General features: G+C 43.5%; 2 protein-coding genes across 8 annotated transcripts; both read right to left on the reverse strand.

The window, feature by feature from the left end:
• Positions 1–21,094: 21,094 nt before the first annotated feature.
• On the reverse strand, positions 21,095–23,850 carry RPS17 (ribosomal protein S17). The gene is made up of 5 exons (XM_046650216.1): positions 23,734–23,850; positions 23,313–23,464; positions 23,099–23,204; positions 22,616–22,681; positions 21,095–21,221 (listed from the first exon to the last, which is right to left on the reverse strand). Exons 1-5 carry the CDS (start codon positions 23,734–23,736, stop codon positions 21,141–21,143), a joined length of 408 nt encoding a protein of 135 aa, XP_046506172.1. The 5' UTR covers positions 23,737–23,850; the 3' UTR covers positions 21,095–21,140.
• Positions 23,851–25,512: 1,662 nt separating this feature from the next.
• On the reverse strand, positions 25,513–119,661 carry CPEB1 (cytoplasmic polyadenylation element binding protein 1). Of its 7 annotated transcripts, none has more exons than XM_046650585.1 (12): positions 119,151–119,661; positions 101,486–101,660; positions 50,707–50,895; positions 38,913–39,139; positions 36,945–37,197; positions 34,874–34,987; positions 34,471–34,560; positions 33,429–33,565; positions 30,263–30,461; positions 28,908–29,002; positions 28,392–28,472; positions 25,513–26,959 (listed from the first exon to the last, which is right to left on the reverse strand). In XM_046650585.1, exons 1-12 carry the CDS (start codon positions 119,163–119,165, stop codon positions 26,849–26,851), a joined length of 1,686 nt encoding a protein of 561 aa, XP_046506541.1. In that variant the 5' UTR covers positions 119,166–119,661; the 3' UTR covers positions 25,513–26,848. The 7 variants fall into 7 exon arrangements, with proteins under 7 accessions (XP_046506541.1, XP_046506523.1, XP_046506532.1 ...); XM_046650567.1 differs by having other exon boundaries at positions 34,456–34,560; XM_046650576.1 differs by having other exon boundaries at positions 50,707–50,898.
• Positions 119,662–129,892: the final 10,231 nt, after the last annotated feature.

Genomic DNA, 129,892 nt, shown 5'->3' on the forward strand with positions numbered 1-129,892 from the left:
ATTGGAAAGGAAAAAGTAAAATTATGTCTATTTTCAGATAATGTGATCTTGTATATAGAAAATCCTAAGAAATACACACAAAGACACACACACACACAAACTATCAGAGCTAATAAATGTAGCAAGGTTGCAGGATACAAGACCAATATATAAAAATTAAGTCTATTTCTGTATATTACTAAGGATCAATCAAGGAGTGAAATTAAGAAAACAATTCCATTTACAATAGTATCAAAAAGAATAAAAATACTTAGGAATAAAGAAGTGTAAGACTTGTGCACTGAAAACTAAAAAAATCACTCAAAGAAATTAAATAAATTGAAAAATAACGCATGTTCACGGATTGGATGCTTTAATATTGTTAGGATGGCAATAGTCCCTGTTATGGGTTGAATCATGTCCTCCCCAAAAAGATATGTTGAAGTCTTAACCAAGTACCTCAGAATGTGACCTTATTTGGAATAAGTCATTTGCATATGTAATTAGTTGAGATGAGGTCACACTGGAGTACGGCGGGCCCCCAATTCAATATGACTGGTGCATTCTAAGAAGATGCCATATGAAGACAGAGGAGAACACCACGTGAAGATAGAGGATTGGATTGATGCATCTACAAGCCAATGAATACCAAAGATTGCTAGAAAACCATTAGACACTAGGAAGAGGCAAGGAAGGATTCACCAAAAGGTTTAAGAGGAAACATGGCCCTGAAGATGCCTTGATTGCAGACTTCTAGTCTCCAGAACTGAGACAATGAATTTCTATTGCTTTAAGCCACCCAGTTTGTGGTACTTTGCAATGGCAGCCCTAAGAAACTAATAAAGTGCACAAATAGATCTATGGATTCAGTGCAATTCCTATTAAAAGCTCAGCTGCCTTTTTGGCAGTAATTGACAAGCTGATCCTACGGACCCTGAACAGCCAAAACAATGTTGAAAAAGAAGAACCAAGTTGAAGATATACATTTCCTGATTTCAAAACTTTCTGCAAAGCTACAGTAATCAAGCCTGTGTGGTCCTGGCATAAGGACAGACATATAGATTAATGGAATAGAACTGAGAGTCCAGAAATAAACCCTTACATTTATGGTTAACTCATTTTCTACAAGGGTGCCAAGACCATTCAATGGGGAAAAGAATGGGGCTGGGATAACTGGATATCCACATGCAAAAGAATGAAGTTGGACCCCTACCCTCACACTATATACAAAAATTAACACAAAATGGATTAAGGACCTAAATGTGAGAGCTAAAACTACAAAACTTTTAGAAGAAAACGTAGGTGTAAATCATAGTGACCTTGGATTAGGCAATGATTTCTTAGATATGACACTTAAAGCACAAGCAACCAAAGGAAAAATAGATAAATTGGATTGTATCAGAATTAAAATCTTTGTGCTTCAAAGGACACTATCAGGGACATGGAAAGACAAATGACAGAATGGGAGAAAATATTTGCGAATCATATCTGATAATGGTCTAGTATCCAGCATATATAAAGAACTCTTACAACTCAATAATAAAAAAGATAAATAACCCAATTTTAAAATGAGCATAGGATTTGAATAGACATTTCTTCAAAGAATATATACGAATGGTCAATAAACACATGAAAAGATGCTCAACATCATTAATCATCAGGGAAATGCAAAGCAAAACCACAATAAGATACCACTTCACACACACTAGTATGGCTTGATCAAAAAAAGGCAATTGATAAGTTTTACTGAGAACGTGGAGAAATTGGAACCCTCATACATTGCTGGTGGGAATATAAAATGGCGCGCTCACTTTGAAATCAGTTTGGCAATTCTTCAAAAAGTTAAACATCAAATTACCACATGACCCAACAGTTGCACACCCAAGAGAAGAAGAAACATATGCCCACACAAAAACTTTAATATATGTTCATAGCTGCATTATTCACAATAGGTAAAAAATGAAACAACCAAATGTTTATAAACTGATGAATATATAAACACAATGTGGTATTATCCATACAATGGAATATTATTCCTCCATACAAAGGAATGAAGTACTGATACCTGCTACAACACAGATGAACCTTGAAGACATTATGCTACGTGAAAGAGCCAGACAGAAAAGGCCACATATCATACGATTCCATTTACATGAAGTTTCCAGGCAAACCCATAAGAACTAGAAGTAGATTAGTGGTTGGCAGGGGCTGAGGGTGGGAGAATGGGGAGTGAATTGGGAGAGAACAGGTATGAGGCTTCTTTTGGGGGTGATGAGCATGTCCTGGAATTATATAGTAGTTATGGTTGCATAATCTTGTGAATTTACTAGAAACCAGTATATTTATATTTTAAAAGGACAAATTTTATGATATGTGAATTATATTTCAACTTAAAAAAATAAGTTGTTGTCCAGGCTACAGTCATCTGGGGCTTCACTGGGGCTGTAGGGTCCTCTTCCCAGATGTCTTTCTTACATTACTGTTGCCAGGAGGCCTCAGTTCCTCACCAGGTAGACTTCTCAAAAGGCCTCCTAAGTGTCTTCACAACATGGCAGCTGGCTTCCCCGGAGCAAGTGATCCAAGAGAGAGCAAGTGATCCGAGAGAGACGAAGGAGGAAGTCACGTAATATTTTTATGACCTAGTCTTGGAAGTTACACAGTCACTTCTGTCACGTTTTATTAGTTGTAAGTGAGTCTCTAAGTCCAGCTCATACTCAGGAGGAAGAATGCAAGCTTCACCTCTTGAAGGGAGGGGACATTAAATAATGTGTGGACACACGTTAAAACCCACCACATGTACATGTAACATGTCCAGGACATACAAGAAAGTGACAACAGGGTTCCATGCAGAGAGGGGAATCAGAAGGCTCGAGGACAAGAGCTGGATAGAGATGGCTCACTGTAAACTCATTTGCACCTTTTGAATTGTAAACCATTGAATGTGCTACCTGTTCAAATAATTTAAAATAATTTAAAAATTAAAAACAAAAAATAAATTCATTTCCCTTTAAAAAGAAAATAGTTTTAACCTGTAATTTGCTTTGCTAGCTGGGTTTGTTAGCTTAAAGTCCTAAATCAAATTGCACTTTTATGAATAAATATATATTTTTATATATTTATATTCATTCATTCATCCATCCATCCAGACATACATACTTTCTCACTCCCTAGCTCCTCACAGCCAAGGTTTAACAAAAACAAAACAGCTAGAATCCATCCTTGCGCTCTAAAAGTCTTTTTTAATATATTCTTATGTACACATTGAGACCCTTTATGCTTTAGTTTCAAAGTTGGTAAAACCTTGTCCTAGAAAAGTACAAAAATACCAAAAACTGGCGAGCGTGAAAATGAAGGAGAGATGACAAATTGTATCATTGAGTAAGTAGATTCAGTAGTGAGCTCCCTGGCTTCCCTTCTTGGACCTGATGTTTTCCACAGCTATAAACAGGTCCTGGAGCTCCTGGGGGAGAACACAATTTCACTGTAAAGGTTCACTGACACATCTGTCCACCGGATTCCTGTAACCTAAATACAGTGCAGAACACTGTGACTTTTCTTTGACTGTTACTTGCAGCTGAAAGTCTCTGATCACTCCTCCTTAGGGGCAGTACAGCCCAGGGGTTCAGCAGGGGCTTGGAAGTTTGCCTCAGTTCAAACCCCAGCCCGTCACCATTTAGCTGAGTGATTGTATGGGCAATTATACAGCTTCTCTGTGCCTCAATTTTTCCCTCTGTAAATAGGGAGAATAATAGTAACTAATCACAGGGTCGTGGTGAGTCTCAAATGAAATGACACGCAGAGATCACTTTGTAGCATGCCCAGCACAGAGTAACTGCTCAGTAAATGTGTGCTTATCATCATCAGTCACACTTGATTCCCAGTGCCTAGTATTTAAGAAACATTTGAATGAATGATCTCAGTTTTAGGTAAAATGAGAACAGCTTCCTCTGGGACGCCTGCCTTTGGCTGATACGTGAAGAGCCCCCAGGCAGAGCCAAACTCTGACCTATTAAGTGTTGACATCCCTGGGAAATTGGCCTTCAACTCACTCAGTCTTGCAATAAATATCCAAGAAGGTGCTAAGGAGTCTGGAGTGAAAGATATCCTGAGAAGGGAGTGAACAACCCAGTGGAACTTCACTTATCAGTCACCTGGGTGCCCTCTGTTTGTGTGGGCAAGTTCCCTGGCCCTTAACCTACATTTAAAGGAGTTTTCCCCTTTGTTTCATGTATTGCAGTCTTTCTGGCAATCAGTCATGCTTTGTGACAACCTGACGGCTAACTTTTGGAAAATGCTGTCAGGGCTGATGCAGGTGAAGACAACTCCATTTTGGAAGATTCAGAGATGCTGTGAGGCCTTTGCTGCACAGAAAGATCATGGGCTCCAAGGACAGTAGGCAGAAAGGAACACTTTCCAAGGGTTCCATCAGCCTAAAGAAACACTACACCCAGAATCCTAAAAAAAGACTATCGCTCCCGGCCTTCAAATGAGAACGTTCTGGTTATAATGAACCAAGAAAGGAACAACAAAGCTATTCTGAGCTAACTCAGTAGGTTACACATGCTTATTTGATTATTCATAAGGAATGAAGAAACTTTAACTTCTACTACAAAAGTATTCATTATGTTTAGATTTTATTTCAACTATAGGGCCTGAAACCTTAAAGAATCCCCAGAGGTTTTCAACTGAAAATAAAGTTATTAAAATAAACAAGAGAAAAAGGGGGGAAAAAAACAAAGAAATTAAAAAGCCTTGAGTGGCAAATTTGATGAAATACATGAATCTACAAATCCAAGAAGTGCAATAAAGAAGCTCTATGTAAGACAAAATCAGACTAACACTGAGACACGTCATAATCAAACTGTTGGAAGCCAAAGGCAGAAAAATTTTGAAAGTAGCAAGAAAGAAGTGACTCATCACACAGAAGGGATCCTCAATAAGATTAGCAGCTGATTTCTCAGTAGAAACCATGGAGGCCAGAAGGCAGCAGGACGACATATCTAAAGTGCTGAAAGAAACAACCCTGCCAACAGCTTGATCTTGAACTTCTGTCCTCCAGATGGGTGAGAAAATAAGCCCCCTCCCCTCATTTAGAGTACTTTGTTATGGCAGCTATAAGAAACCAGTACAGATGTAAATGGAAGTAAGCCCCATGGTAACCACAGAGAAAATACTGATAGAATATCAACAAAAGGAAATGAGATGCGAATCAAAATAGTTCACTACTGAAAATTAACTAAATGCCAAAGGAAAAAGTAATGGAGGAAATGAAGGACAAGAAAGGTCTAAGATATACAGCAAACAAACAGCAAAATGGCAGAAGTAAGCCCCTGCTTATCAGTAATTACTTTAAATATAAATAGACTATCCAATCAAAAAACAGAGAATGACAGAATGGATTTTTAAAAAATATTAACCAACCATATGATAACTACAAGAAATGTACTTTAGATTCAAACACACAGATAGGTTGAAAGTGAAAGGATGGAAAAAGATATTCCATGTAAATAGTGACAAAAAGAGATTTGGGGGTGATATCCTAGTATTGGACAAAATGGACTTTAGGCCAAAAACCGTTACAAGAGACAAAGAAAGACATCATATATTAATAAAAAGGTCAACTCACCGAGAAGATCTAACAATTATAAATATATGCACCAAATAATAGAGCTCCAAAATGTATGAAGCAAACACGGACAAAATTAAAGGGAGAAATAGTTTTGCAATAATAGTTGAAGACTTCGATACCCCACTTTCAAGAATGGATAGAAAATCTAGACAGGTGATCAATAAGAATTTGGAGAGCTTGAATAAAACTATAAACCAACTAGACCAAATAGACATATACAGAACGCTCCACCCAATAAAAGCAGAATACATACATTCTTCTCAAGCATATATCGAACATTCTCCAGGATAGACCAATATTAGGCCACAAAACAAGTCTCAACAAGCTTAAAAAGATCAAAATCATACAAAGTATCTTTTGTGACCATAATGGAAAGCAGCTAGAAATCAATAATAGAAAAAATCTAGAAAATCCAAAAATATGTGGTAATTGAACAACACATTCTTAACCAACCAATGGTTCAAAGAAGAAATCACAAAGGAAATTAGAAAATACTTAGCGGTGAATGAAAATGAAAACACAACATACCAAAATTTATAGGATGCAGCAAGCAAAGGCAGTGCTCAGAGGAAAAATTTATACCTATAAATAACAATGTAAAAAAAAGAAGAAAGATCTCAAGTCAATAACCTAACTTTACACCTTAAGGAGCTAGAAAAAGAAGAGCAAACTAAACTCAAAGTTAACAGAAAGAAAGAAAGAAAGATTAGAGCAGAAGCAAATAGAGAATGGAAAACAGCAAGAATCAATGAAACCAAAAGTTCATTCTTTGAAAAGATCAATTTTTACCAATCTTAGCTTGGTGGAAATTATAAGCAGAAACCTCATTAAAACGGAGGCCCAAAGGGGGAGCCCGCATGCCCTGTGTGGAGAGAAGAGACCAAGAGGAAGAAGAAAGTCTTCCTCTTCTTGACCAGCAAGAAGCTCAGCCAATGAGGACTTGTCACAACTCACCAATGAAAAGCCACTACACTTGGAACTCCCAGTTTCTTCAGTGGACTCTGTTAACAACAGCCCTCCCAACTTCCTCCTCCCTTCTATAAACGAGTTTCTCCTTCCCTTGCTGCTTCAGGACCTGCATGTGGCTTACCATGGTTGCAGACCCCAAATTCGAATTCTTTGCTGATCCTGAATAAATCCATTTTTGCTGGAGAAATAATCGGTTGTCTATTGGTTTAAGGTCAAACTTTGGCGGCCAGTTACAGCTATCCAGAGAAGACACTCTGAGGCTGGTGAGCAAACAGGTGCGGCACCCACCACAGAGCCCACTGAGCTCGCTGCTTTTCTCGCTGGCCCTGGAGTTGGAGGGTAAGTCTTTTCTCCTGGATCTCAGCGTCCGCCCTCTTTGCCTTTGAGGCTGTCCGGGCTTTATTCAAGATCTATTTTAAGGCTTCGTCCTTTTCTGGTTAAGGCCTTGTTTGTCTGTGAGTACTTGGTTGGCACTTCAGCCTGATTCTTTTGAAATCAGGCTGTTTCTACCAAAATTATGCTAAGCCTTTGGAACCCAACTGTTCCTGCTCAGAACTGAGCTGGCACATTGGCCTGACTCCTCTGGGGGCAGACTGTTCCAGGAGCTACGCTGACTCAACCTTCAGTCCACCTGACGAATCAAACTGCTCCTGCTGGAACTGGCTGGGATTAAGCCTACAGCCTGTTTGAGCTGTTCAGACTGTTGGAGTTGCAAGCTGTTTGAGCTGTTTGAGAATTATTCCATCACTCTAGAGAAAAACCTCTAAGCAATGGGATCCCAGTTATCTAAAGATTTTGAGGGTGCTCCCCTACAGGGACCCTAGACAATTTTATGTTTAAAAACTTGGTCATTCCTCATGCACAATTCTAACTGAATGGACTGACTTAACATAACTTAGAATACCAGCGGCCCTTATGGGGAACTGGTGAACGCCCCCAAAATTACTTTTCTTTTTAATTTTTTTTATTTTTCCTTTTTCTCCCCAAAGCCCTTCTGGTACATAGTTGTGCATTTTTAGTTGTGTGTCCTTCTACTTGTGGCATGTAGGATGCCCCGTCAGCGTGACTTGATGAGTGGTGCCATGTCCACACCCAGGATCCAAACCGGCAAAACCCTGGGCCGCCGAAGTGAAGTGCGCGAACTTAACAACTCGGCCATGGGGCCGGCCCCAAAATTACTTTTCTTAAAAACAAATTGACAACCACAGCTCTGTAATTTCCAAGACTGAACGGAACGCCTGTTTCGACTGGTATTTTGAGGCTTCCAGGCATTACCAGGAGTCTAAAATCGCCTCTTTGCAAAATAAAATTTTAAGATTGAGGCAAACAAATCATTAAAGGGTAAAATGGCTTGTGAAGCCTCGTGTTCTTCTTTCCCGGCTCCTCGCGCTCAGGCGCCATCTTCCTCCTTCCCTTCTATACCACCCACACCGCCTCCACACCCTCACTTCCCCCACACTACCTCTCTCGCCAAACTGCACCTTTTCCCTGAACCTCTCCCCACTCTCTCTTCCTCTGAACCTGTCAGAACTTGTCCCTTTATTTATTTATTTATTTTGAGGAAGATTAGCCCTGAGCTAACATCTGCCGCCAATCCTCCTCTTTTTGCTGAGGAAGACTTGTGCCGAGCTAACATCCATGCCCATCTTCCTCCACTTTATCCGTGGGACGCTTGCCACAGCATGGCTTGCCAAGCGGTGCCATGTCCGCAACCAGGATCCGAACCCACGAAGCCCGGGCTGCTGAAGCGGAACGTGCACACTTAACCACTGCGCCACTGGGCAGGTCCCAGAACTTGTCCTTTAGAATTAAGCCTTCTGAGGACGCGAAGGCTACACCCTTAATTTCTTACACTCCCTGGACTAAAGCTGAACTGCAAACCATAGTCAAAGATGTTTCCAAAGTAACTGAAGATCCTCAGACTTTTGCTGAGGAATTTAATACAGTCCTTCACCCTTATCAACCTGGTTTCTCTGACTTAGATCAGCCAGTTCATATGCTTGTTGGTGAAGGCCAGGCCCAGCTTGAATGAAAACTGCTAGATCAGAAAATCCTGAAAGGTTTCTAGAATCATAGCCAGGAGACCAACTAGCTGACCTGTTGTATGATCAGGCTGTAGCCATCGCTAGACAACTTCTTTGGGCAGTTACCAGGGCTTTTCCAAAGCCTGAACAAAATTCAGGCTTGTGCACAAAACTCCTGATAAACCTGCTCATGACGATTACAATCGACTTCAGATTGTTTTTAAAGAAAATTCTGGTCTCCCTTCCGATGTTGGTTCCACTCCAGTAGCTTTTAGCTTATGTTTGTTAATGGCTGGACGGGGACCTTTTTTCCCTTCTAGTAAAGATGCCCAGGATGGAATGGGAGACTGTGTCCACTCCAGGTTTAGTTAATCTGACAAACCAGCTCTCTCGCATTCCAGGTGAGTCACCAAAAGAAAGACGGCTACAATCCTTAATCTTCAACTCCAGCAAATGAAGCCCCCAAAAGAAAACCAAAAACCTCCTAATTTCTGCTATTATTGCAGAGCCACGACGTTAGGAAAGAGATTGTTACAAATGTAAGTGCTTTAAGTGCCTCCAGCCCTCTAACCAGCCTTTCCAGTGTCCTCCAAATTCTCAAGGATGGGGCTCCGAGGAAATACAGGGGTTCTTCCCAATCCTCCCTCTTAGTCGGCCTGGAGAAAACCTTCTCCAGATTGGGGTGAATCTCTTTTTGTCCTAATTGACACTCAACCCACACTCTTGGTGCTCAGCCCCACTACTCTAAAGCAGCCCCGCCTCGGAAAACAAAAGCAGTTCACATATTGGGGATTTCTAATAAACCTCAACAGGCTCCTGTATGAACCTATTCCCTTTTGTTTAGGTCCTTTGAGACACACACACCCTTTTTTCCTTAGTTCCTCCGCCTCTACTCATTTATCAGGCTGAGACTTCTTAGAAAAGTATTGTGTCAGAATTCTTTCTCCTGAAAGGGGAAAATAATTCTAGAATTTGACAGTAGCCATCAAAACAGCCCACCAAGTGACTTTCTGACATCCTTTATTTGCTCCGTCTCTGACAGTTCTAGAGCTGATTCTGGAAACACTGATCATCTGTCCCTGTTGAATCAGTTACCACCCTCCTCTTGGGCGACATCTCCAACTGATATGTTAAAACTCGCAGGACAACTCCCATCCAGACTCAAACAGATCCCCCAAAACCTCTCCCTGGAATTCATCAACATCCTGTAAGGAAAGAAGCCCTTGCAGGTGTACAGTCCATAATAGAGGATTACAGGGCTCGAGGCCTCATTATCCTCTGTGCTAATCCCTGTAACGCTCCTATTTTACCTCTGAGGAAACCCCGGGGTTGAGAGTGGAGGTTTGTCCAGGACCTCTGAGCAATAAACAACACGTTATCCCTCGACGCCCTGTTGGTTCCTAACCCTCATACGCTACTACCATCTCCTCCCACTGGAGCAAATTCTTTACGGTAATGAAGTGCATTCTTTCGAATTCCAGTTGCCGAAGCTGGTCAGTACCTCTTTGCCTTCACTTGGGAAGGACGATAATTCACCTGGATGGGAATCTCTCAGGACTGTACTGAGAGCCCCTCTTATTTCTCACAAATCCCAAAGGCTGGTCTCTATGATGTAAAGCTCCCTGGGGGTTCTACTTGGTTGCAACATGTGGATGATTTGCTGCTTTGCTCTCCCTCCCAGGCCCCCTCACAGGAAGGCAGCATCCACTTGCTAGAGCTTTTAGCCTTAGAGGGACGTAAAGTGGTCAAAGAGAAAGTGCAGTTTGCCCAAACCCAGGTTCGATATTTAGGGCATCTGATATCAGGACAAGGGCTCCCCCCAGATCCAGATTGGCTTCATGGTGTCATGAGTTTCCCCAAACCCAAAACAAAGCGCCAACTGCGAGGTTTTCTCAAGCTAGTTGGTTATTGCTGAAACTGGATTCCAAATTTCTCTCTTATGGCCAAACCTCGGTATGTTTTACTAAAGAATAACAATCCCGGCCCAGTTTTATGGGAAGAACACGATGACAGGCTTTAAGGCCCTAGTGGAGAGTTTGATGAACCCACCTGCCGTGGACATCCCAATTATCAGATCCCCTTTTTCTTTTTTGTGTATGAAAAGGAAGGGAATGCCCTTGGGGTACTCACCCAAAAACATGGGGACCACCATTGACCCATAGGCTGTCATAGCCAGCAACTGGCCCCTGTGGCACAGAGCTACGCCCCTTGCCTTAATGCCCTTACTGCCTCTGCCCTTTTGGTTCAGGCCACCGAGAAAAGCATTGTGGGACCCCCGTTAACCGTCTTTGTACCTCATGCTGTGGAAGCCCCTCTGAATTCCCACACACTCAACCTATTCCAGTCAGCCACCTCAGCTCCTGTGAAACCTTCTGTTAACCGCTCCTCACGTAACTCCTTTATGTTGTAATAACCTCAACCCTGCGACCCTTCGCCCCTCCGTTACCGACGAAGTCCCTCACGACTACGTAACACGGACAGGTCACCCCTGACTCCTCATGATGATCTGCAGGAAACTCCTTTGGGTAACACCGACTTCTCGTGGTTCACTGATGGTTCTTATTAAAGAGTGGCAATGGCAAATACTGTGCTGGGCATGCTATTGCAACTCCTTTGATACTGTTGAGGCAGCACCTTTACTTGTGGCTACTTCAGCCCAACAGGCTAAGTTCTGTCCTCTTACACGGGTTTGTACTTTAGCCGAGGGCAGAAGTGCCAATACTTATACTGATAGTAGATATGCTTTCAGAGTAGCTCATGATTGTGTAATGTTGTGGAAGCAACATGGCTTCCTTACTTCCAGTGGAAATAAAATTAAAAATGGCCCCTATGTTCAGGAATTATTGGATGCTATACTTTTACCTGTTGCTTTAGCTATTATTAAGATCTCAGGGCATTCTAACTTGACTCTCGAAGCTAACAGAAATCACCTTGCAGATATTTCTGCAAGGAATGAGTTCCTTAAAGGAACCAACAACAGACACAACTCGGTCATAGTCCAAAGGGATATTTCCCCACATGATAACTTATAAAAACTGTCTAGAGAAGCCTAACAATTGGGCTCAGAAAAGGAAAAACAGGATTGGAAATTCAACAATTGTTTGTTTGATGAAAAGAGAAAGCTCTGGTTTGGACCAAATAACAACCCAGTCCTACCTAAGATTCTAAAATTCCCACTCCTAGCCACTGTACATGTATCTAACCATTGGTCTACTGACAAAGTGAAAGCATTCATGAATCAGTATTGGTTGGGAAATATTAACAAAGCTGCAAAAAGTTCCTACCTCACTTGTCCCACTTCTCCAAAATATAATCCAGCGAAGTCTGTTCCTGCCGCTCCCAGACATTTTAAACTGCCTGATGGACAGTTTGAGGTTTTGCAGATGGATTTCATACAACTTCCCATCCCAGGGATATAAAAATGTTGTAGTCATGGTCTGCATGTTTCCTCACTGGACTGAAGCCTTCCCTTGCAGACAGGCTACTGCCTCTTCTGGGACACTCTCTCGAGCGTGACAGTGATTGAGGAACCCATTTACCAGTGAGGTACTTTGACAAGCCTGTGCTGTTTGGCTGGATTTACAGCACTTCCACTGTGCTTACCACCCTCAATCCTCTGGTTTAGTCGAATGCACTAATGGCATTATTAAGACTCAATTGGCAAAATTTAGAAACCCTCCAAATACCTTGGGCAAAAGCACTGCTATTTGCTCTTCTAAATCTCAGATCCACCCCCTCTGGAACTCATACACTCTAACCCTTTGAGAGAGTCACAGGGCACGCAATCCATTTGGCTCCTGCCTCTTTTGACCCACAGCTGATAAAAGGAGATACACTCCAGTATTGTGAAGGCTTAATTGCTTCTATTGAAAACAACCACGTGTTGGTGGAGCACTTTTCACAGTGCGCTCCAGGGAGACGAAGACCTTAAGCATCGCACCTTGCAACCTGGAGATTTCATCTATGGGAGAAGACACCTCCGGAAGGACCCTCTTCAGCCTCGCTGGAAAGGCCCCATGAGGTACTGCTAACTAACCCCTATGCTGCAAAACTCCAGGGACCAGACTCTTGGATTCACATGATGCACCTGAACGAAGCACCAAGGCCTGAGTGGACCTGCACATCATCTGGTGACTTAAAGTAAAGATTGCCTGGAATTGAAGCGGACGACATCTGATGAGGCAGCTGTCTCAAGATGGCTGGACCAGGTCTGTTGGAATTCTGTTTGTCAAATCTTTGATGATGAGATAACACTTCAGATGATCTCCCATGCCTATGAACTTGATGATAAATGGACTTTAGAAGATAAAAAGGCCTGAACATTCTCCCTCCTACTGCTCCTTTTATTCAGATGTGTCCATAATAGGTTTCCAGTCTGTGCACCTTCCCTCTGACATGGGACATGACACCCAGGAAAGGTCCTTCCTGGCATCAAGGGACAAAAGGCTGCTGAAACTGGAAAAATCTGACTCTTGATCAGTGATGCTTTCAGAGAAAGATCTTGAACAAAAGGGAAAAATGTGGAAATTAATAAACAGAAATCTCATTAAAATGGAGTCAGGAGGCCAAAAAGAGGAGCTCTTATGCCCTATGTCGATAGCAGAGACCAACAAGAAGAAAGACTTAACCAGCAAGAAGCTCAGCCAATGAGAGGCTGTCACAGCTCAGCCAATGAAAAGCCACTACATTCTGATGTCTCAGTTTCCTCCAGTTGACTCATTGTTTACAATAGCCCTCCCAACTTCCTCTTCCCCTCCATAAAGGAGGTTCTCCTTCCATTTGCTGCTCAGGACTGCACGTTCCTTGCCATGGTTGCAGACCCTGAATTGCAATTCTTTGCTGATCCTGAATAAACCAAATTTTAGTGGAGAAATAATTGGTTATTTGTTTAAGGTCAACCCAAGACTGACACAAAAAAATAGAGAAAAGATGAAAATAACTAAAATCAGAAATGAAAGTGAGGGCATTAGCAAACAAACAGGAAAAGAGAGAACTCTATGAACAATTGTATGCCAAAAATTGGATAACCTAGATCAAATGGACAAATTCCTAGAAACACACAAATTACCTAATTGACTAAAGAAGAAACAGAAAATCTCACTAGACACGTATCAAGTAAAAACATTGAATTAGTCATCAAAAACTTCCCAAAGAAAAATCTAGGACCACATGGATTCATTGGTAATGCTACCAAACATTTAAAGAAAAATTAACACCAGTCCTTCTCAAACTCTTCCAAAAAACAGAAGAGGAGAAATCACTTCCCAACTCATTTTATAAGGTCAGCATTTCCCTGTCACCAAAGCCATATTAAGACATCACAAACAAAAAATTAGAAATCAGTATCCCTTCTGAATATCAATGCAAGGATCCTTAACAAAGTAGTAGTAAACCAAGTCCATCAGCACTTTAACAGGATTATATACCATGACAAAGTGGCATTTATAACAGGAATGCAAGGGTGGTTCAACATAAGAAAACCAATCAATGTAATATATCACAGTAGAAGGAAGGAAAACAAACCACACAATCATCTCAATTGACACAGGAAACGCATTTACAAAAGCCAAAATTCTTTCATGAGAAAAACTTTCAGAAAACTAGGAATATAGGGAAGATTCCTCAATATGACAAAGGACATTTATGGAAAACCCACAGCTAACATCATGCTATATGATGAAAGATTGAAAGCTCTCCCTGTAATTTCACAAATCAGACAAGAATGCCTGCTTTCACCACTGCTATTTAACATTGTACTACAAGTTCTAGCCAGAGCAATTAGACAAGAAAAAGAAATAAAACGTATCTAAATTGGTAATGAGGAAGTTAAACTCTCTCTATTGCCAGATGACATGATCCTATACATAGAAAACCCCAAGGAATGCACAAGAAAACTACCAGAGCTGATAAACAAATTCAGCACAATTGCAAAGTACAAGGTCATCACACAAAAATCAGTTGTGGGGGCTGGCCCCGAGGCCGAGTGGTTAGGTTCGCGTGCTCCGCAGCAGGTGGCCCAGTGTTTCGTTGGTTCAAATTCTGGGCTCGGACATGGCACTGCTCATCAAACCACGCTGAGGCAGCGTCCCACATGCCACAACTAGAAGGATCCACAACGAAGAATATACAACTATGCACCAGGGGGCTTTGGGGAGAAAAATGAAAAAATTAAATCTTAAAAAAAAAAAAATCAGTTGTGTTTCTATACGCCACTAATGAACAACTAGAAAAGGAAATTAAGAAAGCAGTTCCATTTACAATAACACCTATGTGTGGGTTTTCCACACCAAGCAGTTCTCCAGTTCTCTGTAGACACCAACTGAGTGTCCAACAATTTAAGTCAATATTGACACTAACTACCTAGAGTTAGCACAGACCCCACAGGTTAAGAGCTCAGTCTCACAAGACTGTCCCCTACTTCAGACACCAATCACAAGTAGTGGGTCCCCACGTTACCCACACTTATATCTGACTTGGCTACAAATTGGAGGGGGTCCCATGACCCCCTCTTCAGGTTCAATAATTTCCTATAACAGCTCACAGAACCCAAGGAAAAACTACTCTTACCGGTTTATTATAAAGGATACAAAGGAACAGGCAGATGAAGAGGTACACAGGGTGAGGTCTAGAAGGGTCCTGAGCATAGGAGCTTCTGTTTCCAAGGAGTTTGGCATGTGCCACCCTCCTGACACACATTCACCAACCCAGCTCTCTAAATCTTATTGCTTAGAGTTTTTATGGAGGTTCAATTATGTATGCACTATTGATTAAATCATTGGCTATTGGTGATTAACTCAATCTCCAGCCCCTCTCCCTTCCCCAGAGATCAAGAGGTGGGGCTGAACATCCCAGCCCTCTAATCACATGGTTGGTTCTTCTAGCAACCAGCTCCCATCCTGGAGCTATCTATGAGCTCACCAAGAGCCACCTCATTAGCATAAACTCAGGGATGGTTGAAAAGGGGGCTTATTGTGAATAACAAAAGATGGTCCTTTCACCCCTACCAGGAAATTCCAAGGGTTTTAGAAGGTTTTGTGCCAAGAACTGGGGATGAAGGCCAAATATATATTTCTTATCTCACCGTATCACAATAGAAAAGAATAAAATACCTGGGAATAAATTTAACCCAGGAGTGAAAGACTTGTTCCCTGAAAATTACAAAACATTCTTAAAAGGAATTAAAGAAGACCTAAATAAATGGAAAGACATCCCATGCTCATGGATTAGGAGACTTAATATTATCAAGATGTCAATACTACCCAAAGCCATCTACAAATTCGGTGCAACTCTTATCAAAATTTCAATGGTCTTTTTTGCAGAAACGGAAAAGCTGACCCTCAAATTCAAATGGAATTGCATGGAGTCCATATTAGAGGATGAATTGTACTCCTCAAAATTCATATGTTGAAGCCTTGACCCCCAGTACCTCAGAATGAGACTGGATTAGGAAATAAGGACTTTAAAGAGGTGATTATATTACATTGAGGCTGTTAGGGTGAGCCCTAATCTAATGTGACTGGTGTCCTTTTAAGAAGAGGAAATTTGGATAGAGACGGACCAGGGATGGGCATAGAAAGAGAAAAGACCACAGAGGACACAGCAAGAAGGCGGCCATCTGCAAGCCAAGGAGAGCGGCCTTAGAAGAAACCAAACCTGCTGACACCTTGATCTTGGACTTCAAGCCTCCAGAACCGTAAAAAGTAAATTTCTGTTTAAGTCACCCAGTCTGTGCGATCTTGTTATGGCAGCCCTAGCAAATTTATACAGCCCAAACAGCCAAAAAGATTTTGAAAAAGAACAAAGTTGGAGGACTCACACTTCAAAGCTTACTACAAAGCTACGGTAATCAAAACACTGAGATACTGGTGTAAGTATAGACTCACAGACCAATGGAGTAGAACTGGGAGTTCTATTCTCAATTCTGTTTGAGAATAGAGTTTATGGCTATTATACATTTATGGCTACTGATTTTTTTTTTTTTTTTTGAGGAAGATTGGCCCTGAGCTAACATCTGTTGCCAGTCTTCCTCTTTTTTTTTTATGTGGGATGCTGCCACAGAGCATGGCTTGATGAGCGGTGCTAGGTCCACTCCCAGGATCCGAACCTGTGAACCCCGAGCCACCAAAGCAGAGTGCATGAACTTAACAACTATGCTACCGGGCTGGCCCCTATGGCTACTGATTTTTGACATGAGTGCTAAGTCAATTCAATAGGGAAAGAATAGTCTCTTTAATAGATGATGCTGGGACAACTTGACTTCCACATGCAAAAGAATCAAGTTGGACTCCCTAATTCATACCATATACAATATCAACACTAAATGGATCAAAGACTTGAACATATAAGAGCTAAAACCATAAAATTCTTGAAAGAAAACAGAGGTAATTCTTCATGACCTTCGATTTGGCAAAGGATTCTCAGGTGTGACACCAAAAACAGAGGCAACAAAGAAAAATAACAAATTGGGCTTTGTCAAAATTTAAAACTTTTGTGCATCAAAGAACACTATCAACAGAGAGAAAAGGCAACTCACAGAATGGAAGAAAATATTTTCAAATCATATATCCAATAAAGGATTAATATCCAGAATATACAGAAAAACTCCTACAACTCAACAACAAAAAACCCAAACCACTGGGGCTGGCCTGGTGGTGCAGCAGTTAAGTTTGCACATTCTGTTTTGGTGGCCGGAGGTTCACTGGTTCGGATCCTGGGTGCAGACCCATGCACTGCTTGACAAGCCATGTTGTCGCAGGCATCCCACATATAAAGTAGTAGAGGAACATGGGCATGGATGTTAGCTCAGGGCCAGTCTTCCTCAGCAAAAAGAGGAGGATTGGTGGCAGATATTAGCTAATCTTCCTCAAAAAAAAAAAAAAAAAAACCAACCAAACCACTTAGCTAAACAGGAATGAGCTACTCATACTTTAAAGGCACAACATTCAAAGCCCAGTTTTCTCTCTTTAACATGAGTATGCACTAATAATTTTTAAAAAATAAAATGTCACATTACTGTGATAGGTATGGCCCTAGAAACACTACTGAGCTATAAATGTAACTGCAATCTGTAGTGCAAAGGGATGACAGTGCCACATACCGTCTGTTGATTCACATTCCTCACGATTGAATCAGGTTGTTTGTTTTTTCCAATAGCTAATGAGGAAAAGCGGCAACCTCAAGTAAAGTACAAAGAAGGATAAAACTCCCAAGTGCTGGTTTTTTGAAACTATCAATAAAATAGTCAAACATCTTACAAGTTTAATTTAGAAAGAACACATTTAAAATGATACGTAATAACAGGGATTTTTCCTAATTACAAGAGAAAACTATGTATAATTATATAGTAATAAATTGAAAATCTTGATGACATAGGCACTACAAAGAATGAAGATGAATTTACAGGTAGAAGGGAAAATGGGTGCTTCAAAGAAAAGCTCTGCGTCCTTAAGAGCAACAACCTGCTGGGTTCTGATCCGGCTCGGAGAGGCTCTGCACCTGTGCTCGCCTGGGAGCTAGTTTACAACTCTGTAGGTTGTAGGTACCTGATAGGATGCAAATAATTCTTGTCCACAGACAAATGCAAATAAATCAGTTCTGTTGGCAGAGGTTCAGTTACTTCCCTCCCGACTGTGGAAGAAGTCAGTTTTATATCCGTTTACGAATTCATTAACATTCTTTTACTCCAAATTCGCCCTTATTTGACTTCTCCCTTGAACTGATTGTAAAATCTTCTCAGTCCCCTGAATTTTAAAAAACGCTTAACATGTTTTCATTTTATATTTATCTTTTTTTTTAAAGATTTTATTTCTTTTCCTTTTTCTCCCCAAAGCCCCCCGGTACATAGTTGTATATTATTTGTTGTGGGTCCTTCTAGTTGTGGCGTGTGGGACACCACCTCAGCATGGTTTGATGAGGAGTGCCATGTCCGCGCCCGGGATTCGAACTGACGAAACACTGGGCTGCCTGCAGCAGAGAGCGCGAACTTAACCACTCGGCCACGGGGCCAGCCCCTTTATTTATCTTTATGAGTCATTTCACTTTCTTTGTTGAAAATTATCCTTTAATATAAATAACCAGGGACGATATAGAAAAACAGAAAAAAACTATCTCCAAAAATTACCTGGGGCACCTTCAAACCTTTAAGGAGCAGTTTCTGTGAGACAGAAGGCAGAAGACTGTCCACTCTCATCCTCTGACCAGTCTGGGAGAGCCAGTACCGAGGGCCAGCCTGGCTGGGTGTTGCAGCGTCTGGAGAGCGCTGGGAGACACGTGCACCTGCCCTGCCCATCTCCTGAAGCACAAACCACAGCCCCTGGGGGCGGGGCTGGCCATCTGCTTTTAACAGGTCCCACGTGAAGTTCTAATGAGCACTGGTCCTATTTTACAGAGGCAAGAACTAAGGCCTAGGGAGGTTCCCCAACACTCGGAGCAGAAAACTGCTTCTTCACTCTGCCCAATGCCTTATCCCTCCTCCTCCCCCATCGTCCCCCCTATATCTAAGTGATCTAGTGCTCGCAGCCTTAGAGGTGGATGAGGCGGGCAGACGTAAAAGAGCAGTGACACTGCCTCCTAGTGGGAGAGTGTGGCAAACATCACAGCAAACAGCCTTGCGACTTGTTTGCACATTTTATTGGTAATTCTCTTAACCCAGCTCTAATTTCTCCCCCATACAGGAAGCTCAACCCTTTCCTCATCAACACAAAAAACCTAAGGGGGAGCCGGCTCCGTGGCTGAGTGGTTAAGTTTGCGCGCTCCGCTGAGGTGGCCCAGGGTTCGGATCCTGGGCGTGGACATGGCACTGCTCGTCCAGCCACGTTGAGGCGCGTCCCACATCCCACAACTAGAAGGCCCTGCAACTAAGATATAACTGTGTACGGGCGGGGCGCGAGGGGGTTGGGGAAAAAAAAGCAAAAAAAAAAAAAAAAAGATTGGCAACAGTTGTTAGCCCAGGTGCCAATCTTTAAAAAAAAAGAACAAAAACAAAACCTAAGAGGGAGAGGGCAGCTGCTTTATACAGAACCGTATTTAGAAGGCAAGCGTTATTTGCTCAGAATGCTCGACCCCGCACCGAAAAATGGCAACAAGTTTGTTGTGAATAAAAAACATTATGAAAGCGCTTCCTTACAGTACACTACTAATAAACATAAAGGGAATAATGGAGTTAAAATATCATCAATGGACACTAAAGCAGTGAGTGCAAGTTAAGAAAGAACAGGATATTTAGCCTCAAAGTATCTCCTCATACCTTAATTACACAGGGGGAAAGAGGAACTTTACCATGGAGAAAGTTGACAGATGCACCTTAATCCCTGGGCTGAGTAAACAGTAAAATTGTGACACACTGATTGTGCCTCTCAATATCATGCACCAAGAACAAGTATCATTTCTGTGGTCTTCCTACAGAGAAAACATTAAATTTGTGAGGAAACATCAAACCCAAGTTGAAGGACATTCTACTAAATCAGTCAATACTTTTAAAAAATGTCAGTCATGAAAGACATAGGATAGAGGCTAAAGGGACATGAAAACTAGATGAAGCCAGTGATTTTGGGTTGGATAGTGGACCAGGAAAAAAGAATTAACTATAGAAGACATTACAGGGAAAACTGGCAAAATGTGACTATGGACTATGGGTAATAGTGTTGTATCAATGTTTAATGTCCTGATTTTGATCATTGCTGTGCTTACGTAAAAGAATGTCCTTGTTTTTAGGAAAGAGACCCTGAAATACTTGGGGCAAAAAGCTATGTCTCTAACCTAACCTCAATGAATCAGAAAAATGTGTGCATATAGATGTACACACACAGAGACTATAAAGCAGCTGGGGCAAAATAGGAATAACTGGTAGATCTGGGGAGAATATTCGCAAGTTCCTTGTACTATTCTTGTAACTTTTCTCCAAGTTTGAAATAATATCAAAACTGGCACAAAACATTTAGCATGTTTGCCATACATATCTGCCTGACAGAAGCAGGTGTGCAAAGATCAGCAGAGCCAGACTGACCTGGATTCTACTTCCTTGCAGATATTGACACATGCATGTGCACAAACGTGCCCAGCTCAATCCCAGTATGAAAAAAGCCTAGTGCGTGTAACACACATCACACCAGCTCCTCCTCCTACTCAAGAACAGGTGCCAGCCGAGTCAAGCATGCTCCCCAACGCACAGATGGACCCACAGCCTCAGAGCCATCTACTCAGGATCCAGCTAGCCAGCCCTGCTTCCCTTTAAACCAAGTGACACATCCCATCGTTTCATTATCTTCCCCACACATCCATTCACACCTGTCGAATCTCCTATGCTCCAGCTGCTGGCTCAACACCAGACACACACAACTGGTCCTGTGAATACTTTCATGATCTGTGTGGGCACTGCCCAGAAGCCACTGACAGGGCTCCACTGCAGACCACACTTGTTCCGGATTCCTCTCTTGAGAAAGTACTCCTGCTCCTAGCTCACCAGCATGCAACCCCACAGCGGACACAGGCAAGGTTGTTTTCCGAGGTTTATTGAAAATATTACAGCATAGCAGAAAGATTCAAACGGCTCCACGTGGTGTTTTGAAATTCATCCCAACTGTGGGCTGAGTGACCTGCAGGTTGGAGAGACTGCCGAAGTCCTGGAACGACAACAAAACAGGTTCAGTAAGGGTGTACCAGTGAAAGCTGTGGTCAGAGCCCCAGCACTACCACCCGGCTGTGCCTGTGCCTGTCAGCTCCCACCAGCCTGGCTGAACCCCGCAGAAACCCAACAGAGGGCCTTCTCCTCCCTGCCCCAGAGCAATCAACTCAAAGCGGGGCTCTACTGGAGATCTGAAGGACCCTGCATTCCAACAGTCAACCATTAGGGACTTGTCCTACACACTGTAGGATGCTTAGCAGCATCCCTGACCCCTATCCACTAATGTCTGCTAGTATTCCCCAGCTCCAAGAACCAAAAATGTGTCCAGAATTACTGAAATGTCCCTGGGGGGCACAATCCGTCCCTTGAGAATCACTGCTCTAGGGCACATACAGTGCCACCTCCTTTCCTCTCCAGGACCAGCCTCAGGTAGGAGGCATCACTAACGCAATGGACATTTGTGAAGGGCCCAGGCAGACCGGTGGGAGGACAGGATCAGGGCCTGCCTTTAAGCCAGCTCAGTCTACGTGAGTGGGCCAAGAGCCCAAGGGCCCACCACATACCTGGAATTCAACATCCCATTTTATCCTCAACATCAACTTTATAGTTGAAGCTATCAAAGTGGCATCAGGATAGCGGTTATTTCAGGAGAAAATGATCTGTAGCAGCCTTTAGCTGTACTGGTCATGTTTTTCTGAAGCTGGGGAGTGAGTACACAGGAGTCCATTCTGTTCATTATCTTTTGAATGTCTTAAACGTTTCACGATCATAAAGGCAAAACGAAGTTGCTCTAATTCACCAACTGCCCTACTGGACTTTGAAGCCCACGCTACCTTCACCAAACTACGTAAAAGTAGGGAGACAAGCCACAGCAGAGACGCATCATCTAAGTGTACTGAAGGCAGCTGACCCCTCTTAGTGCCGGGCAGTTTCTGGAACTGAGAGCAAGGCTCATCCGCGTGGCGCACACACGGACACAGAAGGAAGGAGGGCCCGAAGGAGAGCACGCGGCATGGAGGGAGGACCAGGGCTGGAATCCAGAGGACACAGCACGGAGCCAACCAGAAAACCGAGAGGGGTGTCCCCGAGTCCCGGGAGAGCAGCTGCTGGAGCTGGGGACTGGCTTCTCCCGGAGCAACCTCAGCTCCAACGCCAGCTCAACATTCTGGAGGCGCCCCAGCGCGGAGAGCGGAGATGGAGCCTCCGCCCGCCACCTGCTGCCCGTGGGGTACCGTTCCCTCCCGTGTAAACTGCAGGTAAGAGGATGCACCCGATGGCGAACAACGCTGACTAACGCCCTGGATACTCCGCAGGTTCAGCATTACAGACGAGCACAGCGCCTGCGCGTTCCTGCCAGGGAAGCCCGACTTCGGGAGTTCAGCCAGCACTTACCAAGAGTTTCAGCATCTCCTTAGTGTCAGGATCCACTTCAATGATCTCCTGATCCAGCGCTGACACCTAGAGGGAGCAGGCAGGCCCCAAATCTCCGTCAGCGAGCGCTCGCACCTCCCGCCTTCCCGCCGGGATTCCTCCACGAGCGGACCGACGGGAGGGGGAGGGCGGGGGACGGGGCAGGGCCGCCGGCCCCAGGACAGCTGTGGAGCAGCATCCAAGAGGCTTCAAAAACCTCCGGGCCAGGTTCATCCCTCAGGACGCCACGCTCGGGCGATGGTGGAACAGGGGCCCCGACTGCAGCCGTCACACCAACATGGCCGGGGCGCTCAGGTGCAAACCCGACGGCCCCGACAAGGCGGGAGGACGGACGGACACACACACAGACACACTAGGGCGCCCACGGCAGGTGACGGGGCGCGCGGGCACAGGGCCGCCTCAGGCCGGCCGACGGCTCTTGGACGCGCCAGCGCCCGGGTTTACCTCAGGCACGTAGTTGTCCCTCCGCTCGCGCTCCTCCTCCTGCAGCTTGATGGAGATGCCTCTCACGGGGCCGCGCTGGATGCGCTTCATCAGGTGGGTGACATAGCTGCGGGGACGCCGGCCGCGCGGTGAGCGCCCCTCTGCCCCGACCGCACCCCCACCGCCGGCGCACGGTCCCCTCCCGCGTCCGCGGCCGGCGGGCGCCCCGACTCACCCCGCGATCTTGTTGCGGAGCTTCTTGCTGGGGATGATGGCGATCTCCTCGCACACGCGCTTGTTGGTGTGGAAGTCGTTGCCCAGGCGCGTGTAGTACTTCTCGATGATGACCCGGGCCGCCTTCTTCACGGTCTTGGTGCGGACGCGGCCCTGCGGGCGGGGCGGACAGGGTCACCCGCGAGCCGGGACGGAGCTCCCGGAGGAGCGCGCTTCGCGGCGCGGCCCCCAGGAGGAGAGGGGGCCGGCCGGACGGCGCCGGAGCGCGGGGTCAGCGCCGAGGCCAGCGGCCCGCGGAGGCTCCGGCCTGACGGGGCGCCGCGGCCCCCGGCCCGGAGCCTGTCCCTGCGGGCGCGGGCGCGCAGAAGGCGACGGATGGAGGACGATTGTGGGGGACGGCGGCCCGGGGCCAAAACACCTACCATGTCGGCGGGTCACTGGTGAAAGAGGAAACAGGAAGCACAAGAGAGGCCTATAAAGCGCGGGCCAGAGGGCCGCTTCCTCCCCGCCCGGCGCGCGCCGAGCCGACGCGAGCGCACCACGCCGCCCCCTGGCGGGCCGGGGCGGGACTGCAGGCGGGCGGGGCTCGTGCGCCGCGGGCCGCCCCACCTCGGGCCGCCCCACCTCAGGCCGCCCCACCTCGGGCCTTGCCTCTCGGCGCTCTGCTCCGTGGCGGGACCGCCCGTTCGATGCGGCCTAAACTAGGGGAGGCGCGTCCTTTCCCCACGTGCCAGGGAGAGGGAGCTTGGGAAGGTGAGGCAGTAGGGGATGGCGTCCCCCAGGACCGCCTCCGTCCAGCTCATCGGAGACACGGGCACCACAGGGAGGCTTCTCTCGTTCCTCCCGTGGCTTTGCTCCAACGTCACCTTGTCGGAGGGCTTTCCCTTCAACTGACAGAAAACAGTACCGCGCTCGCATCTCTCAGCACTTACCAGCGATGTGTCAGCGTCCTCAGCCCGGGAGGAAGGGCCGTCCTAGCGGAGCTGTCCCCGCTCCTGGAACCTCAGACCTGAAGCGCAGCGCCTCCTCCACCTGCTGCTCCCAACGGCTGAGGGCACGCGCGCCAGCCGCGGTCTTCAGGCTCCTCCTGCCAACCCATTCCTCAGTCAGGCCCTCCTGAAGCCACCGGCACAGGCACCCCGGTGGCCTCATTAGCCTAGCAGTTCCCTGTCCCATGCCTCCACCTCTGCGCTTCCCAACCCCGCCGAGGCCGAGCTCTAGGCTCCCACCCGACTTAAGGGTGGGCTGGCTGGCTGGTCAGGCTGGAGGAGTGAAGGGGCACGAGGCCGTGCCTCATCCCTCAACTCGCCTGTCACCCTGGCCAGTCCAGTGACAGACTCTGAACTGACTGGGAATGAAAGGCTGAAGGACTGGAAGCCCTCGCCCATGAAAGCAGCACCTGGACAGGAGAGGGACGGCGGGGAGAAGAGCTGCCCCTCCGTGGAAACGGACTAAGGGGAGACCAACAGGAAGGGCCCACTCTCCTGGGAGAGCCACGGAGCTCACTTCACCAGCAAACTCCAAACGGAGCTGCTGCCGGGCAGGCCTCAAGTGGAGGAGGCGGCCCCTCCTTCATCCCCGACAGGAGTGGGTTCCCGGCCCTCTCACAGAAGGGATGCTTCAGTACACAAGGTTCCCTCCAGCTCAGGCTAAGATGGAATCTTCCAGAGGATCAGGGCGGCAGCTGAGCCCAGGCACAGCCCACCTGGAAAAATCATCAGCAGACCCTCTCACAAATCGTGGGAGCCCGGGAGAAAGAGTCCAGATAATAGGGCTCTGAAGAACAGTGAAGTAAACTACTGCCTCTCAGAAAGCACCCGGCGCAGCATAGAGCATGGGAAGCCTCCCAAGAACCCGGCCTGAGGCTTACGGGAGCAGCCACGCCTCCAGTTCTCCAAGCTGGGTCTGCGGCTATGAGAGGAGGAGCCCCAGAAGCTTAGGTGCAAAGGTTTCTACACTTGGACTAGTGGTACCCATCCGCCAGAGAGACATCTTCAAGGTGCATTTGACCACAGAAGTGACCAAGAAATACTTACAGGGGCAGGTCTCCCACGTGGCCCCACCATCAACCTGGGCTGGAATCCCACCACAGAAAATCCAAGGAAACATGTTTTTCCTCTGCAGTCTTACTACCTCCAGGGCCCCCTTGCTCCCACACCTCCGACACAGAGACAAAATCAGAATTCTGCTGCAACGTGTTTATTATGTGCCAAAAAAACTACACCACAGCTTACTCCACACATCTGTAGGAGAGTGCAGTCTTGCCTGCATATACTACAATGAGGTAGAGACTTCACACACAGCTTCACAAAACCCACAGAGTAGCTGGGATATGCAACAATGCAACGTCAGCTCAGCAGGAGGGAGGAGGGGGGGGTTATGACACTGGTTCTTTGGCACACAGCTTCCCAAAGAGGGGCAAGTAGGTTTTTTTTTAAAAAAAAAAAAAAAAAGAAAGAAAAAGAAAGAAAAAGTCAAGTTTTCAAATTCCAGTAGCATTTCAGTCGACTGCAACTGTTGCTTCATACATTTCTCAAATGAAAGAAATAAGGGAAGGGTACTTGTCCCCTCTAAGAGAAAGGGCTCCTGTGAGCCTTCATCTGCCCCCACCGAAAAGCAGCCCTTTTATTAGCTCAGTTACAAAAGAAAAAAGTCCTGTGACTTTGTGATTAAAAACTTCTATCAACCCTCCCCCCCACATAAGTGCAACTTAAGAAGGTGCAATAAACCATTTAAAACTATATACAGCAGCCGCTCAAACGCCGTTTATCCGGTCCAGTTTCAAATCCAAAAAAAATTTTTTTTCTTGGTTGCAAATGCCTTGATTCGCAACTGTGAGAAACAGTGACCAGCAGTCCCCCAGACACAAATTTGCTATAATGTTAAAAGCTGCCAGGAAAGAAAAAAAATCTCTTGTTCCAAACGACTTAAAAACTGTTTTAAGGAGTGTAAAAAGGAACCGGTAAAAACCCTCGAGCGTAAAATATGAAATATGATTTTGGTTTAAATGAAGAGCAAAGTCTCCTTGTTGTTTACAGTAAAAAACACCAGCTGAACACTCAGTTTATGCCGTTCAGGTGGGGGTTAAATAAATGGAAAGGCACTGTATGGCAACTGCAAGAATGAAACCAATGAGACCTGCGCATCATCACCATCAGTATTGCAAGGAATGTAAAAAAGCGCTTTTAATAAATAAACCTAGATGTAGGCATCGTGTCAATACCTTCTGGACACGTAGTTCTTTTTTGCTTTTCATCGGCAAAATGAGGAACTAAAATCTGGGAAAACTACAGAGTCGCTGGGAGGGGAGCCAGAGGATCTTTGCCCTGGCACACCCCCTGAAAACAAAACCCGACAAAACTCATTGTGCATTAATTAGTGCAGAAACAAAGACAGATTCAGCAAGTGCAAAGGTGACTACGATTTTCCCTTGTCCTCGGGAAGCCAGCTCCCTGGTCGCCAGTGGCAGGGTGGTGCAGGCTGCTGCCTGACCTGCCAGCCTTGGGCGCCACAGGCCACTGGGCAAGACCAGCTCCTCTAGCTGGAATCTCGGTTCTTCTGGTTCCGCATCAGGGGGCTGTGGTGGCGCAGGCCTTCCATGCTGTGCCGCCAGTGCCAACAGCTCCTGCAGAAGTACTTGAAGCACACCTGAGTTGGGGGTAGAAAACGGGAGAGAAGTCATGCCTGTGTCAGCACAAGCCAGAGGGGCTGCTGCATGAGCTGCTTAATCTGCTTGAGAGGGAGTGGGGCATTCCTGATGGCCACTGTGGGCTTAGAAGAGATGGTCTCGGGGAACGCTCTCACCCCTAACACAGAGGCCTAACCAGCCATGGCAAATCCACTGTCTGTGTTTCTGTGGGTGCCCTGACTTAGTCAAACATGCTGGTCTCCTACTGTGTGCAGACTGTGCCAGCTTCCTTCATCCACTTACCACCACAGCTGCTCTTCTAGTCCCCTGCCCTTCGCACCTCCTACAGAGTAGTTGTATCACATGGCTGCTAATATGGCAGAACATTTAAAGTCGGTGACTCCAGATGCCAACATGACTTCCTCTTCACAGTAAGTGAGGAGAGGTGACTGGGTATGTACCTCAGGCTCAGTCCCACCTCTTGCTAGCTGTGTAACCTCAGGTAAGCCACTAACCTCTGAGCACTTATCTGAAAATGAGGATCTGTGAAAGACACTGACACGTGAAAGCATGCTAGAAGAGGCTGATCAGAGAGAGACTTGTTCTCAGGTTTTATCCAGCAGCCTCCACACCCTCATTTTGGAGCCTCAGTTTAACTACTATCTACCCAGAGACTCTAACCCTGAGAGACAGCACAACTACAAAAAAACTTAAGCATGGATGGACTGCTGGTGAGTGAATAGGCCCCAAACTTCCCCTAACACTGGTCAAAGTATGTTTAGACCAGCACCACTGGCACCACTTGCAAACTTATCAGAAATACAGAATCTCAGGCCCCATTCCAAAGCCAGTGAATCAGAATCTGCATTTAAACAAGATCCTCAGGTGACATGTATATAGATTCACATATGAGCAGCTCTGCCGAAACAGACCCAGATCCATGCTCCACCACAGAAACATTCAACAACAAGCTGCCACGCTGCTTTCTGCCTGTTTCTGACAGCTGTGGGTACAAACCAGGTACAAATATCAAGAGTCTAGAGGTTCAGGAGGAATGAAGGGGTCCTTGGCAGGTAAAAAACAATCCAGAAGGCCTCAGAGTTAGGAAACAGTGCTCATAAGTGCTGCTAACCACACCCACCCAGGTTCCTATCATCCTCAAAAATGCCTATCAGCAATAGTGCCATGCTGCATACTGACACCCCTGGCAAGGAGGAGGCCCAAGTGTCAAGACAACTCAACGAGCTTTCCCAAGATCCAAGATCTGGGTCAAGCTATCAAAGTGTATCCCTGGTCTGATCATCAGCAAACATTACTGCTGCCTTCTCTATGCTCTCTTAGACAACCATGAGGTACCCGAAAACTCCAACATTCTATGTGACAAACATGGAATGACAATTTTTAATTGAGGGCAGGGACTTCCTAGACATCTCAAGTGCCCAGGGAACTTACCTGATCTCGACAGAAGAAAGGACCAGGCTGAGAACTGCAGATATGACACAGAGAATCTTCTAGGTAGGGGTCAATCTGAACCTGCACAAAGCAAAATAGGACAATGAAGTGGCTCGGCTCTTCTCACAAGGTCGTCAAATGGGCTAGAAGAGCAGAGCACACTGCTGAGCAATACATATGAATGAAGGACGTTTCCCGTTTTAAAGGGGACCTAGAGAAACTTAAGGGCAGAGAGTACAGAGATTCTAGAGGACAGATGCACACACCATGCAGAGCCAGGCTGGCCACCTCCGCAATTTGTGCAACCACATCCATTACTGCCCGGTCTTCTCAGCACACTGTACCCCAGCCCTCTAGCACCCAGCACCAGGCAAGCATTCAGAAGATGTGGGTCAGGTTGGAGAATGGGAAGTTGGGCTGCTAGCAGTGCCGGTCAAATACCCCCGTGAGGGAAGGCACCTCACAGGCTGAGGAGGCTCCCCTCCTCTTGAGCCTGCCAAGACCAGGCCCACTCACCTTCTTGGTGAACTTGGTGGTTTTGATCTCCACAAAAGCAGCACTGACTGCTTTCAGGTAACTACGTTGGTTATTGAAAGTCACGCGACCAGACCCTAGAACAACAAAACAAACTTACCTTCTAGCCTAATTCTCCCAAATGCTACCTGCCAACACCCAGCAAACCCTGTTTCTACACCAGTGCTATCCACCAGAAATATAACGTGAGCTACTTGTGTAATTTTGTTTCCTAGTAGCCACATTTAAGTGAAAAGAAAATGGTAGAATTAATTTTCATAATATATTTTATTTAACCCAAAATATCAAAAGTATTATTGTTTCAACACACGGCACTAGCTGCATTTCAAGCACTCAGTAGCCACACTTAGCTGGTGGCTGCCATATCAGACGGCATGGTTATAGACCATGATGGCACAAACCGTTCAGGAATGGGGGAAGGATTTGCTGACTGAAAGGGGGAGAGAAGTGACTCCTCTGGTGTAGGCAGATGCACAGGTAAGGTTAAAAGGGTTCAGCATGAGAACTAAGATGCAGCCAGAACAGCTCGCTGAAGGTGGCCCAGCCTTCAAAGCCCTCCTGGCCTGGAGGCACTCCAGAGACCTGGCAGGGGAGCTGGAAGAAGCCTCATCCTGCCAAGTGCCGCCTCTGCGATCCCTGTTCTCAGTCTGCGGTGCGGCAGTGATGAGCACATGGTGCTCCTTCCTGACCACATGCAGCGTGGGTGGGCAGACCCAACATTTGGGAAGGTGGGTCAGCGAGGCCTTGATCAGAAAGTTCACGCTCTGCTCTACCTCCAAACCCCACCACTGAGACTATTCTGTCATGACTGGGGAATTGATCTCCTTTCTCAGAGGGGCTGACCAAAACTCCAGTGGTTAGGCCCACAGACTCCCCTAAGGTAGGACAGCATAGGCCATGCCTATACTCTGTTGTCTGAGTGACCCAGAATCCTCCTTTAGTCTGACCTGGTCTCTGACCTTAGCCAAGGCTACTTTTTAAGAACTCTTAATAAAAGAAATCAGGCAAATTCAGGCAAGTCCCAGCCTTTTAATGAAATATTACCTGTTTTCTGTCCCAGACTGGTTTGGCTGTGAACTCTGAGCTTCCAACCAAAGTTACTGCTGTCTCATTTGGTCTCCTATCACTTTTTTATCCCCCTTCACAGGAGGTGAGGGGAGAGGGGTGGGTAGAGGGGTCAGTGTTGGTGGTTCATCTAGAAAAAGATGCTATGCTATTGGTATATGCTGATCTGCAGACCTAGGTCAGGCCTCCTCCAGTCCCACGGGCAAGTATCACAATCTTGGTTTATATCCCAGGGGCCACCAAGCTTTCCTACACAGAAGTGGGACACTTACCAATGGGATATTTGTGCTTATCTGTGTCAATCCCAGCATACACCACTCCACCAAATAGGTCATTCAAAATGGCTGCCAGGGCCTCGGCATTGAGCATCCCATGCAGAGCACCAACAAACACTGTCCTGCTGGGGTCAAGTCTCTGAGATGGGCTCCGGACAAAGTTGCTGTCGGCCAAGACCCAGGGGATCACTTGCACCTGAAAACCACCCAAAGGTCTATTAGCTGGGGCAGGGAGCCAGAGAGAGAGAGAGAGGCTCTTGCATGGAGAGGCACATGTTCTGGAGATGTTGATGCTGGGGCTGCTGAGGCCACACAGTGGGTGAGAAGGGGTTATCACCCCATCTGAGGCACATGGGCATTCAAGAAGCCACCCTCACCCCAACCCAACGAGGTCTGAATTTTACTGAGTCCATGTGTCCAAAATGGTGGAAATAAGTGGTAAAACAGCAGTCACTCATCCTGGAGAGCAAGCAAAACAGTACCAGACTGTCATACCCAGGAACCTAGCACTGTCACAACCTTCAATTGTGTGGTTTCAACAAAGGACCACGGACACCGATGAATTGACAGCATGATCTGGAGTCCTTGGGAGAGGGAAAATTCATAGAGAAACTAAAGGACAGAAACTTGAAGGACAGAGGGTGGGGATGCTTAAGGTATTTGTACGAGGTGGGTACTGGCCCAAAGTACACATTCGAGGGCTTGTGTCAGGAGCAGTGGGAATAACCGGAGAGGGGTAGGGTGAAAAGACATGCGCAGCAGAGCACTGAGGGCTTGCAGAGCAGTCTAACACTAGGGCAAGGGCTGACCATGTCCTTTGCCTCTGAATCCCCTGATCTTAGAACAAAATCTGGCATAGCAGGCAGAAGACTCCACAATGAAGTGAGTTGACCAGTAAGGGCTTTTGGAAGATTAATCTGTGACGAATTAAAAAAGAAAAAAAGTGTCAAAGCAGGATTTGAGGTAGAAACCAGTAAGGAGGCAAAAACAGTAGTTCAGAGGACAGGAGATGAAGACAGGAGAAGGCTGGTGGCATTGGGCACAGAACAGGCCACGACCAAGAAGAGTCTGTAGAATTCAGACTGCATGGGCATGGTGGGAAAACAAGGAAGAGTCAGGACTGATGGGTCTAGGCCTAGATGACCTTGGGGTGAGAGAGCCAGGCAGAAGTCACTAGAGGGAGCCAGTTTCACTGGAAGATGAAAGAGCCTACTTTGCTTTTTCCACTCCCATCGGGAAGTATCACAATCTTGGTTTACATCCCAGGGGCCACCAAGCTTTCTAAGCTTTTTCTTACACTAAACAGAAGAGTTTGGGATTACAGGATGTCCCAAAGAAAAGCCCCACAAGAAGGTGAGACTCAAGTAGGAGATGAAACTAGAGAGGTGAGTCTGGGTCTAAAAGGTACAGCAGAGCCACAAAAGTGATTAATTTATCTAACTGGGAGAGAAGAGAAGAGGGAGTCAATTACTGACTACATTGGTGGTGGGGAAGGGAAGCAAGAAGGAAACAGAACAGTCAGAGAGGCAGGAGAACGAGGGCAGCCTGTCGTCAATGCATCAAAGAAAGATCTTAAATCACTGCAAGGTGATCAGGAGGGAAAAGGAGACAGGAAGGTGTCAGCAGGGGTGATGAGGAGGGTGAGGGGTTCTGTGTATGGCAATGGAACCTCTCATTATGAGCAGGGGACATATTAACTAAGTCCTAGAATATAAGGTGGGATAACTGCATGAGCTCCACACAGAAAGAAGGGAGAGAAGGCGGGGAAGCTGTGGGTCACTGTGGGCAGCCAGACGATAAACTTATCCTGTTACTAAGACAAAACGTGAACTAACACCAGGAAACATCTATAAAACAAAGAGCCAGCTTTGTTACATGGACTATTTTAAATCCAATGTGACCATCTCAATAAAACAGGCATTTTTTCCCCTTTATCCTACAGATTTTAATAGACTTTACTTTCTAGAGCAGTTTTAGGTTCACAGCAAAACTGAGGTTGAAGTACCAAGTCCCCATATACCCCCTGCCCTGCAACATGCACAGCCCCTCCAGCTATCAGCAGCCCCAACAGAGTGCTCGTTGTTACAATCAGTGAACTTACACTGACACATCATGATCACCCAAAGTCCACAGTTTACATCAGGGTTCACTCTTGCTGTTGTACTTTCCATGGGTTTTGACAAATGTTTAATGACATGTATCCACCATTAAGTAGCATACAGAACAGTTTCACTGCCCTAAAAATCCTCTGTGCTACACCTATTCATCTCTCCCTACCCCATAACCCCTGGCAACTGCTGATCTTTTTATTAAAATAGGCATTGCAATTCCCTATTTTACAGATGAGGAAATGAAGTTTCAGAGACATCAAATATCTAGTCCAATGTCACAAAAGTGATGTGCCCTGAAACCAGATTTTAAAAAACAATACTCACTCCTGAGTGCAAAGCTTCCTTTGACAAGTGGTTCTTAGACACCGTCCGCTGGAACCACCTGGGGAACTTGGTTAAAGTGCAGATTCTTAAGCTCCACCCACAGTGATTGAGTAAGTTTGAGATAAGGCCCAAGAATATGCAGTGAGGTTCCCAGGTAGCTTAACTCTGTGCTAGAGACCCGTGATGCTAATGCCACACAAGGCTGATACTAGAAAAGGTCTAAGAGAATCACATTGAGAAAACTACCTAGCTAACAAAGCCCTGAATGGGAATGAAGAAGTGATCCATGGATGGGTGTGGGCTAAAGAGGAATTAACCCACCACAGATTGGGAGGTCAGAAGGCACAGCCTGTGGGCAGGACCAGAGAGAAACAGCTATAGATTATCAGTTAAGTCCAAGTAGAGAAAGCTGCTGTTTTCAATTTCATTTCTAAGACAAGAAGTTAGGGACAGAAGTGTTGTCTAGAATAAAGAGTAGAACACAGCTAGGAGATAGTTTGACCTCCATGGAAAGGAGCACACATACACCATTAAGGCCCAAAGGTTGTTGATTGTTTATTTTAATGTAACTGAGAGCATTTTGTTTTATTGACTGTGGGGCAAGAAGAGCAGCCTTCCTGCCTCAGTGGGACTACTCACCTTCAGCCTGCATATCCACCCACCCCAAGGAAATCCACTGCCTCAGACGCCAATCACCCTGACCCCGAAATGACATCAGGCCAACTCACCTCCTTGCAGCGCATCCTTCGGCTGGACATCTTGAAATAATATTCACTCAGGCCATCTGGGCTTAGCGGGTCATGGGAGCAAGCCTGAAGCAGGGCCCGGACAGACTTCTCTAGTTCGAAGACCAGATACACATACCCTATTCCCAACGAAAGGAGAGATCGTATTAACATCCCTCAGGCAGCTGGCTACTCTTCAGCCTTGGTTTTACAGCAGGGAGTTTCTTCGAAGAGAGATGGCCTCATGGGTAAGATACATTTTTCTCCTACCCCTGAAAACTCCTGTTGAATGGAAGCACTTGCTATGCCCGATGCCCAGGCCAAGGGAGTTGGAGAAGCGCACCATCTCCCACCCTAGTAAGGGAAGAGATAGGCAAGGTGGGATAGAGGATCCCACACAGCTCTTTATCCCAGAACACAGAGCATGTGCAGGTCAGCAGAGCCAGGCTTTCCTGGGGGCAGGAGGGATGGCAGGTCTGTAGCCAGTTTGCCCGAGGATGGAGGTGTTGCTTTAAAAGCCTAGTTAGACCACTGGTTCAGTTCATCAGAACATTTTCAGTGAAGATGGGGCAGAATGAAAATAGCACCTGCTCCTTTCTACAGGGAGGGGATCTCATTTCAGACCAGTGAGGAATCAGATGTTTGGTCCTCATTCCTGCCAACTCCAAAGGGATCTTAGAATTAGGTCAGGCAACAACGTAACGGGGCAGGAAAGGCCGGAAAGGAAAGTTTTTCAAACACCTCGTTTTGAGAAGAAAGAAGCTGCTTAAGTTTAGGAGTGAAGTGCACAAGGAAATTTCACACGGGGGGTTTCAGAGGCAGCTCCAACTGCAGTATGTTTGTACAGACGAAACAGCAGCTCAGAGGAAACAGAGAGATGTGCTAGGTCGAAGAGAAGTGCTGACAGATGAAAGTTCTGTGCTCTGGCGTGCCCAAGTCATGTTACATGCAGCTGTGACATCCCAGCACCCCTCAGTGCAATTACGTACTAGGGAGGGGGAAAAAAAAGCTCCTACCATGTCTTTATTACCTTTAGGCATATTACCTTTGGGAGGACACCGGGGGTGCTTGCCATCCTTACCAGGCCATTCCACACTCAAAGAGCCAAAAACACGGAAGGTGTTAACCAATCCAGCTGCAAAGAGATGGAAAAGAACAGCAGAAATTGAGGCACCATCTTCCCTAGGGAGGCGCAGGATCACCAGCGGTCTCCCAGACTCACTCCCCTGACAAACAACTCAGAATTGACCTTTGGTCTCAGGTGACCAGTGCAAGCACCAGACACAGAAGCACTATGGGAGTCTATGAAATGCACCTCTCCCTTCAGCTGCTCCTGTAATACTCGCTCAGGCAGAGGTTCATCCCTGGCCTCAAGTCCAAGTTTCATGCTCCTGAAAGACATGCCCCACATTCAACGCCTGAAGCAGGAGTTCTCAGAGGCAGCTCACCTTCCGTAATATCCCAAGGAACACCTCCTAGGAACACCTTGCAAGAATAGATGGGGTTCTTGTAGTTCCGGGGAGGAAGCTGGCCACTCCAGGTACAGGTGGCTTCATTCACAGCTTTGGCAGAAGACAAAGAAACAGGGGTCAGAGAATCAACAGAGTCATTGCCCTTCTCCAGGGTGAACTGTCCACGAAGAACAAGACAGGCCACAGTCCTGGCCTGCCTGCCTGGTGGAACATCCATGACTACCCTGAAAGGCAAGGAACCTTCCTCCTCATCAATCCAGTCAGCCCAGTATGATAACCCTAATTCACTAATTCTGTCTCCACGAAAACTGACAGGAACAGCAAACCAGACGTGTAGGGTAAAAATGATCACATCCCAAGCTATTTTCAAACATATAACTGATAGACTAACCACAAAGCAGGTTTATGTAGTCATTGTTTACAATACTAATTAATTTAAATTTATAATCACTTAACAGGAAACAGCAATTTTGTATACAATGTCCTTTAGGTCTACTGATCCAAACTGGCCTTCTCCCCAAATGTTCAAACGAGGAGCATTCTACTCCGTTTCCCTATCTTCACTCTGAACGCACTGATTACAGAAGTTAGGACACTGCCACTAAAAATCACCACTAGCTACCCAACAAGAATATCAGAAGTGTTCCCCAAGTCATAACCATGCCCCATCACTGCCAGGGCTATCCTCAGACTACCTGAACGGACACTGGGCCTTCCTTGAGGCCTACACTGTAAGATAACGGATTTTCCCCCAAGCCCTTGCTTCCAGTTTATACCAAACACAAATATGTCCAAACTCACTGTGAAGTTTCTCTGACTCTGACTCAAACACCTCTTTAAGAAATCAGCCCTTGCTATACAGAGTAGAAACTCACTTCTACTTGGCCTCCCCTGACAATTTTACAGGCCTCTCTGTTCTTGGTGACTAATTCAGCCTCCTATCAGTCTTTAATCCTGTCCCCACTGAGTCTCTGCCTTTCCAGATCAGAGATTGACCCTAGTGGGGACTGGCTAGTCCTTTCCCATTTAACTCTCCTCCTTCAGCACTGGGGCAGATAGCCAATGGAAACAAACCATCATTTTCATTCAGGCAATGACGTGGAAGGCCATTCTCTAAAAGGCACAGGCCCAATGTGTTGCTACAGCAAAAAATTGGGCACTATCAGCAATATTTTGCAAACAAAAATAGAAGTCGATATAATGGCCTCATCCAAAAGCATGGTAATGTCATTTCATAGGAAAACAATGGCACTAGAGAAAAACCATTAAGTGAACAGAGCAGCAGCACTATTAGGGGAGAATAAGATCAGGTCTAGGTCTGTGAGTAGAAAGACAGACATACTAAAGTCTATGGAAATGAATGGAGAACCCCAACATTCACTTAGTCATCAACTCCAGAACCTTAGAGTAGCGGTCAGTGAGCATCTCCCTGAAGCATTAGTAAACAATGAGGTACATAACTCATTTACTTCCAAGTACCGGTATAAAATGAAAAAAGATTTAATACGTATTTAAGATAATTTAAATGCCAGAACCCAAGGGTTCCTAAGAGATCAGGACACTTGGGGACATCCCTCAGAGGTTGACAAATGGACCACCTAACCCCCCACAGTGCATCCCTGAGTAAACCAATCAGAAAGCCCTGAAAAAGAAAGCTCCTTTGAATTTGAAGAGGAGGAGGTAGACCAATTTCTGGGTATCATTTCCAGGGTTTCTCTTGAAGATACTCACCCACGAAAATCAAAAGCAAGAGCAGCACACAGCCAATCTCCACATAAGAGCACAAGTGAGAGATGGATCCAACATGGGGACAGCCCTGTGCACCAGATTATCTGCCTCCTTCCTCCCTGCTCAGCCTCAAAGAAGTTCCTGAGTTCGTCCCCACCAGCACCTACTCCACAGAACAGACCATTCTTTGCAGACCCAGAGACTTCACCATGCACCCAGTCCTCTTCTAGACAGTTAGCGAGTCTGTGAAACAGGGTCACTTATTCTCTGTTCCCAGAATGAGGCCTCAGGCCTCACGCATGCCCACAGCCGCACTCACCTGCGGCTTGCCGGTGCAGCCTGGCCTCTCTCTCTATGCTGAAGGGGTCTTTGGGAGCTTCAAGGAGGTCCCAGGATGGCCACACAGAAGCTCCTGGCCATCTCTTTGATGCACTGGTTGGGGAGGGAGTGACTGCAGCGAGAGCAGCTTGCTCTTGGTCCATCCGGGATCCAACCCCCATCTTTAAAGGGTCTCTGGGGCCACCCCCTGTCAGAGACAGGAAGGGCAGAGGAGGGGAAATGCGAAGGCTTGACTAGGGGAGGAAAAAGGAAGATACAGGTTTTTAAAGAATAGTTTTGTTAGAAAAGTAACAATCACACTATAGAAATTATGAAAAATACCATTTCGCCATTTGATGTATTTTCTTTTAGACTTTCTTCCTATGCATTTTAAGATTAGTTGTCCTTATGCTATAGTTTAAACAAATTCTTTTCTCCACAATTCAACATTTTTTTCATATTGCCAGTCTCCATAATCATTTTTAATTAACTTACGATATTCTATTTAGGGAACAAGGTACAATTCAAGTTTTTAGGATTATAAACAAAAACTTTAAGGTGTGGCTTCCTTATATTTTGTGTTTTCTCTGGTCCGGTTCCGAGATGTTGAAAGTCAAAATGCCTTCTAGGAGGGTTCTGCCTTCTATTAGAAATGGTGAGAACACCAGTTTCACTACAACCTTGTGTCAAGGCTTTAAAGTCTACTAATTTAACTGGGTAGAAACGATATGACATCAAAAAAAACAAATGAAAATAACTACTTAAACAGAATATTTCCTGTAAGTTAAAATACTCCCTCTATTTCCTCTTCTGTGAGTTGTCTGTCCATATTTCTTTATCAACTAACCCTTGGGGGGTACCTGAGAAAGTTCTTTAAACAAAATCCCCAAATATTAAAGCTAGTTATGAGGTAAATTTTGAAGACTGAGCCCATCTAAAGTAACATAAACAGAACTAGAAGCACCTCATTTAACCCTATTTTATAGGGGAGTAAACTGCAGCCCAGAGAATCAAAGGGATCTGCTTGTGATTACCCTTCTGGAAACACATCCTGAACAGATAAAATCAATGAGTAGTGAAATCCTGCTTTCCTCTTCTAGGACAGGCTGACAGCAGACAAGGTGGGTCCTAAAAGGTCATGCTATGAATGGGAAACTGCAACCACAACCAAGGCTGCCAGTCCTGGATATGGAAGAGAAGAGGGTAGGAAAGTAAGCCACCCTGTTCATTGAACAGCAGTTCAGGAGATTCAGTAGTTGAGAAGCCAGGCTCACAAGGCAGCTGAAACTGTATTTTATTTTAGGATGATTTCTCACTGCCATTCACATATATTTAAAGTTCTATCCCCTATTCCTCATCCATTCTAATCCATTTGCCAACTCCACTTAGCATGGGTGCCACAACATCACACATGGCTGTGGATAAGGAGCACGAGATGTGTAAATTAACGCTGAGGCAGTATTTTAGATTCACCATGGCTCCAGACTGAGAGTTGGCACAGGGGTCAGTGAAAAGACTACAGGAACCAGAGCCAGTCAGATCTAGATCAAAATCCCAGCCATGCTCATTACTAGCATGCAATTTTTAAAATCACCACTTAAAAATTTTGACATATTCCACGTAAAGCTACATAAATGATATTGTTTAAAGGCTAAAGAAAACAACAGTGTAAGTCAAGAAAGAGAACACTGCCCAAACCCCCATATTTACTTTTGCAATAGCTTTTTCCAAGCCGCCCTTAGAGTGACTCGTAAAAAGACAGTCCTCAGGCTCAGGTCCTGAAATGTATTGCTCAACGGGTACACAAAGCATCCTCTATTCTGTTGAGGTTGAAAACTTCTATACACGTCCACAATTGCCTCCACTCCTCCTGCCATGATTCCACCTCCCAGCCTGCATTCTAGTGGACAACGCACCCCACTTCAAGCTCACTCTCCCTCCCTACCCCACTCCCCAACAGGTTACATACAATCAAATCTGAGAGATGATCTGATCCAGAGCTGAAGCCACTAGTATCTGAGTCCGAGGGGCTGCTAGACCGGGAGTCCAGGATGGGTCGGGTGTCCAGGCGGGATCCTCTAACTGAGGGTGCTGGAAACTTGTCCACCAAGTCAGATCCAAGGGGGTCCAGAGGCAGGAAGCTCAAGGGGGGTTTCCCCAGGACATTGCCCAGTGGGTTGTGAAGCATGCTCAGTACTACGAAGGAAAAAAAAAAAGAAAAGTCTCATAACCTCAGTTTTCATCCCAGCCAAGAGCCCTTCCCTTTTCTTCCACTGTCACCCAACAAGATACACAAAGGCACGACCACTGACGGCACGACAGAACCACAGATAGCTAGAGTAATAAGGAGCAGATACACATTCAGTACTAACACTGGCCACCCAGGGCCCACTAGAGGCAATTACAGGATGGTTTTCTGAAAATCAGAGTTCCTGCTGTAACAATAGTAGCAAAATCCTACTCTCTGCCACTCAGGCTTAAGGGTCAGTGCCAGTATCTGGGGAACTCTGTGCCACTGGGGACACCGGTCACTGCTGCTATTAATGTCTGGATACACACACCCATGGTGCCATAGGAGATGCCTTCAGCAAAATTAGGAAGCCAAACCATACTCCTTCCTTCCTACCTGCCAACGTGTTTATTCGAGTTCCCACCTTTCTAACACTATATAGCTAAAATACAGAATTCCATGTCACACTGCAGAAGTCTGCTACAGCATGAGCACGCCTTCTCACCTGAGAAGTTCCCTTATGCAAAGTTCTAACGTACGCAGATTCTCTTTTATGCACCATTTTATGCAACATTTAGGATGGAAGAAGGACGTTGTAGTTAAGCCCGCTCTGGCTTAAGACAAAGCTGGGATGAAACCCTAGGTTTGACACCTCCTCTGTACAGCTGTGGGGAAGCTCAGAGTCTCCATTTTCTTATGGCGTCTTGGGTGGAATATCATCTATTTCATAACATTGTCAGGAGGGTTTAATAATTAAGATAGCAGAAGGAAAGTGGTCAGCAGAGCCGTGCCCAGCACACAATAAATATTTAAATATCAAACATCAGAAAATAGTGAAGCAGACAGAAAAGAGAGGTAAAGTGGACAGCAGAAGAGAGCAACATTTTTCCACACTTGGCCTTGGGGAAAGAAGGAGTCCAAAGCAAAGCACGTCCTTTAGCCGTGAGGACAAGGACTAAGAGGGCTTTGCCATGCAGCTGAGGTGCCCCTAAGGCTAGGGAAGAAGCCCTAATCTGACATATTTTTCACCTGAAGAAAGGAGAAAACATCCACCTCAAAATGGCTGTTGAAGTGAAACCAGAGCAATGCGTTTAAGTGTGTAAGTGCTCAACAAATGGTGGCTGCGGTTGGCTCTGCCTCACCGGTAACGGAGTGAAACACAGGTCACCACAGCTTGTGTCCTCTCAGGCTCCAAGTCAGTCTGAATGCCTGGCTGGGGCTGTGGCGAGTCCCAAGGGGCAGGAATAAACATCTCCAAGCATGAAATCAATGTGAAAGCATGCTTTCAGGGTACCAGACACACATGCCATTTGTCACAGAGCATATGCCAAGATCAGACCAGCCCGCTCTCCTTTAGCCAAATGATCTCCCTTTCAGATAAGGTTAAGGTAGGTGTATCTTTAACTCTTTTTTTTTTAATGTAAGGGATATTGTGGATGTGGTTATTTTATTGTGGTAAAAATATCCTTAATTTTTAAAGAAACTGTCCTATTGTTTTCCAAAGTGGATGGACCATTTTACATTCCTATCAGCGCTGGTGAGAGTTTCCCTCCCTCCATGTCCTGGTCAACACTTGGTATGGTCAGTCTCTTTAATTCTCGCCAGTCTAATATGTGTGTGTGTGGGCGGGGTGCTGAACCACATACAGCTAAGAGTTTATTACTTATTACTTTGTTTTTTTTTTTTTTAAAGATCTTATTTTTTTCCTTTTTCTCCTCAAAGCTCCCTGGTACATAGTTGTATATTCTTCGTTGTGGGTCCTTCTCGTTGTGGCATGTGGGACGCTGCCTCATCATGGTTTGATGAGCAGTGCCATGTCCACAACCAGGACTCGAACCAACGAAACACTGGGCCTCCTGCAGCAAAGTGCGCGAACTTAACCACTCGGCCACAGGGCCCAGCCCCTTACTACTTTGTTTTTTAAGGAAACTTTTTTTTTGAGGAAGATTAGCCCTGAGCTAAATCTGCCACCAAGCCTCCTCTTTTTGCTGAGGAAGACTGGCCCTGAGCTAACATCTACGCCCATCTTCCTCTATTTCATGCAGGATGCCTGCTACAGCATGGCTTAAGAAATGGTGTGTATGTCTGCACCCGGGATCCAAACCAGTGAATCCCGGGGCTGCCAAAGCAGAACATCTGAACTTAACGGCTGCACCATCGGGCTAGCCCCAGGAAACACTCTCTTAAATAAACCTTTCAAAGCAGTTTCCCAAGGACGAGCATAGTAACCAAGTGTCTCTCAACGCCTGGATTCTGACATCCATCAGAAATAATCTTTGCCAAACTCCTCAAATACTCTTGACAAACCCCCGCCTCTATGAAACACAAAACCAACCCCCTAGAACTCAGCCCCTGAGAAGGCAGGAGGTGGGAAGAGTTACCTGAGACGCCTCCCTGGGGCTGCAAAACCTGGCACAAAAGCACTTTGAAAACTAACAGATCGTACACATGGGTATCAACAGTGGTACCAAGGCCCTAGAGGGTCTCATGTTTCTTCACATTTTACAAACACCAGTTTAAGGTGGTGATTAATGAGGTAACAATCAAATCACAAAGAGCTTTGAAAACCAAGTTAAGGTGTTTAGACTTCATCCCGAAGGTAGCTGGGAGCCACTGAAGAGCAGTTGTGGGGATGGCACAGGAGGCTAACCAGGGAAACTAAGGAAGACTGTCACTGGTACCCAGTGCCTAGGTGACAGAGAGACTCAAGTATTTAAAATCAGACTTGGGGGATTCTCTCCAGCAGTGTCAGGAACCTGGACAGACACTGCACACATATAGGGCTGTGATTTTTTTTCCACAGAGGGTGTGAAGAGGGAAATGGGACAACAGAGCTGATGGTAATAGCAACAGAGGAGATGAAGAACGAGTCATGCATTATAGATGAAAGACAAGACAGTCAAAAGATGGGAAGCAAACGGAAAACCACAATTCCAATGGGCTGACGGCCCCAAGAGGAACGGAGGGGGCAGACGGGACAAAAAGGAGGAGCTGGGACAGTGAAAACTGAATTCTGAGGATGGCAAGATCCAAGGTGTGCGACCCTCGGTGGCTGAAGAGGAATGCGTGGAGTCTAAAATATTGGGTAGGTAATCCATAAGGACATTAAAGTTACCCATGGGGATTACTGGGCCTGGGGTTAAAACAAACAAAAAACATACACTGAGATCTTCAGAGAAGGGGAAGGACTGGGAAATTGGTAAGGAAGGAACAAAAAGAATGACCCTGAGGGATATGGTAGATAAGACCTGGGAGAATGCGCAGCCTCCACTTGACAAGCAGCACCTACAGGGAAAGCCTCAGCGAAGGGAGAGCTCTGAGGAAGCTGGCACCGCTGACACAAGATAAAGGGCAGTGTGTTGACCCTAGAAAAGGGGAGCACAGTAGAGAGCTCCAAGAGTTGTCAAGGGAAACACAGCATAAAGGGGTATGCAGAAAAATGTTCAGCAAGAGATGGCTGGCCCAAAGGGCTTGTGTCTGGGGGCATTACAGATGACAAATATGGGTTATGGTAACTATGTCTTCACGTAAGGTTTACAAGAAATTATATTTGAGAGAGTCAAAAAGCAATATGGGTTCCCCCGTAGACCACTTTCTCATTCACATCAATGGTGTTCACTACTGGGTTGGTACACCTGTTCTACCAGCCACAAATCCACCTACCTCAACTAACCCACAATTATTTATTTATTTATTTATTTTTACCATGCCCACAAAGATATCTTGAGGCTTTGTCAAATTCCTGTGTCAAAGTTAGGAACTCTGTCTATGTCTACAGCCCTCCTTCAATCTGATGATAAGCCAGTCTAAAAAGAAAATGGCATGACAACCCACGTTGGCCACTAATGAACTCTCCTTCCTTCAGTGCTCATAGTTCATGGTCACTCATCTGTTCTACAGTCTGGACCAAGTTCAGTCAAGCTCCTACCATTTGCTAATAGCAACTTCCATTCACTGCACATTGAGCACGTGCCAGACACTGCGCTAGAAGCACTTTAGGTAGATAATCTTCACTGAATCCTAACAAGTGGATATTACTGCGCCATCTTAACAAAAGGAAACCAAGGCTCAAAGGGTGTCTGTTTAAGTAACAGCTAGTGAGTGACAGAGTGGGACCCAGTTCTTTCTGGTTCCAAACTTTATGTTCTGTAAGGCACCAGTCACTAGCTACCTTTTTTTTTTTTTTTTTAAATACTCAGGACTTTACATCTTCTTGTGTTCATGTTCTTGACACACTTTTGTTCAAATTCCTTTAAGATCATCAACTGCAGACAAGCTATCTCACCTACCAGAGGTCAGTGCCCTGGGATCTAAATCATCCAGGTCTTAAAAACTTCTTTCGGGCCTTGCCACTGTAAGAACTCATTAAAAATGCATCTTGGGCCCCAATCCAGACTTACTGAATCAGAACCCACATTTTAATAAGATCCCCAGGAGATATGTATGCACATTAAAGTTTGAGAAGCACTAATCTAGAAAAAACTGAAGCTTGCTACTTCAAGCTTCTAATCAGTTTCCCTTACCACTCCCGGAAAATCTTTCATATGTAATTATTTCCCTTGACTTAAAAACTGTAGGTTATATAAATACACCTCTTACAGCACAATGGCAACACTCAAGAGAAAAAAAGAAACCAAGCTGGCTATATAGGACATTTCCCAAAGAGTTTGATCTCTGAAAACACTGGGGTGGGGGGAACGGACACGGCATAGACACAGACACACACACACACAGTAACTAGGAACAAATAAAGAAGATAAAAAAGAGTGGCTTTTTTTCTTTTTAACAAGCTTTTTAAAGCCTCAAAAGCTTTTGTAAAGATATTTAGAGGCACCCATGTGTACAAAGTTCTGCCTTCTCAACCAAGCATGCCAAGGGCCGTCCTTACCACTCCACTCCAACAGTAATTAGCTCCACATCTGGCAGAAAGCAGGTGACCAGTGTCTGCAGAGCAGTACTGAAAGACGGGGAGTATCATAGCCCTTAGAGCCAGCATACTCACTGAGGCGGCTATGCACTTTCTTTCAAGGTTATTCAATTTAAGGACACAATGCTAACTGAGATGCAACTCAGAACTAGGAGGAAAAACCTTAGTTCTTCCCTACCCTGCCCATCACCAAAAGAGAGGAAACAGAGGCTGAGAGAAGTACAGGTACTTGCCACATCAAAGTTGTGAGAATACGCCTTCCACTACTTTCAAATACTTTCTTCAAAGAGAAATGAACACACATAAATACAGGCTGAATAGAGTTACTCTGCTCAGGCTGACGAGAGTCACCTCCCCTGCCCAGGCCTCCCCAGAGTCTGTTGGGATCCTCACAGCCACTGACATATACCTCCACATTCACGCACAGGAGCAGGGAAGAGTGCCTCACTGAACACTATACCAACCACACAGAAAAACAGGGGAAAGGGCTTGGAGTGATGGCCCAGAAAGGGGCAATGCCATTGGGCAAAGATGTTAAGATCAGGGTGCCCCAGAATTCACACACCTGGGTCACGTCAGCACCTCCATGCATCAGTTTCCTGCAACTATTAAATCGGAAGGGGCCAAGGATACAGTAGGAGGGGGAATTTGACTAGAAGATACAGGGAAGACAAGAAAACCTAGTATCAAGAAGCCTAGGATATTCCAGGTGGTTTGATAATTCCTTCAAGCCCAGAAGGAACCATGTTTCTAGAAACTGTTACCCATGATCAGATGCCCTAGAGTGACCTGACTGTCCCTCCACAGCCCAACCTCACATAGGGCCTGGCCAGATAGTTCTGAGGATCTACAGATCAAAAGAAGGAAAGCAGCAGACAGTGGGCTCCTAGGGAAGGTGGGACCCTCATCTCAATAGGGGTCACATCTTGCTCCCAGCTCAGCCAGTGAGACCACACTTTCCCCGACACACAGTTGCTGCACGAGCAGCACCGATTTCTACCAGCAGGGAATCAGGAAGGAACAAAACAACTAGCAATCACTGGTTCCTTTCTTCCCAACTTGAAGTGAGAAGTAACCCTACTGAAAAGGCACTCTCTTTAAGCCGTTATCACCCTAAGTTCAGTGGAAGTGACAGTCCCTTATGCTGCCAGCCAGTGACTGATCTCAAACTCCACCCCCCATCATATGGCACAGAGCTTCATCAAGGCTGGATGCCAAGTATTAACCTAAATGGCTTAAAAGGGGTGAGGAAGGACACAGAGAAATCCCCTTCATACTCACCCTTCAATGGCGGCCAAGGCCCTGACCTCTGCTCTGCTCCTGTCCTGACCTCCACCACTCAGGGATCACAGAAAGTCTGAGGTTTACCAACTGCTTCCACCCCTGGTGGCCAAGTGTATGGCGAACCATATCTTCTGAAAGTGACTAAGAAAAACAGTGCTCTTCCTGGAGCAGAGGCACCCGTCCCCACTCCCAGGCCAGCAGGGATCAGCATCAGCTACAAGCAGCTCTCAGGACAGTCACGGGGAGGAGAGGACCTGGCAGAGGATTCCAGCTCATTAATGCTACCTCAGAGGGTACAAGAGACCAAATCAGCAGTAATATTTTTAGACCAATTGTTAACTTTCTCGACTTTCACCCTTTGATGCCAGCTCCTGTGGGCTTTACAGCTGAGTCACTGTTCGAATCTTCTGAAGCCTTCCCCAGGAGTACAAAAGCACCCAGAGTCTGATGGTGGCAGCAGCAATGGCAGCAAGAGCTTGGCACCAGATGCCTGGATTGCAAGACACTGAGCTTGAGGTCAGCTGGGGAAAAGATCCAGCCCAAGACATAATAGTCAGACGCCTATTATCTAAAGGGAGTGGTCACGGGGAAAAATCCAGACCAGCAGCTATTATTTCTAGCCTGAGATAGAAGGCTGCATACCTGGAACCCTTCTTCTCTATCCCAGCCCTTAGTCCCAGGTTGCTTGCTCAAAATCTATCTGAAGGCACAGAGGTAGGAAGGGGGAGGGCAGCACTCACTCCAGGTGTAACAGATCGCTCTTTGCCTTCGACCTCAACTCTGCAACTCCACACCACACCTCAACTCAGGTGGTGATCTGAGTATGAACTCCCTCCACTGATTCTGGATCCCACATGGCCCAGGTGCTACCTCCAACATAGCATTTCTCCCCAACCTTGATTACTGGATGTCTCATTACCTTAAGAAACCACATACCCAAGTCCATGTAAGGTCAGCACGCACTCTGTCCTTGTACCTCAACTTCTTTCTCCTCTAGCAGGTAACCCACTGTCACATTGCTCCCAGGGCCTCTCTCCTCTCTGTATTGAAAGCTATTCCTCAACAGACTACTATGACTCCATGATAGAATTCATGCTTCAGTGTATGACAAAAACTTTCTGTAAACGCATCTTCATGCCCTAGAAGCTCAGAAACACTCATCTTTGAATAATCTGTCCTTGCAGCTGATCAACACAAGCAGGAGGCAGAAGAATGGGAGAGACCATGTCTGAACTCCGCAGTTCAAAAATACCCAGGATTAACACAGTGGCTCAGCATTCATCATTCATTCAATAAATTCTTATTAAAAAGCCATTGAGCCAGGCACTGTGCTATATGTTGGGAATACAGTAGTGGTGAACTGGACAGTTGAGGTGGATTTGCGGGATACCTGGTTGGGCCCAGGAAGTCCATGTTACACAGAGGAGGAACCCAACCCTATTTTTGAATGTTGCCTCAGAAAGGCTGTTTGGAAGTACAGCAATGGCAGAAGCAAAATGCTGACAATTCCCTTCTCATCTCAGGCTGATCTAGCCTGCAGACCAAGGGGAACCTGTGAGTGACACAGCACAGGGAACATACCATCCACTGGTTAGCAGTTAGGGCAGAAACCAGAGAGGGTGAACAGGTTAATCCCCAAGGGACTCCTAAAGGAGACAGGGAGGAAACAGGACATGTCCTCTGGCATCCTTAGACTGAGCATCTGGTCTGCCCACAGGGCTTCTGTATAAGACATTCATTAGGAGGCCTTGTTTCCAGGTCCCCCAAAGTAGATCCTCAGTCACCCCACTTCCTGCTGAGTAATGCTGCATGCAAGAGCCACCGGGGAGAAGGCAGGAAGACAAATCCAATGGGTGGCGCAGTTACGAGCTGAGACTCAGGATGGAGAAGTCAGAACTGTTCGTGTGCGCCCTGGCCTTGTGGGACCTCAGCAAGGGAACACATCACTTATGGCCGAACAGCCGGGAGTCCTAGACAGAGATACCTTCACTTTTAAGTGTTCTTGCCCAACACATTAGAGTTCTGCTCACAGAAAGGTGTAATAGAAAGCATAAGAGGTTTGGAAGCAAAGAGACCCGGGTTGGGATTCTGGTAGTTGTGTCACTTTTGGCACTTTACAACCTCTGTGAGCCTATTTCCTCATCTTTAAGATAGGAACAATAATAGTACCCATTTCACAGGACCATGCAAGCATTAAAATCACGTGATGTACTTAGCATAGGAAGTAGTCGATAAATGGTGGTTATTAGTCACTCTATCCCCCATCCTAGCATATTGAGGATAGCTTTCATAGCCCTGCTCTTCCATTAGAGGATTTAAGACACTGCAAGCAGGACAAAGGTAGACCTGGACACGTGCCACTGGGGTCTCAGAGAAAAACCAACTTCTATCACTCAACTTGCCCTGAAACGTTTCCTTTCCAGCAAGAAGTGAGGCCTCAGAGTAGGCACAGTGTAGAAGGGAGGGACCCCATAAACTGCCACATCCAAACCAACGTTGGCCTTGGCAGGTACAACTCTCAAAAACAGACTTGACCCCCAGGCTTCCTGCAGGCCTCTGAGTCCAATGAAATCCACACGGCAGAAGGACTCCAGCCCCTGGAGAAGTGTCCCCATGTACCAGTCTCATGCTCAGAACCTAATGAAAGGCTGTCCCAGTGCAAAAAATCCTTCAGGGAGAAAATGGAAGCCCCTATCTCAGCAACTATCATGCTGCATTTGGTGTACTTTCTCATGTTTTCCCTTGGTAGTCACCGGGAATTTTAAGGGCAACAAGTTTATTCATTAATGTACCTCTAGTGCCTAACATAGTGCCTGGCACACAGCCAGTGCTCAATGTTTGTTGAATGAATTTAGCCAAGATCCCTGCTATCTCCAACCTTGCCCCCGACACTGCTGACCACTTAAGAGAGGTAGAAGATGTTGAGATGTGAGACACAGCTGCCTGGGGCAATATCCCACCAAACAGAGCCCAAGGAATTAGCTTGTACTCTGTGCTGCACACAGAGACAGCAGGGTACCAGGCTGTCTGCAAGGATAACTCCCAGGCTGTCCAGAGCACTGAAATACCTCCTCCTTCCCTGAAGAAACTGAGCTAGCTGGTCTTCAGACGGGAAGGCAGTGTAGGCCCTGGAATGTGGGCTGCATGTTCCTGCACTGCTGGCAAGTGTGCACGATCTGGCACTGCAGCTGGCTGGTGGGAGGGCTGCATCCTACTCCAGGAGGTGGTACCCTCATGTGGGCTTTCCAAGAAGACCCAGAGCTCAGGGAAAGAAGAGAAATGGCTGTCACCACAGCTCCAAAATCCAAGGACAACATGGAGTTTGGGGATGGGTGTGTCCTCAACCCTTGGAAAGGAAGACATACCCACACCAACTCTGCCCATATAGCCAGATCACAACACTGGGGCAACCCTCTGTTCCCTATAAACGCTAGGGCCACAGACTCCAGCCCTCCCTGATCCACAAAATCATATAATATTTATCACTAACGTGCTTGAGATGGAAGATGGAGAAGTAAATCCATGCCCACTTCAGAGACAAACAGCTCTAAGCACAGGCCTTTCAGCTGGTGGGGAAGCTTGGGAAATTATGGCTGAACCAAATCTATTTTTTACAGCCTAATTTCACAGTAACTTTCAGGCCAAGCGCTCTAAGCCCTGAGTTGGGCCATCCTGCATTTCTACATGCTGTAATACATTTCAGAAGGACTTTGTAGCTAACAGAAACCAGAGTCAAAGAAGGGCTACGACCCAACCTGAGACCAGTGAAAGAGTGTGTCTTGGTCAAACACCGATCACCACAGACAGGTGCCCTCTCCTGCTTGAGCTGTCTTTTGCTCAGATACACTGGGAATGAGGACAAGGTCAGCTTCACAGGCCACCCAGGTTGGCTTCAGAGTAGCACATAAAGGAAACTACCATGGCCTCCAAGCCCAGATCTCCAGGCACAGGACACCGAACAGTGACACAATACTGCCCTGCCCAGGGGACAGGGCAGTTACCAACCTTTCTGGAAAAACCTGAGTCAGCTGAAGGCCAGGACTTCAAGAAATTCTACCTTACTCCAAAGGTTGTTGCTTAAAGGCAAAGCTCTTCCCCACCCATGGCCAAACCAAAAATTCCAAAACCCTACCCCCCAATGAAATGAGATTTTACCAAAACAACGGGGCATTAAAATGCCAACAGACACTAGGGTCCCAGGCTCTGCAAAGCATTCTAAAAAAACAACCTGTGCCAAATAGGGTGGAGGCCAGAGAAATCAACAAGGCAGTACCTTGCTGCCATGACTGCCAGGTTCTGGAGCGGGGGAGCCAAGGGAAGGACGGCAGGCTCAGTGAGTCCCTCTGTCAGCACCAACAGCAAATGGCTGAGCCCCCACTACCTTCCCCTCTTCCTAAAGGAACCGCTGCTGATATTCTTCTTATTAAGGCATAATTTACATAAAACAAAATAGACATATTTAAGTTGACGCATAGAGTTATTTCTTAAGTTCACATGTCTTCCCGAATACTCCAAGACTTGCATGTGGCCAACCCTCCCCCTTGTACCACGAGAGGGAAATAAATAGGCAATGGGAAGGCAAAGCAGTTAAAGGGGTTGCCAAGAAGCCCCTTCAATTTGTCCCTATCGAATCCTTCCAAGACGACAAGGGATCCTAAAGGGGAGTGGCTCTTCCTTCATCCATTTGGTTACCCTTAACACAAAGAAAGAAGAAAAAAGCCTCCATAGCTGAGAGTTACCCCACCCACTCACCCTGCTACCCCTGTCCAGGATCAATGCTCTTAACCTCATGCTAAGCCAATTCCAACATCCCACTATTACCTAGCCTCACTTGATGTTAAAATTCTTTCCTTGCATGACTCAGGGACCATCCATCCTTCACATACACTTCCCTAGTTTTAAAAGCTGCTGAAAAATAGAATCTGGACATCCAGTAATCAGCCCCTTAAGTCCCCTCCCCCACCTAAAAGTGTTTTGCTTCATCATCTCCAAGACAGGCCTGGGCACTAGGGGGTTAGCTGGATCTTTTCTGCCTAAGGCTGTCACCTTGGGGACCCTTCTCAGGGCCACCCCAGGTGCAGACTAACAACTCTAGGGAATTTATCAGGGTTAAGTGGAAAAGACACGTTTGCCTTTACGAGCAACCATCTGTCCTGCCACACTCACAGCCAGCATTTCCATCTCTTGCAAAACAGCTCCATGTTGCATGGGGGGTGGGGGGATTGTGATGCAAAGGGGAAGAGAACAACTGTTGCTGTGGATATCGCTGCTCATCACCCCGTGCATCCCCCTCCCCCAGCCAACTCATTTTTTGGCACTCACCCGAGTGTGTGCTGCTCTGGGCTGAGGAATCGGAGTCCTGGGTGCTCCAGGGTCGGTCCCAGCCTGTGAGACTGAGGGACTGCAGGCCAAGGCACAAGTCATTTGCATCTGGGAGGCCACGGGAAGAATCTTGCGCAGAGGTGGGGAAAAGCATCCTGCTTGTAACTGTTTCTTCAGAGTCTTGGAAGTCTGCTTTGGACAGGAGGACAGCAGAAACCCCAGAGTTAAGGGCTGTTTTCCCCAGTATTATTAACAATAAATATTATTAATAATAGTTTCCCCAGGCCCAAGGACCAGACATCCAAGCTGGCTGGATGCTGCAGCCGCTGCCTCTGCACTTTTGGGGGCGTCAGAACAAGAGCAGTTGCCATACAGCCCCCTCTCCACACACACGCCCCTATCCCGTCTGCATTACAGACTGGGCCAGCATGTGATCAGGCTGCTGATGCTTCCCGCTGCCAGTGACATCAGCCGGCTGAGCCGTGCAATAGAGAGCGGCATCATCCCTCACAGAACGGGGGAGGAGCAGGAGGGGACGACAGGGAGGAGACTTGCCTCCCAGGGAAAAGACAGCACAACAGCTACTTGGAACAGTCCGGGTGCAGAGCCGGTAAGTCAGGGTTTCAAGGCAGCGCCCTCCGGTCTCCAGTAATGGTGGCCGAGCGGCCCTCAGGCACGACTGAAGTCCCTCTGCTGACAGCAAAGCCAAAGCAGCCGACTGCCTGCTGCTTGTGTAGCTCTGCCCTCCTGCCCCTCCCTTTCCCTCCCTCTGCTCTCCACCCCCAAACCCAAAAACACTCTAGTCCTGGACTCTCTCCAGCTGCTTGCTCAAGCCCTGGTTTTGCAGCCCAATGCAAAGCTTCACAATCCTGCTAACAAAAATCTCTGTGCTCCAAGTGGCCCCTGAGCAGCACCCTGACACAGCAGTGTTTACCACTGAGGAAGGGGATAAGCTTCAGAAAAACACTGTACACTTGGACCCTAGGGAATAACACCTGGTGCTCCAGGCTTTTCTGGAGCAGCTTATCACGAGAGAAGGGGCCAGCTTTGGCAGAGAGAGAGGAGTTACTGGGCTGCTCTAGGTATGGCCCACAAGCCACATGCCAGAGTACGATTTGCCCTGACCAAGACAATCCCTGTTCCAAGGTTCCCTCACCCCAAAAGGATGGGCATCAGTCATGAACAGATGTATAAGGTCCAGGTCCTCCCCTCCCTGGACCACCTGTACATGCCTATGCAACTGTGGGCAGAGACTGAGGGAACACTCCAAAAACAGTGTCTGACAGACCGAAACCAGAGACAATATTCTCAGACATAGTATTATGCCCCATCAGAATCCCCCCGCAGGAGCTCACAACACCCAGCTCTGTTAACAGTTTCTCCTGCCCTTCCAGGGGCTCCCAGAGCTGTACAGGGCAGCTGTGAGGGTCACGGATGTCTGTAGCTGCCTGGGCCCTCTCTCAGAGGTGCTGCCCAGGACCAAGGCCCTACTTTTGTGACCACTCACAGCTCCAGCAACAAAGGCCAGCTCTGCCAGAGCTTCTGGAATCCCTGCCATTTCCTCTTCACCAACATACTCTCCTCCATCAGTCCTTTTCCAACATGACCTCCAGTCACAAGGCCGCCTCAGAAAGGAGGGTAGAGCGAAGGTCTAGCCTCAGCAGGCAGGCTGCTCACACCCACACTAGGAAGCACTCCACCCTGCTTGTTCTCCTGTGTTACAAGAAGTAACCAACCACGGAAAGCAGGACCACCATGACAGGGTCTGAGGGGGGCGGGGGTAACACTTTTAGCCAGAGGAACAGCTGGCCAGAGCCTCCTACAATACAGCCTTCCCTCCACAGGCACTCAGGCATAGCCTAGAGGGGAAAATGGCCAGTCTGTGGGAGGGACTCCTCCCCTTGGAAGGTTTTTTTTTAAAGCTTTGCTGCTGTGTCATCCATCCACGTTATTCCTGTCTGGCTGTAGATACTCTGCTTGCTCCCTGTCTGTGTCTGTCAAAGCCTTGCACAGGCCAAGCAAGAACTCACCCATGCTGGTGTTGCCCCCACCCAAGACCACACCCTCTTGCTTCTCTACGTCCACCCTTCCCCCAAACTAAGAATACTCTTTAAAAATAGTTTGTATGTATTAACTACAAAAGCATTATGCTTCCTTTAAAAACATCCATATTTAAATACCCATTCTCCCCTAAACCAGCTATCTATATAGTCCCTTTCACCCCAATGTGAGGGCATCTATGCCTAAAAGCAACTGTTGCTCCTCTCCTCCTCTAAAATCAGGGCATCTGTGTATATGACTACCCCCATGCCCCAGGCAGAGACCATCGTCAACTATACTCTTGCTGCCCAAAGTATAGTGTGGCAGACCAGCAACATCAGCATCACCAGGAGCTTTTTATGAATATAGAATCTCAGGCCCCACCTGAGACCTAGGGACTGATCTACATTTTGTGTGTGTGTGTATGTCAGGAAGACTGTCGCTGAGCTAACACCTGTGCCAATCTTCTTCTATTTCATGTGGGATGCTGTCACAGCGTGGCTTGATGAGTAGTGCTAGGTCCTTCCAGAGATTCAAACCTGCTAACCCCGGGCCGCCAAAGTGGAGTGCATGAACTTAATCACTACACAACTGGGCCGGCCCTGATCTACATTTTAACAAGATTCCAGTTGCTGTGTCTACACACAAAAGTTTGGGCAGTGCTGATCCATACGAGACGCCACACCTTCCTACCCAAAGGTGAAAGACCTCAGGCATGAGCAGCAGGTTTAAGGACATTTAGGGAGAAATGGCTACAAGCAACTAGCAGCTTGGAGATGGAAATACAGCACAACTCTACCTTTGCTCCCAGCATGCCCACTACAGACATCACCTTTCTCCTCATCCAGACATTCTCCATTCCAGTGTTTCTCCCAGATGAAGGCTTTCACTACCGTGTAGGATTCCTTCCCTAGAGCCTAAAACCACTGGAGGCCATGCTTATTAAACCCTCCATGTGGTAGGCTGGGAAAAAGCTTTAAAAGCCTGATAGATCTTGCTTTGCTCACCAGGTCTGCCACCGTGTGGTCTCAGTCAAGTTACTTAGCCTTTCTGAGCATCTTTTCATCCGTGAAGTAGCAACTGCAGCTATTTTTCAGGTGTTTTGTGAGGATTACATAAAGCATTTGGTACAGTGTCTGGCACGAAGTATTTTATTTTCAGTGGAGCGACCACATAATTTATCATCCAAACCAAGACACTTTAGAGAGAGCAAGGGAACAATCACACCAGGAGAGCAAGCTTACACAGACACTGTCCTGGGTGAACTGGCAGGCATGATCACCCTAGCTGCAGCCATTTGTGCTGAGAAACAGTGTATTTAAAGCGCCTCTTTTCTAATGGCTTCCTGATCCCATCTCTCTAAACTTAGCCACTCTGTTCTAGCTCTTCACTCTGCTCTGAAAGTAAGTTTGAGAAGTGAACTGTCAACACAGGCTAACACGCAGTGAGTTAAGAGATCTGAAAAGCAAAGGCTGATTTTACAGGCAAAAGCCCTCCTCTGCGTCTCAAACTCCCACCTGAGGCTGGACAGGAACGTGACCCTTTTTACTGGGAAGTATTCTTTATAATCCTTCTGCCAAGCACCAACTAGATGCTCCGAAGACACTGAAAGCTGGCAACCAACACAAGATGAAGTGATAAATTTCATTCTAAGGCAATCTACTTAGTCAGCTAAAATGCTTTCTCCTACAAGTTTCTTTTAATCAATACCTATACAAGGTTTCTGATTTAAGCTTAATTTGGTTCAAAATTTTAAAGTCATCTCCCATTGAAAATATCAGTTATCTTTTTTATAATTAACCTCCCAAATTTCTTAGCAACTGAGCAACTCAGGGAAATAAGTAAACTAACCCAAAATGTAGTTTGCCACAGTCTAAAACAGAGCACCCCCTGGCAGGCTCAAAATGCAGAGGTGAGCCAGAGACCCTGGCTCCAGGGCTCAGAGCAGTATAGCCTCAACTCTCATCTCTTCCATCCTCAGCATAAGAACCTGTCTGTCCTCTGACGACTGTTGTGCCAGCAAAACTTAGCACAAAACTGCTCAGGGTCCTCTGCAACTAGCATTCTTGAGCACCTGGCAAGTAGGGGAAGTAAAACAGGAACAGAGCCTTTAGGCCTCCACTTGTGAAACCATTAGGGCAAGCTCCATTGTATCAAGGCAGATGGCAACTTCAAGAACTCAGCTGAGGCCCCTGGGAGATCTGTGCTGGCTGAGCAGAACAGAGCAGAGATATCATTAGCTGATCCTGGGGAAAAAGAGATCTAGTTTTTAAATTTCATTTTATTGAGGTCATAATAGTTTATAATGTGAAATTTCAGTTATACATTATTATTTGTCAGCCACCATACATGTGTGCCCCTTTACCCTTTATCCCCGCCTCCCAACCCCCTTCTCCCTGGTAACCGCTAATCTGTAAGAGATGTTGTTTTGAGGAGGTAATAGTGGAGAAGGAAGCAAGACGTGTTTGGGCTAGCCAGACCAGGAAGAACTGAGGCTGAAATATCAAAAACTGATGCTCAGACATGCAGTTAGGAATCTCTGTAAACTCTTCAACAGGAAATAATGTGGTAACAGGCCCAAGATGAACCAGAGTTAGAGCTAGGGAGGCCAGTGATGAGAGGAAGAGGAAGAGGATGAAGGCAGAGGACAGCCGGAAGATGAGGGAAGGGGGGCAGTTGGGGAGGAGGGAAATATGTTAAATGACAGAAGCAGACTACATAGTTGCATATATTCCATGATTATAACTGTGTGAAAATTATGTATGTCGATGGACTTGAGTAAAGGAACAAAGAAAACTATGAACAGCTAACGTGTGAGGGTAACAGGCTGCAAATGGATTTATTTTCCTTTTAGTTATTTGCACAAATATTATAACAATACAAAATCTGTCCTCTTTTTCCTCTTTAGACTTTAAACAGCACACTACTATAATTTGTACAGCAACCACGCTTTTATAAAATCTCGACTTCATTCCCAAATTTTCAGTCCCTGGGAACACCAGAGACAGGACGTTGAGTCATCTGTCCCCACTAGATTGTTTCAAATGACTGACTTTACAGTTGCTGAGGTTACTTAATGATTTATGGTTCTTAAAGTTTTAACAACCTCATAAAGCAGTATTTCTAAGAATGTATTTCTAAAAAGACTGTTTAAAAGACTATTTTCTCCCCCTAAATCAAGAAAATTAAAAAGATTTTGCAAATCCATTTTGGCAGCTTGAAAGAACACACAGGCAAGAAGTCAGACATGTCAGGATCATTTCAACTGCTCTGTTTGCAGTGTGGCCCTTAACCTCTCACACCAGGGAGACTGCAAGTTTCTCCAGAAAGAGCAGGGCTTCTCAAACTTTATTAGGCACACAAATGACTTGGGAATCTTTCTAAAACACTGATTCTGATTCAGTGGGTTGAGGTTAGGCCCAAGAATTTGCATTTCTAACAAACTCCCAAATGATGCCAACGCTACTGGTCCACTGACCACACTTTGAGCACAGTCACGTGCCACCTAACAAGGTTTCGGTCAATGATGGACTGCATAGATGACGGTGGTCCCCTAAGATTAGTACCACCAAGCCTAGACGTATAGCAGGCTATACCATCTAGGTTTGTGTAAGTGCACTCTATGATGTTCACACAATGACGATGTCACCTAACAATGCGTTTCTCAAAATGTATCCCTGTCACTAAGCAATGCGTGACTGTTCTAAAAGCTTAAAATGGTTTTTCTACCTCAGATTCTCTCCTCGAGGCAATTCACCCCATTCTTACTCAGCACTGCTTTCTTCATGGTGTTCACTCTCCTAAATGAGTACCTTCAACGGTTCCCTACTGCCTCTCAGATCAAGGCCAACCTTGAGGCCCTGGCTTACTTATTAACTTTCTCTCTCACAACTCACCAAACATTAAAGGCTGAGCTTGACTTAACCACAACTCCCCAAAGTTCGCACTCTAGAGAACAATTTGTTAATCTCTGTACTAATAAATGCAACAGTAGTTCAGAAAAAAGAGAATGCACGATGGCTACGATATTCAAGGATAGCCTCCTCATAATTTAGCTAAACATTAAATATCATTACAGATTTAGGTATCACAGGGAACATTAGGCTTACTTTGTACTTCCCAGCATAGAAATATGATCAATGGGGGCCGGCCCCATGGCCAAGTGGTTAAGTTTGCATATTGCACTTTGGTGGCCCAGGGTTTCACCAGTTTGGATCCTGGGTGTGGGCATGGCACCGCTCATCAAGCCATGCTGAGGTGGCATCCCACATGCTACAGCTAGAAGAAACCACAACTAAAAATACACAACTATGTACCGGGGGGCTTTGGGGAGAAAAAGGAAAAATAAAATCTTTAAAAAAAAAAAAACAAAAAAGAAATACGATCAATGGCTTGACTGCTTTTAATATTCAAATTAATTCTGTAAATTATTTCAAAGTGATTTCTATATATTTCTTAATATAAATATTAATATTTAGATTTTAAAACGTCATATGCCATGGTCACATACTGGAAGATTCAATATTGTTAGAAAGTTAAAACCCACCAAACTGATCTACACAGTCAATCCAACCCCAGTAACGTACTGCTTTCAAGCAATTCAGTGGGGAAAGACTTTTTAACAAATGGTGCTGAAACAACCAAATGTCCAAATGGGAAAAAAATAATGAACCTTGACCCCTTACCTCACACCATATACAAACATTAATTTGATATGGGTCAGAGAGACCTAAAAGTAAAAGTTACAACTATAAAGTTTCTCTAAGTAAACACAGACTATCTTTGTGACTTGGGGTGGGGGAGTGGATAGAAGCAAAAGTTCCTTATAGAAGACACAAAGCAATGATCATTAGAGAAAATTTTGATAAATTAGATTTAATCAGAATTTAAAACTTACCAAGACACCATTAAGAAAATAATCGGGCAAGCTACAAGATTGGAAAAAGTATCTGCAACTGTATCTGACAAATGGCTAGTATCTAGAGTATATAAGAAATCTTAACCACCCAAAAGTAAAAGAAAAAAATTTTTAAAAGAGCACGAAACTTTGAAAAAGGAATTCACAAAGATATATAACTGGCCAATAAGCACTTGAAAAAGTGCTCAACATCATTAGTCATTAAACAAATGCAGATTAAACCACGAGTTACCACTACACACCCACCAGATGGCTAAAATTAAAGACTGGTCCACATTTTGCCAACATTTGGTGTTTGCCATACATTATTGTATGATGGTACAATGACTTTTGAAAAAGGTCAGCCAATTTCTTATACAATTAAACATATACTATCCTATGACCCAGAAATTCTACTCCTAGGTATTTGACTAAAAGGAATGAAAGTGTATGTCTACAAAAAGACCTGTACATGAATGGTGAGAGTAGCTTTATTCATAACCACCAAAACCTGGGAACAGTCCAAGTGACCATCAAAGGGAGAATAAAATGTGGTATGTGCATATACTGGAATACTACTCAGCAATAAAAGGGAATAAACTATTGATACACGCAAAAAAGACATATGAATCTCAAAATAATTATATGGAATGAAAGAAGCCTCACGGAAGACTAACACATCTATATACATCATATATAAATGTGATTCTATTTATTCGAAGTTCTAGAACAGGAAAAGCTAATCTATGGTGAAAAGAAGTCAGGTGGTTGCCTCCAGGGGTAGCAGTGGGAGTTGACTGGGAAGGGCTATGGGGAACCTTCTGTAGTGATGGTAACAATGCTACATTTTGATGGGAGTTAGGGGTGTGCATTTGTCAGAATGCATCTAACCCTACACACAGGATTTGTGCATTTCACTGTGTATAAATTTCAACTCAAAAAACTGCAAACAAATATTGAACATTAATAATATGCATGTTTAAGTATTTAGGGGTGAATTATATCCATGTCTGATAGTTACTTTGAAATGCATCATAAAAATAAGACGGATTGATAAGTGGTTATGGGGATAAATAAATGGATATGTGATAAAGCAAATATGACAAAATGCTGATTGTGGAATCTAGGTGCCGGGTATTATGGGTATTCACCTTACAATCCATTCAGCTTTTCTGTATGCTTGAAAATGTTCATAATAAAATGTTGGGGAAAAATGAAGTCAGACTTTTGCAGACAAAAAGCAAGTCTGAGTGAACTAATTCGTTGGACAATAAGAAGTGACTTCATTAAATTTTATGGTTGACATTTTCCATAAGCAGAGCAAGCTAAAATCTGTAGAACTAAGGTTTTGACAAAACAAAAAGCAAATGATAAGACTATTGTATTGGCAAAGCCATATTTTTAAATATACAATATTTTAATTTTCTCCATCCTTTAAGTAAACTGAATTAAACAGGTCTCCAGAAGTGAAAGAATAACAGATATTTCAGGGTCACCTGAAATGCTATAAAGCATTCCTTTCAAAAAACTGAGAAATTCAGTGACTAGTGACTTAAGTAATAAATCTTCTCACAAATTATATAGTTTCCAGTTCCTTCTTCTGAACAAATACGAGTGAATGGAACTGTCAGCAAGTAAATGACTAAAAATAATGATAGATGACTGATTTTTTGCATAGAACTCAGAGTTCGAACAATTGAGTGACACGGCTCTAACAACTTCATTTCCCATCTAGTTATTTATGTGAACAAGTTTACTCAGAGCACAGATCTATAAAAACAAAAAGTACGAATATATTTGGTGTTCAAAATCCTGAGTCATTCCAGCAGTGAGTCATCCAAAATTACATGAGTTTTTAAAATGCCTCATTTATCTTATTAAGAAGCATTTCCAATAAACATTAAACAAAGAACAAAATTTTATCAAAATTTGTAACATTTAGATTGTCTTAATTGTCATAGCAATCAATGGCCACAGCAATCCAGAACACTTACAGCCAGTTAGTCACAGGAAATAATTTAAAATTTCAATTTAGGTACTGGTTTTTGTTGTAGAGAAGTATAATGATGTGATCAACAAAAGACTTAGGTGTAAAATATTCCATTAGGATAAAATTCCGTGGGAGAAGTAGACAAGAAATACGAGTGAAGGAGAAAATGAATAATGAAAAGTTTCCCACTGTTAAAGAACTGGTTTACATAATTTTAAAATAGACGATAGGATCAAATTTCTCTACTATTTTGATTCCACTGAATACATTTTCACTTATGATGAAAATTTAGGTATCAAGTTAAATGTGCAAGGAGTACACTGTATTTTTAAAAATGTTTTTTATTGTGTTAAAATATACATAAAATTTACCATTTTAATCATTTTTAAATATACACACACTTCAGGGCACTGAGTACATTTACAGTTTTGTGCACCTATCACCACTATCCATTGCCAGAACTTTCTCATTTCAAATTGGAACTCTGCAGCCATGAAACACTAACTCCTCACTGGCCTCTCCCCCAGTCTCTGATAACCACTTTCTGTCTCTTTGAGTTCAACTCTGCCAGGGACCTCACAGAACTGGAATCACACAATATTGTCCTTTGTGTCTGGTTTACTTCACTTAGCATAATGTCTTCAAGGTTCATCCATGTTGCAGCGTGATCAAAATTTCCTTCCATTTTAAGGCTGAATAATATTCCATTGTACATATACACCACATTTTGTTTATCCACTGATCTGTCCATGGACATTTGGGTTATTTCCACCTTTTGGCTATTGTGAATAGTATTGCTGTGAACATCTGTGTACAACTATGTGTTCACGTCCTCGTGTTCAATTCTTTTCCGTATATACCCTAGGAGGGGAATTGCTGGATACTATGGTAATTCTGTGTTTAATTTCTTTAGGAATCATCATATTGTTTTCAACAGCGGCTGCACATTTGACATTCTGCAAATATACAAGTGTTTCAATTTCTCCACATCCTTGCCAACACTATTTTCTGTTTCCTGACAACAACCATCCTCCTAATGGGTTTGAACTGATCTCTCATTGTAGGGTACATGTCTTTAAAAAATTAACAGGAGGAGCCAGCCCCATGGCCTAGAGGTTAAGTATGGTGCATTCCGCTTTGGCAGCCTGGGTTCGATTCCCAGGTGCAGACCTATACCATTCATCAGCAGCCATGCTGTGATGGCAAGCCACGTACAAAACAGAGGAAGACTGGCACTGATGTTAGCTCCAGGTGAATCTTCCTCAAGCAATAGGAATTGGCAACAGATTAGCTCAAGGTGAAGCCTCCTCAGCAAAAAATAATAGTAGTAATAATAATACGATGTATACAAACAAATGTTTCAAGATTGCTACTGCCTAGTTCATGAATTCCCAAGATCACGTTTCTAAAAATCTCCCCCACACCAGGTTTCTGTTGAACTATTTTCTGCCTATGTCATCCAAGTGGTCCTAAAGGCAAATGCCATCTTCTTGCAGGCTTCTGCCTCCCTGATCACAGTGATGGTCCACAGTGGGCATCCGACCCAATGAGAGGCAGAACAACCCATCCTTATGACTACAGAGACCAATCTAGGCATGGACACAACTCAAGCCAAGTTAACCGGGGAGCCCTTCTTTGAGGTTTTCCTAATTGGATACAGTGAAGGAAAAACAACTTCCTGATTTCATGATGTCAGAGGACATGACAACAGCCCCTTCCTCAGGTAAGAGGTAACTGTGCAAAAAAAGAAAATGAAAGCACACTGGGAGAGAGGCAGCAAAGAGGCAGGATCTAGACAAAATTGGAGGCCCTGGATTCAGCATCCTTACTTAGTTTTTCAGCAATTTCTTCCCATTCTGTGAGGTACATACCAAGAGCCTTCCAACACATCCCACGTTTTGGTAAAGTTAGTTCTAATTAGGTGTTTGATCATTTGCAAAATAAGAGTGTTCTGTGTAATTCAGGCCCTTCAGCAAGCACTGACCAAACAAGTAATTACTACAGGCAGGAGGAGAATCTCTGGTACAAAAGCCCTTAATACCCTGGCACCAGATGAGAGAGTCAGCCACCTTGTAAGATCTTCTTTACTCTTTTTTTTCTGAGGCAGAATGTCCTGAAGACTCCAGTCCAGAGTCTTGGAATGCAACCTGCTGTCCATGTAGTGCCCCCAAATTGTATGTAAAAACAGTATAACCTAAACACAAGGAAATGTCACTTGACCTGATGCTACACGGCCCAAATGTTGGGTTGGCAGAAGTTCCTGAACATGACACCAAATTGGAGATCCCTTACAAAGGTGCCAAATCACAGCAGACCTAGAGAATATAAATGCTAGCTATTTAAAAAGGACTGGGTGCTTTCACACACTACAGCAAGAGTAAATTGGTACGTTTCTGGAGGGTAAAATCTGATATGTGAACTAAAAGCCTTAAAAGACACTTATTTGATGAATGAATTTTACTTTTAGAGATTTATCCTATGTCCAAATAGTCACAGATGTAGGCAAAAGTTTTACTTCAGGTACTTCTACTAGTGTTTAAAATAGATACCTATTTAAGCAAACTACCTCCAATAGTTTGATAGACACCTAGTTAAGCAAACTACCTCCAATAGTTTGTTAAAATAGACACCTGTTTAAGCAAACTACCTCCAGTAACTTTCTGCACCATGAAGCTTTTGGCCACCTAATGAAGCCTATGGCACCTTCTAAGAACAATGCTGTTAATATGTCAAATAGTGATCATAATTTTGAACTAATGGTGAACGTAAACAACATTTCAAGATATGTGCAATAACTATACAGAAATCAGATATGAAATGTTCTGGCCATCCTATTGATGATGATGATTATTGCCAAAGTATTAGGTCTTGCTAATATTATTGTGATTTGTTGCCTACATTTACCGTAGAAACAAATGCTACATTTTAGTTAAACATTGGCAAAAATAAAGATCTAAGTTTTTACCTGCCCAAGTTACTAGACTCCCTGAATTCTATCCACGGACCCGGGTTAAAAATCCCATAATGCATCTATCTACACAATAAACTGCTATGTAACCTTGAAAAAGACACAAAATTAATGACACAGAAAGATAAAAGGAAGAGAAAGAGGCAAATTGCTCCATAGTGTGTTCCCAAAGCTTTCACTTTAATAAATATATATGTTATAAAAATACTGGAGAGAGAGACTAAAATGTTAACAGTAGTTATCTCTGGGTAGTAGAATTACATAGGACTTTTTTCCTTCTAATTTGTCTGTTTTCTCCAGAACTTTTTACAATGAACATGCTACTGTAACAAAAAAAATGCAAGTTATTAAACAGGGAAAGATAACTCAGATTTAATATCCCCTAAATAAACTTGAAAAAATCTGAAAAAATTTTTACCAAGAAAAGTTCATATTAAAAGGCTTTGAACTTGACAATATGAGTTCAATGGCAATATAAAAATCAGGATTATAAATCGATTTGAACAGAACAAACCACAGAACATTAAAAATAGAAGGGACTTTGGAGTCGACTTAGTCCAAGCCCCTCACTTCACAGCAGAAATGCCCTCTCTCTAGTATCCAAGAGGCCTTAACCTCTGCACAGTTCCCTCTCCCCCCATAAGTGTACTCATTTCTTCTTTCATCAAAAAGGTGTAAAACATCCACATTTAGAAAGCGGAATGCACACAATGAAGAGCGAGTAAGCCCACCTGTGATAAGACAAACTGAGCCTTAGCTTTCAGCAGCAAAGCCCTGACATTCCAGCAGATGGGGATGGTACCACGCAGACTGAGGCTTTTAGACATTAAACATCACACTCTTTACTTTATTAAGTGATAAAAACAGCAGAGTCTGTGGGGAAAAGCCTATGGCAGTCTCACAAGAGGCATTTCTCTTCATGGACTGGAGGTGCCAGGTTGACTGCCCTCCCACGTTCCACTGCAGCTCTCCTACACTCGTACTCTCCTCCTCAGGCCCAAGTGTTGTTCTGTCCCCGTCTCTACAGGTGACCTCACCTGGAGTTAGGCTGAGAAAGCAAAAGAGCATCAGGTCGGCAGAGGTGGACACAGTGAGGGACAGGCACAGAGATGCTGGCAGGTTGCAGCTTGTGCTTGCTCTCGTCCACTCCACATCTACCCCTTCTGCCAGATAACAGGATTTGAAGACAAGAGCAAGCCTAGGTCCACTGCCAGATGCAGAGCCAACAGCATTCTACATGTTCTCCACCAGCTCCCCTCCAGGCCTGACTAGAGAAGCGACATGTGGTGGGCTTTCTCGAGTGCCCTGTAAGCCCAACCGTCCACCTAGGCCAACACTTCAGGAGAGCTGGTTACTGACACTTCCCTAATCTTTTAACCCTCCTCCCTTCCTAAATTGTGTAATGTGTAAGTCCTATAACAAATCCTTAGTCCATAGTAATCACCGTGGTTCTGCTTCTCAGTCAAATCCTGAGTGAGACAGAGTCTTATAAGGGGACACTGTATTGCACAATGGAAGTCATCCCACTTCATCCCCACAGTAAATATGATAGCTGAGAATTTCTCTCAGAGAGCCGAGGACATGAGCAAGCCTGGACTGGCCGCCAGGCTGAAGAGCCCTAACGTGAATAAAAGAGGACTCATGCCACTCACTGGCCCGCCAGTCTATCGCATATTCCTCCAGAACTGTCACGCCCAATTCAGAACATACCAGCCACACAAGGCCACTGGGCACCTAAAAAGGAGTTGTTACAACTGGGGAAATGCATTTTAAATTTTAATTAAAATTTAAATTAAAAAACTGGTAACTTGACTCTATTATTGGAAAACACTTAAGTATGGTTCAGAACAACCTGAGTATGCGAATCTACGTTTTCAACTTTAAATTTTATGAAACAAATACATATCAACTATTTCTGATGAAAATTTATAATTACGTTGAGATGGGCAGTGAGTATATAATATACTGCATATCACTGAAATAAACTACATATAATTTCACAATACATATATCAAATCATTATATTATACACCTAAAACTAATACAATGTTACATGTCAATTACATCTCAATAAAAATTTAAAAAAATATATATATACACACACTGCATTTTGAAGACTTAGTAGGAAAAAAGCTAATAAAATACCTCATTAATAATTAATATAGGGGCCGGCCCCCTGGCTGAGTGGTTAAGTTCTTGTGCTCCACTTCGGCAGCCCAGGGTTTCACCGGTTCAGATCCTGGGTGCAGACGTGGCACCATTCATTAGGCCATGCTGAGGCGGCATCCCACATGGCACAACTAGAAGGACCCAGAACTAAAATATACAACTATGTATTTGGGGAGAAAAAGCAGGAAAAAAAGAAGACTGGCAACAGTTGTTAGCTCAGGTGCCAATCTTTAAAAAAATAATAATAATTTATATAAATCAGATGTTGAAATAATATTTTGTAATAAAATATATTATTAAAAACACCAACCAGCTAACCACATGGAGAAGGCATTACATCCACTTTACAAGTATCGACACCAAGGCTTAAAGGAGGTAAAGCAACGTGACCAAGGTGACACAGCTAGCATTCACTGCAGACTTAAACTTTAAAAAAAAAAAAAAAAAGGTAAAATCTCAAGGTAGTACACAAATATAAAGTAAAAAGTAAAAACTCACTTTCACATTCCTGCAACACTTCTCATCCTCAAGCCTAGGCTCTCGTGAATTAACAGTTTAAGATATACCCCTTTTATACCATTTTCTATGCATTTGCGAACACCTTTACCAACACTGGTACTTGGTTTAAAAAAAAAATTATTTACTTAATAAATGAGATTCTTATGTGTCCGGCACTACCTAGGCAACAGGAATATGCTAAGTGAGGAAAAACAGCTACGGCTCTTGCTTTTATGGATTTACAAGTCTAGTGGCAGAGACAATCTAAATAATCATACAAGTGACAAACCACAACGTGGGTGAAGTGCTAGGAAGGAAAGAGGCATGATGTATAAAAGTATATAAAGGGCTTCCTGGCCTAATGGGGGAATGCTGGTTAAGATTTTCTTGAGTAAGTATGCTTTTCAAATATCTTGTTAATTTACAAAACCTTTGATTATTAGATAGTTGGAGGATTTTTTTCCAAATACAAGAAATAACAAGAGCCAGTAGCTATCAATTTTCGGTTCATATCCTTTGCCCTCTTTTCTCTGAGGATGAGTTCTTAACCCATGGTCTTTCCTTGACATTAATAAGCTGGTATTAACCTCTACAAGGTTAAAAAAAAAAAAAATGGAATACTCTAAAAATAATTTGACTACATTTTTCTAAGCACTTGATAAGATTTAAAGCACTTTAAACTATGGCACTGTTCATAGAGGCGTCTAGTTTTAAGTATTCTTTTCCTTTTTTAAAAAAGGCACATTAAACAAATTGGATCTCCCCCTCTATGGGTTTTGGTCAGAACAAGAAGTTACTTGAGTTACCTTTTGTCTAGGACGGACACACTGCTGGTAAAACCCAAAACTCAACTGACATGCATAAGAATGAACAGCACCACTTACAAGTTACTTTGTACTTTTATGTTCACTGGGAAAGAATCTAAGGACAGAGGTTCCAGCTGGTTTCACAGCTCTTCTAAATCTGGATTCACATCTGCACACACACCTTTACACACAGATACAGAGCTACACAGGCGTGAACTGAAGATGGTTACTATTTCTAGCCATCACTAACATTTCAAAAAGTTAAAGCTGCCAGTAAGGAATGTTCGCCAGCCTAAGCCCATTTTAAAGCATTTTTCCCCAGGGGATTTTAGTCATTAGGAACTAGCTAACAGTGAATTAAAAAGCTACATATCTTCGTTCAACTTTTCAACAAAAGGAGGAATCACAATTGTCTTTAAGGTAGTTAGATTTTCCAAGTGCCCAGAGGAGTTTCCATCTCAATAGAAAAAAAGGTCTGCAGTTTTCAACAAGGGAAAAGGGAAAAGACTAACAGTGTAAAAAACCAAAAAACCCCAAGTTGTTCCAATTTAAAAAGAAATGGGAGAAAGGGGGCAGGGCGGGTGGGGGGGCCGTGAGGCAGGCCCATGGCATAGTGGCTAAGTTTGTGCACTCCACTTGAGTGCCCCCAGGTTCACGGGCTCAGACCTACACACCACTCATCAAGCCATGCAGTGGCAGGCGTCCCCCATATAAACTAGGGGAAGAAGGGCACAGACGTTAGCTCAGGGTGAATCTTCCTCACCAAAAAATAAAGAAAGAAAGAAAACAAATGGGAATTAGAGTAATAATTCTGCTTACCAAGCCAGAAAAACTAAAAGTATAATATTCAATGATAAGGAATCATTTTGATAATGTTCTTCTCTACATAACATGAGAGAGATAAGCTCTCCCAAACTGCTGGAGGGACCATAGAAGGACAGCGTTTCCAAAAATCATCAGAACTTAAAAATATTAAAACTGTTCAATCTATTAATCCTATTGCTAAGAACCTCTCGTAAGTAAATACTCGTAAATGAGGAGAAATATCTACCCATAAAGATGTTTGTCACAAAGCTATTAATGGTGAAAAACTAGAAATAACTATTTCTCTCATAATGGAGTGAGAACTTTGCCATTAAAATTCCTATCTCAGCATATGATAAAGAATGCTTAAGTGGTTGGAGAGAGAATAACTACAGAAAGTATGATTATAACTGGACAAAGAGATCCAGGAATATGTAGAAAGAGACTTAGTCATCCAAAGAACTCAAGGAGACTGTAGGTAGTAGGATGCATAAATTTGTACTAAATTTTTCAAACTGTCTACAGCAAACGTAAATTACAAAAAAGTACTCAGAGAATGGTTTTAAGAATTTAAAATCTGGGTATGGTTCTCTGACAAAGGAACTCACACAATTTATTTGAAAACACAGTATATTTAAATACGAATGAACGGTCTTCTTTTAAGAAAGTAGTAAAATTCCTGGGATGCTATTTCGTCACTATTAAGAGTCTCTATGTTTCTATCCAGCACACATGTTGGCAGTAGGCTAGTACTTCTAGGATTCTATTATGAGAATGAGGTATGGTCAAGACTTTCTCACAGGGAAGTTCACTGCCACATTAAAAGTTACTGAAAGCAGTATGCACAACTCCAAATAAGAAAGGAAATATCAAGTGAGAATTCTCTTCCTCCTCAAATTCCCCAGCCCAGAGGTGCCTTGTGAAGATTCTTTCACGCATCCAAGTATGTAAACGCACAGCTTGCTAAAAGACGTACACAAACAGTCAAATACACTATTTCACATCTTTTCCCAAATAATGTATTTTGGAGATTTTTCGATATGTGTACAGAGAAATCGACTTCATTCTTTTGTGGCAGCATGGCAGTCCATTCTGTGAATATATCTAACCAGTCCTCTGTTGACAGACATTGAGGGTGTTCCTAGTGGTTGCTATTTCCTCTTCTTCAAATAATAAGGCAATAAATATCCCACTACTTTTATTTTGACTTTCTCAGGCAAACATACTTGATAAGTGAAGATACCTCATGATCCAGTATATTTAAAATTGATAGATGTTGGCACCAGCCCCATGGCCGAGTGGTTAAGTTGAGGCGCTCTGCTTCGTGGCCCAGGGTTTCACTGGTTCGGATCCTGGGTGCAGACATGGCACTGCTCATCAGGCCTCGCTGAGGCAGCATTCCACATGCCACAACTAGAAGGACCCACAACTAAAAATATATACAACTATGTACCAGGGGGCTTTGGGGAGAAAAAAGAAAAAAATAAAATCTTGAAAAAAAAAAAAATTGATAGCTGTTGGCCAAAATTGCCCCAAGAGTCATACCAGTTTTAATTCCCAACTATATGAGGACTCTTTCTCCACACCCTTGCCAAACTTTACTTTTTATGAATGTGATAGGTAAAAAATAGAATCACATGTTTTAAATTTGTGATAAGATTCTGAGGCTGAATGACAGGGCTCAACCCTATGTCCCTAACTTACTTTCCTAAGGTTCAGCATTCTTTCATTTGTTAATCAGACCCTTTTCCCCCTAACATGGCCCACCTGAGAAAATGGATCCACCTAAGTTTGCTGGAGAGAATTTGTTTCTACTCTCCCTCATCCTCCACAATCAGCCAGTCCTGTTAAATCTACTTCTGAAATTTACACTAAGTCTATCCACTTACGGTCTCCATTATTAGCCTAGTAGTCCAAGCCAACACACACTTCTCACCTGGACTGTTGCAATGGCTGTCCTGTTACCTGTGCTCTACCACTTAACACCCCCCACCTCCTGAAAAGCCCTGCCACCCCTTAAATATACTAACTTCAGGCCCAGCCAGTCACCCGGAGGCCTTCCTGTTTGCTCTGCTTATAACAATCTTACCCAGGTATCAAACCAGGTTCTCTACATGGCTGACTCCTTAACATCCAGATCTTCAGCTTAAACATCACTTCCTTAGAGAGAAGCCTTCACTCAACCGTATGTGGGGAAACAATTTACGTAACCACTAATCCCCTAGCCTGGTCATTCCCCATCATGTCCTGTTGTTTAGTTTCTTTCATATTGCTTAGCATAATTTGAAATTACATTATTTGTTCCTAACTCCCCACCATATTTCCATGGTTTCACACACACAGTCCATAGCTCTTCTATAGGAGCACATCTGTTCACATCTGTATTCACAGCACCTGGAAGAGTTTATCATATGTTGACTAAAAGAACTCTTCATATGTGTTTTGACCATTTTTACGGGATTGTTAGTGTCATTAATTTGTAAGAATACCCTTTAATTTAAGAAAGGTAACCCTCTTATGTATTGTAAATATTTTTTCTCCTTGGTCACATATTCACCCATTAAAAGCATGCAATTCAATGTTTTTTTAGTATTTCCACAGAGTTGTGCAATCATTATCACAATCAATTTTAGATCATTCCATCAGCCGAAAAAGAAACCTGTACCCTACAGCAGACACTCCCATTGCCCTCCAATCTCTCCTAGCACTAGGAAACCCTTTAAATCTACTTCTTGTATCTATAGATTTGACTCTTCTGGGCATTTCATATAAACAGAATGATGTAATATGTGGCCTTTTTTAAATTAGCTTTTTCTACTTTAGCATGTTGTTTTCAAGGTGCATCCGTGTTTTAGCATGAATCAGGTTTTCACTCCTTTTTATTGCCAGGTAATATTCCATTATACAGATGTACCACATTTTGTTTACCCATCCACCAGGTGACAGACATCTGAATTGTTTCCACATTTGGAATATTATGAATAATGCTGTTATAAACATTCATGTACAAGTTTTTGTGTGGATGCATTTTCATTTCTCTTAGGTATACACTAGAAGTGAATTTCTGGGTCATATGGTAACTCTGTTTTATCTTTTGAGCCAACTTCTTTTCCAAAGTGACTGTAATATTTTACATTAACAATGTATGAGGGTTCTAAGCTCTTCCACATCCTGATCAACAACTGTTAGTGCCTGTTTTTTTCCTGATAGCCCTCCTACTGGGTGTGAAGAGCCTCAGCTGTTCAAAGGCTGGACAATCTGTACAAAAAAGGATAACTGCAAAGGGTTGAGACGCATCAAACATATTAAATCCACGCATTCACAATGATGCTGAAAAACAATCCCTGCTTGGCTTTGGAGAATGCTGGAGAATCAGCTCAATATCATGAAAGAAAGTAGAAGAAAAATAGTCAAGCATTTATCTGCCTTTTCCAAGTGTTCTATTCTTCAGGTCAAGCAAACAGTTGAAGAAATTAAATTTGGTTTTGTAAAAGTCTATCAGCTAAGAAGGCATGAGAATTGGAAAGCTGCTGTTAGGCAACCCCTGACAAATTAACGCCTCTAGGTAGTAATCATCACTGGCTGCTAAGATCCCTTCACCGAAGTTCCCACTATCACAAGTATTCTTTCCATCCTGAAGGCAGGCTGGAGGCAACTTATACAGTGTCTGCAGACAAGCTTTCAGGCAATCTCAAATACAAAGGCCCTTTAAAAATACAAATTACCATCAATGTTACCAAATATTTTCAGAAAACCAAGAGATACACTGAGGCAGCAACCTTAACATAAAAACTATACCTGAGGAAATAAAGATAATAAAGACAAAAACAAGATTTTAAAATAAATATACCTACAAAGATGCTAGAAAATCCACTGGAGATCTTAAAAATTAAAATTTGAATATGTAAGTAAAGTCAATAAATGGTCTGACTGGTAGGACAGACTGAGCTAAAAAACTTAATAGTGAGGTGGAAAGACAAAATAGCCTCCCCAAATTATATTAAGCAGGAGGGCAAAAAAATGTTGAAAAATAAAAGAAAATTAGACAAACTACTCACTACCACTGGACACTCCCTAAGCTCTTACGTGTACTGTCTCACTTCTCTTAACAGCAACTGTTCACAGTAGGTGCTGTTACTAAAGGAGAATTAAAATAAAGGTTAAATCAAAACTTAAAACCATTCAAGTTTCATTTCCAGTAAAGGCTGACAAGATTATTCAGACTAATCTCCTACCTGAAAATAAATGCTAAATTAATAAAAAAGAGAGACATCACCTTAAAAGTATGTAAGATCTTAGAAGACAGTAGAGAACTACCAGTCGAATTCCAAAAGGCATGAACTCAGAAGAGGAAGTAAAACAGCAGAGCACCAAAGTCACTGCCCCTGTGAAGGTGTCTGCCCAGTGAGCAAAGCTGGGTTTTGGCTCTAAGGGCTGAAGAGGTGAAGGGAGAGAAGTCAAGACTCAAAGCACGCCAAGCAGGGAGGCTGACAAGACACCCTATCCACTAAGCTAAGACCCCCAGCATACCTCAGTGTAAAAATGAACCAGAACGAAACCAGGGCCCAAAACCTCTTGCCAAGATACCATAAATTAAAAACTCAAAAGTAGAGTTTAACATCAAATGAGACACAGGTCAGGAGAAGAGGTCAACTAGGACCAAATATCCAAAATGAAGTGGAGGACAAACAATAGAAAATATCAAAGAGAAGATGAGAGACAAAGGACAGAATGAGAAAGTACAATAAATGTTTAATTAGAGTCACAGAAGAAAAGAAAAATGAAGCAGAGGAAATATATGAAGAGATAACAGTTGTAAATGAGCACTGAAAGATACCAATCCACACAAATAAGAAACTCAAGAACTCCTAAGCAAGAAAAGAAAAAAGATATCGCATGTAGACTAAGCAAAACAGCAGAAAAGACAGACAGGGAAAACTAAAACAAGGAGAACAAGAAACAGACAAATAAGAAATTTCAATACAAGAGCAACTCATTGTCAACAAAACCGTGAAAGCTGAACATAATCGATGTACACAGAATGGAATGATAAATGCCAACCAAGATTCTATAACCAGCAAATATATCCTAAGAAATGAAGGTGAAATAAAGACATTTTCAGGGAAAATAAAGAAACTCATTGCCAGTAAACTCACCCTAAAGAGAAAACTAAAGATGTTCCGCATGCAGAACAGTGAACCCACATGGCAGCACAGAAATTCAGAAAAAAACAATGAAGAGAGTATACATGTGAGCAAAACTAAGTAAATCAATAATTATATAAAATAATTCCTTCTGGGATTTAAAAATATATATACAGTTAAAATTCAGAGTCACAACAGGACAAAGGCTGTGGGGACAGGATAGCAAGTGATGAAAGCACTAACTTGTCAGATACCAACAAGTCAAAGATACACGTTGTAATCCGTAGGGTAGCCACAAAAAAGGTAAAAAAAAACAAAAAGTAAAAAAAGGTTTAATCAAAGCACAGAAGGGGAAAGTTTAAAGAAAGAATGCTTGTAAAAGAAGGCCACAGAGAACATGAAGAACAAAGATAAGACCCAGTAAAGAGTATATATTCAGGCATAAGCATATTAATAGCTCAACTAGGTGTTTAAAAAAAATACTCCCAAAAATCTGCAATTAAGTTACATACTGGCAGAATGCACTGAAAACCAAAATCTCAACTATATGCTGCTTACCAGAGTCATCTCTTAAAAATATAAGGTCACTGACAGGTTGAGAAGTGTGAGAGAAGACATGCCACACCAAAACTAGTGAGAGAAGGCTGGTGGAATTAAAGCACCAAACAAACAAACTTCAAGGCAAAAGCTGAGACATAAAGAAAGCATTTCATAAGTATAAAGGGATCAGTCCACAAGGAGGATATAATTCTAAAACTTAGTTCAAAAACCTATAAAGCAAAAGAAAAAAAACCCCCACAAACCTAAAAGGAAAAGAAGATAGTCCAGAATACAACAAAAGCTAGAGCTTTTAACACATTTTTCTTGGTAACTGATAGAACAAGCAGACCAAAAATACAATCACGTGCCACATAATGACGTTTCAGTCAACAACGGGCCACGTACACAATGGTGGCGCCATAAAGTGAGTACCATCTAGCCTAGGTGTGTAGTAGGCTATCCGGGTTTGTGTAAGTGCACTCTATGATGTTCACACAATGATTAAATCTCCTATCAATGCATTTCTCAGAATGCAGCCCCATCATGAAGTGACGCATGACTGTAATAACAATACAGAAGATCTGAAACGTAAAATTAGCAAACTTGACCTGACATAAACAGAACACTGGATCCAACCAATACACTTTCTCTACAAGTGTACGCAGAACATTTACCAAAGTAGGGCATATACTGGACCACAACAAAACTCAACAAATTTCAAAGAGTGAAACCATATGGAAGGTGTTCTACAATCACAGTGAAATTAAGAAAAAACTCCATGACAAAAAGACAACAAAAAGTCCAAATATTTTGAAGTTAAACTACACACTTCTTCAGGTGTTAACAAGACATCCAGAGGCAACTAGAAAATATTCTCAGCTGAATAATTAAAAAGAATCACAAGTCACAGAATGCACTTAAACCTAAGTTTAGAAGGAAATTTACAGCCTTTCATGCACATGGAAAGATTAAAAACCAATGATCAGGGTGATGTCAGCAAAACGGCACCGTAAGGACCTCTGAAAATTTTTTCCCCCATAAATGCAGTGAGAACACTGCAAAAATTGTCAGAATGAACTTTTTCAGAACTCTGGAAATTAAAGCCTTGAAGTAATTAAGGAACACTTACTTAAAACTCAAAGACAAAACACCTGAATCTTATTAAAAATAGCATGATTTGCGGCCTTTTAACTTGCTTTATTTCCATTTCCTCCTCCCTAGCTCTGCAGTAACCCTGCAAACCAACAGGCCACAATCAGTGAAAATCAGCAGCCCAGCAGCTACTGGAAGAGGCAGAACAAGGCTGGAGCTCAAGTCCCACCCCCCAAGGCTGTCTTTACTTAAGGTTCTGGTGGTTCCCTGGAAGTTCTCATTTTTCAAGGCTGTCTTTGACTCTCCTTGGAGCTCATGCAGTATGCAAGACCTTTATCCAGGGGAAGTTTGTTAAACGATCAAGGCCAACTGTTAAACACCTGGCCCCTTGAGCAGTAAATCAGTTTAGCCAAACAAGAGACTACCAAAAAAGCTGAAAAGGAAAAGCTGGGGAGTGAGACAGCCACAAAGGGCTTGAAAAGTCTCAACATATTCCTGGGAATCCAGCAGGCCACATGCACACTCAGAAGAGACCTGAGAAGGCCTAAGCTCTCATGCTGTTACCCTGAGGCTCCACATGAGGAGGGAAGCGACAGGCACTGCAGAGCTGTAAGCTGCTGGCTCGACTGTGGAAGGCATGCTGGGCCCACTGACAAAGACTGAGAGACTTACTGGTCCCAGGCACGTAAGGAAATCTCTGTCCAATCATTAGCTGACCACTAAGATAATCAAGTGGAGACTTCAGTTGACAGAAATTAAAAAAAAAAATTCAAACTTTACAGAATTAGTTGAGAGAAGTCACTAAACAACAACAAACAGAAAGAACAAGAAACCCTAGGGAAGAAGGATAATCTGATTTGCAGACTCATATTAAATTATTTAAAGTGTCCATTTTTGGGGGGGGGGGCGGGGAGCCCAGTGGTGTAGCAGTAAAGTTTGCATGCTCCACTTTGGCAGCCCAGAGTTTGCAGGTTCAGCTCCTGGGTGCAGACCTACACACTGTTCATCAGGCCATGCTGTGGTGGCATCTCACATACAAAATAGAGGAAGATGGGCACATATGTTAGCTCAGGGCCAATCTTCCTCACCAAAAAATAAACTGTCCACCTTTCAGCAAAATATTTATAAAACACACAAAGAAACAAGAAAATATGGCCCATTCACAGGAGGGAAAAAAGCAATCAAAAGAAATTACCTGACAAAGACTAGACATTCCAAGTACTAGACAAAGACTTCAACCAGCTATTTTAAATACGTTTGAAGAGCTAAATGAAACCATGTCTAAGAGACTAAAGAAAAGTTTGAGAACAATTGTCTCAAAGAGAATAATCAATAGAGACATAAAAATTATAAAAAAATAACCAATTAGAAAATCTGGAGCTGAAAAGTACAATAACTAAAATGAAAAATTCACTACAAGGTCTCAGGATTTAAAAAGGCAGAAGAAAGAATGAGTGAATCCAGAGATTGGATAATCTCAATGGACTTGTCTGAGGAAGAGAAAGAAAAAAGAAAGAAGAAAAATTAAGAGAGTCTCAAATACCTCTGGGATACAATCAAGGGTACCAATATACACATGTTAGAAGTCTCAGAAGGACAGGACAGAGCAAAAAGGGAAGGAAGAATATATGAAGGAAAAAATGACAAAAAACTTCCCAAATTTTATGAAAAACATCAATCCACATACCCAAGAAACTCAATGAAGTCTAAGTAGGATAAACTCAAAGAGAGACACACTTAAACACATCATAATCAAATTGTTGAAAGCCAGACACGATGAGAATCTTAAAATGTGCAACAGAAAAGCAACTCATCACATATCATGAACAAGGGAGCTCAATGAGATTAACAGCTGATTTCTCATCAGAAACCACGGAGGTCAGAAGGTAGTAAGATGACACAGCTACAGTGTTTGGGGCAGCGGGGGCGGGGGGGGGGTGGATGGAACCTCAAGAATTCTATGGCCAGTAAAACAATCCTTCAAAACTGAAGAAATTAAGACACTGCCAAATAAACAAAAACAGAGAGTCTGTCACTAGCAGACCTGCCCCACATAAATACTAACAGTAGTCTTTCAAAGCTAAAATGAAAAGACACTACAGTTAGTCTAATGCACAAATAACAAAGACACCAGAAAAGGTAACTACACAGGGAAAAATACAAAAGACAGTAAAAATGTACCTTTATTTATAATGCTTTCTATCTTATTAAAAGATATCTGAATAAAACAATAATTATAAACCTGTGTTGATGGCCAACAATGTATAAAGATGTAATTTGCATGATATTAACAGCACAAACGAGGGAAGGAATGCAGGAATACTAGAGCAATGTTTTTGTATGCTATTGAAATTAAATTGGTGTTAATCTGAACTAAATTGTTGTAAATTAAGATGCTAGTTATAATCTCTAGAGCAGCCATTAAAAAAATAACTTTAAAAAATATGGTAAAAGAAACGACAAGGAAATTACAATGTTGCACTAGAAAATACCTACTTAACACACAAGGCACTTAATGAGAAACAGAAAGAAAAAATGACATAAGACATATGAAAAACAAATAGCAAAATGGCAGATGTATATTCTATCTTACCAGTAACTACATTAAACACAAACAGACTAAACTCGCCCATTAAAAAGGCAGAGATTGGCAAAATAAATTCTAAAAAACCATGATCCAAATATATGCTGTATAGAAGAGGTGTACTTCAGATTCAAAGACACAAACAGGCTGCAAGTAAAGGGATGGAAAAAGATATACCCTGCAAACAGTAACCAAGAAAGCTGGTGTGGTTATACTAATACCAGACAAAATAAACCTTAAGATAAAAATTGTTACTAGAGACAGAGGAGGACATTTTATAATGATAACAGGATCAATTCATCAAGAAGATACAACAATTATAAATGTAGGTGAACCCAAGAACAGAGCACCAAAATACATAATGTAAAAACTGACAGTTGATAGGCTATTAGATAATTCAACAGTAATAGTTGGAAACAACAATACCACACTTTCAATAATGGATAGAACAGGAAGACAGGAGATCAGCAAGGAAACAGAAGACTTGAACATTAATATCAACTAGAACGAACAGACATCTACAGAAGACTCTGCCCAATCATAGCAGAATACACGTTCTTCTTAAGAGCATATTAAACATTCTCTAAAACAGACCACATGTAATGTCAGAAAAGAAATCTCAATAAACTTGAAAGGACTGAAATCAAAGTATGTTCTCTGACCACAACAGAATTAGAAATCAACAACAAAGGGAAGACTGGAAAATCTACAAATTCATCAACAGATTAAAAAAGAAATCACGAGGGAATTAGAAAATACTTTAAGACGAATGAAAATACAACATACTAAAATTTATGGCATACAGAGAAGGCAGTACTTGGAAGGAAAGCTATAGCTGTAAATGCCTATATTAAAAAAGAAAATCTAATCAATCTAACATCCTAGCTTAAGGCACTAGAAAAACAGCAATAAACAAAACAAAAACAAAAAGCAAGCAGAAGGAAGAAGAAAAACTACAGCAGAAAGAAATGAAATAAAGACTAGAAAAATGACAGAGAAAAAGTAACAAAACAAGAAGTTGGTTCTTTGAAAACATCTGCAAAATTGACAAATCTTGAGCTAGACTGACCATAAAAAAAAAGATCAAAGATTCAAATTACTAAAATCAGAAACGAAAGTGGAGACGTTACCACCAACCTCACAGAAATAAAAAGGATTAAAATGGAATACTATGAACAACCGCATTGCAGTAAATTAGATAACTTAAATAAAATGGATAAATTTCTACAAAGACATAAACTACCAAGACTGATGCAAGTAAAAACAGACACTCTGAATAGACCTATGAGGAGCAAAGGGCCTAAAGCAGTAATCAAAAACTTCCCACAAAGAAAGTACACGACCATATGGCTTCAGTGGTGAATTCCACCAAAGGCTTAAAAAGAAATTATACCAATTCTTCATAAAATCTTCCCAAAAACGGAATAGAGACTACTTTACAACTCAGTCATGCAACCAGTATTGCCCTGATACTAAAAGCAAAGACATCACGAGAAAATCATAACTTATACCCTTTATGAAGACAAACACAAAAATCCTCAACAAAACACTAGCAAACCAAATGCAGAGGCATATAAAAAGGATTACACACCATGACCAAATAAAATCCTTCCCAAGAATGCAAGGCTAGTTCAACATATGAAAATCAGTGAAATACATCATATTAACAGAATAAAGGACAAAAATTACATGATCATCTCCATAGACACATTAAAAGGTAAGACAAAATCAAACACCCTATCATGATTTAAAAAAATTCAATAAACAAGGAATAGAAGGAAACATCCTCAACCGGATAAAGGGCTGCTAAAAAAACCCTACATCTGACATCACACTTAATGGTCAAACTCTGAAAGCTTTCTTCCTAAGACAGGAACAAGACAAGAATGTCTTGCTTTTATTCAAAACTGTAGGGGCCAGCCCCGTGGCTGAGTGGTTAAGTTTGCACACTCTGCTTCGGCAGCCCAGGGTTTCTCCAGTTTGAATCCTGGGCATGGACAATGGCACCACTCATCAGGCCATGCCGAGGCGGCATCCCACATGCCACAACTAGAAGGACCCACCACTAAAAAACACACAACTATGTACCGGGGGGCTTGGGGAGAAAAAGGAAAAAAAATAATAATAATAAAAAATACTGTATCAAAGGTTCCAGCCACAGCAAATAGGCAGGAAAAATAAATAAGGGACATCTATATTGGAAAGAAAAAACTAAAACTTAATTCACAGAAACCAGGATCTGGGATAGAAAAGCTCCTGAGGAATCTAAAAAAAATAATTAGAGCTAATAAATGAGTTGAACAAAGTGGCAGGGTATAGGATCAATATTTAAAAATCAATTATATTTCTACAAACTAGCAACAAATAATCTGAAAATGGAATTTTGAAAATTTCATTTACAACAGCGTCTAAAAGAATAAACACACAAATACAGTGCAAGACTTGTATGCTGAAAACTACAAAACGTTGAAAGAAATGAAATAAATTGAAAGACACTCCATGTTCATGGACTGAAAGACTTAATATTGTTAAGATGGCAACAGCCTCCAAATTGATCTATAGATTCAAAGGTCCAACTGCCTTTTTTTGGGCAGAAACTGACGAACTGATCTTAAAATTCATATGGAATTGCAAGTGACCACGAATTCCCCCAGTCTCAGTTGGAAGACATGCACTTCCTGATTTCAAAACTGATGAAGCTATCATAATCAAGACTGTGTGGTACTGGCTTAAGGACAGACGCGGATCAATGGAATACAACTGAAGTTCAGAAATAAATCCTTACATTTACGGTCAACTGATTTTCCACAAGAATGCCAGAACCATGCAATGAGGAAAGAATCTTCTTTTCAACAGACACTTCTTGGACAACTGAGCATCCAAATGCAAAGAATGAAGCTGCACCCCTACCTCACACCACATACAAAAATTAACAATGTGGATCACAGAGCTAATGTAATATAGCTAAAACTAGAAAACTTTAGGAAAAAAAGGATCTTTGCGATATTGAATCAAGTTTCTTAGATATGATACCAAAAGCCTTAGCAACCCAAAGGAAAAAAAAAAAAAAGACTTCACCAAAATTTAAAACTTTTGTGCTACAAAAAAGGACACCATCAAGAAAGTGGAGAGACAATCCACAGGATGGAGAAAATATTTGCAAATCATATATCTGATAAGGGTCTTACATCTAGAATATATAAAGAACTCTTATAGCTCTACAGTTAAAAAAAAAAAAAAAAAAACCAAAACCCAGTTTTAAAATGAGCAAAGGATGGGGCTGGCCCGGTGGTGCAGTGGTTAAGTTTGCACATTCCGCTTTGGCGGCCTGGGGTTTGCCAGTTCGGATCCTGGGTGCAGACATGGCACCGCTTGACAAGCCATGCTGTGGTAGGCATCCCATATATAAAGTAGAGGAAGATGGGCACGGATGTTAGCTCAGGGCCAGTCTTCCTCAGCAAAAAGAGGAGGATTGGTGGCAGACGTTAGCTCAGGGCTAATCTTCATCAAAAAAAAAAAAGAGCAAAATATTTAAAGAGACATTTGTCCACAGAAAATATAAAATGGTCAATAAGCTCAACATCATTGGAGAAATCAAACATAGAACGAGATGCTTCACATCCACTACAATGGCTACAATGGAAAAGATAATAAAAAGTACTCATGAGGTATGGAAAAACTCAACCCCTCATACACTGCTGCTGGGAACATAAAATGGTACAGCTGCTTTGGAAAACAGTTTGGCAGTCTCTCAGAAAGTTAAACACCCAGATACCACATGATCTACAAATTCACTTCTAGGTATATGCCTAAGAAAACTGAAAACATTTCCATACAAAAACTTCTAGATAAGTGCTCTTAAGAGTATTATTCAGAATAGCCCCAAAGTGGAGACAACCCAAATGTCCATCAATTGATGAATGGATAAAGAAAATGTGACATATCCATATAAGGGAAGATTATTCAGCCAGCAAAAGGAATGATGTACTGATTCATGGTACAACACAGATGAATGTTGAGAATACTACACTAAGTCAAAGAAGCTGAACATAAAAGGCCATGTATCCCATCATTCCATTTACATGAAATATTCAGGGGAGGGAAATCCAGACACCAGAAGCAGATTAACTGCTCCCAGGGAATGGGAAAAGGGTGGAGGGGAGTGGTGGCTAATGGGTACAAGTTTTCTTTTGGGGGTGATGAAAACGTTCTGGAATTAGATAGTGGTGATGGTTTCACAATTTTGTGAATACACTAACATCACTAAATTGTACATTTTTAAATGATGGATATTTGTCTATAAATTTTACCTAAAAAAATGATCTAAGCACCTCCATTTCAAAAAGTTAGGAAAAGAACAGTCAATTAAAACCAAAAGAAGGAACAGAAGAAAAGAAAAAAATCAATGACAAAAAAGCAAAGTATAACAGAGTGGGAGGAAAAAACTCAAAAGCCAAAAATTTATCTGTAAAAAAATTAATAAATCTGACAAAGGAAAAAAGCACAAATTACCAGTGTCAAGAATGTCAGTAATTCTACCATCAACAAAATGAAAAGGCAACCTACTAAATGGGAAAAAATATTGGCAAATATCTGATAAGGAGTTAATAACCAAAATATATAAAGAACTCATACAACTCAAGAGCAAAAAAACCAAATAACCTGATCAAAAAATGGGCAGAAAATCTGAATAGACATTTTTCCAAAGATGATGTACAGATGGCCAACAGGTACATGAAAAGGTGCCCGACATCACTAATCATCAGGGAAATGCAAATCAAAACCACAAGGAGATATCACCTCACACCTCTTAGAACGGCTATTATCAAAAAGACAAGAAATAACAAGAGCTGGTGAGGATGTGGGGAAAAGGGAACCCTTGTGTACTGTTAGCGTGAATGTAAATGGTGCATCCACTATGGAAAATAGTATGAAGGTTCCTCAAAAAAATAAAAATAGAACTATCATATGACCCAGCAATTTGACTTTTGGGCATTTATCTGAAGAAAATGAAAACACTGACTCAAAAAAACTTCTGCACCCCCATATTCACTGCAGCATTATTTACAACAGCCAAGACATGGGAGCAACCTGAGCGCTGATGGGTGGATGAATGGATACAGAAAACAGCGTGTACGTATGTACAATGGAATGTCACTCAGCCATAAAAACAAATGAAATTTTGCCATTTGTGACAACCTGGATGGATCCAGAGGGCATTATGCTAAGTGAAATAAGTCAGACAAGAAAAATAAGAAATAAATCATCTCACAATATATGCAAATACCATTATGTTGTATGCTTGAAGCTGACATAATGTTGTATGTCAATTACACCTCAATAAAGAAAAAAATGAAAAAATAATATAATTCTAAAACATTAAGAGGCTATTATATATAGATTTATGCCAATGAATTCTTAAAAGAAAGTACGAATAATTTTCTATTAAAGAAACTGAATCCATAATTTAAAACTGTCTCTCAAAACACAAAACAGACGGCCCCATGGCCGAGTGGTTAAGTTCGCATGCTCTGCTTCGGCGGCCCGAGGTTTCTCTGGTTTGGATCCTGGGCGCGGCGGACAGCGCATTGCTCGTCAGGCCATGCTGAGGCGGCATCTCACACAGCTCAACCAGAGAGACCTACAAGTAGAATATACAAGTGTGCACTGGGGGAATTAGGGGAGAAGAAGAAGGGTAAAAAAAAAAAAAAAAGATTGGCACCTGAGGTAACATCTGTTGCCAATCTTAAAAAACAAACAGAAAATACTTCAGGCCCAGGAGGCTTCACCAGTAAATTAGACCAAAATTCAAGGAAGAACACTATAAATTTTATACAAACTCTTCTAAAGAACAGGAAAAAAGGAACTCCCCACTTTGTTTCGAGAGGCTAGCACAACTTTGATACGAAGGATAATTTCAGGAAGGAAAATTACAAGCTAATCTTTTATGCGCGTGGATACAAAAATCCTAAAGACAACATTTGCCAACCAAATCCAGCAATATACTAAACAAAATATACTACGACCAAGTTGGTTTCACTTTGGTATTCTTTTCTGAGTGTTACCCCCACATTTATAGAACAAATGAGAAAAGTCAAATCAAGAGATGCAGAAAAAATTCAAATAATTTAACGTCCATCATGATCTAAAAAAGAAAAAAAACACTTTCTCAGCAAATTCTAAAAAGAAATGAATTTCCTTAACCAGATAAAGAATATTTCAGAAACTTCAGTTGACACTTAATGGTGAAATGCTGAACACTTCCATTCCTATAATCCCTTCCCACAAGCCTGGAAACAAGACACAGATGCTTGTTATTATCACTTCTATTCAACACTCTACTGTGTAATGTAAGCTAGTGAAATAAATCACAGTGAAAAAAATGTAGAAGGATTGGAAATGAAGAACAAAACATTCATAATTTGCAGACATGTTTGTGTACATAAAAAATCCGTAAGAATCTATAAGTAAACTATTAGTATTTATAAGTAAATCCAGCAAAGTCACTGAATACAATACCAATATACAAAAAGCTTTTCTTTCTACTAGCAAACTAGGAAATAAAAAATTTTAAATAATTCCATTTACAATATTACCCAAAAATCAACCGAGACACAGCTTCTTAAAGGCAACACAAGAAATATCTTCATTTCCTCAAAAAAGACAAAGATTTCTCAAGTATGGCATGAAAATACTAACTGTAAAGAAAAAGAGCAGGGCTGGCCCTGAGTGGTTAAGTTCCTGTGCTCTGCTTCAACAGCCCAGGGTTTCACCGGTTCAGATCCTGGGCACAGACCTGGCACCGCTCGTCAGGCCATGCTGAGGTGGTGTCCCACATGCCACAACTAGAAGGACCCACAACTAAAATATACAACTATGTACTGGGGGGATTTGGGGAGAAAAAGCAATTAAAAAAAAAAAGATTGTCAACAGTTGTTAGCTCAGGTGCCAATCTTTAAAAAAAAAAAACTTGAAAAGAAAAAGATTAATAAATTGGAACTTCCTTTAAAATTAAGAACTTATGTTCGTCAAGACAACATTAGAAGACTAAAACAGGAGCTCGCCCAGTTGCTCTTCTTTCAACTTTTCAACGAAAGGAGGAATCACAATTGTCTTTAAGGTAGATTCTTCCAAGTGCCTGGAGGAGTTTCCATCTCAACAGACAAAAAGATCTGCAGTTTTCAACAAGGGAAAAGGTAAAAGACTAACAGTGTAAAAAAACAAAAAACCCCAAGTTGTTCCACTTTAAAAAGAAATGGGGGAGAGGAAGCAGGGCGGGTGGGGGCGGGAGGCGGTGACGCAGGCCCGTGCCATAGTGGCATAGTTTGTGCACTCTGCTTCAGTGCCCCTTGGTTCACGGGTTTGGACCTACACACCACTCATAAAGCCATGCAGTGGCAGGCGTTCCCCATATAAACTAGAGGAAGATGGGCATGGATGTTAGCTCAGGGCCAGTCTTCCTCAGCAAAAAGAGGAGGATTGGCAACAGATGTTAGCTCAAGGCTAAACTTCCTCAAAAAAAAAAAAAAAAGACTGAAACAAGCCAGAATGTAGGAGATATTAGCAATGCATATATGCAACAAAGGATTGCTCCAGAATAAATAATGCCTACAAATCTGATTCACCCAACTGAAAAAAGCACAAAAGAACTGCATAAGCACACTGCGGAATAATATTCAAAATGGCCAGTAAAGATCTGAAAATCCCGAACCTCAGTAGAAACCAGGAAGATACAAAATTAAAGCCATAATGAGGTATCACTCCACTCCACAACACAGCTACATGAAGAAGAGTGACAGTATCAACAGCTGGTCGGGATGTGAAGAAGCTGGCACTGACATATCCTGCTGATGGGAAAGCAAACTCGTACAACCTCCTAGGGAAAACTTTGGCATTATCTACTAATCTTGAAGATATTTACACCTAGGTATTGGAAAATTTGTGTACCAGGATTCCAAAAATGTTTACAGCACCACTGTTTAAGAGCCAAAAACCAGAAACAACCCAAATGTTGAACATCAGAATCAATAAACCGAGATACTTCATGACACTGTATACAGCCATCAATTTTAATAAACTACAATTTGTATACAACATGGATGAATTTCATGAGCAAGCCCACCATAAAAGAACACAGTATGGGATAAAGTTAAAATTTTAAATATTTTTTAGGCATATATGCATGAGGGTGAAATATACAGAGAAAAGCATAGAAAGATAACAGCTATATCTGAAGAAAGGTAGATGTGATCATTACGGAAAATACCAGGAACTTTTGGGATGCTGGTAATGTTCTGTTTCTTGACCTAGGTAGTGGTTATGTGGGTGTTTACCGTATAATCTTAGAGTTTACAACAGTTTTAACAATTTCCTGTGTATACATGTTACACTTAATTTACAAGGGTCAAGCAAATGAGTCCAAAAATGTAACAAAAAAAATGGTAATCTAAGAAACCAGTAAAAATTACTAAAGTCTAAGTAAGTGATGGTTGTGTACACATAAATACAAAACTACAACTAAAATCCTAGATGTTAAGAGGATTCTGGGAAGATGGAGCAGTAGTAAGCACTAGGAATGTCTCCCTCCATCCAGACAACAACCGTACTAGCAGAATCTGTCTGACATAATTATTTCAGAACTCTGGGGTCTAGGGAGACCTGTGACTCCAGGGAAAGGCTTGGAAGGTAAACCGTTAATTTCAGTCAATTCCAGCTCTCAGCACAGTGGCAGCTACCCATGCCTCACCCTCAGCCACCAGCTGTGCACATCTCTGGAGAAGCTTGCATACAGTTTGTGAGAGTCAGAGTGGGAACAAGGATCCAAATATGTGCTCTGATCACCAACTGCTGCTTGTGATCGTAGAGGTGCAGACAAAGAGGCAGGCAGCCATTGGTGGACACCCCCCCCCCCCATCCTTGCAAGTCCTAGCCCCTCCCCCTCCAGCTGAGTAGCTTCCAAAGGATTTCAAGGGCTGGTGTCATTTCTCCCACCCTCCATTTTTTTTTCCCCCCTTACAGGAGCCAGGCATTAAACATTAGGACATTCTAAAACAACTGCATATACAGGAAAAATTAGAAAGTGACTGCACATGCCCAGCGAAATGCTCAGAAAAGTCCTGAGAAGACACCTAAGTGTACCCCTCAGGCTGAGACAGCCTACAACCACCAAAAAACACAAAAAGCAAAAACAATAACAAAAACAGCAAAGCGTTGGAAGGAGGAGAATCTGTTTTCCAGAGACACCACATCATAAATATCCAGTGTTTGACCAAAAAAAAAAAAAATCACAATACAAAGAAACATAGAAGTATGGCCCATTCAAAGGGAAAAAAAAAAAACAAAACAGAAACTTTCCCTCAAAAAGACCCAATGGGAGATATGCTACACAAAGACCTTAAAACAATGGTCTTAAAGATGCTCAAAGAACCAAAGAAAGATGTGGAGTAAGTCAAGAAAACAAAGTGAATAAAATGGAAATGTCAATAAAGAGATAAAACGTCTAAAAAGAAACCAAAAACATTCTGGAGCAGAAAAGTGCAATAACTGAAATGAAAATTTCACTAGAGGGATTCAAAGGAAGAATCAGTGAACTGGAAGATAGGACAATGGAAATTATTGAGGCCAAAGAACAGAAAGAAAAAAAGATTTAAGAAAAGCCAACTGGTTCTCAGGGATTTGTGGGGCACCATAAAGTAGACTAACATATGCATCACGGGAGTCCCAGGAGAAGAGAGAAAGCGGCAGACAGAATATTCAAAGAAACAATGGCTGAAAACCTCTGAAATTTGATGAAAATGAATATAAACATCAAAGAAGCTCAAAAAACTCCAAGAAAGATGAACTTAAAGAGATCCACACCAAAACACATTATAATCAAAATTTCAAAAGAGAGAGAATCTTGAAAGCAACAGAGAGAAGTAAATCATCACATACAAGGGATCTTCAATAATATGATTGGCAGAAACTTTTGAGACCAGAAAACTGTGGGCCAATATGTTCTAAGTGCTAAGAGGAAAAAAAAAGTCAACAAAGAATCGCATATGCTGTAAAACTTCAAAAGTTAGGGATAAATTAAGACATTTCCAGATAAACAAAGGCTAAAGAAGTTTGTGACCATCAGACATGACCTGGAAAAAATGTTCAAGGGAATCATGCAGAGCAAAATGAAAGGACACCAGACAATACCCCAAAGCTGTAAGGAGAAATAAAGGTCTCAAAAAGGTAAATACATGAGCAATTATAAGAGCCAGTATTGTAACAATGGTAACTGTACTTTGTTTTCTACATGATTTAATGGAAAAAAAAAAATCAGTGTAAAAAGTAGTATTGCTGTAACTTTCATCTGTAACTCCAAATCTGGTTTTCTACATAATTTAGGAGGCCAATGCATTTAAAAGAATTATTAGTTTATGTTTGGGGGCACACAACGTATAATGATGGAATTTTGTGACAACATCTGAAAGGAGTGGGAGAGATCTGTAAAGGAGCAGAGTTTTTGTATGTTACTGAAGCTAAGCTGGTATAAATTCAAGTTAGAATGTTATAACTTTAAGATGTCAAATGTAATCATCATGGTAACCATAAGAAAATAGCTATAGAACACACACAAAACAGAGTTGAGAAAGGAATTTAAATATTTCACTACAAAAAAAAAATCTACTGAACACAAAAGACGACAAAGTAGAAAATGAGAGACAAAAAGCTACAGAGTACATAGAAAACAAATAGCATAATGACAGAAGTAAGTCCCTCCTTATCAGTAATTACATTAAATTTAAATGGATTAAACTCTCCCAATCTCTGTCTTTTGACTGGAGAACAGATAGAAACATATGACCTCATCTTTATGCCATCTATGAGAGACTCACTTGAGATTCAAAGACATAAACAGGTTGAAAGCGCAAGGACAGAAAAAGATATTCCATGCAAAGAATAACCAAAAAGAGAGCAGGGGTGGCTCTAACAACATCAGACAAAATAGATTTTAAGCCAAAGGAGGTTACAAGAGAGGACATTATATATTAATAAAAGGTTCAATATAGCAAGAAGATATAAAAATTAGAACATTTACATACCCAACGACAGATCATCAAAATATGTCAAGCAAAAACTGACAGAATTGAGGAGAGAAACAGACAGATCTCCAAGAATAAGTGGAGACTTGAGTACCCCACTCACAATAACAGAACCACCAGACAGAAGATATTTAAATAAGGAAATACAGGGCTTAAGGCAATAAACCAACGAGATCTAAGCGTCATATACAGAATGTTCTATCCAAGAAGGAATACACATTCTCTGCCAGTGCACATGGGACATTTTCTAGGACAGACCATATTTTAGGCCACAAATTAAGTCTCAATAGATATAAAAATATCACACAAAATATTTTCTCTGACCACAACAGGATGGAGTTTAACAAAAGTAAAACTGGAACATTCACAAAACTGTGGAAGTTCCAACCAACCAATGGATCAAAGAAGAAATCACAAGGGAGATTAGAAAATACTTAGAGACAAATGAAAATGAAAACACAACATACCAAAACTTATAGGACACAGTGAAAGTGGTGCTAAGAGGGAAATTTATAGCTACAAATGCTCACATTAAAAAACAACAAAGATCTCAAATCAACAATCTAACTTTACAACTCAAGGAACCAGAAAAAAGAACAAACTAAACTCAAAGCTAGCAGAAGCAAGGAAATAATCCAGATTAGAGATAAAACAGAATAGAAAAACAATACAGAAAAATCAATGAAACCAAAATTGTTTCTTTGAAAAGGTCAACAAAATTGACAAATCTTCAGCTAGATGGTCTGAGAGAAACAGAAGACAATTTACTAAAATCAATAATGAAGGTGGGAACACTACTACTTATTCTACAGAAATAAAAAGGATTTTTAAGAGTATTATGAACAACTGTGCACCAAAAAATTGGATAATCTAGATGAAATGGATAAATTCCTAGAAACACAAACACTACCAAAACTAAATCACAAAGGAACAGACCTATAACTAGTAAGGAGCTTGCATCAGTAATCAAAAATCTCCCAACAAACAAGAGACCTAGAACCGAGGGCTTCACTGGTGAATTCTAACAAACACCAACCCTTCTCAAACTCTTCCAAAAACTGAAGAGGAGAGAACACTTCCCAACTCATTCTACAAAACCAGCATAATCCTGATACCAGACAATGACACCCAGAGACCAATATCCTTTATGTACATTGATGAAAAAAAATGCTCAAAAAATACCAAACAGAATTCAGCAGCACATTAGCACATTAAAAGGATTATACACCATGACAAGTTGCATTTATTCCTGGAATGCAAAGATGATTTAACATACAAAAACATCAACGTAAGATAGCACATCAAAATAATAAAGGAAAAAACCCCATGATCATCTCAACAGATGGAGAAAAAGCACTTGATAAAATTCAATACCCTTTCATGATAAAATTACTCAAAATAGGAATAGAAGGAAACTACCTCCACATAAAAGCTATACCGGAAAAACCCACAGCAAACCTTACAGTTAATGGTGAAAGACTGAAAGCTTTTCTTCTAAGATCAGGAACAAGGCAAAGAAATTCCCGCTTTCACCACTTCTATTCAACAGTATTGGAAGTTCCAGCCAGATCAGTTAGGCAAAAAAAGGGAGAAAAGGCATCCAAGTTGGAAAGGAGGAAATAAAATTATCTGTTCATGAAGGATATGATCTTATATGTAGAAAAATCTAAAGACTCCACAAAACAACGCTGTTAGCATAAATGAATTCAGCAAAGTAGCAGATATAAAGTCAATACACAAAGATCAATGGCATTTATATACAATGCAATAAATCTGTTCAAACAATGAACAATCTGAAAAGAAAATTATAAAAACAATTCCATTTACAATACCATCAAAAAGAATAAAATACTTAGGAATTAACCACAGAGATGACAGACTTGTACAATGAAAACTAGAGAACACTGCTGAAAGAAATTAAAGACGACATAAATAAATGGAAACACATTCCATGTTCATGGACTGGCAGACTTAATATTGTTAAAATGTCAATACTACCCAAAGCTATCTACAGATTCAATTCAACCTCTTTCAAAATCCCAATGACATTTCTTGCAGAAATAGAAAAACCCATTCTAAAATTCATATGGAATCTCAAGCAACTCCAAAAGCCAAAACAATCTTGAAAAAGAAGAACGAAATGGAAAGACTCACATTTCCGGATTTTAAAACTTACTACAAGCCTACAGTAATCAAAACAGTGTGGTACTGGAATAAAGACAGACATACAGACCAGTGGAATAGAATAGAGAGCCCAAAAATAAACCCTGACATACATGGTCAAATGATTTTTTATAAGGGTGCCAAGACTATTCAATGTGGAAAGAACATCTTTTCAACAAATAGTGCTTGGAAAACTGGATATTCACATGCAAAAGAATTAAGTTAGACCCTTACCCAACACCATATACAAAAATTAACTCAAAATGAATCAAGGACCTAAATCTAAGACATAAAACTCTTAGAAGAAAATATAGGACAAAAGCTTTACAACATTGGATTTGGCAATGATTTCCTGGATATGACACCAAAGGCACAAGTATCAAAAGAAAAATATCAAATTGGACTTCATGAAAATTTCTGAATTTTATACATCAAAAGCCACAATCCACAGAGTAAAAAGGCAAGCCACAGAATGGGAGAAAATACTTGCAAATAATACATCTGATAAGGGCTTAATATCCAGAATATCCAGGGAACTTCTAAAACTCCACAACAACAAAAAAACAAACCACCCAATTCAAAAATGGGCAAAGGACTTGAATAGACATTTCTCCAAAGAAGATGTACAAATGGCCCATAAGCACATGGGAAGATGCTTAACATCACTAATCATTAGGGAAATGGAAATCAAAATTATGAGATACCACCTCACACCCATTATAAAGGCTACTATCAAAAAACCAAGAAAACAAGTGTGGGGTGTGGGTGTGGAGAACCCTTGTGCACTGCTGGTGGGAATGTAAAGTAGTATGGCCGCTGTGAAAACAGAATGGTGGTTCCTCAAGAAATTGAAAATAGAATTACCATGTGATTCAGCAATTCCACCTCTGGATATAGACCCAAAAGAATGAAAGCAGGGTCTTGCAGAAGTATTTGCACACCCGTATTCATAGCAGCGTTATTCACAATAGCTAAAATGTGGAAGCAACTCAAGTTTCCACTGATGGACGAATGGATGAGCAAACTGTGGTATATACTATATACACACAACAGATTATTATTCAGCCTCAAAAAGGAAGGGAATTCTGCAATATGCTACAACATGGATAAACCTTGAGGACATTATGCTAACTGAAAGAAGCCAGTCACAAAAAGACAAATACTCTAGGATGCCACTTAGGTGAGGTACTTATAGTAGTCAAAATCATCAAGACAAAGTATAATGTGACTGCCAAGGCTGCAGGGAGAGGAGAATGGGGAGTTATTGCTTAATAGGTGTAGAGTTTCAGTTTTACAAGATGAGAAGAGTGAGGGGGATGCAAGATGGTGACGGCTGCACAACAACGTGAATGTATTTAATACCATGAACTGAACACTTAGAAACGTTTAAGATGGTAAATTTTATTTTACCACAATAAAAAAAGAAAAACTCCTAGATGTTACCAACATTGAACGTGAGGGCAGCAGAACTTACCTGAACATGAAATTAGGGCCTTTTTCAGCTCAGGCACCCAGTTTGTGAGGACGGATTCACTAAGCAGTTGTGTAATGATACCGCCATGTGCCAGACCAGTACTGAGGATCAGGAACCCAGGCCTATTTAAGACCTAGTCCTTGACTCAAGAGACTCTCAGTCTAAACCAGAAACCAGTAGTTCAACTTTTAAAAATACCTAACTCCAGCAATGCTCCCACAACTGCATTCTTCAGGTACCCATACCATCACTATCACTACCACCATTCACTGAGTAACTGCAGTTATGGGAATTATTCTCGGCATGCAACACACACATCATATTCAACTTCACGAAATTCTATAAATGGGTACTATTAGTACTCGCGTGTTATAGTTCAGGAAACTTTATCTGAGAGACTTGGCCACGGTGGAGCAAGTAAGCAGCACAGCCAGGATTCACTCTCCAGCGATCTGCATCCGGAGCCCACATTTTACTTTGCGTAGGTTTATGGGCAAACTGAATATGATTTTTCAAAACTATACCTTATCCTCTCCATCTTAAAAATACAGTAGTCCCCGCTTATCCGCGGTTTCACTTTTTGCAGTTCCAGTTACCTGTGGTCAACCACAGTTCAAAACAATTAAGTGCAAAATTCCAGAAAGAAACAACTTGTAAGTTTTAAATTGCACGCCATTCTGAGTAGCATGATGAAATCTCAGGCCCTCCTGCTCCATCCCATCTGGGATGTGAATCACCCCTTTGTCCAGGGTATCCACACTATATATGTTACCCTCTCGCTAGTCACTTAGCAGCTGTCTCGGTTATCAGATTGACTGTCACAGTATCACAGTGCTTGTGTTCAAGTAACCCTTATTTTACTGAATAATTGCCCAAAAGTGCAAGAGTATTAATGCTGGCAATCCAGATATGACAGAGAGAAGCCACAGAGTGATTCCTTTAAGTGAAAAGGTGAAAGTTCTCAATAAGGAAGGAAAAGAACTGCATGCTAAGGCTGCTAAGATCTACAGTAAGAACGAATCTTTTATCCATGAAATTGTGAAGAAGGAAAAAGAAACCTGTGCTGGTTTTGCTGCCAGACCTCAAACTGCACAAGTTATGGCCACAGTGCATGATACGTGCTTAGTTAAGATGGAAAAGGCATTAAAATCGTGGGATGAAGACAAATAGAAGTGTTCCGACTGACAGCAACGTGTTGCATCAGAAAGCACTGAGCCTGCACAAAGACTTCAGCAAGGGACCCCATGGAACGAGTGACACCACACCATTTACTGCAAGTGAGGGACGGGTACACAGATTTAAGAATAGGTTTGCACTCACGTAACTTTTATTACAATATACTGTTATAATTATCCTATTTTATTACTGTTAATTTCTTACTGTGCCAAATTTATTAAACTTTATCACAGGTATGTATGTATAGGGAAAAAACACAGTACATATAATAATAGGGTTCATTCAGTACTAGTCGCAGTTTCAGGCATGCACTGGTGGTCTTAGAACATATCTCCTGTGGATGAGGGAACTACTGTATATATGTTTACATTTATACCATCACAAAGTGGGTCAATGGAAAATCTGGAAGAGCCAAGAATGATCTTGCTTCATCTAATAAACCCAGACAGACTATAGAACATGTTAGGAAATGTGAAAAAAAAGTTTTCAGAAGTGATAACCAAACCAATCTCGAAGAAGAGTAGGGTTTTTCTAGGCAGAGAATACTCAATTTAGTATCCTGCTTAACAATTCTGCTATGCAGCAGAACCACATTCCCTGAATGATTTCATCTGAATGATTTTAATTATATAATGGAATCTCAAGAAACACACCAGACAGAACAGCGTAAAGGAAAAGAACCCTGGGGCACAATTCTAGAGACCCTTTCTGGGTTGATGCCAAATCATATATGCTACATGCAGAAAATATTTTATAATATAAACAAAAACAAACTTTACACCCAGGTTGACTGAAATTTTGAAGTATGACAATACCTAGAATCTACAAAGATGTGGAGAAAGACTCTCATGAAATCCTGGCAAGAGTGTAAATTTACAAATTCACTTTGAAAACAAAGTCAGTAACAAAGTTTAAGACGTATACCCATTACTCTGCACTTCACCTCCAAGTACACATATGCCGAAGAAATTCTTCTTACATGCACACAAGGAGATATAAACAAGGATGTTCACGAAAATACTGTCTATAACAGCAAAAAACTAGAATATACCTCAACATTTACCAGCAGAGGATTAAATACTGTATATATTTATGTAAAATGTTGCTATACAGCAATTAAAATATACTGATTTGACTTAAAAATATCCATATGGACACACTGTAAATATAATGATACATGGGGAAAAAGCAAATATAAGATGATATACGTTCTACTAAATATTGATGTAAAGTTTTAAAATACGACATTTAGGAGGAGCTCTAAGGAAGGGTCTTAGGTGCTGGTAAAATTCTGCTTCCTGATTTGAGCTTTGGTTACGAATGTACTTTCTTTGTGATAATTCACCGTTGCACACTTAGTTGTGCTCCTTCCTGAATGTATGTTTTATTTACATAAAAAGTTAAAACACAGAACAATATTTACAGACACACATAAAAGTATAAAGGAAATTTCAAACTTTAGAAGAGTTATCTCCAGGAGAGAGAGTAGGGAGAAGAGAATAGACAAAGACAAAATTTTTATTTGATTTTTTATACTGCCCTTATAAAGGTCTGAATCAAACACGTCAAAATCTTAACATTTGGTAAAGATGGGTAGATACACAGGAATAACTAATTTTCTGCTCTTTCCTCTATTATCAAATATTTAAGAGTAAAAAGATTCTACAAAAGCAGAACAAATTTAAATTCCACCATTCAGAGATAACTGCTATTTTTAAAATGCTGACAGTTCTACTGAAGCTTAACTGACATATAATAAACTTCACATACGTAAAGTGTGAATTTTGGTATGTTTCAACATGTTACATCCACGAAACCATCACCACCATCAGGATAACACACAGATCCACCATTCCCAAAAGTTTCCTCACACCCCTCTGTAATTCCTCCCCTCTACCCCTGTGCCCCTTTCCCTAGAAAACTATGGATTTGGTTTCTGTCACTGCAAATTAGTTTGCATTTTCTATAACTCTATGTAAATGGAATTATATAGTATATATTCTTTTTTGTCAGGCTTCTTTCACTGAGTATAATTATCCTGAGACTCATCCATGCTGTAGCATGCATCAATAAATAGCACTCTTTTGTATGGACATACCGTAATTTGTTTATCCATTCACCGTTGATGGACATCTGGGTAGTCTCCAGCTTTTGGCTATCACAAACAAAGAGGCTATGAACATTTGTGTACAAGTCTGTGTATGGACATACGTTTTCACTTCTCCTGAGTGTGACTAGTATTCCTCAAAGCTGTCAAGGTCCTCAAAAATGAAGAAAGTCTGAGAAACTGGCACAGTCTAGAAGAGCCTGAAGAGACAGGGTGGCTAAACGTCATACGGTATCGTGAATGAGATCTCAGCACAGAAAAAGGACATTAGGCAAAAACTAAGGAAATCCAAATAAAATATGCACTTAGTATCAAAACTGGTTCATTATTTGTGACAGATTCACCATACTAATGTAAGAGGTTACAATAGGAGAAACTGGGTGTGGAATATACAAGAACTCTCTGTAACTTTTCCATAAATCAAGAACTATTCTAAAACAAAAGTTTATTTAAAAAAATTTCTTAAGATTGGAATTGCTGGCTCATATGGTAAGTAAATGTTTAACCCTTTAAGAATCTACCCAACTGTTTTCCAAATGGCTGTACCATTTTGCATTCCTACTAGCAGTTTATGAAAGTTCCAGATCTTCCACATTCTTGTCAATTATTGGTAAAGTCAGTCACCTTAATTTTAGATATTCTAATAGGTATGTACATTGTCAGTATTTTATAGTAATGCTTTTTTGGGTGTGTATTTTGCCAAGATACGTGTGTGTAACACACGTATTTTTTTCAAACAAGATCAGCAAGATCAGACTTCCTGGTTCCTACAGGAAACTGGCAGCTGCCTAAATCTACATCTCTCCATATACCCTCCAAAAACCACACAGATTAACAAAAGCAAACAAAACCAGTCGCAGCCCAAATATACAGAATATTTAGAAGACAGAATACCATGAACTCAAATTCGTCCATTAAGAGGAACCCAAATGTTTGAAACCAGTATATCCAGCTCTACAGCCCCATCAGAGAAGACTATCAGGCTGCAGCAGGCAAACAGAAAATGACACCAAAAATTTATCATTTACCATAGCATTAGAAACCTATCAAGAATGAGGAACAAACCTAAAAAAGGATATGCAAGATGTCTACAAAACATTGAGAAAAATTAAGACGACCTGATAAACAAAAGGATACAGCAGCTTCATGAATTGGAATATTTGCTGTCCACAAATCAATTCTCCACAGCTCGATTCATAGATTCAATGCAACCCCAAACAAAAATCCCAGCAGAGTTGGCAAGGGTGGGGGGAGGATGCTGATAAGCTGAATCTAGGATTTTTATGGAAATGGAAAAATCCAAGAAAAATCAGGAATCATGAAAGACAAAGCTACTGGACTTCACTACCAAATATGACAACGTATTATAAAGGCCTAGTAATTAAGACACTAGGACTAAAAATAGATCAATGGAAGAAAACAGTTTCCAGAAACAGATATCTATACTGCACACAGACTAAGGATGCCTGATTTATCGGAAAGGTGACACAGCAGTGCAATGAAAAAGGGTTTTTCCCCCCAAAATGGCACTGGGTCAACTGTCTATCCACATGAAACAAAATGGATCTTGACCTTCTACCTTATACCACATACAAAATTAAATCCAAGATAGGTTGCAAGTCTAAGTGTGAAAGGCAAAACAAAGTTTTTTAAATGAAACCTAGAATATCTTCATGACCTTGGAATAGGCAAACATTTCTGAAACAGAACACAAAGCATTAACCTTAGTGGAAGTCGATAAACTGGACTTCATTAAAATTTAAATTTTCTGTTATTTAAAAAATACCAATTAAGAGTATAAAGGCAAGCCACAGATTTGGAGAAAATATTTTTATTACCTATATCAGACAAAGAACTCATATGCAGAACATATAAAGACCTGCTACAAGTAAACAGGAAAAAGGCAGGTAACCCTAAAGAAAAATGAATATTAGACTTTAAGAGGCACTTCTGGAAAGAGGATATCCAAAGGTCAATAAGCATAAGAAAAGGTACTCAACTTCATTGGTCATAAGGGAAATGAGAATTAAAACCACAATAGAGGGTCAGCCCAATGGTGCAGCGGTTAAGTTCACGCATTCTGCTTCGGTGGCCCAGGATTCACTGGTTCGGATTCTGGGCATGGACCTACACACTGCTTATCAAGCCATGCTGTGGCAGGCATCCCAGATATAAAGAAGAGGAAGATGGGCACAAATGTTAGCTCAGGGCTAACCTTCCTCAAAAAAAACAAAAAACGGGCTGGCCCCGTGGCCAAGTGGTTAAGTTCACGCGCTCCGCTGCAGGCAGCCCAGTGTTTCGTTGGTTCGAATCCTGGGCGCGGACATGGCACTGCTCATCAAACCACGCTGAGGCAGCGTCCCACATGCCACAACTAGAAGGACCCACAACGAAGAATATACAACTATGTACTGGGGGGCTTTAGGGAGAAAAAGGAAAAAAATAAAATCTTTAAAAAAAACCAAAAAACAAAAAAGACCCACAATAAAGATAGCATTACACAATCACCAAAATGGCCGAAATGAAAAAGACAAAATCAATATGCTGGTGAGGACATGGAACAACTCAAACCATCCTACACTGCCACAAGTGTAAAGTGGTGAAATTGTTTAGCATCATCTATTAAAGCTTAATACACACGTACCTCTCTCTCCCAGGAGTATGACCAATAGAAATAAGTTCATCAAAAGACACGTTTATGGCAGCACTATTCTTACTGGCCCCAAATGCCTATTAACAGTAGAATGAATAAGTACTGGTATATTCACACAACAGAATACCGTACGGCAATTAGAATGAAAGATCCACCACCACTGGTTGCAATATGGATGAATCTCATAGCTAAAGAGTACATATTTATGACTCTATTTATGCAAGTTCAAAAACAGGCAAAACTAATTTTTACAATTAAAAGTCAGTATGGTGGTTACCCTTCATTACTTAGAGTAGGACTGCAAGGGGGCTTCTGGTGTCCTGCCTCTATATATGGACAGATATACAAGACACGTCAGTATGCGAAAATTTCTTGAATCTGCATGCTCATCATTTGTACACTTTCCTGTATGCATGTCATACTTCAATAAACAGTTAAATTTTTATCATTTAACTGTTAAAGCCATATATTAATCTTCTACAACAATTTATTTTGTGAGAAACAAGACTTCCTGAGAGTAATTTCAACTGCCTCCTGTTAGCTGGGACTGAATGTATTAAACTTTGTTTCAAAACAGCTTTTTGGACAAGTTAGTACACTGTCTATCCATCCAGTAGCTGAGATGTCCCTGAATGATATCTTAACCAATTTTCGCACTTTTACAGACACTCTTAATAAAAACTCAGTTCAGGGGCCGGCCTGGTGGTGCAGCGGTTAAGTTCGCAGGTTCTGCTTCGGGGGCCCGGGGTTCACCAGTTCGGATCCCGGGTGCGGACATGGCACCGCTTGGCAAGCCATGCTGTGGTAGGCGTCCCACGTATAAAGTGGAGGAAGATGGGTACGGATGTTAGCTCACGGCCAGTCTTCCTCAGCAAAAAGAGGAGGATTGACAGCAGTTAGCGCAGAGCTAATCTTCCTCAAAACAAAAGTAAAAAAAATAAAAAAACTCTTAAAACTCAGTTCCTTCATGCTTTAATCACATGTCCATTTATAGCCCATTTCCTCCCTTCCCCACAGAGATCAACAGATTATGACTTAAGGGACTAGGGAGTGTGGAAAGGGCCCTCTGGGTGGCAGGCATCCCTCTCATGAGGAATGTGTGCATCCCCATTGCACAGCTGCTTGGGCAGGAGGACCCTGCTGTGGCCTGACCTTCCAGCCCCATCTCAGCTCCTACCAGTCCTCACGCAACAAGGGCCTTCTTGGGATACCAGCCAAAAAGCTCAGGTCTTCTGTAGAGCCCTCCTAAAGCACAGAAGTCACAACTTTCCTGAGTGTCAACTGGCAGAAATTCAGACAGCTCCAGCCGCTCTCCCTCCCTGCCCCATATCCTCTCTCAGTCTCTGTTTCATCTCTACTCAGTCAAGTACAGAGAGTAAGTGTGCTGCCTAACAAGTGACTAAGAATGACTTTTCTTGGAAGCACCCTCGATCTATACAAATGCTTCTCTTGGAAAACACTCCCCTTGCTTGGCTGACAGAGGAAGCAGCATCTCACCCTACTGTCCACTGAGAGGGGAGGGAGTCATTTTAAACGCTACCCTTCCCATGTGGTCTTCTCATACAGACCAGGGCAAGGCTGAGGTAATGCTGCTAGTAGCAGAGACAGCTCTGTGGCCTTTTAAGCCCCGAGGGAGGTATCTGGCCCCAAATGTTGAGGACTCTCATTGCACCACAGGTCACTTTACTCTCAACTTTGGACCCTAATGGCCAATTCCAAACAACAGGTAAAAAAAAAAAAAAAAAAAAAATCTACTCAACATCCAGTTACATGAAATGGCTTTCTCTTTTTCAAAGTCTATTTCAAATGCTGTTTCATCTAAAGCGTTTCCTAGTTCCCTAACCAATACAATCCCTCCATCCTTGACCATGTCACAGCACTTTTCCAATAATACCTTATCAATTGAGTATGCAGCTCTGTTACCACTCTCTGCACACCCTGCAATGAAATATTTAGTCACAGCTGGCATACAGCCTTGCAAGTGACTTAACCCAAACATCTGTTCTAATGAAAAAATAAATGGTGCATAACTACCGCGAAGTTAGGTACACCCATATGAAACAAGTCGTCTAAAATTAAATGTGATCTATGCAAAATGAAAACAGTAATGTGAAACACTGTGGTAGGAATATACCATTTTTCAAAAAGTTGTTTTTACATTTGTTATAGTAGACTAGTGGGGAAAAGCACACAGAAAAAAATTACCCATAATAGCTTTACTGTTACATTTGTCTATCATTCCAGTCTTTTTCTGAAAATATATACACACACACACATACTCTTAAGGCCATACTGTTTTGTACTTTGCTTTCTCCTTTCAGATACTTTCTGATTATCTTTCTATGTCATTAAGTAGTCTCCTACAAACATCATATTTTGTGACTGCAGAACATTCCACTGTATGGTTACTTAACTTTCTGTTGTTGCCAAATTTTTCCTAGTTACAACCTGTGATAAACAACCTTCCTCTTAAGTTTTTACAATTCTCATTATTTTCTCATGTAACAAAATCACTTTTGACCAGAAGCTACAAATTCAGGTTATTTCTTAAAGTTCTTCATGGAAAACACATACATTCCCAAGTTGACTTGCTCATTAACCACAGGCTGGCTTTTCTGCTGGCCTGGTCTATCAGGACTTCCTGCTGGGAAACCTGGTAAAGCGCTCTCTGCTGCAGGCCAGGCAGCCCTGCTTCCCCACTCAAGACCAGGGGCCCACAGCCCCGAGCTGACATCTCAGGCGGGGATGGGGAGAGAGCTGACCATACAGTGGGGGCCAGGTATACGTGAAAGGCACAGAACACCAGCTACCTTGACTAGAACCTTTTCTACAACCCCTTGAGGTCCCTTAAAACTGCAGTACTGCCTCCTCATCTGAGCCCCAAGAGAACCCTGGGAGGCAGGTGGGGCAGGTCCCATTCTGTTCCACAGCTGAGAACACTGTCTACTCTCTTACTGCCCAAGGTCAACCTGAGAACCTAGGTTTCCCTCTCTCTTTGAGGTACCCTTCCCACTATAACTCTTGGATGTGTGCCCCGAGAAGTATCTGAAGAGGCCAAGAAGTCTATACCTTGTGGTTTGGCCAGCCACTCACCTGGGCAGGGTGCAATGGCAACACCTTCAGCAGAGCCTGGCATCTCACCAGCAAGGTGACTGGGCTCCCTGGCCAACTGCAAACGTACACCCCTCAAAGCTTCTCTTCTCTCACTAACCATGGGTTCTTTGTCTTAGTTCAACAACCCAGCATTAACTGAAAAATACTTTGCTAAAAACTATAAGAATTTCCAGCATGTCTGAAGCAACCCAGTGAGATTTAAGCCACTGCTGATTGTCACTGTTACTGGAACATAACTCATGAAATTTTCTCAAAGGAGAAAAACAGAACATGTATGTAGAACCAAGCAGATCTTCTGAATTTTCAACTTGGCCTAAGCTGAAGGAGAGTCAGGGTTAGCTCGTGACTTACTACAATTAACAGAAAATATTACATAAATACTTCTTTGGAAGTTAGAGACAAGACCCCCCCCACCCCACCGCAGTGGCCCTCTCTCCGCCATGCCATTCTCTCATTTACCCTCCAGTACAGTTTAATACAAACAAACTGTACAATTACCACAAGTCAGTCCCTTCATAACGAACCTCTCTCTCAAACATCCCGCTATGTTACATTCACATAATCCTTCGGCCTTGCTGGAATTATTTCCAAGGCCAAGTTAAAAAATAAATAAAAGAATTTATCACTAAAAAACAGCTATTACCAGTTCTCGTTCTGAGAATCTCCATTGCTGCCAAATTTTTTCAAGGTTCATTTAAAAAATTAAAAATATGTTCACTTTCTTTTAAAATAACTCAAACAAAAAACATTCCATCAACATTCTTATAACATGTCGCAACTCCCACAAAAGACCATGGAAACACCGTCAAGGACCTCCAAGCCTCCTCGTGAAGTAGCGTCATCAGGAGATGCCCTCTCCCTCCACTATTGCGTGGAATATCCTAAGTATCAGGAAAATCAAATGTTTGTTGACTTCGCACTCATGTTTAAAAGCAATTAAAATATTCAAGAGCTGCACTGCTCAATACAGTAGCCACTAGTCACATGCGGCTAGTAGGCACTTGAAATGTAGTGAGTTCAAATTGAGTTGTGCTGTACATGTAAAATATACACCAGATTTTGAAGTCTTGGTCCTAACAAAAGCATATCTCATTAATAGTTTTTATACCGATTATATGTTGACACAATATTTCGTAAATGCTGGGTTAGAGAAAATAAGTTAATTTCACTTTAACTTTGTTCATGTGGCTACCAGAAAATCTATAATTACATACGCACTCACATTACAATTTTATATCTAAACAGTCCTGTCACTTTTTATCTATTCTTTTTACCCAATATTCTTGTGTATCACAAAATAGATTTCCGTATTATAATCAGAGGCAGTCTTCACCCAAAGAAGGCCCCAATCCACAAAGTAAACTACAAAAGGGGCAAGTGTTGCCAGAAATTCAAGGTCATTCTTCACACAGCTTCACAAAGAAGCTGCCTAGAAACAGCTCGGTACACATGCCTGGTGCATCTAAGTTTTCAAATCTAAGTCACCTGGCAAACGATCATGAATTCCTCGATTTATGGGTGTAGTGCAGACTCTACTTAAATCCAGAGAATTATCCAAAATGGCATTTATCCTTCGAAAGATATTGGCATTGCTACATGTGGAGAGCGCAGGTGCCTCCTGGCTGTCCCAGCAGTCTTTCACCCTTCCCGCTTCTTCTTCCTGGACACAGAAAAAAGACATATTTAGGTTTTCTACAACGGCTTTATGATAGAGACTTCATACCCCTTTCTCCCAACCCACCACCATGAGTTAGATAAAGTAACAAGGACTTGGGTTTCTTGTCTATATATCAAAACAGTTAATAAGTGTTTACCATAAGCAAGGTACCCTGAGGGAACTGTAAGAGGGAAAAACACCAAAATATAGGATATTGGCTCAAGAAGCTTCTAATCTAATGGGACACATATAGGAATTAGCATGGCACGGCAGTAGCAGCATGAGCCTTAGAACCAGACATACCTGGTCAAATCTTGGGGTGTTTCTATACAAGGGAATATTATTTGGCAATAAAAAGGAATGAGTACTGATACATGATAAAACATGAATAAACCTCAAAAACATTATGCTAAGTGAAAGAAGCCAGTCATAAGAGAACACATATTATATGAGCCCATTTACATGAAATGTCCAGAACAGGCAAATCCAAAGTAGATTAGCTGCCTTCAACTGCAGAGTGGGGCAGGTGGTTAGGCAGTGGTGGCTAAAGGGTACAAGGTTTCTTTTTGAGATGATGAAAACATTCTAAAATTAGATTATGGTAATGGTTGCAAAACTCAGTAAATACATTAAAAATCATTGAATTGTACATTGAAAGGTGAACTTTATGGTTATGTAAATTATATCTCAATACAGTTGTTTAAAAAAGTTTGGTTCTGGGGCGGGCCCCGTGGCCGAGTGGTTATGTTTGCGCACTCCACTTTGGCGGCCTGGGGTTTCGCTGGTTCGGATCCTGGGCACAGACATGGCACCACTCATCAGGCCACACTGAGGTTGTGTCCCACATGCCACAACTAGAAGGACTCACAACTAAAAAATATACAACTATGTACTGGGGGGATTTGGGGAGAAAAAGAAAAAAAACGATTGTCAACAGGTGTTAGCTTAGGTGCCAATCTTAAAAAAAAAAAAAAGTTTGGTTTTGCCATTTATCGGCAGTTACTTAACCTCTGTGCCCCAGTTTCCCCATTTGTGAAATGGGAAAAGACTATGTTCCAATCTTTTGATGAAATACATAGGCACTTAGCATGGTGCCTAGCATATGGAAGCTGCTATTTTTACATCTGAAGATACAACTACAGGAGCTGATAAGGTAAGCATGAAGAGTGGTACAAACACCACCCCAGGGAATTGTTTAAGTAAGTCATACAATTCTATGTGGTCATGAAAAGTACATACAACTCATGTGAGACATTACTGAATGAAAAAGCACTCCCCAGAGAAGCAATCATGAACTGAGCTCCACACAAAAGCAACCCTTTGGTGTTCTCCATCTCAGTGAGTACCACCACCATGCACCAGGTGTCCTAGATGGAAATTTAGGTACCATTCTTGGCTCTTCCATTTCCCTCACTCACCACGTCCAACGCCTGACATAGTAAGCAATGAAATACTGGCTGACAGTCTGAATCTCCTAAGGGGAGTCTGAAATAAGTTCTATCCTTCCCAGCTACCTTGGAGAAAATAAACAAGAAACAGACCAAGCAAAGAAACTAGCACCTAAGGTCTTAGAGATGGTCACTTCAAAACAAAACCAAAAGAGCCTGTTGTCACTTTGTTTTACCTGTTAAAATCCAGGTAAGCATGAGAATGACCAGAAGCATTTACAGTTTTATAAACTCTGCAGGATGGCCTTAAAGGTACAAACTTGAGTCCCATATCACTCTCAAGCTCTTGAAAAGACAAGTACCCTTTGCAAGCCGCGAGGATGACAAGAATACACAGTCCTGCAAGGTCCCTTTCCCAAGCTCTCCAGAGAGGCACCGAGAATGGTTAAATTCGCTGACACAAGGCCCTTTTCACAACTTAGATTTCTAAAATGATTCTCAACTTCACTAAGGCAACTTCACAAAAGCTAAGATACAAGCATTTACAATCAATGTGCAGATCTTACGGCCACCTGCTTCGTTCATTCACTGCCTAATAAACGTTAGTCTGTCATCCACGGTGAGCACCCTAAGTGCAGACAGATTAGACAGAGACTCAGCCAAAAGAAACCGCTGGAGTCTAGAAAGGGAACTAAGACCCGATCATGCTGTAAACCACCACAACACAAGCTACAACGTGCTGTAAACATACACTGTCCTCCAGGCTGAGGAGGAGGAGAATGTGCCTGGAATGAGGGTAAGAGGAAGGTCTGAAGAACACAGAGAACAGAGGGGCATTATTAAAAATGGCCCAGTGTGGTGGAGCATTAGATACAGGAGAGGAGAGCAGATGGAAAAGCAGGCCTCAAATGCCAGGTTAAGGAGACAGAATTATCTTCTACATCAGAGGTTTCCACACTTTAAAAGCCCTCTCTTAATATACAAAAATTAACCTAATTTTTATTTACTATAACAGATGTGCCATATATATGGATTTCCAGACCTGGCCACACTGAAAGGCAAAATGACAACTGCATGCGAATCTCAGGAGGAGACCACAAGCAACTATATGAAAAATGGGAGGCAGGAGAACCAGAGAGCAAAGTGCCATAGTAGTCTAGGAGAAAGATGAAGACGTGGGGGCCTTCTGGGAGAAGCTTGTTTCCCTGGGAGGAGCAGAAGCTCTAAGAACCTTATCATCTCAAGCAGCCTGAAAAAACTCAATTTAGAAATATGCCTGGCCAACTCTGTCCCACTCCCAACCCTGCTAGGAACAGACACCATAACCTTTGAACTCAAGGCAAGTGATATCTGGAATGCCTCCCTTCCTCCCCTTCTCTCAAGTACACCAAATCAGAGACTAGAGGACTCGGTGTAAGCAGAACAAAGGTAAACGAAGTCTTCAATTTATACCCCAGACTGCTTAATCACATCAGTAAGTACCAACAGTTTGCCCTGAGTACCCAATTTGAAAGAAAAAAAAATATCAAAGCCAGCAACGTCAGATGGGGAACAATCTACCACTTTCCTTACGCGTACACAAGGATAAAAGCAATACTACTATCTCATAGGGCTTTTTATGAATTAATACACGTAACACGCTTAGCACAGTACCTGGCACATAATTACGTGCTGAACAAACGAGTGTTGGCTATCAGCAGCATCATTAGTAATATACCAAGGGGTCAGAGGCCATCACAGGGATCCTTGAAGAAAAGAATCTATTTGCTCATTAAAGGAGAAAAGTGTACTAAAGGCCTAGGCCAACTATTCCTTTGAAGACTCCAGGCCCTTCCATGCCTAATCTTCCTAATCATTCGATTCAAAAAGCTTAATTAAAAGACTAAAGACATGATACAAACTGAACTCCCTACAACCTGAAGCTACTATAGAATATAGTGATCCTTTTAAACTCTCTAAGTTAAATGAATTCATAGTCTGTCATCTTCAAAACAGAAACCTTCTATCCACCCCTATACTTACAAGTCCATTACTCTGTATATTCTATCTTTGATCAATTTAAAGGTCTGAGACCGTACCCACGTTTTACCATAGGGAAAAATAGTTTTTCTTCCTTGGTTATGCCATTATTTCCTGATAGCTTTACTGTTATTTTTGGCATATTTTGCCATAAAGTGAGATCATTTGCAGCTTTTTTTTTTTTTTTTTTGCTGGGAAACAGTTGCCCTGAGCTAACATCTGTTGCCAATCTTCTTTTTCTTTCTCCCCAAAGCCCCGGAACATAGTTGTATATTCTAGTTGTAAGTCCTTCTAGATTTTCTATGGGAGCCACCACCACAGCATGGCTACTGACAGACAAGTGGTACAGTTTCACAACCAGGAATGGAACCTGGGCTGCTGAAGCAGTAAGAGCACCGAACTTTAACCACTAGGCCATCAGGGCTGGCTCTGCAGCATTTTTTCTTTTTTGAAATTTATTTGGTCTTTTACTATGCACAGAAAAGTAGGCTTTATGATAGATCAGACTTCTAAGAGAACACAAACTTTAACACAAGAATCATGGATCAACAGGAGGAATTACTTGGAAATTCTAGAAAAGAAAAACCATAATTCTTCCTATTACTAGCTAAAAAATGGCTCAGGATAAAACTAGTTATACTAGGGGCCAGCCCAGTGGCGCAACGGTTAAGTGCGCACGTTCCGGTTCTCGGCAGCCCAGGGTTTGCCAGTCCGGATCATGGGTGTGGACATGGCACCGCTTGGCAAAAGCCATGCTGTGGTAGGCGTCCCATATATAAAGTAGAGGAAGATGGGCATGGATGTTAGCTCAGGGCCAGTATTCCTCAGCAAAAAGAGGAGGATTGGCAGCAGTTAGCTCAGGGCTAATCTTCCTCAAAAAAAAAAACACCCCCCCAAAAACCTAGCAACACATACTTACTGTCAGAAAGAATGGTTCATGAGGAATCTCTGCTAACACCAGCTATTTCACAGTAGATCTCCATTTTTCTCCTCTCAGCAGAGGGGTGCGGACACTCCCACCGTGAAACAGTGGCTTCCTATAGCAATAATCTTCAACTGGGAGGGGGAACGGCAGTGAGAAGGGACTATAGTCTGAAGAAAGCACTCCCCTTTTCCACAAGGGAAGAATCCTCCCCAAAGCCGGGACTCACTGTTCCACAGCAGGAAGAACACAGGCTTTGGAGTACAAATACTAAGTTCACCACTTAAGTATCTTCTTTGGGCCTTGGTTGCCTCAGGTATAAAATGGAGCATCAGCTATTCTGCAGACTTTGTAGTAATGAGAAACACAGAGTACCTGGATATGCTCAGTAAATAACTTCTTGGTGACAGATGCCCCCAATTCCATATAGTTGATCAAATCATTGCTACGCAGAAGTATGCTTTCAACTTATTCATCCCAGCCAAATTCACCAAGAAGCTCATTTACTTGTTCAGCACATAACTGGAGTTTGTTTTTTTTCCAATTGTGGTTTGAAACTATCACTCATAACTCTTTAAAAGTCTGAACCTACACCATGTAGCTATGTTTGCTAGTTAAGGAACGAGTATAAGTATACTCAAAATTGTATAATTATTTGTATGATAGAACAAATCGAGAACTGCCTAATTTGGAAATCTTGGCCTTGCCTTCAGATACCACACAACCCGGGATCAACATGGTGACAGGATGGCCGTTCCTTGAGGTCAAAATCCTGGTCTGGGGATATTTAATTGTCATAAATGAATGCCAACTCTACCATCTCTGGGTTGATTTTATTCAGTTTGCCTTTAATCAACAACACAATACCTAGACTGCAGACTTCTGAAAAACTATTACTGCTAATCACCTACTATACGCTCACCGAAAGACTGTCTGAAGGGCACAGTTTATCTACTCCTCCAGATGGAGTTTCAAACCCAGGGTCCCTGAATCAGAATCTATGGAGCCCCCAGCAAAACTGTGTTAACACTAAAACTTCACCTGAGAATAAGATTTTCTAATTAATCAGGTACCTTTTAGTTAAAAGCACTGCTCTTGAACATTTAGATTTTGCCTTTAAATTAAGACACAGCAGCAGAAAGTAATATACTTAGAGGCCCCCAAAGAACTGGTTCTGAGATGTACTTTGACAGTCTGCCCTTAGTTTATAGCAAGTAATAATAAAGCTGAAGAAAACCTATGGCATTTATACTCCGGATTTTGAGAAGACTGTGTACTACAATTTTAACAGCCCTTATGTGAACACCCACTTAGAAAAATGTCATTCAAAGAGCGGAAATGCTCCAGTTTCCCCTGAGGAATGGGTATGTTTTCCTTACGTTCTTTATGGAAGAGTGTAAATCTTCTAGCCAAATTTCTGTATTTGCCTTGGTCACCTGCTCACTGCAAGCCAAGTTTTTGGTTGAACTTTAAAGACTCTATAGTTGTTAAGAAATGCTTCTCTATGTTTAACTTTCTCCTTGGTCCTTACTTGTCCATTCTCAACAGCTTTCACCTCAAGTCTTCTGTGCAACAAGGTAAGAAATAATAACTTATTAGGTTGGTCCATACAAAATCATCAAGATTCTATCTTTTGTGACCAACAAACTGGCAGTTTCACATAGTTCAATCTAGTATTTCATAAATACTAAAAACCTGCTAGGTTAGCTGTTGAGATTACAGAGATAGATAAAACATAATCCTCACCCTAGGGAGAATTAAAGTGGGAAAAAGAAATAAATCCAGTTACATAAGCAGAGATCAATCTAAGTACAAAATGTTACAGAAGAGAGGAGGAAATTAAGGTATCTGGAAGAGTTTGACAATTTAGACTTTTAAGCTAGAGAATAATTAAAAGGCAGAATTTCAATAAGCAAGTGTGAGAAAGAGAATAATAGATAAGCAGAGAACAAGCACCGAGTGGATACAGAAAATACTAAACTCAAGGAAAAGAACTGCATTAGGAGGTCTGGGCAGGAACATTCACCAGGAATCAAGGAGATACAGCTGCAGGTCCTTACCAGCAGAAAGAGAAAGTGAACCCATCTCCGGATACAAGATTCAAGATACCACCTCATCTGACTTTCCTCTCTTCTCCACTGGTTCCAGTCTGTAAGTATATTCTCTCATCTTAAAAAACCACCACATCTTCCTTGACTTAAAACATCCTCCCAAACCAGTGCCTTCTTTCTTTTGCTCTACACTAATCTTCTAGAAAATACGCTATCTTTACTTCTTAACCTCCTGTTCATCCTCTCAACCCACAATATCCTGCCAGCAAGACACCCACCCCCAAAAAGACACTACACAACTGCTCCTCAATTAATGACTTCATAGTTGCCAAACACAGCCCAGATTTCAAGTCTATCTTACTTGGCATCTTTGGGGATCTGATCCTCAACGACTCTCCAGTTATTTAATTCAGTACATGTAATGCCCAATATTCTTGTTGCTCTACAAACAGTCTGGAAAAGGAAATACTACAATTTCCAGGACAGGTTTATGAGAACATTAAGGGAATATTTAATTCCAAGACTGCTCAAGAACATCTGGAACACGTGGTCACTATAATTGTAGTTCTTGTCGTATTTACCTATCAAATTGTTAGCTACATGCATTCTTAGCTCTGCATCTGACAGACTGTAAGGTCCTCCAAGGCCTTTACCTAACCAGCACCCAGCATAATAATATCTGCTGCATTTGCAGGCACTCAATATAGATACCAAAGGAAAGGCAGACCCATATCGCACTTTTTTCACTGGTATTTTTACCACTTCAATCACAACCACCATAAATGGTGGTGACTCCTTTCTTAAAGGTTAAGACAAGATCAAAATCAATATTCACTCACCAGTTCTCTCTCTTCTCACTGTCAAAGCTCTAGGCCACTCAAAGTCATTTCAGAATTTGAGGTTTTAAGTTTGGATCACAGACAATTTCACATGAACAAAAAACAAAGAACCCATAAAAATATAACCTGATGCTTGGGGACCCAAAGATTGCAATTACATTTACTGATTGCGTTCTCATCATATGCCAGGAGCCATTCTGGAGACACAGGATAAATAAGACAGTCCCCGCTCCCGAGGAGTTAGTCTAGTGGGAATACAAGCACATAAATGAGTAAGTTATATGCTATATTGTAAGCCCAATAATAAACGTATATAGAAATAACAAGGGTAGTAGGTAGGTAGAAAGATTAAAAGGTTTTGCCAATCAGGCATAGTAGGGGTGGGGAGGGCATTCTAGGCAAAAAAAAAAAAAAAAATAACAGGTACAAGGGCAAAGAGGTATGCAACAGAGGGATGCTTTTAGGCAAGTAGAAGTACATTATTGCCAGAATTTTAAGTGCAAGGGACGCTATCCTATGACCCAGCAGTCGCACTCACGCTCCGACATGCAAGAGAAACAAACACATACCGCTATACAAAGGCAGCTACAAGAATAATCACAGCAGTTTTACCCATTATAATCAAAATCTGAGCAGCAACGAAACTAATGCTTGTTGTATTAGTGGTCCCCAAGACCACCCCGGGTTTGATGGTTCAACAGCAGGACTCAGCATATGGTTGTACTTAGCACACAGGGCTAAGAGTTATTACAGCCAGAAGATATAGAGTGAAATCAGCAAAGGGAAAAGGTGCACGGGCAAAGTCTGGGGGAAATTTGGCGCAAACTTCCAAGGGTCCTTTCCCAGGGGACTCACACAGGATGTGCTTAATTCCCCCACCAAGTTGTGACAACACGTGTGAAATGTTGCCAACAAGGGAAGCTTGTTAAAGTTTATTAAGGGTTGGTCACTTAGGCAGCCTCTGCCTGGAATATACTGAAATTCCAGACTCCAGGAGGAAAGCAGGTGTTCAGCATAAACAATATTGTTCATATAGTTTAGGAATATAAGTCACTCTTACCAGTTCTGGGAATGGTGGGAACTCAAAGTCCAAGTTCCCAGACACCAACCAAAGGATGGTAGCCAGGCCTGCTACGTTAGCTCTTTCTGAACACCCATAGCAGAAGTATGGATAAACTGTTCACATCTATAACACCTGTAAGATGGACAGTTCTCATCTGTAATGGGGTACTACACAGCAATAAAAAACTTTTCAACTCCACTGAAACTTGCAGAAATCTCAGATACTAAATTAAGTGGAAAAAAGCCAGACACAAAAGAATATATGCCGGATGATTTCATTCATAAGTTCAAAAACAGCAAAACCAATTGATGACAACAGAAATCAGAATAGTTAACTTGGGGAGGAGAGGTAGAGAGTGGGAAAAGGCACCAGGGAACCTTATGGAGTGTTCTATGTTGATCTGTATGGTAGTTACTTAGATGTATAATAATATATAAATATACAAAAACTGATCAAGCTTTACTATACGTATGTTAACCCTCAATTTTAAGAAAGTTAAAGGCGTAGGCCAGTAGGGCTCAAGCTCGGTCCCAAGCTGAAGCCAGACCATGACCGGCTTTATGAGCTCTCACTAAGGAGCCTAGCCTTGACTTGACTCTGTGGCACCAGTTCTCAAAGCGAGGTCTGTGGACCCATGGCGGTCCCCAAGACCCCTTCAGCGGTCCGCAAATCAAAACTGTTTTCATAATTCTAAGATACCAGTTTCTCTTTCTACTATGCTGACATTTGCACTGACAGTACAAAAGCAGTGGGAGTGCGTAACTGGCACCTCAGCAGGAACCAAGGCCCATAAACAGCAGAGGCAGTTACTGTAGTTTCCATGCTACGCATTCCCCAAAAAAGCCAGATTCACTTACAAACGTCCTTGACCAAGCAGGAAAAACTACTAAATCGCGACCCTTGAGTACATGCTTTTAACATTCCGTGAGACAAATGGAAGTAAGCCTAAGGCCCACTTGCTTCACATGGAAGTATAATGACTGTTTCAAGGAAAAGCATTTGTGTGATTAAGTCTCAAGAAGAATTAGCCTCTTTTTTTTCCACAAATCTTCTTTACCTGAAAGAAGTGACACACTACGGTTATCAACGGGTATTTGGCAAACATTCTCTTAAAAACAAAGTAAGCCAGCTATTTAAAAAAAAAACAAACAAAAAAAATAAGTGTCAGTATTTGCTGCCAATGGTAAAATTTGAACTTTGAAGAAAAAATCTGAATTCTAGAACCCCTTTACTTGCCACCACCTGCAGGCCACATGACACCTTCCTTAATACTTGAAGACTTTTCTGATGAGATTGATGGTGCTATTAACTAGTGTGTCAACACTTGCAGTACTGCATAACTCAGTGAACCAATATTTGTTAAATGATTAAAATATGATGTTACAAAATCAGGCATGGGTAAATGATCCATCCAAAGAGTGCAAGACAGACCAATGCATTTTAACGTAACCGAGTATGAAGAGCATGTCCATGAGGCTTCAGATTCCAGGCACCAACGAACCTTTAAGGAGTTACCACTTGCTGAGTTCAGTGTAGTAGCAAAAAGGAATAGCCACAATTATTTGAAAAGGCTATTAAAATATTCCTCCTTTTTCTAACTACATATATGTGAGGCCAAATTTTCTGTATAGACTTCAACCAAAACAACACGATAACAGACTAAATACAGACTCTGAGGGGGAAATCCAGCTATCTTCCATAAAATCAGATACTAAAAAGTTTTGCATAACTGTGAAAATGCTCACTCTTCTCATCCATTTTTTCTTTGTTTTGGAAAATAAAATTATGTTAACGTGTAGTGCATTTGTTATTTTAAAGTGATTAATAAACTTACTTTTTCCAGTTTTAATTTCTAACAGGTAAATATTGATAGATACGATCCAAATGCACAAAAGCTCAAGGTCCTCAACAATTTTAAGAGTGTAAAGGAATCCTGAGGTGAAAATGTGTGAGAACCACTGCCTTATGGAGTAGGTGATCAGATCTGTGCTTTTCAGAGATCTTATCGGAACATCTAGGCAGGAACGCAAACGTCAGTAAGATTTGATAGGACACAGTGAACTTGGTAAAACGAATTTCAGAACAGTACGTGTGAGAAGGGAGAGGAGCATCTGACGCCAGACCGAGGATTAAGAGATGACTGAAGAGTGAGGCAGTGAAGATGGGGGGTTACTTTGTACAAAAGATGGATGGGAAAACGAAGGAAAGCCAGTGAGGCTGGCTGCTAGACGTGGAGTTGTATTAAGGATAGGTCTAAAGATGGGAGAGAGGTGATCATGGTTACAGAGAGAGAAGAAAGGCGGGGCAGGGACGACTGACCAAGAGGTCCTCAGGCTGTGAGAGAAGATGGACTCCAACTCCCAGAACTGCTCCTTGAATAGGAAGAAGGACATGCCTTGAATACTAGAGAAAAAGGACAGTAATGGAAGCCAGGTCTAATCGCAGAGGGCAAGAATAGGGCCTGGATGACCAACTGGCCAGAGCCTTCAGTTTCTTTTGTCCCTCATGAGAATTTATGAGGTTGTATCAGTTGCATACCACAAAGTAAAACGTGTGCTTAGAGAAACTTAAAATCTTGCTCAAAGGCAACCAGTTTTAACAGCACACTAGCACTCAAATCAGGATCCCAGACTCCAAATCTCCTTCCTTCTACATCAAGGCAGTCTAAGACACACAGAGGAAGAGAGGAGAGACCAGGTGAAACTGCTCTGACAATACTGAAGTTATACGGACAGTCTCTGACAAGGGCAGGGAAATACTGTTCTCAGGGCTTCATCTGAAACACTCAGAAGCTTTAGCATTAAGAGACCTTCACAAAGTCAGACAAGACAGGGCAATATGAGCAGGAAAAGTAGCAGAATGGCGGAGTGGGCATAATTTCCTGACCAGCAGAGCTAAATTCAGCCCCTTTAAGTCCAAAAATCCAAGGGACATTTTGTGTTTCATCTTAAAACTCCTGTATTTAATCAAGCAACATCTCACTAGTCATTCCCATGGCGGGGCGGCGGGGGGCCAGAGATCTAGGAAAAGGCTATCTCATCCAGAGCTCACCACTCAGCTTGGGAGATAAAACTATCCACTAAGATCCAAAGACCAAGGGTCAGAGGGACATGTCTGGAGCAACAGGACCATTAGTATGGTGGAGCTCCACACAGAGAGGTGGGTGTGAACAGACAAGAACAACTGAAGAGGAAGGTGGAAAAAGCAGACTGAAAACATTCATCCAAGGGAGACCTGAACTAGTGGTAGCAATGGGAATGGAGAAGGAATCAAAGGATACAGGGCCCAAGGGAGACAGACAGATCATATTAAGACTTTACAATTATACAAACTGGAAGAGGTTTCCAAAGGAAAGCTACAAGTATATATTTACCTAGCATCCTTCTGTACTGGGATCTCTAGTGGTAAAAAAATAAAAACAAAAACACGCAAACACAGTTCTTTCCCGCAGGAGGAAACTAGAGTCTAGCTGGAAAAAAAACAGACAAATTGGGTCGAGGGGATAGAATTAGATCAGCCCCAGGAGACGAAGAAAGGGAAGAAATTGGTTCTGTTTTTAGCCCTGCTGGGTCTAACATGCCTCAGATAAATATATTCATGCAGTTGGCCAATCAGAACTTTGGGTCTTGAGAACAGGCAGGGCTAAGGAGCTCCACCTAACACTTGATCACACAGAGAGAACAGGTGCGAGAGGAAGACATGGGCCCTCTGTGTCAGAGGACAAGGAGGAGCCAACAGCATGACCCACAGGGAATGTGGTATTCAGGGGGAAGATGAAGCCTGTAAGTGCCAGGACAAGAAAAGCTCTATCAAACAGAAGAAACGAAACAACAGGAAGCCAGAGAGTCTTATGAACCAAGTGGAAATTTTAAGTGAGATAATCAAAGATCAGTATAGCAGAGGTCAAGATGCATGAGTTCTAGAATAACACTAGTCTGGAAATGAAGAGATCTGGGTTCAAGTTCTGGCTCTATCATCCACTCACTGTATCACTTAGAAAACTTAGATCTTAGATTGAAGAAAACTTAGATCACTTTTCATTCTAAGCTTAATTCTCCTTGTCTGTGAAAATAAAGTCAGATCTTATAATATGGGCTTGGTGTCAACTCCAAGTTATACCTGGGAGACAGACAAGTCTCTAACACCTTTGAGCTTCAAAACAATTCCAAAATTACAGCTTAAAAAAAAAAGTCTCAGGAGAAAGGGTAGACTCAGGAGACAGATGGTGTCAGAGCCAGGAGTACAAAGGCAGAATGCAAAGAGCACAGGTGTTAAGTAGTAAGAGATTAAGTGTTCTGTCAAAAGACACAAAAAAAACGGAACCTGCCCTTCAAGGCAACTGCTTTCCTCTAACAGAAGAGAGCTCCTCCCACGCCTTTATCAAAGGAGACTTCAGGCCACGGTGCTAAACCCATCAGGAGGTACATATATCAGCATACTATGCAGGCCAAGAATAAAACCATAACACTATTATAGTCAAGTTATTCCCAGAATCAACAGCTACATGCAACTGTGACCCATTTTTAGCACACAAATCAGTCTTTAGACCTGCCCTTTGGGGATTCTCCAATTACCTCAAGGAAAGCCATAGCAAAATGCCTTAAAAATCAAAACAAAGCGTGTTAATTCACTATAGTCTAAAAGGATGCCTAGAATTCAAAGGTCATCCATGCCTCAAAGCTCTACCCCATATAGTCAGAAATTCTCCCCCCACGCCTGTGTTCTTTAAAACACTCACACTGTATATTTGGGAGGCAAAATAATCGCTAACAGGAATCTTTCCAAATCCCAAGAATAAAACTCAGTGAAAATTATGTCTACGACGTAAATTTAACACTGTGGAATTTGGATACTGACTTTTCATGAAAAGTCAGATAATTTTCCTATGAAAAATATGAATTGTGCATACATTATGTACCTTTTAGTTCAATCTTTTCAGGCACTTTACTATAACTGAGAAATGCCTTGTTTTGGGGGGGGGTCCTATCTTAAATGTAAAAATCTTTCAGCTGTGGAACCTGTGCTTACAGAAGATGACAAGCTCTCATAAGCAGATACAACTAAAAACAGGCTGCAACAATGGCAGGAAAAGAAAACGAAGGACATTGCCAAAGGTGCAATGTGGGGGGCAAAGAAGGGGAGGTCAGCAGGATCCAAAAGGCTTAATAAACAGAGGGTGCAATCAGCACTTCTTGGTTTTAATTCAAACAACAGATACAAGCAAAAATTCTTTACGTAACCTCCTCCACTCCAACCTCCAGGTCCAACCCCCTTCCTACCCCTTACTCTCTACCCCCAGGCCTTCTGGCAAGTTCTCCCCAGAGTCCAGGACAGCTTACTGCCTGGGAAAAGCAGATTTGCAGAACAGGATGGGATTAGGGCAGTTCTTCCACAGGAGAGAAAATAATGTGATACTTGATCCCACGATCCTTTTGCTGCCTCCACCACTAGCTACTGAAGACAACAGCCTAAACGTTTAATATCCGTGTTTGGTATGTATTCCTGTCCCAAACTTCAACCCAGAAGTACAAACTGACTAATTTGCCCTTCAAACAAACAGAACAATTTTAGGGATTGGTCACTGAGCCAAGGGACCCGAAACCAATGAATGAGAAAGTTAACATGGATATTACCTAGCATATAAACACTAAAATGCCAGCAGAGAGCTACTTTAGTCCCCTCACCCTTCCCCTCCACCCCAAAATTCAAACATTGAACTCACAGCTGAGTGCTTGGCCCGTAAAGGCTGCTGGAGAAGCAGCTGGGGACAGGTAACATTTTAAGGTTTCGATCTTCCCCAAAACCTCCCAGACCACAGGTAAAAAAGCTATCTAGTTTGTATCTGAGTTTGCATTCTCACAAAAAAACTCCTTCAGCAGAGGCTCTTAATATTCTCTTTACTGCTTTAAGCTTTGAATCTTTCGGGAATCAGATTGAGAAATAAAGACACACACATCCCTTTACATCTGTTAGAGCGACTGTGCACACTGCTGGAATTCTAAATTTCACCCAGAATGAGACCCCAGCCCCTCCTTCCTGGCGTCGGGCTATTTTGTGCCCTGGGAGCTTATCCCAGAAGATTGTACCACATACTACTAAAACCCTTATTAATTTTTCCTGGAAATCTACGAGATGGGATTATGGGAATTTTAGCTAAGAGAGAAAAGATGAGATTTAATAAGCCCCATTCTACTCTTAGAGGTCTTATAACAAATTACATAACTTCAAATTTGCCTCATCTCGGAAAAAAAGTCATTAAAATTTTAACTCCAGAAAAAGTGAAGTCTTCCGTGCAGAGGGATGGGAGGTCATCCCCCAATGGGAGGAGCGTGGTTTCTCCAGACCTCTGGCTCTCTCAGGATCAGCGAACAGCTCTGACACACATCACGGAATGATCGACACAGCACATTCCTCCTCATGGCAACACTGCCGCCCCACTGCTCAGAGACCCACACTGACTCTACAGCAATCAGAGAGTTCCTCCAATGCGGCCAAGGCTCACTTTGCCTATAAATGTGACCAGCCCACCGACCACTACGTTTTCCACAGAATGTACACTACCAATAACCCATTCACCCCTCTGACACACTAGAAAACACATACTATCAGAGGTTGAGCTATGGCACCAGAAAGACCTCGGTTCACACTCGGGTTTTATCACTTAACGGCCTTGTGACTTAATTTCTGAGTGTTTCATCATCTGCAAATAGGGGGAAAAGATCTAAAAGGGATGTTTTAACATCCCAAACTAGCCCTCAGGTGGCATCCGATCTTCAGAGACATGGTACCTTTGCTCCTTAGCGTTTAAAATTTTTTAGTTGCTACATTTAAAAAATAGATTGGCAGCTTAACTAGGAAGAAAGTCAAAGATCCATCCAGTCTGGGCCCACATTTTTGCATGGCAACGACCAGCTCCTGGCTGCTCCTTCCAGAGAGACACAAATTCTGTAGCTCAGTAGGCACCACTCTGCTTTCCTCTCTCTCTCTCTCTCTCCTCACTTACGTTAGTCAGGCCCCTGCAGAGATATGGGTTTGCAACCCATTTGAAGGATGAAAAACAAAATAAATAGCTTGCCGTCCGGTGAAAATACTTACTAAGATAGCTATTCTCATTAGCTCCTTAACAAGCTCGGTGTCTTAGTCCTTTGATCAGCTCCCTCCACTTTGCGCGCACGGATGCTGGCGCGTGTACCAGAGGGAAATAAACGACCCGAGTACCATTCCTATACCAAGTGCCTACGGCCCAATCCAAACCCAAATCCTCCCACCACCATTCACACGTGCACCAGTTCTCCAGCCTCCGCCCACCGTACAGGGGACACAACTCCCCTTCCACGCAGGGCGGGGGGGCCGGCTACAAGACAACCTGCGGGAGGGGAAGGCACGACTGCCGTACACAGAGGGTCGTCCCTTCCGAATCCTAGCTCTGCAAACTGAGCACGCACTGCCAGGCCACTCAAGTTCAAATGAAATCACCGTGACGAAAAACAAATGCTCCAGCGACGCGCTCTGGGATGCAGCTGGGCTCCGAGCGAGGTCGGCGACAGCCCGGCGGGGAGCCCTGAACGCGCCCGTGCCGAGGGCTGGAGCTCAGGGAGCAGAACCAACTTCCACTCCTCCTCCACCTACGAAAAGCCCAGCCAACCAGGAAAGCCACCGGCGCCCCGAGGGCTCCAGGGCTTTGCTCCGCCCGTTTGCATTTGTTTTTATTTTTAACCCGGCCCGTCTCCGCAGTCTCTGAGAGAACCAGAGCCTCCGCGTGGAAACTATCCTCGGTGGGACGCGCTCCAGCTGGCACCTGCCAGCGCTGTCACCTGAGGGGCCGGCGAGAGGCAGGTGGTACACCTGTGCCTTCCAGGGCGCCAGCTCCGACCCACTGGCCCCCGGTACCCGCAAGTGACGCAGACCACTGGACTCAGGTGGCAGGAGAGAGGCGGGCCGGTAGCCAGGGAGACAGTTGCGGGGAGAAACGCAGGCCGAGGAGCGCCGAGACAGGGCGCGGGGGCGGCCTCCCAGGGAGGCCTCCCGAGAGGACGCGCGCCCGCCGAGCGCACCGCGCCCGGAGCCCCGGCCTGCAGGCCCAGCCGCCCCCGGGCAGCGCTGGGCCGCGCACCAGGACGGCGGCTGGCCCGGGCCCTGCGGGAGGGCGGCCACACTCGGGGCCGAGCCGCCCAGAGAGCCCCGCGCGAGAAAGAGCCCAGCGAGAACCGCCAACGGGACCGCCGGAGGTGAGCGCCCTCTCCTCGGTCCCTGACCCCGGGGACGGGGCGGGCGCAAGCCTTCCTGACCAGCCTGCTCCCCGGCCCCCGCTCCCACAGACCCGAGCCCGGGTCCCCCGCCCCCGCCGGCTCCCAGACTGAGGAACGAAGGGCACACCGAGGCCACGTGCACGCCTCTCCGCGCCCGGCGCCGCCCCGCCGCAGCCTGCAGGGACTCGCCCGCGCCCCTGGGACCCACCTCACAGCAGCGGTCTGCCGGCGCGACGCCCAGCCGCTCGCGCCCGGGACCCCGCGCTCGCGACCCCACCCAGCCAACTTCGCCCCGCAACTCCAGCTCCGCGCTAATCGGACGTGTGAAGCCACGTGACCTCCCCGGGCTGGGGAAACGCGCGGGCCGCACGAGGGGCCCGATCCCTCCGCCTTAAAGGAGCCGCGCCCACTGCCGTCGTGGCGCTGTCCGGCGCCTGCAGGCCCAGCGCGGGGGGCTTCGCCGCCGGCAGCCCCGCCCCCCCCGGGCCGCCCTCCCCCCGCCGCCGCCCACTCGGGACGAGCGAGACTCGCGTGGGGCGCTGCGAGGCACGTGAGCTGCCAGTGCCGGCAGCTCGGGGCTCACGTGCGACGGCTGCGGGAGAAGGAAGCGTTCCAGGGCGCGGGGGCGCCCTTCCGTGCGGTCAGCGCCCACCTGGACAGAGGCTCGAGGTTTCCGGGAGTCTGCAGCGCAGCGTGGAGGTCCCCCCCAGCCGCCCCCGGAGGGCCGCGGCGCCTTTAAACCCAAAGGCCCTGAGTCACGAGGAGGCTCCCTGCCCCCCGCCACACACCCTCCACGAGGCCCCACGCCCGCGGGCACGTGACCCGCGCCCCGCCCGGACTCGCGCGCACGGGCCGCGGGGGCGGGGGTGCCGCGGTGTCGCCGAGGCTGCGCGCGGACCGTTAGCTGCAGAGGCCGGCCCCGCGGCCCCGCCCCGCCCCGGCGGGCGGCGGGCAGCTCTTACCAGCGGGAACGCCATGGGGCCGGCGTGGCCCTGCGGGACGGGCGGGAGGACCGACCGGCCGGCGGGCGGCGGGCCGGCGCGGCGAGGGCCGTGCAGACACGTGGGCACTATTTTTGCAGCGAGCCGCGCACAGCGCCGCACGCGGACCGGCTTATAAAGCCCGCGGGGCCGCCCCTCGGCCGGATGCGAAGCACCTGTGTCGGCCCCGCCCGGAGCCCCGCCCCCTCCGGCGGGCCGGGCCGAGGCTCCCCCGCCCCCCGCCCCCCAGCCGAGGGCCGCAGCCGCTGCTGCCGCAGCCACGCCCTGGGAGGGCGAAGGGCCAAGCGCGAGTAGGGTGTTCGCCTAGTGACCCTGAGCAAGTTTGTGTCCTTTGGGCCTCAGTTTACCTCTTGTGAAATGGGGCACGCTTTACAAGCCCCTGCGATGCGCTTTGTCAGTAAAGTCCTCTCTAGTGCCCACGCTCCTCCTCTTACAGGGAGCCCCGAGGAGAGCCACCCGCGCGCGCCCCGGTCCAAGCCTGCGCCCCCGCCTCCCCCGGCTCCAGCAGGCCGCTCACACTAGCCCCGCCGTTCTGGGTGCTGGCATGGGGTCGGCGGCGAGGGCGTCCGGGGATTCCGGAAAGTTCCAAAGACATGAGAGCTCCTCTTTGGACCGTAGTTCCCTGGGGAAACCGCTTCCGACGCTGCTGCCGGACTGCGATAGGAAGCTTCACGGAGAGGGAACAAGGGACAGGGCGGGGGCCACGGGGCGAGAGAGACCACCATGGGCGGGGTGTTGTCAGGGAAGGCGTCCCGAGGTGGCTGGCAGGAGCGGGCCGGAAGCCCCAGGGCAGCGCAGAGGCGGAGATGGCATTCCAGGCGGGGAGACCGAGCAAAGGCGAGAGGGAGGACTGGCTGGAGCGGCTCCATCCCAGGACGGAGGATAGTGCGTGCTGGTCCCGCAGGAGGGAAGCCTGGGCCCGGTTTGTGAAGGGCCTTTATTTTGCAGACAGCAGAGAGCTGTTAAGAATTGTAAACAGGAGAATGGCAGTATCAGGTCTCCTTTAAGATGTTGCTGGAGACTTGGCAGAGGTTGCACAGAAACGGGGTAGACAAGGGACTGGAGTGAGGAGGAGAGGGATCAGCATTTGTTGAGCGTTTTGCAGGTGTTACCTCGTCATCGTAATAGTATTTATAAAGCGCTTACTATGCTCAGGACTCCTCCTGGCAGTTGGGGAGACTCGCTGCTGCCTTCCTGGTGGCTGGCCTGGACCTAATGGCTAAGGGGAGGGGGACAGGTAACTGTAGGTTTCTGTCTGAGGCAGTGGAAGGAGAGGAAGTCAATGGTCTAGCCTAGTGTTTCAGAAGGATTAACCGAAGAAGGTGGTGCGGGTAAGAACAGATGCTGGAGTAGAAATCCACAGGAGGACTCAGTGACAGTGAGAATTGTCCAGTCTCCATCCACAGAATATCCTCATGCAGGAGCTTCCTTGGGTTGCTGAGGTTATGGGCAGAGAGTGATGGCTACAGGGGAAGGGCAAGAGGGAGCCTGGCATCCCCTAGCCATCAACTGCTCCACCCTCTCTTCCCCTCCAGAGGAGCGGCTTAGCCGTCTGCCCTCCCTCCTCAAGATGGCCCGTTCCAGCCACCCAGGAATCCCACCCTCTGGTTCTGGGACCCTCCCACGCCAGGCGCTTCCTGGGGCCCTTTCTTCTCCAGGAGCAGCCCACTCCAGAGTCTCACCCTGGCCCACAAACAGCATAGGACAACTGCAGCCAGGTGGCATATCCCGCTTGTCCTCTCAGGGGGCGCCACACCCAGCTATCTACATACAGCCCAGGAGCCAAGTGAAGGTGGATGAGAGCACCAAGGAGGCCCACGGCACATCTAAAAAGGCAATTAGCTGATGGTCACCGGGCAGGAATGAGGTCCCAGCCCAGCTAGATCTTTCAAAACAAGCTGGCGATACAGTTTGTTTGCTTTTTTTCATGTGAAATCTTCCTAATTCTAAGTTTGGTCACTAATTCTAATTAAAAGAGCCAAGCCCAGCGTGTTCAGGAGCACCGTGCAACACTCTGGCTGCCAACTTGTGATCTTTTCCGTGATCCTCCCTGACCCAAAGCTGAGCAAGATAAGAATCTGAAACCTGGAATGGTGCCCAAGGGAACAGGTGTCTGAGAGCTCTCTCATGTTTTAAAACTCCCAGCCATAAGAAAATGAAAGTGACTTGGAACTGAAATTTTGCTGCCTCAAATCCCTCTTCCTAAACTTTCTGTTGCAATAATAATAATTAGCTGATCTTCACTGAGCACCTGCTATGTTCTTGGCACAGTTCTGAGTGTTTGACCTATGTTAGCCCATTTTGCAGATGAGGAAACTGAAGCTCAAAGAAGTAAAGTAACTAGCCCAAGCACTTCCAGCTAGAAGTGGAAGAGCAAGGACTTAAATCCAGACAGTCTTCTGGCTTCAGAGCCTGAGGTCTTTACCAGATAAGGACAAAACGGCCAGCATCCTCATATGTGCGCTTCCCTCTGACCAACCCTGGATGGTAGATGGTGAAGAAAAGGGTGGCTGAGTCCAAATACAGTCATGGCCTCAGGTATGGGTGAGTCCTTGCTGTCTGCACACACTTGGCCAGGCCTGCAGGAAGAAGGACTAGAGGGTGTCCACAATCCACAGGGCAGGGTGTGGAAAGCGGCAGAGGTGGAGATATTAAATGACTTGGTCAAGCCCCCACAGCTGGTCCCTGGCAGAAGCAGCAGGAACAAACAGGCAGCATTATCCATTCTCCCAGTCAACAAACAGCCTTTGAGCCCAGCTATGCCTGGCACCGTCTCTGCAGTCAAGTCCCAGATTTACAATACAGGTTTGAAGGGTAGCTGTAATTGGCTGCACTAAGTTTTAAATGCATGTACCGGGGGGCAGGAGGGACTCTGTAGTCTTTTATCTGCTCAGGTGTTCAGTGCTGCCACTGCAGGCAGAGAGCTGAACGAAGAAAAGAGACTGCTGGGAGAAAATAGTTTTCCTGGTTGAGAAAGATCAGAGGGGGATTCACTTAGCAGCTCAAGACCACAAGGGCAAGTCAGCACACGGCCTCTGCTCAGCTCTCCCAAGCCTGCGCAGAAGAAACCATGTTGTTTGTTTTATTGTCTTTTAAAGTGGATTCAAGAAAAGTGGATCAGGGGCTGGCCCCATGGCCGAGTGGTTAAGTTCACGTGCTCCGCTTCGGCAGCCCGTGGTTTCGCCAGTTCAAATCCTGGGCATGGACATGGCATCGCTTATCAAGCCATGCTGAGGCGGCATCCCACATGTCACAACTAGAAGGACCCACAACTAAAAATACACAACTATGTACCAGGGGGGCTTTGGGCGAAAAAGGAAAAATAAAATCTTTAAAAAAAGAAAAAAAGAAAAGTGGATCAGCCCCACCTTTCATCGTACACAAATGTAAATTTAAAGTGAGTTAAAGATAAAAATGTGAAAAGAATTACTTGGAAACTTTTTAGAAGGAAATATTGGAAGAATATTTTTATTATTTCAGAGTGTGGATGAATTTTGCAAACGAGGAACAGCAAGCACAGAATATAAAGGGAGATTGATAGATTTGACCACATTGGAATTAAAAACTTTGATTTATCAAAAGATGTTTAAAACTTAAAAAGACAAGCCAGAGGCTGGAAGAAGATATTTGCAATATGTGATCTTGTTACAAAGGACTAGTTTCCAGACTATATGAGAACTTCTGTAATCAATGAAGAAATATGACAACCCTATAGAAAAATGAGCAAAAGATGGGAACAGGCAGTTGTCAGGAGTGGAAACCCAAATGGCCAAGAAACATGATCACCAGATGTCTGCCCTCACCAATAACTAGGAAAATGAAGCTGAAACCACAGTAGGGTACCATTCACACGTCTCAGATAAATGAAAAAGTCTCACTACCCAACAAGTGGAATGACTGCCAGTGACGGTGTCAACTGGCTCAATCACTTTGGTTTTCGCTTTTATTTTCTGCATTTTTTGAATTGAGGATAAGGTACAAAGAGTGGACAAATCTTTAAGTATACAGCCTGATGATTTTTTTTACCTACATATATACCCAGGTAACTGCTGCCCACATCAAGGCATAGAATCTTTCTAGAACTCCATAGAGTTCCCACTTTACACTCCCTTCCTTGAGGTAACCATCACTCTTACTGTTTTCCTCACAGATTCATTCTGCCTGTTCTAGAACTTCATACAAGCCTGCGGCTGCTTTCGCTCGGTCGAGCATCTGTGAGGTTCACCCATGTTGTTGCATTAGCAGTAGTTCAGTCCTTTTTATTGCCAAGTAGTATTCCATTGTGTAGGATTTGTTTCTCCATTCTCCTGTTGATTGGCATTTGGATTGTCTCCAAAAGTTTGGGGACTTGTTCTGAATAAAGGTGCTGTGAACATTCTTGATGTGAAGTATAGCCATCCTGGTGAGCAATTTGGCTATGTGGTTAAGTTGCAGATGTGTACACTCTAGGACCCAGCAATTCCACTCCTAGGAAAACATGGTAGAGAAACTTTCACACATGTTAAAAGAGGCATGAGTTAAAATACCGAGCAGTGTTACACATAACTGCAAAAATAAATAAATAAATAACAACCTTAAATGCCCGCCCACAGGAGAGTGGATCAATAAATTGTGGTATAGTCATACAGTGCAATACTACATGTGTATAAGGAAAAGTAGATGAAATAAAGCTGATCGTATCAACATGGGTGACTCAAACAATATTGAGCTAAAAAAGCAGGACATAGAATACATACCTTATAATGCCTCTTATATAAAATTTTAAAACATCCAGTACACCACCATCGCAAAGGACAATATTATATATTGTTTAGGAACATATCTGTATGTAGTAAAAGTACAAAAAATGCATGGCATTGATAAACAGAAAATTCAGAATAGTGATGTACTTCGGGTGAGGAGGGGAGAGCTTGTGAAATGAGGAGTACAAGGGTATTGACCGAATTGATAAGTGTTTTAGTTGTTAGGCCAGGTAATCAGTACACTAGTGGTTGTTATTTTATTCCTTACTATCTTTAAATATCATAATTTTTTAAAGAGAGAAGGGATGGAGGTAATTAACGCCAGTGGTATGCTGGTAAATGTTTGACAGTTGCCTGTGGGGAGGGGAGTAATTTGTAGTATTCACCTATTTCTGTGGCATAAATACTCCCACCATCGCTGATTTCAAACTACGAATGTGACACCAGCCAGCTCACAAAATTCCTGAAAGTGTAACAGTGGGCACTCATGAGCCAGGACAAGCCAGCTCCAGCACACCAGTGACACGGAATGTGGCTCTGAAGCCAGAGCTGGGGGCCTAGGCTCCCTCTGAGGACACTTCCAACACCCCAGGAAATGGGTCGAGGGCTGGATTGTATTAATTTATTGCTGTAAAGTTACCCCAAAACTAAGCAGCTTGAAACAACAAATATTTATTCTCGCACAGCATTTCTGAGAGTCGGGAATCTAAGGATGACTTAGCTGGGTGGTTCTGGCTCAGGATCTCTCCCGAGGTTGCAGTCAAGCTGTCAGCCAGAACTGCAGTCATTTGAAGCTGTGCCTGGAGCTGGAGGATCTGCTTCCTGCCTCACTCAAGTGGTTGCTGGCAAAGCCTGGGCTCCTCGTCACATGGACCTCTCCATAGTGTTGCTGGCTTTAGCTCAAGACATGGCAGCTGGCTTTCTCCAGAGTAAATGACCAGAGAGAGAAAGAAAGAGAGACTGATATGGCAGTGGAGGAGCTTTAATAACCTAATCTCAGAAATGACATACCATCACTTCTGCAGTATCTTATTGTTGACACTCACTAACCCTGATAAAATGTGGGAGAGGATGACACAAGGGTGTGAATGCCAGGAAACAGGGATCATGGGGGGCCATCTTGGAGGTCGGCCATCACACTGACCACAGTTGAAGCTTGTCCTGAGACACTTGTAAATAGGTTAGAGCAGGATGCCTGGAGTCTCCGCACAAGGAGGGACATGCGAACTGAGTGGCCCTCCCCTTTGTTTTGCAGCCAAGGAAACTGAACAGTTTAGGGATTTACTTGAGAATATGCAGCTACTCTTGTCAGCACCCCAGAGTCTCAATCTTGCAGTGGTCCTAGTGAGAAGGCCCTCGCCTCGCCTTCTCCCAGCCCCTTCTCCGTCTTCCATCTGCAGTGCAGATGCTGGGGTCCTGGCACAGCAAGGCCTAGATCAAGGTCACCTTGCCCAGCCCTCAAGAGCTCCTTCTTCTCCAGAGCTGTTCCCTCACGTTCTCCCTCAGTCAAAACCAGAAGACAACCCCACTTATTTCCACACACCCGCCCCTGCCGCTGGGGTTGTTGATAACACATCTGAGTAGCCCCAGAGAGCAGCGTATGCCACCATGTTGGCATTGCCAGACACAAGTCCATGCTCACCTCTGGACTCACACTGCCATTTGGACTCTGGGGCTGAACCGTTTCAGAGCTCTGTAATCTCTGCCTCTGATTTCTGATAAGAAAATGCCCCAAACCAGAAGGAGGCATGAGGGAGGTGGGCTGTCGTGCTCTGTTTCTTCATCTAGATGCTGTGTACACAACTTATTCACTCTATGAAATTCATCAAATTGCACACTTGTGATTTGTACAATTATCTATATGAATATTATACTTAAAAGGTTTTTTTAAATTAGTCTCAAAGACAGGGACTCATGAGACAGGACAGAAGAGAAGTGTTCTTTCTGAGCTATTGCCAACCTCTGTTCTCCAGGTACCAGAGGGAAGCTGTAGGGTCTCTCCATTCAGGTGGAATCTTGGGGTGGAAGATCTGAAAAGGGGCTAAAGTTGGAGGGTCCTTGGCACCAGGATAAGAAGTTACCAGTGAGGGGCTGGCCCGGTGGCACAGTGGTTAAGTTCGCACATTCTGCTTCTCGGTGGCCCGGGGTTCACCAGTTCGGATCCTGGGTGTGGACATGGCAGCGCTTGGCAAAAGCCATGCTGTGGTAGGCATCCCATGTATAAAGTAGTGGAAAATGGGCATAGATGTTAGCTCAGGGCCAGTCTGCCTCAGCAAAAAGAGGAGGATTGGCAGTAGTTAGCTCAGAGCTAATCTTCCTCAAAAAAAAAGAAAAAAAAAGAAAAAAAGAAGTGACCAGTGAATTCAGAGTGGGCATCCCTGGCATTGCTCACCATCCTCAGCACTGTCCCAGGTCCCACTGCGAGGCCTCAATGACTCCACAGCATCCTCTGCAGTAATGGGGCAATAAGGATGTCACGATCGGACAGTGCGGCCCTGATTTCTCTCTTGGTAGACAAATCTGTGGGATGGGGACGGGGGAGAGACTATGGGGTCAGACCAGCACCATCAAGCGGAGGAGCCAAGAAGGTATGCAGTGCTGCTTTCCCTGTGGGCCTGCCCCTCTTACCCTCTTGTTCTCCACACTCATCCTGGGCTTCACCCTTCCTGGCACTAGTTCACCGACCTTCTCTTGACCCTGGGAGGCAAAGCTGACCAGGCAGTCCTAGAAGGAGGACCCAGCTCATCTCCTTGAGGACCCCCTCCCCCAGCCCTCCTGCCCGCACCCTGAGCTGGGGCTCTCCCAACCCTGCACACTCTGTAGCCACTTGCAGGCTGGTGGAGTGCGATGGGACCCACTAGGCTGGGCCATCCCTCCCTGGTTCACACCTCAGTCCTGGTTGGTTGTTAGCCTGTAGCTTCTTCACCTGAATGCCTGGCACACATTTCTGCTCAGTAAATGTTTGATGAGGAAGGAGGGACCTAAGGCAGGCCTCTTTTTTTCCCTCTTTCATGTGGAGCCGTAGTAGAAATGGGAATGACTGAGAGGGACGTGAATTTCCTGGGGAGTTGGGGAAGAAATTGGTGATGAGGGTGCTGGCTCTCCAGGGGCCAGGCCTTCTCGTGGGTCAGAATATTCCTGTTTTCCCTTCCTTTCCCAGTCAGGCCAGGGAAAGTCCTGTCACACTGAGTTACATGCCCAAAATGCCCAAAGCCCATCCCTTTGATCTGTAGGCTCTGCTAGGAGGAGGTGACCCTCAAGGTGCCCAGCAGAGGGAGCTGAACTAGCACAGGGACTACCCTAGTGGCTGGCTAGATGGGGGTTCACGTGTGGGCACAGCTAATGCCCCACCCCTGGGGGCCTTATAGTGGCTTCCTTAGTGTCCCTAGATGGATCTGGTCCCCAACCATTGCAGCTAGCTGTAGCTACAGCCTGGCCAGAAACTGAAGCCATTTCTCTTACCCATTTGCCAGGGTACCACTTTGAAGCCATCCTGGACTGGGCTCCCGTTCCCAGCCCCTCACTGAGTTCATTGTCCTCTGACTTGTCCAGGCCTGTGTTCAGGCTCAGACTACACTCAGACCTCCTGGGTCTGCAATAATGCTCTACCCGACCCTGGCAGGGGGCACTATCTGCCTCTGAGCCAGTCCCTGTGCTTCTGTCCACTTCTGCCCCCGTCCCCACAACGCTCTCTGCATACCAGCAGGGTCCTAAGAGTGCTTCCTAGTCTGCTCTGTGGTCCAGGGCCCCACATGAATCCCACACCCTAGGCCAGCTCCCTGGCTGCCCCATCAATGCTGCTCATGGGACACGTGAGATCCAGGAAGCCTGTGACCAGGCCCCTGAGGCCCTGGGACAAAGTGTCACTATGGTGGCAAAGACTTGGGTCAGTGACAAAATACAGGGTATGATATGGGTTGGAAAGAAAAATGTTCTGGGGGGCAGCGAGGCCCCCCTGGCCCGCCCAGCTCCTGCATGTCTGATCTCTCTGGAAGGTAGACCAGTGTGCGGTGGGCAGGCCCCTGCAGAGACTTGGGGATGCTGACATGGCAGGGCTGTGGAGGTCTGGCCGTGGACCTGGAGTCTTGGAAGAGACAGGCTGAGGCTGGGGCAGCTACTCTCCTTTCCTCTGTGACTGAGGTTTTCTCCCTCCGACCATTACCTCAGAACAGAATGGCCCCTTCTCGAGAACCTCCTGGGTTGACGATTGTTGATTGTTACGTCTGCCTGCTCAGCCCTCACACCTTTCCCCCACCCGAGCCCCTCCTTCCCCTGACCAGCTGCAGAGTCATGCTCTCCCTGCTCACACCTCACTCCCCTGATTCCTGCCTGTCCCCTGAGACAAGCACAAGACCCATTTTCTTATGAAGGGTTGTTATTGCTAAGCCCACAGCCTGAGATGCATTCCAGAGAAACCAGCACAGAGTGTGACCAAGGTTTTGACGCCCTGGGCTCTCACTCAGGGCTGGAGATCCCAGGAAGCCCCTTCTGAGAGGTTCCGGGAATCTTGGCTATGAGCTCCTTGCGGGATGCTAGAGACATGCCTCGTGCACTTCTGGTTCCTACAGAAGCCACCCTGGGGCCTTTGTTGCAAAGGATGGCTTGGTAAGGAATTCTTTGATGGTCCTTGTTCTAATTTCTTAGAAAATTGCCCCACACCTCCTTTCTCAGGCTGTGGGCAGCGCCAATTCCGAGACAAAAATGAGAAGGAGTCCACCCATTCAAGTGGCCCTTGACGTTTGGATCACCCCATCTCACAACCCACAGTGACAAAAACAGCGAGCCGGGGAGACTGTGGTGCCCCAGGGCTCTCAAAGCAGCAGCAGCTCCAGGTACTCTCTGGTGCCTCAGAGCCCAGCAAGTCCCCGGAGCCAGAGGCACGGGTGTCCCCTGGCACTGCCTTTGTTCTCCTTAGCTGAGAGGAGGGTCACACCTGCGTCACCCTGTATTTCCCCTGAACAGATTTGCTCAGGGATGCTTAGTGGCAGGGCTGTGGGGAGGTATGGCCAAAGAACTGGAGTCTTGGTCATGGAGGGTCAGAGGCTGAGGCACAGCATCTGCAGCTATCACCGGAGCGTGTTCCTCGTAACCTAGGCAATCAAGGTACTCTAGGGCAAAAGCAAGCCAAGGTCAAAACCAAGTTTGTGCAACACTGCAAGCTCTTGCCCCACTTGGGGGCGTCAAGGTACACATTAGCACAGTAAAGGCTCTGAGAAGCCTGTGGAAAATAAACTGGTTTCACTTAAATCCATGATTCCTAAACTTATTTGGTCACAGACAGGGTTTTTTTGCCAGAATACGTACTAACAGACCACCTTTTGCAGCTTGTGGAACCACTGCTCACTCAGCCTCTTTCCTCACCAGGAAAGTTATCAGGGAGGGCCCTGACCCCCACAGCCACCCCCAGAAGGCTTGTCCCAGGTGTGGAGGGTCCACGTCCTCACTACTCAAGTATGTCCATGGAGCGACAGCATTGGTTGCTGGGATCTTGTTAGAAATGCAGGGGACCGGCCCTGTGGCCGAGTGGTTAAGTTTGCGCGCTCCACTTCCCGCGGCCCAGGGTTTCGCTGGTTCAGATCCTGGGTGCGGACATAGCACTACTCGTCAGGCCACATTGAGGCGGCGTCCCATGTGCCACAACTAGAAGGATCTACAACTAAAAACACACAACTCTGTGCCAGGGGGATTTGGGGAGAAAAAAGCAGGAAAAAAAAAAAAAAGAAGATTGGCAACAGTTGTTAGCTCAGGTGCCAATCTTTAAAAAAAAAAAAGAAATGCAGACTCTTAGGCCCCACCCCAGCCCCACTGATCTGAATCTGCCTGTTAATAAAATTCCCAGGAGATCTGATGCAGGGCAATTTGGGAAGCACCGCTCTATGTCTCCTGTTCTTCTCTCTCCGAGATGGCTAGTTGGGTCATCTCCCCAGCCAGGTGCGGGCTCTAGGCCCCGTATCCAGATGT

Source organism: Equus quagga, chromosome 2, assembly GCF_021613505.1.
Source record: "Equus quagga isolate Etosha38 chromosome 2, UCLA_HA_Equagga_1.0, whole genome shotgun sequence".
NCBI lineage: Eukaryota > Metazoa > Chordata > Mammalia > Perissodactyla > Equidae > Equus > Equus quagga.

What these genes read in the sequence shown, in the direction of transcription:
- CPEB1 (XM_046650558.1), bottom strand. An exon ending in AATTCATGATCGTTTGCCAG is followed by an intron (nt 50,899 to 101,485) that starts GTGACTTAGATT and finishes TCCTGTCCAAAG; the next exon opens with CAGACTTCCAAGACTCTGAA. An exon ending in CAAAGGTAATATGCCTAAAG is followed by an intron (nt 33,566 to 34,455) that starts GTAATAAAGACA and finishes CGTTGGGAATAG; the next exon opens with GGTATGTGTATCTGGTCTTC.
- RPS17 (XM_046650216.1), bottom strand. An exon ending in CTCCGCAACAAGATCGCGGG is followed by an intron (nt 23,205 to 23,312) that starts GTGAGTCGGGGC and finishes GCGTCCCCGCAG; the next exon opens with CTATGTCACCCACCTGATGA. An exon ending in GGGACAACTACGTGCCTGAG is followed by an intron (nt 22,682 to 23,098) that starts GTAAACCCGGGC and finishes TGCTCCCTCTAG; the next exon opens with GTGTCAGCGCTGGATCAGGA.